This window comes from Podarcis erhardii, assembly GCF_964252035.2.
Source record: "Podarcis erhardii genome assembly, chromosome: 11".
NCBI lineage: Eukaryota > Metazoa > Chordata > Lepidosauria > Squamata > Lacertidae > Podarcis > Podarcis erhardii.
Genome location: NC_138501.1, coordinates 13,379,171 through 13,501,066, shown reverse-complemented (window position 1 = coordinate 13,501,066; position 121,896 = coordinate 13,379,171). Strand labels below are relative to the sequence as shown.

The following is a 121,896-nucleotide window of genomic DNA, read 5'->3' as shown; positions in this document are numbered from 1 at the left end:
CCCGAGGTACCACTGTATTCAGAAGCCCCCTGTTGCATGTCCCAGGACTGATCCTTGCTTCAAAAACAGGATCTGGTGCTGTCCCTTGGCCCAAATTAAACCTAAAGTAAATGCTAGCCATTTACTCATTAGGCATATAATCATCACTACAGTCACAATCTGTTTCATAGCCAATCGTCCCTTCTTCCCAGAGAAGCATGAGATTACCCTTCCATAAGCAGAAACAAGGGATCTCTTTTCTCTTCTAGCTTCAATCCCAGGTAGAGCTGGGAAGGACTCAGAGAAATGTTGGAGGGTGTTTCTCATGTAGATCTGTGCAGAAGACAGCAGTGCGCACTATCTGTGCTCCCAAATACAGGGTTGCCATATATCAAGAGGTAAAATTCCAGCAATCATCCATAAAGCAGTTGAGCTTATTTTGGGCACCCACTCACCCCCTGGCCAGCCAAGCCCAAGCTGCCCGCACCCTTGTCGCAACCCAAACCCAACCCCCCCAAATCCCAAACATTTGCTATAAAAGGTAAAAATACCCCCAGGTGGGCAGGTCGGCCCCCAATGGAGGACATGTTTGAGATTTCCTGAATGTATGGCAACCCTAAATAACTCCCACAGCGCTGTCTTGTGCCTACTCAGGAGTAAGAGACATTGAGTTCAGTGGGAGTCATTCCCAAGTGCCTTCAGAGGCTTCAATACCCAGATTTTTTCCCCCTTTGCTGTCAGGGAATGCAACAGTCCTCTTGCTTTCTTTCAAATTGGTTTTAAAAGGTGATGAAATTGCCATCTTTTAAAAAGTGAAAATCTGGACAGAAAAGTTGGGGGAGTTGGGGGGGAGAGATGTTGAGGTTTTTCGTTTGTCTGTTTTGATTAGCCAAAACAGTTCAGCTTTTTAAAAGTTTTGTCCAAAGGTGTTGAACTTTTTGGGGGGGGGCAAAGTTGTTGGGGTTCGTTTGTTGTTTTGTTGAGCACAACATAGAAATGAGGCATGGGAAAGACTGTGGATGTATGGGTATAAAATTTACAGCATGCATATGAAAATGTTATACAGATGGTATCTAACACCAAGTAGACTGGCAAAAATGTATAGGTCAAACTCGCATATGTGTTAGAAGTGAGAAGCAGGGGTCAGCAAACTTTTTCAGCAGGGGGCCAGTCCACTGTCCCTCAGACCATGTGGTGGGCCAGACTATATTTTTTTTGGGGGGGGGGATGAATGAATTCCTATGCCCCACAAATAACCCAGAGGTGCATTTTAAATAAAAGCACACATTCTACTCATGTAAAAACACCAGGCAGGTCCCACAAATAAACACGCTGATTCCTGGACCATCCGTGGGCCGGATTTAGAAGGCAATTGAGCCGGATCTGGCCCCCAGACCTTAGTTTGCCTACCCATGGGATAGAGGGTACCTTTTTTCATATGTGGTGGTATTGTAATAAGGTTACAGCTTACTGGAAAATGATATATAATGAATTGATAAGATAACATTTGTAAAAAAAACAACACCAGAAGCTTTTCTTTTGGGAATTATGGGATCAGAGTTACCTAAATGATATAGAAATTTATTTATGTATGCAACCACTGCTGCAAGAATGACATTTGCCCCAAAATAGAAAGAAGAAGTCCTGACGGAAGAAGAATGGCTACAGAAATTAAAGGAATATGCAGAAATGGTGAAATTTACTAGAAGAATAAGAAATCAAACCAACTTTTTATGAAGGAATAGAAATCATTTATTGAATATTTACAAACAATTTGCAAGACACTTGTAAAATTCTTGTAAAAACTTGCAGTTTCTAAAACATATGAAATGGATGAGGAAAAGATTAAATAGAGTTAATTGGGATGTGCAGAAGAAGAAGAAGAGGGTAAATTCATGGAACTACTGAAAGGGGGAGGGAAGTCGAGGTCTGATAGGTGAGAAGTGTTTTAATTGTTTTGTTGAAAAGTTTATTTGTTAAAAATAAAAATTATAAACTTACAAAAAAAAGTTGTGGCAACTTTTTCTTCTAGCAAAGAAATTGGGCATTTCTCAGTTATTTTTAACCTGCCTTTGATAGAAATCGGCAAAAACGGCACTGCCGACGTCAGATGCTGTATGTCCAGATTTTCCCAGATGCTTAATGCCAATTCCGGCCCGGACACTGCTTTCGGGCGCGGCATTCTGTATTTGTCCGGGAATTTCCGGACACACACCTACCCTACCTCTCAGCTCTTTCTTTTTTCTGCTTGGCTTGAGGGAAGAGGAGATGGAGATGGAGACCATTCCTCTTTCCCCTCTCTGCTTCTCTCAATTTTCTCCTCTCCCCATTTGAAAGAAACACATTTTGTAAGAAAGGAAGGTGTAGATGAAGAAGGAATGGCGAGAAGGAATTTGTGTGACCATTTGTGAAGAAATGACGAGCTGCTGACGTACAAGAGGAATCCCGGACTCTGGGCGCAAAGAGTTACTGAAAGAAAAGCATTGTGGGAAGACTAATTCTGGGATTGCCACATTTCAAAAAGTAAAAAGTAATTTTTTTAAAGGAACACTCGGAAGTTGTTGAGCTTTTCTTAGGAAGACCCAAAACTGTTGAGCTTTGTGGTGTCCAAACTTTTTTCAAAGAGGGCCAGATTTGATGAAGTGAAGGACCATGAGGGCCGACCGAAGGGCCAACCAAAGAATTGAAGTTGTTGAGCTTTTTTATGATTTTACCCCAGGAAATAAACTACCACAAGGGCCAGATTAAAACCACCGCCAGGTCAGACTGGGCCCCAAAACAGACTTTGGACATGCCTGGTTTAGACATATCTAACATTTCAAACATTTACCCAATTTCCGAAAAATAATCCAGGCCAGCCTATTTCTGGTTTATTTCTGGAATTAGCACGTTTAACATACGGAATGAGAGAGCAAGAAGAACCGGTATTTAAAGATGAGTGGGGAAATGATACAGTGGTACCACTGGTTACGAAATTAATTCGTTCCGGAGGTTTGTTCTTAAGCTGAAACTGTTCTTATCCTGAGGCATGCTTTCGCTAATGGGGCCTCCAGCGCATGATTTTCGTTCGCATCCTGGGGCAAAGTATGCAACCAGGAGACCTACTTCCAGGTTAGCGGAGTTCGTAACCAGAGGTACCACTGTATATGGAAAACCATAGCACACAGGTGAAAATGTGGGCAGAATGAGACAAAATTGACAGTGCAAGTGACATTTGTGGGTGTTGCAAGAGTGGAGAAGTAATAAAGAGTGGCTATAGTTAAAATATGCAGGAATGAATGTTAACTATAATAATAATAATAATAATAATAATAATAATAATAATAATACATTTTTTTATTTATATCCCGCCCTCCCCGGCCAGGACCGGGCTCAGAGGAAGCTAACATCAAAGTATGATACATTAAAAACATAAATCAATCAATTGATTGAAATACAGCTTAAAATCATATTTGGAGCAGAATAAAATCAGATGGCAACCCACAGATTATAACTATAACTATAGGGACGCGGGTGGCGCTAAAGGGATGTTGGTGGTGCTGAGCCTAGGACTTGCCGATCAGAAGGTTGGCAGTTCGAATCCCCGCGACAGGGTGAGTTCCCATTGCTCGGTCCCTGCTCCTGCCAACCTAGCAGTTCAAAAGCACATCAAAGTGCAAGTAGATAAATAGGTACCACTCCGGCAGGAAGGTAAACAGCGTTTCCGTGCGCTGCTCTGGTTCGCCACATGACCCAGAAGCCGTCTGCGGACAAACGCCGGCTCCCTCGGCCAGTAAAGCAAGATGAGCGCCGCAACTCCAGAGTTGGTCACGACTGGACCTAATGGTCAGGGGTCCCTTTACCTTTATAGGGGATGCAATGAACCTTGGAAGGAGGAGGAGGAGGAGGGAAGAAACTGAATATAGAGAATATGATGGAAAGAAAATGTTTGTGGTGAGACGTAAAAATGGAAAACTCAATAGAAACTCTCTCTGCCTATAAAATAATGAAATGAAATATAATAATAATCCCGGAGGCCATTTTCAGAGGCGAATCCCTGGACGTGTCCTGGAAAACACGGACGTATGGCAGGCCTGGGAATTCTGAGGGAAAGAACCGATTCCCTTGCGGAGAGGCCGTTGCGGAGGAGTCTCGTGTAGCAGCACCCCCCCCCACCGTGGGAGTGGCGCCGGCTGTAGCCGCTCCTTCCTGAGGGAGGCGCTCGGAATCCACGGCCGGCGGCGCAGAGCGAGGCGGCGCGAGCGGCGGCGGCGCCGGCCTCCCTGCCCGGCTCCAGCAGCAGCAGCAGCAGCAACAGCAGCGGTCGCTTGCTGGCTGGCTGGCTGGCTTCTTCTTCTGCCGCCCTTGTGCGGAGGAGGCCGGGCCGTGGGAGGGGCCGCCGCCGCCGCCCAGGTGCCGCCGCCGCCGCCGCCAGCGAAGCCCGACGTGTGCCTCCGCGGCGCCGGCGGCGGGAGAGAAGTTTTCGCTCGGAGCCGCCGCCTTCTCCTCCTCCTCTGCCTCAGCTGCGCGCCGAGAAGCGGACTCTGTGGTGACGGCGGAGAGGCGGCGGCGGCGGCAGCAGCAGCAGCGGGACCCTCAGCTCGGGACGCCGCCACCCGCCTCCCCAGCGCCATGGCCGCGCGCTCCCGGCGCCCGTGGCTCAGCGTGGCGCTGGGGCTGGTGCTGGGCTTCACCGTCGCCTCGTGGCTCGTCGCGCCCAAAGTGGCCGAGCTGAGCGAGAGGAAAAGGCGAGGCGGCGGAGGCGGCGGCGGCGGCGTGAGTTCCGCCGGGGCGGGCGTCGTCGGCGGCCGCCTCTGCGCTTTCTACGGCCGCGCGGCTGCGCTGCCCGCGGACCAGAGGCAGCTGCGCCCTGAGGCGGCTGAGGCGGAGCAGCAGAGGCGGGAACCGGAGGGCCAGCCCGCGCCCGCTTTCGCCGTGGCAGCCGCCGGAGAAGGAGACCCGTCGCCCCCGCCGCCGCCGCCGCCGCCTCTGGAGGCGGAGGAGGAGGAGGAAGAAGAAGAGGAAGAAGGCGCCGGGCGCCACGGCAGCAGCAGCCACAACGGCAGCGGGGACTACGCGGGCGCGCCGGGCTGCGCGCCCCGCGGCCGCTTCCTCTACGTCGGGGTGATGACGGCGCAGAAGTACCTGGGCAGCCGCGCGCTGGCGGCGCAGCGGACGTGGGCCGCCTCCATCCCCGGCCGGGTGGAGTTCTTCTCCAGCCAAGGCTCGCTGCCTCCGGCCGCCTCGAGAGGGGAGCGGCCGCTGCCCGTCGTCGCCTTGCCCGGCGTGGACGACTCGTACCCGCCGCAGAAGAAGTCCTTCATGATGCTCAAGTACATGCACGACCACTACCTGCACGCCTACGAGTGGTTCATGCGCGCCGACGACGACGTCTACATCAAAGGTGAACAGGGGAGGGGTGGAGAGGGGCGCCCTGTTTCACAAAGTAAAAGCCAGGACACCCCAAAAGTTGTTGAGTGTTTTTTTTTTTTTTTAGGAAGACCCGAAATTGATGAGCTTCTTTTTAAAGGAAACCCCCAAAAGTTGTTGAGTTTTTTAAAGACAAAACCCAAAAGTTGCTGAGCTGCCACCCAAAAATGATTTTTTGATTGACTTTGGAAATCCCCCCTCCCAAGTCAGTTCCGCCTTTGAAATCTCGGTCATGTCTTTGAAAATCTAGACGTTATGGCTGCCCCATATTTTTATAAACATGAAATTTATAATGCAAGTTGCATGTTCTTTGGAGCAAGTGTGAAGTAGATTTGTTGTTTGGCCTGCTAAATGATGGTCAAGCTGTTTTCTGGGTACAGTGTTAAAACACCTGAAGCTATGGCAGCCCTGTGGATGGATGGCGGGGCTGAAGGGCTGAGCCCCGGGACTTGCTACTGATGTTTCCCAGGTTTTTAAGCTCTGAACAACCATGTGAAGTATGGTGAAACAAGGCGGACCTGAGCATGGGCAGAGTGCATGGGCGCACCACTGAGAAAGTCTCAGTAGATGCCTGCACGTGTGAAACTGTAGACCACCAGGCCTTCTGGGCATGCTAGAGTGGAGACTCTATGCCATTCATTTTAGGAGTTGTTCTGGAGCAGCGTCTTAAACATGTCCTGCAATCCTGAGCGTTAGGGCAGTGATGTTCCCCACTGACCTCAGTGCAAACATGAATAGGATTGTGCTGCAGCCCATAGGTGCTGGTGCCTTGGGTGCCTGATCACCCACCAAATTCCCCATGAAGGGGTTGGGCAAATTTCAGTGCCAGGGCCATTCACACTGCATGGCAACCTACAAGTGATTAAGAGTAGCACCTATCCTATTCAGGCCCTTTCTCCAGTTGGCTTACCTTGCAGAGTTGTCAAAAAGGTACACCCTGAGATGTATTTCTTTTTTTGCAAAGCTGAGTTTGTTGCATCAGGTTTCAACAAGTTGGTTAGAATCTCAGGTGCTTTGGGTAGCTTTCTGCTGCATCCTACCTGCAATAAATAACTTGGAAAGTTATGCCATTTAATGACCCCTTTTTAAAACAGAAGTGAGTGTGGCAGTGTGGCTGGCTTCCTAGATCTCTAGTGGTTTTGTTGAGCACACGCCTGCCTATGCAGGTCCCTGCCCCACCTTCCAAACTCCAGGACTTTGCTTAGACCTGTCAGTGTTTGTCAGAGTTTTAGGCTCTGTTTTTCCTCTGGCCGAGAGCCCATCTTGTGGAAGAATCTTAAGTCACCTGCAGTGTGGGATGAAAACAAACAAACCCAGTCTTCCCTCTGGCCTTAATTGATTGAAATACACACATTCACTTATTATTTCTACAAATTTGGAGTTTTACCTGCATTAACATATTATCAAGAGCAGTGATGTTCACAGTAAATGTTCTGAAGTACTGTAGTCACAGAAACTGTGACTTGCTTGAAAGTGTGATGGGAGACCTGTGGCAACAACCAGGAAGCTTCAGGACTATTTTGTTGTATATTATTATTAGACTATTATAAAAGTTATACTGGTAGAAGGTGGATGAGTTGGATTTCTTCCTAGCAGTATACGCAGTCTGATGTGGTATTTAATTGCGTGAAAGCTTTAATGGTTTGCAGCTTGTTAAGGATTTGCAGGTTTGTGATGAGTTCCAGCAGAACAGCTGGAATCCAGTGCTTAAGGATAAAGACAAACCAGTTTGTGGTCTCAGAAAGTTTTGCAAGGTGAAGCTAGAAGTGGACAGAGAAAGTTGTAGGATGCATATACATTGTTGTGACAGGCTGAAGGGAAGAGAAGTGAACAAGGCAAGAGGTTGAAAGTGCAAGGAATAATTCATGCCAATAACTGGGTGTAAAACAAGATTATGATGTCTCATCCATACTTAATCTACATTCTTTTTTTAGATTTAGAAAGCATAGCCTATATTTTTGTACTCGGCCACATGTAAACATTTCTTTAATGTCATTAACAACAAATACTGGAATTATCTTTCAATTCTTTGCTTATTTTCAAGATCACTTGGCATGTTGTGCAAGTGACATGTTGAGATCCTGGTGTCCGTAGCTCTGTGGGCAATGCAGAAAGGAGCATGTGTTTCAGAAGTAATGTGCTTGTCAGCATAATAATCAGTTTCCTCCATCCATAAGTAGTAAGGAATGTTGATAACATTTCCTCTTAGAAATAAGATTGAAGTGTTCACTTCAGTCCCTGATTTGGTTAAAAAGTTCTTAGTTTCACTTAAGTAACTGTTTATGCATTACAGAGACGGCAAATGGTCAAAGTGCGATCATCCAGATGTTATCGGTTTCATATTTCTGTATTGTACTGGTTACCAGTGTTGTTCTTTAGTCGGAACTTTCTTTAAGTTACAAGGCAAAAGGAACTGACTGGTCTCAAGACTTTTCAAGGAATATCAATATCAGTTATGGAACCAAGGCATCTTTTTGCTCAACTATGCCCCTTTGTGAACTCTATGACCAACTGGGAATATAGCCTTCTAGGAACACAATCACAGTTCAATATGTCTTGGGCTGCAACCCTAGACTCATTTACTGGTAGTAAAGCACATAGAACCTAGTGGAACTTACATGTGAGTTAATCACTAGTTAACAAAAAAGGTGCTGAAACCTGTCAAATGTTGTACAAACATAATTGTTCTCTGGCCTCTCCAGTAAAAATAAATAATCCTGCCTAAGGATTAGGGAAAAAGGGTGGAAGATAGATAAACAATCAATCTAGTTTACATGGTGTGAAATAAAACACTAGGGATATGTTAATTTAGGGTTGATAGGAATTCAACATTGTTGTTTTTTAGTATGCTACAGTTGAATTTCTTGCATCACTCAGCTTTGCTACCTAAGGGTGGCAGTCCATCCTCATCTTACCCTTTGTAAGTATACAGGTAGCATTACATGTTGGTTATCCACTGCTGTCCTTTTTAACTTAGGAACTGGAATGCAAACGCTTCGGTTCTTTAATGACTTTAAATATTTTTTGCCCCCGTTTTAAAATGTAAGGAAGATAAAAGTAAAAAAATTGCAAAGCGTATGTTATGTTGTTGCTTAATTCAGTGCATTTTTGTTGTTGTTCACAATCTTTCCCCCTCTTCAGCTCTTAATAGAGATAGGCAACTTGTCACATTCCTGGTCTGGGTTTGCAGCAGGGCATTGTGGAAAACCTTTATACAGATTCATCAGGACAGAATCTGCATGCATAAGTACCCTACCTTTGTGCACATTGCTGATGTACTTCCAGGTGCACATCTCTATGTGCATTAGGATGCTTACCTGAGCCCCACTGAAGTGCATGGATGTGTCGCTTGTTGCAAATGGGAATGCACGTCCTTTGAGTGCATTTGGGCTACTGACAGTATATATGTTTTATTATTGTAAATCCAGAGAGTATGTTGCTTGAGTGGAGAAATTTTAAAGCAGTGCTCAAGGTATTGCAGTACTTCCTTAAGAAACTGAAGTCCATTGATTTCATTGGGTATGGCTAAGGTTGGATGTCACACGCTGTTATTATGTAGCAAATAATGATCAATATTACCAGTGATGTTAAGAGACTGTGAAAATTGGTAATGAAGTGGATCACACTGCAAAAAGAATAAAAATCATTTAATGTGTGCATTGTGATAATCTCTCTCTCTATATATAAACAAACTGTGTGTCCTCATATGAAATGGTCTTCCTTACAAGTGTCAGTTTTCAAGTTAACATATTCAGCCATGGAAGTGCAGGGGAACATGTACTTATTGATGGTTCAAATTGCTTTCTACACCAAGACTAAACTTTTAAAAAATGTTAATAAACTCAGCCAGATGGGCAGAGTATAAATAATAAATTATTATTATTATTATTACTTTGATACATAACATTGGACTCTGCAGCTGCTTTTGAAATTTGCCAGGTGCTAGGCACATATTGCACCTGGCTGTCAGTCAGTTGTGACCAAGTGAAGATGTCCAGGCGCCAGAATGATGCCTGACGTCTCCACCATCTGGAGATACATGCCTGGAGATCCTTGGATCTTGACTGTTTTCGCGCACTAGCAACACATCCTGTAGAATTCTGCCCATGATATTTGATCTGCACAATTGGACCAAATTTCAGGAACCAAAAGGTTGTACAGTGGTACCTCAGGTTACAGACACTTCAGGTTACAGACTCTGCTAACCCAGAAATAGTACCTCGGGTTAAGAACTTTGCTTCAGGATGAGAACAGAAATCGGGCGGCGGCAGCAGAAGGCCCCATTAGCTAAAGTGGTCCCTCAGGTTAAGAACAGTTTCAGGTTAAGAACAGACCTCCAGAACGAATTAAGTTCTTAACCCGAGGTACCACTGTACTGAAAAATAGACTTTTGAGGCATCTTGCCCAAAAATGGCAACCAGGCATTCCGTTTTGGGCAACTGTAACTCTGGTTTAAGGAGCCACTTGGTGCCTAGCATATATACAGTATCTGAATTTATAACATTGCTCTGCAACAATGACGTTGCGGTAGCCAGCAACAGAATCAAAAGAGGAATGGAGGAAGCTGCCTTATACGGAGTCAAACCATCGTAACTCAGTACTGTTTGCACGGACTTGCATTGGCTCTTCAAGATTTCAGGCAGAAGGTCATACCCGGTCCTATCTGGAGATGCCAGGCATTGAACCCGGGACATTCTGTATGTAAAGCAAATACACTGCTACATTTCATGGCCCTTCCCCTTTAAAATGTTTTTATAACGTTCATTTATCCATATAACTATTGCCCTCTATTTTAAATTTAATTTGCGCTTCAGTATATTCAAGTAGAATTAAATTCCATTGATTTTAGTGGGATTTACTTTAAGGAAAGTATATAGTTATACTCCCTTATTTTAACTTGCATTATTTTTCACTGTCATAAACACATCTCATCCTTGCAAATACACGTCTCTGTCGGTAATTTTATTTTATTTTATTTTTTTAAAAAGGTGCATGCTCCAACTTTGCTTGCTTGGGCTCTTCCTCTACTTTTTCCATATTCTTCTTGTGCCACTGTTGTAGTTACTTACCTCCCTTTATTAATTTTGGATCTAGTTGACGAATGGATCACCAAACTATTTTAAGTTTCGGTATGCTTTTCTTCCACTCAGGGGCTTGAATGACCCTTGAATGCCCAGAAACTCAGCAGTGTGTATATGATGGTAACAGTCATAGAGAAAGGGGAAATGGGTACAGTTGCATCAGTAACCAAATGGGGAGAAAGTGGATGGCGGAGATTGGTGTATTTTAAGCTTGCCACTTAACTCTTGAATCTGGGAATTAGTTTATATCCATAGAACTCAGAGTTCTGCGTGCATAATGGGGCTTTCCATTCCCTTTACCCCACTGCAGATCCTGAAAAGGTTGCTCATGAAGTTTGAAATCCAGTGTAGGAGGATGCAACTGGGGGTGATGGAGGTAGGAAATGGTAGGAATCTGATTTCCCCTTGTGTAAGCAGAAGTGTCTTTTACTGGTTCTAGGGACTAAGCCACTGTCCTAAATAAACATCGACTTAATATGACAGGCAGTCATGGCCCCAGTAGCATGTAGAAAGTTTTCAAAGTCCTACTATCCTTCTCTTCCTCTTGCCTTGGTATGCTTTAATTTCGTTGAAGCAGAAGAGAGAGGTAATTGCTGTGTTAGAGCAAGTGATTATAGTTGTAATGTTGAAAGACAGAATCTCTTGATTGTGTGGCATAAACAATATTTCCTCTCCTTTTTCTTACAGGGGAAAAATTGGAAGAGTTCCTTCGGTCACTGAACAGCAGTAAACCTCTCTATTTGGGCCAGACAGGACTGGGGAATATTGAAGAACTTGGAAAACTGGGCCTTGAGCCAGGAGAGAATTTCTGCATGGGAGGACCTGGGATGATCTTCAGCCGCGAAGTTCTTAGGAGGATGGTGCCACATATAGGAGAATGCCTTCGAGAAATGTACACTACTCACGAGGATGTGGAAGTGGGCCGATGTGTTCGGCGGTTTGGTGGAACTCAGTGTGTCTGGTCATATGAGGTAAGGAAGAGTGGATTAGTAATGGTGGTTTTCAAAGTTAAACGTTTTCCTATATACATAAAATGTAAAGCTGTCATTCACACAGTCCTAATTGGAGGATATGCCCCCACACTGGAGGATTTGTAGGGCCCCATCACAATTCTGGATTTGCATGAAGTCAGCTTGGGGGGTGGGGGAGCAAAAGAGAAGGCAGGGTTTAAAATGGCGGTTGAATAAAGGAAACAGAGGGGGGAGTGGTTTTTTAAAACAATGGCAGAGGTGAGAGCTGAGTGAGCAGGATGGGTTGGGAGAAGTGGCCATTTAAAACATAACTGCTTTGCCTCAAGCTCATTTCCTGCCCCTCCCCCTGCTATATAGGTCCATTCTCTGGTGACACCGATCAACCCACTATGATGTTTTCTACATCCGTAGCCCACCCTAAAAAAACCAGTTGTGAAAATGTCTACCAAGCTTGAAGCCCTATGCACATTTGATATACGTTTTGTCAAAATTAAATGAAAACATCTGTGTGAGCATGGTCAGGATCAAGTTATTAATCCCCATAACTTTTCAGCAAGGCGATATGCCTAGATTTTGCGAAGCATCAATGGATGACATAAACAGTCATAACTTTTATTATGCATATGATCCATGTTTTTGTGCTGGTGGTTTAGTATTAGAATATGCTTGCCCCTGTGTCACTATCTCATTAAGTAGTGAAAAAAATCAATTGAAATAGGCCAATGAAAGAGGTTATGTGCCGTGAAAAACAAAACGCAGAAGAGCAATTGGATTTGTGCATTATACAGCAAATTTCAGCTAAGGGTACCCTGTTCTTTTGATTGAATGTGTTTTTTAAGTAAAGCCTATGACTTCTAAACATCTATGTTCTATAAATATATTAAAACCAGTATGATATATTAAAATGTAATATGTAAAATATCAGCTTTATAATTATTTCAATGAAACTCCTTAATTGAGTTGTGACCTTTGGGAGGAAAATACTAATTTCAGGAGTTTTTCAGGGCATTATTCAAGAATCTGTTTTGAGCTTTGGAAAGTAAGATGATGTGCTCTTTCTTTATCCAGAACATTTACTTGTGAGTTCATCTTCATTATTTCAGGCTGCAGTCCTAAGCACAACCACCTTGGAGTAAATCTCACTGAATATAGTGGGGTTAATCTGAGTAAATACGTATTTGTTGTTTAGTTGTTTAGTCATGTCCGACTCTTCATGACCCCATGGACCAGAGCACGCCAGGCACTCCTGTCTTCTACTGCCTTCTGCAGTTTGGTCAAACTCATGTTAGTAGCTAACATGTTAGTTAGCTACTAATGTTAGTAGCTAACATGTTAGTTAGCTACTAATTCATGTTAGTAGCTAAACCTAAATATGTATCGGTTTGCATAATGTGTTGGTTTTTAAAGTGAGAATGTGACCATTTTTATTTGGTTGGCTGTACATTTACATTTTCAGTGTGCAAATGCTGAAGAACTTACATTGTCTTTAGTGGGCCTTTGCTGAAAGTAATTTAAAGTGAGTGCACATTATTTGCCGACCTTAAAAATAAATCCTTTGAGAAGAATCTCTACTGGCATTTTAGATATATTCTTTTTCATTTCATGTTGACTATCAGCACACGGTTTCTCTAGATCCCCTGGGATTAATGGTGTAATGCTAAATTAAGTACAGGATTTCCCTGAATTTGCAGGAGCATACGTATTAATGGTACATAGTTCAGGGGAAGACCCGAAAAGGCTTAAAACACTGGGACTATTGGGATGGCCATTTAACCTTGGGTCGTATATGGAAATTTCTGAACACACTGCAACTCTGTGATGAAGGATCTTTGAATCAAATACCTGGAACATGCCACAAACAAGACTGATACTCACTGTCAAACATTTCTAGCTTGAAAATGTGACTGCCATACAGAGTGGGAATATTCCCTGTAAATGCCTTGCTCTTTTGTGTTGGTACATAATTTCTTCACAGCCACTGCTTCAGTTACATTTTTCTTTGAAATCAGAACCTTGTATTCCTAGGTGACGGCTGTCAGATTTTGCCTGGTAATGATGTCAGCGAGAACAAACCAAGCTAGTTCAGAGTGACGACAACTTTGTTATCATCTCTTGTCTCGTACTTAGTTTGCAGCCTTAGGAAAATAGTTCGTCTATCCAATCCAGCATTCTGGTTGCAGCAGCTTTCTGTGTGGCAGAGAATATGGGCAACCGTGGCCCCATGTTTGTCTTAATGTTGTCCAAGGTAGAAAGATGAGGAATGTGTCATTTGTGAGTTGGCTCACTTTTGGAGATATATGCTTGAACAGCAAATTCCAACAAAAGAAACTGCATTGGGATATCTGTTTAAGAGTGGAGAAGCAGTGTGTTTGTTTTTTGGGGGGTGGGGGAAGATATGGTTTCAAAATCAGTTTGGTTTGTATGTTTGGTATGATTTGGTATGATCAGTTTGGTATGATTTAACAAACCATAGTTACAGCATAGATCTTCCTCCAGAAACTGCTGCTGTGCCATATAGAGTAGAGTGTATTCATGAACCTGATTTGCTTTTATTTTTCTCTGCAAAGGTATTTAAAAACCCAGTTTAGGGAAAGGTTATCTCAGTAAATACCAGGTTAATGAAATTGGTTCATTTTGACTTTCCATTGACAAGTTGCTGTTACTTATTTCCTGCATCTGTTCTTAGATATGCAGCATGACTACAAATATACTATACTATTCTGTACTAGTACGATCAGATTTCGAGTCCTTATAGTAAAAATATATAATAATGGGATGGTTTGGACATCCTTCTAAACTGTAGTTTTATAAACATGCCTCAACAAGGGTTACAAATTCCCTCATGCATGGTTGCAAGGAGTTATGAAACTTTTGCTTCTCTTTTAGATTAACTGTAGCTGGATGTGACATTTGAACCTGCACAAACTGTGGTTAGTCGTAACTGTGGCTTACTGAAATTAACTAACTTCAAACTGTTTTTTTTATAAAGCTACTTTGTTTCAAGATGCCATAGTTTAGACTCTCCAGTTCAGGATTTGATGACATCTGATCCAAAGTTGGTCTAGGATGAAAATGGAAGCTTCCAATCTCCTTCCAGACACACTGGAATAGGAGAGATGAGCATGTGAGCCCGTCTTGCTGCTGTTCGTTCACATAATGCAAATCTATTGTTTAAAGTTCTGTCTCATTGTGGCCATACTGGGGAAAAAATGCAAATATAGAAGCTTAAGTAACTTGCAATATCGCTTATGAAGCTTCCTGACCCCCCATATGTATTGTTTCTCTAATAGTTTTTGTATTTGTTAAATATATTTTAATTATTTCACATAGATGCATTGGCTTTTCCAGCTGGCTTTCATTGGTATTTGGGTTAAGATAAATTAGTTACAGAACGTAATAGCTTAATATCTTGCACTATTAGGCAAGCTGATGCTTATTTGCTGAATGTGTTGGCCTAGTGAGCTAGTAAAATTGCTAATGAACAAGAACCCATTTTTATGCCTATAACCTAGTTACACAGCAATAGCCTAACTGCAGCATAGAGCCAAATATTGCTCTGGGGCTTGTGGGCATCACTTGTACGTGTTAATATTATCTTAAAACAACAATTTGGCATCCTTTGTTCTGTCATTATATTCTAAGGAGTGAAGAGAGTACATAAACAGAAGGAAAAGACTGAGGGAAGGTGGGTGGCTTTTGTGTCCTGGAAATTGGCATTGATTCTGCTTTGGAGTGAGTTTTGCTCTCCCAGAAAGAACAAGTATGCCATTTCATGGTACTCCTTGATCTATCATTTACTTGGCCTCCTGGTGGCCAGAGTGTTTTTTACCAGCTTCAGCTGGTTCGCCAAAAGTGACTGTTCCTGGATAAGGATAGCCTAGCCATAGTGAGACAGGCTTTTGGTAATCTACTACTATATTACTGTAATGCATTATATGTGTGGTTACCCTTCAAGACAATCTACAACAGGGGTAGTTACAGATAGGTAGCCGTGTTGGTCTGCCATAGTCAAAACAAAATAAAAAAATTCCTTCCAGTAGCACCTTAAAGACCAACTAAGTCAGTTCTTGGTATGAGCTTTCGTGTGCATGCACACTTCTTCAGATACGTATCTGAAGAAGTGTGCATGCACACGAAAGCTCATACCAAGAACTAACTTAGTTGGTCTTTAAGGTGCTACTGGAAGGATTTTTTTTATTTTGTTACAACAGGGGTAGGCAACCTAAGGCCCATGGGCCACAAGTGGCCCATGGGGGTCATTTAACTGGCCCACGAGCCACCCCTGAACTGAGCCGCCTACTTGGCGAGTCTCTGCGTGCGGTGCGGGAACTCACTTCCGTGGCGCCAGAAATCGCATCTGCGCAGACGCCGGAAATCTTGGGCGCGATCCGGCCCATGGAAGGATCTCCACTAGAGTGAAATGGCCCAGGTGAGGTAAACCTTGCCAACCCCTGATCTTCATTGGTACAGAACCCAGTTGCAATAATTTTCATGGGGGTAGAAAGAGTTGTTCCATAATTTTTGGAAAAATCTACATCGATATAATCTACCCACTTTCAAGCCCAATTTAAGATACTTGTGCTGGTCTTTTAAAGCCTTAAATGATTTAGGACCAAGATACTCTAGGAGAGCCTTTCCCCATCTTTTAGTATCCTGCTTTAGCCAAGGGTATGTTGTGGTTTAATGTAAAGGTAAAGGAGCCCTGGTCAGTTAACTTGCGGTTGCTCTGTCCAGCTTCTGCCAACCTAGCAGTTTGAAAGCATACTAGTGCAAGTAGTAAATAGGTACTGCTGCAGCGGGAAGGTAAATGATGTTTCCGTGCACTCTGGCACTCATCACGGTGTCCTGTTGCTCCAGAAGTGGTTTAGTCCTGCTGGCCAAATGACCCGGAAAGCTGTCTGTGGACAAACACCAGCTCCCTCAGCCTGAAAGCAAGGTGAGCACTGCAACCCCATAGTCGCCTTTCACTGGACTTAATGGTCCAGGGGTCCTTTACCTGCTTTTCTTTTCCTATGTTGTGGTTTCACTAAGGCATGGTTTTTTGCTCTATTTTTTAAAAAATTGGAATGCTTTTCCTAAGAAGACATGTGTGGCATTATCATTTGTAGGCAAATAAACATTTAAGAATTATTTAAATACAACAACATTTAGTAAGAATAATTTGGACTGGGGATGTGGAACATCAGTTCTACTGCTTTCAAAACATTTCACATTTCAGGCCAAATCTTGATTTTGTTATTAAGTATGTCCCTTTAAAGGTAAAGGTACCCCTGTCCGTACGGGCCAGTCGTGTCCGACTCTAGGGTTGTGCGCCCATCTCACTTAAGAGGCCTGGGGCCAGCGCTGTCCGGAGACACTTCCGGGTCACGTGGCCAGCGTTACAAGCTGCATCTGGCGAGCCAGCGCAGCACACGGAAACGCCATTTACCTTCCCGCTAGTAAGCGGTCCCTATTTATCTACTTGCACCCGGAGGTGCTTTCGAACTGCTAGGTTGGCAGGCGCTGGGACCGAGCAACAGGAGCGCACCCCGCCGCGGGGATTCGAACTGCCGACCTGACGATCGGCAAGTCCTAGGCGCTGAGGTTTTACCCACAGCGCCACCTGCGTCCCAAGTGTGTCCCTTTACAATATCACAATTTGAAACCACACTGAGGTAAGTGTGCTCACTGTGGTTTGAATACAAACATTAACCATAGTTTGCCTGCTCATACTTCATTAAAAGGAGGGAACTTGCATGAGGAAAGAGCAAAGACTCAGCCTTCAGGTTACAGCAGTGAAAAATGCGAGCCTTCTTTTAATTACTCTTTTGTTTTTAGGAATAAAACATTTGTCAGAAATATTGAATGATTAATTACACTGTCAATAGCATTTTAATTTTATGTGCTAAGGAGACTTAAGCTCACTTCTGTTGGACAGCTGCCAGTGCTTATATCTTAAAAGTGGTAACTTGAGCAAATGTTTCGGATATGCTTCCCCATCAAGAGGTGTTATAAGGTGGTTTCCAGAATCCAGCTATTTTCCAAAAAGAACCTAGCATTTTTTCATGATAAAGCAGAGGGCCTTTTTGCTTTGAGAAACTTGCAGCTTAGATAACTATTGGAGCGTCTCCCTATTTTATAAAATGTGACATCTTTTAAGAGTTGTCATAATTCAATAAGGTGTTTAATTTAAAAGGTTGAAGAAGGACACACATAGGAGCAATACTGCAAAAATAATTGTATAAGTCTAGATCTGTGTTCTTTGATTTCAAGCCTGAGGTGCAGTGCTAGCAGTCTAAAATAATTTTGACCTGTTGGTGGCTTCAGATTAGTCCTGGAGCATAGATAGGATTTTAGAAATTCTTCAGTATAATCTTTTTTTCTCCCATTAGAGGTAAAGAAGATTGTGAATGTATATGCTGGCTTTTCCATTTGTAAGAGTGTTTTCTCCCTGGATTTAGGAATTTACTCATTCCCCCCCTTTTATATAGAAAGATACACTCTGATTCCTGCTTTCTAAAATAAAAACAGGTAGGATTTATCTAATTGTAGGAGGTTGGAACTGTGGTATGAATGGAAAGATTTTCTCTGTGATCAGATGGAGTGACTAGCACAGTAAACGTGACACAAAGCACCCGTATTTTTCGCTCTAAAACATGCACCCAACCATAACACGCACGTAGTTTTTAGAGGAGGAAAATCCGTAGGCATGCCACCCGTAGGCATTTCCTCCATAACACGCACAGACATTTCCCCTTACTTTTTAGGAGGAAAAAAGTGAGTGTTATGGTGCAAAAAATACGGTACTTTATTAGTAATTCTTGTATGTATGCAATCTTGGTTTATTACCCTTATTTCTTAAGTTCCTTAAGGCAGAGTTCCCCTGTTCGGATGTATTTATTTTTATTTTATTTGCAACTGTTTTATACCATCAGTTAACCAAGTTCTCTGGGTGGAGGACAGAAAATATTCAAAATAACAAAATATTATATGCCTCAGGAACATAAAATCGGAAAGAATTTTTTTAAATCATCAGAAAACACCAAAGTAACACCAGCAACAGAGAAGACTAGTGATAAAGATCTCTAAAGCACTAAACCAGATTATTAAAAGTTGGGAAGGTTGGGAAAATGGAAAATTTTTCACCTGGCACCGAAAAGACCACAAACTAGGCACCAAATGAGTCTCTCTGTTGAAGGCATTCTAGAACCAGTGTGTTACCACCGAAAAAGCCCTTTTCTTTAAAGCCATTCAATTTGCTTCATTTTGTGGGTGCACCCAGAGGAGAGCATCTGATCATTATCTTGGGGTCTGGGCACATATCTATGGGAGGATGCAAAAAGTACCGTATGGTGATACCAAATGAGGGCTTTTTTTGGTCTTTTCTCCAAGGCCATCCAAATGTGGCCGTATTCGCTAAAGATACTAAATTGTTCTGGATCATTAAAACAAGAAGAGATGGACTTCTTCAAACTGAAAATGGCAAATTCACTTCAGTGTAAACAAGTGTAAAGTCTTAATCTCACATACACGTTCTTAGGATCTGAACTGGCCACAACTGACGAGGACCTTGGGGTTGTAGTACAAAGCTTGATGAAGACATTGTCTCATTGCGTGTCAGCTGTGGAAAAGCCAAAATCCATGCTAGGGATCATTAGGAAAGGAAGTGAGAACTGTTGATACCATAATGCTGTTACACAGATCTATAGTGTGACTGCAGTTGGAGTGCTTTGTACAGTACTGGAAGCATAGTTATACAGGTGAAACTAAAAAAAATAGAATATTGTGGAAAAGTTCATTTATTTCAGTAATTCATCTTAAAAGGTGAAACTAATATATGAGATAGACTCATGACATGCAAAGCGAGATATGTCAAGCCTTTATTTGTTATAATTGTTATTATTATGGCGTACATAATCATCTGTACAGTGTCTCCATTCCTTCCTCGAGGAATGAACCCAGAGTATAGTGTTGGGGGACTCCTGTTCAGTGTCTTGGCTGTTGTCTTGCAGGGTCCCTCCCTCAGGGTTCTGTTCTGTCTCTACATGCTGTTTGACATTTACAGGAAATCCCTGGAAGATGTTGTCCAGACTTTTGGGTTTCAGTGTCACCAGTATGCTGTTGACTCCCAACTCTATTTTCTCATTTTCTCCTAAAACAAAGGAAGGTGTGTCAGTTCTGAACCAGTGTCTGTCATCAGTAATGGACTGGATGAGGGTAAATAAATTGAAACTTATTCCAGGCAAGCAGAGGTGATACCTGTCTTTCTTGGGAGACAGTGGAGGTGTGTGCCTTTGAGGGTGAAGTCAAACTGTTGGAAGGTTACAACGCTTGCTGTGGTTGTAGAGACTGATATAGGAGAGACATACCGTATTTTTCGCCCCATAGGATGCACCGGCCAATAGGACGCACCAAGTTTTTTTGGGGCGAAATAAAGAAAAAAAAAAATTTCCCCCCCAGGCGCTTGTGGGGCGGGCAGCGGGGAGAAGCACTCTTCTCCCCACTGCCCACCTGCAGACCAGGTCTGGGGACAGCGGGAAGACACGCTGCGCCTCCCAGCTGTCCCTCGAGCTTGAGGGGCAGGCAGTGGGGAGAAGCGCTCTTCTACCCGCCGCCCGCCTGCAGACCAGGTCCAGGGACAGCAGGAAGACGCGCTGCGCCTCCCAGGTGTCCCCGGAGTTTGCGGGGCAGGCAGCGGAGAGAAGCACTCTTCTACCCGCCGCCAACCTGCAGACCAGGTCCGGGGACAGCGGGAAGACGCACTGTGCCTCCCCGCTGTCCCCGGAGCTTGCGGGGCTGGCGGCGGGGAGAAGCACGCGTCTCCCCGCCGTCAGCCTCCAAACCACATCGGGAGACAGCGGGATGGCGGCGTTCCGCCTCCCCGCTGTCCCCGACCTTGTGGGGCTGGCGCTGCGGCTCTCCTGAAGCCTGGAGAGCGAGAGGGGTCGGTGCGCACCGACCCCTCTCGCTCTCCAGGCTTCAGCGAAAGCCTGCATTCGCCCCATAGGACACACACACATTTCCCCTTCCTTTTTGGAGGGGAAAAAGTGTGTCCTATAGGGCGAAAAATACGGTAGTTTGTTGTAGCTGGGGCAGATGAAGGCGTCTGATTGTGCTGCTCCGGATGCACTGTGGTAGTTTTTCTCTCTGCGCTCCTCCCAGCAGTTATTCCATCTCTGGTCACTGCTATGGATTCATGACCTGACTGTCTCCAGACACTGTGGTCATCTGCAGGGGATTTCCGCATGGTGGGGTTGATGTTAACAGCCTTCATGTCGCATTTGCAGACATCTTTACAACACAGAGTTGGTCTGCCAATGAGCCTGGTGCCTGAAGCCAGCTCCCCTAGGACAAGACAGGTTGTGGTGACAATGATGGCCGGCGAATGAGTACTGATTTTAATCTCCAGAATACAGATTTTAGCTGAAGGAGTGTTATTTTTAAGGCAAACAAGTTTACAGTGGTACCTCGGTTTACGAACTTAATCCATTCTGGAAGTCCGTTCTTAAACCAAAGCCATTCTTAAACTGAAGCGTGCTTTCCCTAATGATTCCTCCCAACGCCGGTGTCCTTCTACCATTCGGCTTCCGTTCGTAGACCAAGACAGAGTTCGCTAAATGGAACACCTACTTTCGGTTTTGCGGAGTTTGTTCACCGAATAGTTTGTTAACAGGGCTGTTCATAGTCCGAGGTACCACTGTATAGGGAATTTTTAATTACATCAACTTATTCATGTGGATGTGGCATATGTTGTTGTTGTTAACTTTGCTGTCTGGTCTTTGACCACAATAATGATTGATTGATTGATTGATTGATTGCCAGCTCCCTGTAGAGCACGTCCTCGGGGATCCTGCCATCTTCCATTTTGTGGACATTTGGGATTTTTTGGTTCAGAGAAAAGGCGAGTAAGATGCGACATGATATAAATTTATAAAATTATGAATGGCGGCATGGAGAAAGTAGTTAGAGAAAGGTTTTTCTCCCTTAACAACAAAAGAACTTGTAGACATTCAATGAAGCTGAAGGCCAGAAGATTCAGGACAGATAAAAGAGGGTACTTTCCCCCCGCAAAGCACATAGTTAAATTATGGAACTCACTGCCAGAGGAGAAGGTGATGGCCATCAGTTTAGATGGCTGGAGAAGGTGATTAGAGAATGGAGGAGAGAGCTTCTAAAGGCTGCAAGCATGATGGTTATGTTGTGCCTCTGCAGTCATGTTTCCATATACTAGTGGCTGGAGAACACAGGAGGAGAAAATGTTCTTGTGCTAAGATCTAACCCCTAAGTGTTATTGAGGGTTCCCCACAGGCATTTGGTTGGCCACTGTGAGAACTTGATGTGTACTGTTTATTAATACGCTGACCTGCACAAAGGTGCTAAAATGTTCACATTTGCCAGTTATAATTTGGGAGGTGTCAGAATTAAGAAATATTTTGACAATGTGCACTTTATAAACCAAGGGTAACTCAATGTCCCTGTTTCAAAGCAGCACATAATATCAGTTTTGTCTCTTTATCTTTATTTATTTCTAGGTTCCAGCAAATGCTGGTCTCATTTGTTTACTTTTGCCAAAAACACACATATAGTATAGGCTTATGGGGCATGGGGAAAAGTAAGATTTTTTAAAAATAAAAAAAACCCAAGTATCTGTAGTTATAAATAGAACTATTGACAGTAGTACATGGTGTTTTCTTGCATGAATATTAAGTGAAACACTGGCAGAAATAAATGTTAAGTGTGGTAGAAAAATATGGATGAAAAATGTGTTATATCTTACTGCAACATTGTGCAAAGCTATTTTAATTTGATTCTAAGAGGAACATTGCTTAGTTTATTGCTTCTGTAAATTAGTCAAGAGGACCACTGGTAACTGAAAATAGAGTTATATTCCTAGATCTTGCTAGCGCAGATAAATATATATCTCTCACAATTGCAAAATGTGTACTAAGTAGAAACATACAAATACAACTAAGCATATCAAATGTCCAAATTAAATTCTTATACAAATTAAAGTTCAAAGCAACCCTTATTTTAACAACAGTCTTTACTGTCACTAGCTTACCTTGGTCTCTGCAGGGAGAAAATTCACCTAATCAGCTGAATGCCGTATTTGGGATAATCATGAAAAGGTGGCACTCTATCAAAATTTCTGTAAAAAAACAGCACAATAGCAATATATAATTGAATGTTTCATTATTGCCATCTCTTCATACAATTTTGGAATAACATGCTCTTAAAACAACCCTCAAGTACTGCTGAAGACAGCACATTAAATTGTTCTCTCAAGAAAGCACTTCTGTATTTTCCCTTGCTCAGGAAAGCTCTTTCATATTTTAGAATAGATACATCTTTTAGGTAAGACATCATTGTATTATGAATGTTATGCTAGAAGCACATTTTGTTGGACCACGGTTAGCATTGCACATCCTGGTCATTTTCATGGTCTTATATTATATAAAAAAGAGGCCCATTTGATTTTTTGGGGGGAGGGGATCTGTAAAATTCATTTATTTTGACAATTTATATACCACTTAATTACAGTATAGTGTACAAGAAGCTCAATACAAAACCAATAAAAATCAGTTAAAATTATAAAACTAGAATTCAGTTAAATTGGCTGCTGGATTTTTTTTTTTAAAGTATTTAGTAGGTGCCAGAATTTCAATAGGGAGTGGACCTCAGCTGAAGTGGAGTTCCATAAAAGTGAGCCCATGATACTGAATGCAAAGCTCCTGGTGGATACAGGCTCTGCATCTGAGCCATGGGGGTGGGCCATCACCACTGACTCCCCTGAAGACCTCAGTGATCAGGCAGGGATATAAGGGTACAGGTGGTCCTTGATGTCTCCTGGACCCAAATTGTTAATGGCCTTGTGAATTATTACAAGACTTGGATAGCTCAGTTGGTTAAAGCATGGCGCTGATAATGCCAAGGTTGCAGGCTCTATTACTGCATGGGACAGCTGCATATTCCTGCAATTCCAACTATGATTCTATGAAGAACCTCAAACCTGGTTGCAAAATGTATGGCCAGGCAGTGCAAGATGATGAGCGCTGGAGTTATGTGCTGGAAACAGTCTGTCCGCATCAACAGTGTAGCTGCTAGCTGCAGCTTTTTTCACCAGTTGGAGCTTCTGTATCAGGCAGAAGGGTAGCCTTAGACCTAGTAACCAAATATATTTGTGTGATGGTTCAAGGGGTTGCTCGTGCGTAAATCGGCGCCACACCTGGCTGGGTTGCCTGAGTGAACCCTTTCTGTCTGGACAGCCACTCACCCGTGGCTGTCTCAATCGCTGGCAGAATCCATCAGTGGGCGTTTCTTGAACTTCTTCCAGCAAAGAAGCTCTTTGACGCCTAGTCTCCGCCTACTCTCCCTGCGCGGAAGCCTTCTGCGCAGGGAGGGTGTGGGCAGCAGAGGACCTGTGCTCTCCCCGCTGGTCTCCGGCGAGGAGTCATGGAGCCACCTCGCCGATTCCCCCATCTGCCCTCCTTCTCCACTGGTTCTACGCTGATTTCCTTCCCCAGAAGATGGGCTGCTTCTCTCCCTCCCGGGACGCTCTCCGGAATCCCTCTGGAGCCCTCCCTCTCCCTCTGGCTCCGATGGCAGTTCCCTGACAATTTGGGTCAGTTTTACTTAAGAATAAGCAAGGGTGGGAAGCCTGGTGCTATTTATCTCATATAGTTTGATACAGTTTGCAACAGACTGCTAGAATAGGACTGAAAATTACTAAATAGCTCTCGTGAGGTTTCCAGGGGAACCGTGGATTGTGAGCCCTAAAACGATGGCTGCAATCCAACGCGTAGTTTTGTGAACATATAAAACCCATTAAAATCATGCTACCTGTGTACGGGATTGCAGCCCTTTTCTGTCTTTCAACTTGCAGTGTTTGTCATTGTGAAGAAGATTGCGTGGTTAGAAAGCCCAATAGATTACTTTGCAAGCAATCATTTTCACACTTGCAACAATACCATCATTTCAGCTTCAGAAAGCAATGTTTCCTGTTTCTGTAATGTTATTATAGCAATGTTTTTCTTAGTTTTAATATGCACTCTACATAACTAATATATGCACCAAGATGCATTGATGTGCATAAAGAAAAGAAGCAGGATTAGTAAAGCACATTTCCAAAAAGTGATTATGGGATTACAAATCTAAGCATGGTTTTAATCCCATAATGGTCTCATCACCCTTTTGAACATTTTTGGAAATCTATATAGGTTTAGGAGTTGGGACTTTAAAAAAAAACAAAAAAACCAATGTGCTTCTGTTCTTGTCAATTTGTCATCTATTTTCCAAGATGTATATTAATGCCATAATTGTTTTGCAACTGTTTCCTTTTTTAATTAGCCAAGTTTATAAAAGTGATCTGCCACATTGGAGAGGAGTACAGAGGAGGAATTCTTCTAGCTTTGGAAAGCATTGGAAAGAGAATTCCTTGGAAGTATGGAAGGAGAAAGTAAGATTTTCTCTGGAAAGTCTTAGCTCCCTCCCCTCCCATTATTATTTTTTTATTTTTGCAGTAGTGATTCTAAACTATGGAGTGAAGGGTTAGATCTCTCTCTCTCTCTCTCTCTCTCTCTCTCTCTCTCTCTCTCTCTCTCTCTCTCTCCACAGTTATGATTACTTATTTAAATTCGACCCTTTCTCCAATAAACTCAGAGCAGTTTACATGGTCCCTCCCCCCTTTATCTTCATAACAATACTGGGAGGAAGATTAGAGATTGTAATCAGCCCATAGACACCCAGTGAGCTTCATGGTTGTGAGGATTTGCACCTGAGATTCCTGGTCCTAAACGGACACTCAGAGCACTGTACTACACTTGCTATGATTCTGTGTCAGACAGCTTAAATAACTTTTTGCCTGGATCCAGCAAGTGTGATTTTTAAAATGGTCGAATCATGCTTTATCCAATAGAGAGTGAACTGTTTTCTCTCCTCTTGTCTGTAATACAACTCTTGTCTGGAAACCTATGTCCCCTCTGTGGAAGGTTGTGCGGATCCAGAAGTGGCCTCCACAGTCACTTATGGACTCACGGTTAAGACTGTGTTCATGGAAGACAATCTTACTCAGCTATGAGTGATCACTACAGGCAAAAAAAAAAAAAAAAGGATATACAAGATAATTTAAATGGCAAAATTTCCACTCCAGACCATCACTGTAGGATCACCTTATTGGTTTAGTGACACCCACTGTTTTTAGAAGCTGATCAGCTCTCCAAGGCATTCCTAGGAGAAATAAAGGGGACTGGCAACATTACTGGGGAGCTACAAAATGTTGGTAGATGAATGTGAAGTTGGCTGGATCATGGTATCTTTGTATGTACATTTGCAGCATATCTTCAGAGTGCCTTTTTGGTGTGTGTTATGGATGAAAGTGATTAATTTTTATAACTGAATTACTATAAATGATAAGATTATGTAACATATAATGAGATATTCCATGTTTTAAAGCCTCCATGAACTTGCTCAAAAGGCTTAAAATGTGGGTAAAAAATAATAATTCAATCACATTCCTTTTGTCCGCAAATGGTTTTGTATTTTAAATAACTTGCAGCTGTAGATTTTCCAAGTGTGATTGGTTTTAAAAATACAACTATGGCTGCTGTGCTGCTGCTGTGAAAAATCATGTGTGACCAACAAGAACCCCTAATTTGAATAGTATCTGATCTTATTTATATATAATCTGGTGCACAGATTTGCCTAGTCATTGGCACATTTGCTTTCATAATACAACCAAGGTACATCATGCTGAAATATATTTACTCTGTGTAAATATAGAAGTGATTTTGCTTAAACTGCAGAAGAGGAAATTAGGGAGTGCATAATTCAGAATATACTAATGAGAATTCATTGAATTGATTTCCTTTTAGCATGTGCATTAGAAACTGCATAAAATGGCAGGTGCCATCTATGTACCTAATAAGCCATGTGCTCATGTTCAAATCTGATGCGTGTGGTAATGGTGGTGGAAGACAAATGTTTTTGCCTGGTGCCTAAAAATATGTAAATTAGAAGATGGTACTATTTGCTTCAAGGTATTACATCAGGATCCAGGTTGGCCATGGAAGTTTGTTGTTGGATAAAAACTGAGTGGTTTTTGTAACAGTTACTATCCTCGATCACATTTTTGAAATATATCCATATTTCACTCATTCTTTCTTTATGGGGGTATGGAAGGTGAAGGAATAAGGATATTGGGATGATAAAGATAAAGGGACCCCTGACAATTAAGTCCAGTCGTGAACAACTCTGGGGTTGCGGCACTCATCTCACTTTAAAGGCAGAGTTTGTCCGACAGTTTTTTCCAGGTCATGTGGCCAGCATGACTAAGCTGCTTCTGGCAAAACCAGAGCAGTGCATGGAAACGCCGTTTACCTCCCACCGGAGCGCTACCTATTTATCTACTTGCACTTTGATGTGCTTTTGAACTGCTAGGTTGGCAGGAGCTGGGACCGAACAATGGGAGCTCACCCCGTCATGGGGATTTGAACCGCTGACCTTTTGATTGGTAAGCCCAAGCAGCACAGTGGTTTAACCCACAGTGCCACTTCTTTTGACTAGAAGTGAACGAGACCAGGATCCTGCCAGCCAGGTGTCTTTAAGGGGGCCTCTTTTGGTGGCATGTGTGGGGAACTGACTCTCCATGCCCCATGATTGTGGTTACTGTTGGGCAACCAAGTGCCCAACCAGTTATGACAATTCAAAGTGATTGAAGATAGTCATGATGATAGTTACTATAACCACAGCCTACTGGAAAGGGACTGGATGAAAGATCCTCATATCACTGTTTCCTATGAAAAAGGCAAAAACCTTTTCCTAACCGCCCAAATAGAACGCAGGTAATTATTATTATTATTACTGGCCTTGTCCGCTGTTAGCTGACAGAAATCCATAGCAATATGAGAAGTGGATAGATAGAACTTACTTTACCTCTTTCCCAACACCCAGCAATGTGGAATAGTGGAAGATTCTCGATGGATAAAAGGAAATATTTCTGTACGCATGTGTACAGCCAAACTATGGAGGCTCAGTGAGGGAAAGGCGGGCCAGCCCTGAACTCAACTTCACTTTGGACCTATTTTTGTAGCTTTAGGAATAGATCAGAGGGAAGGAGTCTTTCTCATCTGCGTCAACTAGAACTCCCACCCCTGAAGCTTGTCAGCTGAAGAGAGGGGTCAGTGTGGTGATGTGGCAAGGGACATAGAAATTGGGGTGGGGTGCTGAAGCCACATCTTTATGTGCTTCCCTCTTTCAGGCACTGTAAGCTTAGCTTATGGTCAGTGTATTCAGTCAAAGAAGTGGGCTTAAAGTTGAATATTCCATGATAGAAAATGGGGAAACAAAGGTGCTGGGTTTTGTAGTGAAAGTGTATATATAGTCATACGTTGGGTTACAGACGCTTCAGGTTGTGTGTTTTTGGGTTCCGCGCCGAACCCAGAAGTACTGGAATGGGTTACTTCCGGGTTTCGCACCCGCACATGTGCAGAAGCATGCTTTGCTCACGTGTAGAAGCACCGAATTGCAACCTGCATGTGCACAGACGTGGCGCTGTGGGTCGCAAATGCTGCAGGTTGCGAACGTGCCTCCCACATGGATCACGTTCGCAACCCGAGCATCCACTGTATATTATTTTGTAGCCAAAAAGACATTATATTGCTGATTCAATCAATTAGATGAAAATAGCAATGTATCACATCACTGGATTCTGTCTCTTTCTGGCTCTGATTATATTATGGCTAGAAAACTACTTCTAAAAGCTAGTAAACATTTCCATAGACATGGATTTTTGTAGTGAATAAGTGCCTTTATGTGGCAATAAGTATGTTTCTCAGAAGTTGTGAGCTTTCTGGTGGATATTAAAGCCTTATTCATGAGCACTGGCAGACTTCTCCCTCTCTCTTGGCAAGGCAGACACTTTTGACATAAACGATGTGGTTGCCACAGTCAGGTTTTTTTTAATAGAAAAAACTGAAACACTCTAAAACAGTTTTAGGCACTGGGCATGACTTTGTGCCATGATGCCATAATTTACTCCTCTGACCTTAATATGTATTTAATAATCTTAAATATCCCACCAAACCAAATAGCCATCAAAAACAAGAAAGCTGAATCATAGTTATGAGTGCTTTTTAGCATGATTTTTTAAAAGCTTAGTTGTTTGAGCAATCAGTTCAACGTAGGTGAAATATTTTCTACCCTTTAATGAGAACAAAAATACACCATTGTTGCACGCTTTAAATGCAGCATACAGAACAGAAGATACTTTGTTACTGTACGAATTAAAATAATGCATGTTGCTCACCGATCTAAGAGGACAGATGAGATTTAAACTAAGTGGAACTCCAGGTTAAGAACCTTCATTTGTAAGAACAAACCTGTTTTCTTCCCAATAGCACTGATATTCTGTTGTCATGATTCCCAAGAAGCAAAAGACACTACTCAAAACATCAGTTCATGCTATAGTACTTTTTCCATTTGTTTCCGGAATTTTACTTCCTTTGTATGGATGAAGTTATTGTTCAAGGCCTTAAAAATTCCCACACTCTTGTGGTTCTAAACACACCTATGCATCCTATAGATACAACTATATCACCCATGAATATATCAACAAATTGACCTTCCTAGCCCTAGACATCATCTTAAAAAGCAGAAACATCACCTTGATGACAAAGGTCTGTATAGTTAAAGCTATGGTTTTCTCAGTACTGATGTATGGAAGTGAGAGCTGGACCATAAAGAAGGCTGATCGCCAAAGAATTGATGCTTTTGAATTATGGTGCTGGAGGAGACTCTTGAGAGTCCCATGGACTGCAAGAAGATCAAACCTATCCATTCTTAAGGAAATCAGCCCTTGAGTGCTCACTGGAAGGACAGATCCTGAAGTTGAGGCTCCAATACTTTGGCCACCTCATGAGAAGAGAAGACTCCCTGGAAAAGACCCTGATGTTGGGAAAGATTGAGGGCACAAGGAGAAGGGGATGACAGAGGGCGAGATGGTTGGACAGTGTTCTTGAAGCTACCAGCATGAGTTTGACCAAACTGCGGGAGGCAGTGGAAGACAGGAGTGCCTTGGCGTGCTCTGGTCCATGGGGTCATGAAGAGTTGGACATGACTAAACGACTAAACAACAACAAGACCTTGTGCAAAGAAAGAAGGAGTGATAGGGGTCCAGACTCCTTGGTGGATGAAGACTATTACAAGGGACCTCCACTTTGACCTTGGCTAAAGTTATAGCAGAAGGATAGTCTTGAGTCATTGGTTACCTTACCTCACCTCTCATAATCTCAAGTTGCTGTGGGATCCAAGCATCATCAAGAAATTGTGCAGTGTGCATGTTTACTGCTAAGGTGTGTTTCAGTATGTCATAGTCCAGGATGTATGTTGCTTACCCTGCTTCAATGTATGCAGGAGGAAAGACAGGCTATAAGTGAAACACATAGATAGGATGCAGTCTGCTCCTCTTAGTGCTCTGGCTTTATACTCTGCAGATGACCCAGTTCCATGGAAAACCAATCCTTCATTGAAAAATTTGGACAGTATATGGATGGTTGCAAGGGAGCCAGTAAATTCATTCTGCCTCTCACTTTCAGCAGAGGTGAGAGTGCCTGCCAGTTGCACAGACAAGCTGATGAACAATTAGGGCACAGTGTCTGAATCAGCAGTGGTTGTTGGCGCTGTAAAAGGCAAACTGGCTGCCTAATATTTATAATTAAAGTATGAAGAAGGGGCAGTCTTGACCTTAATGGGACTCTTGAGAAAGTAAACCAGGGGTGTCATCCATGCCAACCATTTTCATGGTGGTTTATTGAATCTTTACATAAACACTCACAGTTTTTGAAGACGTTTCCTTGATCTAAACATTGTATGCAGAGGTAAGGGAGTCCCATCTCTCTTTAGGATTGTTGGCTTCTTCCTGCAGATAGACATTTCTGAACTAGGAGAACAGGAGTCATGTATCTCCCCCACCTCAGAGTTTCTTTACTGGCATAAAAACCACAAGGCATGAAAGATTCTTTCTGTTGCTTCATGAATATGCAGTATCTAACTTGGATGCTAAATCAGGTAGACTGCTTTATGACAAGGTAGCATTATAGGTTTATTCAAGCCATTGACATGTACATTTCCACTGATTAATATTTCATATTGACTGGGCAATATTTATTGCAGTTACTTTAGTAGTCTTCACATTTGCCTGTGCAGTGCTTCTCCCCCCTTAAAAAATGTTTAGGGGTACTCTCCTTTTCCTACTAATATTGAAATACTGCCCCTCAATGAAGCCAAAGTTTAATTCAGAAAATGTTTAGGGGTATGCATCCCCTAACGCCCTCCCAGAAAAAAAGCACTGAGCGTGTGTATAAGTTCTGCAGCGTTGGATGGGGCAAAATTATAAAAATCCTGCCAATTGTTGGCTTCCTTATAGGCTTGCCTTGGGGGAAATGAACAGCTGTCCCTATGACAGTGGTACATAAAATATGGAAGACAAGGAATGCGTATTTTAAGGCAGATTCATATGAGTGGCATATGTAGTACTTTTATGTTCCAAGTTATGGAGAAAATGTCAACCAATCATCAGATATGAAAGAAATCTGAATCCATGTGAAGAAATGTTCAAAGTATGTGACTTGTCTGCTGTAGAATGGGGATTAGACTTTGGCTTAAGATTTTCTTCAAGAACATGCTGTCTCCTACAGAGTGCCTAGGACTGTGATGAATGAATAAACTGGGAGATATTTCACTGAGCGTTTGCCAGTACTAAATTGAAAAGACCATCTGACTCTGAGGCACTAACTTGTTACAGTTCTTTGCATTTCACATTGATACCTGGTTACTTATAGTAGCGGTCTCGGGTAGAAATAGCAGGAAACTGAGGTTTTCTTACAAAGTCTCTTCATTTGTAGGTTATGCATTTGTATGTGCCCTACAGTCAGCCAAATAAGGATACAATTACCACATTTTTCTATGTATAAGACTAGGTTGTTGTTTTTTAACAAAAAAAAATTAGGTTTAAAATTGGGGCTCGTCTTATACTCGGGTAGTGCTGAGGGGTGTTTTCTTAATTTGGAGTCCCCCAAAATAGGGGGCGTCTTATACATGAAAAAACCTCTCACAGAAGGCAAAGCTACCTACCTAAAGTCGCTTCTGTGACTCAGTTTGTGAATGACTGCTGCTGAAGCATCATCTGAGCATTGTTCTTATTTGAGATTCCCTGTGTGGGTCTGTTGAAGTCTTGCCTCTCCTTCGTACTGCTGAGGCCATTGCTGAAAACAGTAAAGTGTGTGTTTATCAGTTATTGGATCACAGAGAAAGAACAGAGGTCTTATTGGTGTACTGCCCATCCTATTTCCCAACATTCTGCATGCTAGAGCTGGTTGAAATGTTATTGGAGTACCCCCAAACAGTAATGTGGGATGTGTGTCCTTCAGTTTCTATAGTAAGGTTGCAGTGCTAGGCCCAGCTTGGGAGTTCAGGATGATAACTGGGGGACTATTCCAGCACATTATTGGTCCAACACGCTTCACAGGTCACTTCCCTAGGTTAGGGTTTTTTTTGGGGGGGGCCTAGTCTCGGCTCCATATTAGAGGTGTTGTGAACTGACCATTTCCTGGTGAGGTTTGATCTCACAGTGACAGCCGTCCCCTGCACAGAGGTAGGGAAACAATTAGAATGGTTCATCTCCAGAGACTTATGGACTCTCAAAGACCCTCCTGAACGTTTCGAGGAATTTCCTGGTTGGCATGTCAGAGGACCCCGTCTTTAGTTTCATTATTGAATGGCATACTGGAAAGGGCCTTCAACAGGATTGCTCCTGAGAGACCTCTCTGATACCCCTGGTTTGCCAGTGAACTTCAGATGGGGAACACACTTGAGAGGGTTGTGAGTGTGCAACTTCAAGTGTTCTTGGGTGAAGCTATTTAAGTCTGGCTTCAGACCTGGTTTTGGCATTGACACAGTTCTGGTGTCACCCTTTTGGTTCTCCGCTTTTTCTTCTATTTGTTTTTAAACACTGCATTATTTTGACGGAATGAATTTTATGGTGCATTGTTCCTTGAAGAGAATTGTAGCCAATGTTTGCCAACACAGGTGAAAGCATTTAATTAGCTGAGGGTATGCCTCATAGTCCTGCTTTAGGATTATGAACAGGACTACCGGGCATGAATGTTTAAAATGAATTCTGTGTCTGGATTCATAATAATAAATGTTAATATAGTAGACTTGAATGACTTGAGGTCTGTCTAATGGCATTCTTTTTTATTTTTAAGTTTTCCAGTTTTACATTTGCACCTTTTCCCCATTCTTATACAGTAGTTCTGTTTGACTTCCCACCCAGCATTCCATGACAGTTCTTTTTACATCTTACTTAGCTGCATATACATTAATTCCTTCACCTTGTTTTCCACACTCTCGTATCTTTAAAATTGTCAACTGTTGGTCACAAAGTACCCCCTACCTGGAATTTATATTTGAGGTCCTTTTTTGTATAAATATTGCCCTAAGTACTCCCATTCACTCCTCGTCTGTTTATCATATTGATTTCTTATTTTAGATGTCATGCTGGCAAGCTCTGCATATTCAATTAGTTTATACAGCCATTGTTCTTTCCCTGGGGTCTCTTTTTATTTCCAGTATCTTGCATATACTATTCATGCTGATGCTGTTGCATATAAGAATAGGTTGTGGGCTTTCTTTGGTAACTTTCTTTGGTTTCTTGGGGCAAGTAAATTTAAAGATTTTCTTTAACTCGTTGCACACCATCTCCCAGAATTCCTTTGCCCGTTTACATTTCCACCATAAATGATGTCTAAAGGCAATTCTGTGCAGCTGGCATGTTGACATATGTATGTTGAAAAGTGCTCCATAAATATACTAAATAATTAAATAACATAGGCAATATATAGAATAGTTTGGAATAATGTCAGAATATAGCCACTGTGTATGTTTTTTAGTTCCCCAAGTTCTTATAGAGTGGATTTTAAGAGGGCAACTGAGGAACAACAAAAATCTTACTTACACATATAAACAGGATATTAAAGAGACTTGGGGAAATTGCATATAAACCACTCAACTGATCTTGATAGTAGCCAACCTTTAAGGATTTAAAGGAATTATTATGCTTACAAAAGTCGTGGAACAGCAGATGGCATTTGAAGATTAGGAAGAAAAGCCCCAAATGTACTGCTGTTCAAAGAGAGAGAGAGAGAGAGAGAGAGAGAGAGAGAGAGAGAAGGAGGAGGAGGAGGAGGAGGAGGAGGAGGAGGAGGAGGAGGAGGAGAAGAAGAAGAAGAAGAAGAAGTAGGATGATCCAGATAATGTTTGATTATTAAGTCCCTATCCTTTATTCTTTAGTAAGCAACTAGCAAATGCATCAGAGGCACATAATGTGTAGTTGTGATGCTTTTGTGTGCTGAACTAAAAGAGTTGTTTGTTAAATATGGAATAGACGTAAGCAAGCAATTCCAGCAATTCCACCTACTATTTATACTACTGCCTGCAACTACACATCTGTTAGTGCAACAATTATGGTACCCACTGTAGCCACGGCACAAAACAAAATGTCAATCCGGAGGGAAGGGACAAACAACACTGATGGAGAGGTTAGCACCCTGGTTGCCAACTAATTTTTAACAAGGGCAGTTGACTAATGGCTGAAGGGACAACAACACTTTTTCTTGTTTCCATTCGATACAAACACAGGAAATGGATTCCTGAATCTCCCAGTGCGCACAGGAACAGGGCCTTTTCCAGATTTTCTTTTTGCTTCTGGGCTGTTTGCACTCATTTGTCTTGGGGATGCTTGGGTGCATAATGGGATAGTATTGGGATCAGAACCATACTGGGGGGCAGAATTTTGTGGGGCTGGGCTGAGCCTCACAGGTAAGGGACCAACACTGTCCCTCTGTAGAAGTTTTCCTTCATATACTGAGCTTTGCATAGAGGAGAGAGCAGTACTGTGGTTGCTAGCAGTGCTCTGACATTGTGCGCCCTGCCTCTGCCATAGACTTGCCTTTTGCAAATATCGTGCAAGCATATGTTGGGCTGTGTGGCTTGCAAGAGTGGCCCTGCTCTTTTCTCCACATGTAGCGTCAACACATAAATGGAAACATCTGTATAGAACTACTGAGAAATAGGGATGCGGTAAATCAAGGGTGGCCTTCCCATTTGGCCCGTGAGCCCATTTACCCCAAACCACACCCAGCTTCCCCATATTGGCAGGTGTGGAGCAGGTGGAGGTGTGGCTGGATTGGCTGCATTTGCACCCCAGCCTTGCAAAATGCAGCATTAAAATGTGTAGGGAGTTCAATTCTGCTCTGTTCAGTTGCACCAGTGAGTCGAGGATGGAGCAACATAATCAAGAAGATGGGAGATTTTCATTTATGTTAATGACTAGAACCTTGAACTTGACACAGAACAGAAGAGGAAACCAGTGCAACCAGCCAGATAGAGAAGACACATCTTCACAGCAGTAGACAGTGTGGTGCCCTCCAGGTGTTGCTCAGCTACAAGTCCTCATCAGCATGGCTCATGGTTAGGGTTTGTGGGAGTAGTAGTTCTGCAATGTATGCAGACCATATTGACTATGCTGTGCTATCATAATGGCAGAAAAGACAGTTACGTTTGGAGAGGCATTCTGAACTGCTTAGAGAGGGAAGATGTAATAAATACTACCGTATTTTTTGCTCTATAACATGCACCAAACCATAACACACACGTAGTTTTTAGAGGAGGAAAACAAGAAAAAAAAATATTCTAAACAAAATAGTGGATATATGATTTTTGTGGTTCATGCTGTGGCCACAGACATGTGATCTGACAGTGAGTTTGGAGTAGCCCAATGCAAAAATCCTGAGGATCTATGTGGATCCATGCTTTGTAACCACGGAGGAGGGAAGGAAGGGGAACCATGGATCCTCTGCTCACGACTGCAGCAGATCCCCCCCGCCACCCGCAGGCATTCGCTCCATAACACGCACAGACATTTCCCCTTACTTTCTAGGAGGAAAAAAGTGAGTGTTATGGTGCAAAAAATACAGTAATTATAATACTAATTATAATAATAAATATTATTTATACCCTGCCCATCTGGCTGGGTTTCCCCAGCCACTCTGGGCGGCTCCCAATCAAATATTAAAAACTTCCCTAAACAGGGCTGCCTTCAGATGTCTTTTAAAAGTAGAATAGTTGTTTATCTCCTTAACATCTGATGGGAGGGTGTTCCACAGGGCAGGCACCACTACTGAGAAGGCCCTCTGCCTGGTTCCCTGTAATCTCATTTCTCGCAGTGAGGGAACTGCCAGAAGGCCCTCGGCGCTGGACCTCAGTGTCCATGTAGGATGGAAAGCAATCAAGATGGGAATTGCATTCGGCGCTTTAACAGTCACATATGGAGGGATGGTTGTATAGTGGACATTGTGAGAAGGAAAGACTACACAGGGTTTGGAAGCTGCTTGGATTTCTGAGGGGGTGAATAGCTTGCGTGAATTCAGGGATGGGGTGATGCTGTACCTCAAGAGAATAAGTGTGGGAAGGAGAGTATGATGTTGGCAATACACGTAGTAGCCAATATTGTATCACCTTAATATAATAAAAAAAATATTTATAAACACTTTACATGGAAGCTATACAATGTAGAAAGTGGGCTTGGGATACAATATTTCATGTTAAGTTGCAGAATGAGAGAAGTCAGGCATAGAGATTCTATCTAAAAGAAAGAGAACAAATGAGGTCACCCAGTCCAGGGTGACAGAAGAAGAGATGTATCAAATCCAAGAGCTAAGCCCTGAAGGGCCAAAGCAGGCAGGGAAAACATTGAATGGAAACATGCCCCAAAGAGACAGAATGTGTACTGTATTTAGGAAGACAGAGAGAAGGGGACCCAGGAGATGGTAGTCATAAATATTTTTTGGGAAGACAAAATTAAAAATAAGCATCAATTGATTGGAGCAAGAGTTAAACTCCGTGGAAATGGATTTTTTTTACTTGTTTATTTGTACAAATTTGTACACCCCTTATTCATAAAGACAATATCAAAGCAGTGGCAAACAGTAAAACTGAACACCAAATATCGGGATAAAATTCCACAGAGCAATAAAATAAACAGTAATTGTTTATAGAATGAATCCAGTAGCTTATTCATGCTACTGGATAATTTCACAGACTTCCCCTGGGCATGTGTGGGCAAAGAAAGGACTCAGCAACTTGTAGAAATACATTTTTTTTTAAATAAAAAAACCAACAAAAACCCCCAACAGATGCTCAGTAGCACCTAGAGGGTTATATTGTGAATCCAATATTTTGTTATAGGAATCTTCACACTTCAGTTTATAAATCAATCACTGATTGCCTGAAGCTAGAAATAAACTTACCTGGGCTCCTTTTGCTCTTCTGAAACATGAAATAAAAGCTGTTTTATGAGACAGAGTGCTAGATACATTGTACTACTAGGTAAATCTTTTATGGCATCTTCTCTCAGCTGGATCTATCAACCAAAGCAAACATGACACGATGCAGTAGAGAATAATTTATAAATCCAAATGATCTTTTTTTTAAAGTTTACTTCTGGGATCTCATAAAATAAGGATTATACAGTATTTTTTTTCTTGTGAAGAGGACAACATATCACCCCCCATTTTAAACTCTGCATTCACAGTCACCTAACATTTGAACAAGTACTTTGAAAATCCGCCTCTTTTCCCAAAGCTCATGAAGATAGAACATCCTTTTTTAAAAAAAAAGAAGAAGAAAAATAAGCTTCTGAGGGCATTTGAAGAAAGTTGACTGATTTTTGATGCAGCTGGAAACTATGAAGAAAAGATTGCAGTGTCTATGAAAAGCATAACTTCCAAATCTAAAAGTTCTGAAATAATACTTTGTTAGGTTCCACATTTACCCCAGATCACACATTTTTTATTTCTGGAACTGCACTAAAAATGCAATGTTCAAATTGCTGACGGTTTTTATGGTCTCATCAGTTCTGGAAGCTGCAGGGCTCATATTTAGAACCTGGACCTTACCACAGCTGAGATTTATGTGTCAGTGAAGACTACATCTGTAGTGCGGATACAGATATTTATCTGGTTCCTCTGTCAGAAGTACTGATAAAATTTGATATCTGAATTGCCTAGATCGAGTAAGGAGTCTAAAGGCACTCAGTTTATCTGTTACTTTTCTTTTGCATGTGGATACAAGATAGATAGAATATCTGGTGTTGAGATAAACAACAGAGATGCAGTTGAAATCTGGTAAAAACTGCCGAATAGAAGGAAACTAATTTTCGTATGTTCCTTGTGCTAATTTTTGTATGTTATAAAATCATAGCATCAGCTAACTACACATTCATATGAAATTTGCATAGTTGTGAAAACATAATATAAACAAGAGTGATTGCAAATAAATTTCTTTTAAACTTTATATTTCTTCTCAGTTTAGAAACTGGGATTTGGGGAAATCTTCTTATACATAGCCTTTGAAGCAAAAGTAAGCAATCATTTATATCCTGTTTCTAAGGGTGAAACATTTGCTCTTCTAGTAAATGAGTCTAGAGGTCTACAGATTGATCCTCTGATCTTTCAGTTGGGACTAAGAGTGACCTAGTTGATAATATCTGACAAAGGGTTATTGTAAGATGAAAAACTGCAGAAGTTGTTCTATCTTTAGAACGTTTGCTAATGTCATTTTTTGCTTTTTCTGTCAAATGTGCTACATTTCTTAAGAAGAGGCAACTTAATCAGTGTCATGCTTTACTCATCATATAGCAGATGCAGTCCTGAAATTTTCTAAACTGTTTTAAGCAAACAACAGTTGGGTCATCTTCAGTGAAAGAAACAGCATGCAGCGTTTATCCATTCACACAACAACTTGTGCAGTATGCATTTGCCAGTGAAAATGTGCTGCTTTATGCTGTTGATGGCAAGGAAACTAAAGAAGTATGTGATTCTTACTGCATAATTATATGAACTGTATTAAATGATAATATTAAATATAATATATTTAAATACTCCTAATTAAATATGAATTAAAGTCTTCATATAATTTACTATTAGAAATATAAATCTTTAAAAACTTTTTTTATATGCAGAGATCAGATTTACCTGCCCTATGGAAACGAATGTAGCTAAGATTGCAATCCTATATATGTGCACTCAGAAGTAAGACCCCCTGCATTCAATGAGGCTTATGTCCAGGGAAGTGGAAATAGGATTACAGCCTTAATTGTACAGTGATGAGCTTACAATCTCGTTATTTTTACTCTGTTAATATTTAATAGACATATAAAACAATTATTAACTATGAATGAAATGTAGATATGTTTAATGTCCCCATACAAAATCAGTTCAAGAGTACATAAGTGGGTTCAAATAGAGGTACACTTTTAGAGGGAGGTTTAGAGAACCACCTAAAATTATAGGAATAGGATCATCTTGTAGGATATTCACCCTCCCTGCTGGGAAGGCGCTCTGGCGATCCTCAAAGGAATGCCTGTGTGTCCCGGCAGGATTGGCTGTCATGCATGTGGAATGCTCCCTCCCATGTTGGGCCCTACTCAATGCACCTGGTGATGTATGTGCATATACTGAATATTAAAACTTGGTTTCATTTGCGTGGTGGATCTTGGTAGTACAGAAGTTGATTGCTGCTGCAGCAGATACTTTATTTTTAATAGTTATTTATAAACTAAAATGGTGCATAGCCTACCTTGCACAGTACTAAGAAACTGGTGTTGAGCTTTTATATTTTCCCTTGCTATTCAGTACTTTGGAAATGAAATAAAGCATTTGTCATTGTGGAGGCATTTTTCATTGGCTGCATTCACACTATAACTTTAAAGCACATTTGAATAAGAATTTCCCTCAGAGAATTCTGGGCACGGTAGTTTTGTTAAGAGTTGCTGGGAATTGTAACTCTGTGAGGGTTAAATTACAGTGCCCAGAATTCTTTGAGGGAAATAAGGTGCTTTGAAGGTATAGCGTATACACAGCAAGGATTTGTTTTGCTTCCTTTAACAAGGGTGGGGGCGTAGGGAATTTTTTTTAAAAAAATAAAAACAAGAAACTGTAAAATGGCCTGGATGAGTTTTCAATTATTTCCTAGTCAGCATGATTACTGATTTATTAGTGCCAGCATCAACAGCCTGGCAATCTTGTATAATAAGCAGTTGTCCTTTAGAGCCAATATGATGCATAAGCTTGTTAATTTAATATACAAGCTGCTAAGGTAAGCAGAATTTGCTATGATATACTGCACTTCTGAATTAATAAGTGCATCCTATAAATATATCAGGCCTACTTCTTACTGAAATACTAAACCTGTGTCTGGGCCTGTACTACAGACTGCAAATGGGAGCTCTAGTTGATATATTTCTTCTTGCAAACAACAACAACAACCCTCTGCAGATAAAAGTACATGTCAGTGGGAAGGCTGGCCTTTTACATCTATTTTTTATTGATTTTTTTGTTCAGAGTATTTGGTCATTTCAGCCTGAATTTATACAGGCCAGGCACCTCACTGAGAACTAGGCCTTGGACTCAGCTACATTATGAAAGAATAGGCATTTAAAAATATGTTATAACACTGTGGCATCCGTCTTTTGGCAACATGGTTTTCCATTATGAGGTTTACAATACGTTTTCCTGAAATGCTTTGTTTGATGTGTCTAGATCCAACCCTTGATAGGAAAATTACACAAACTGCAGGTATTTGAGACTTCCCATAGAATCATAGAGTTGGAAGGGATGCCCAGTGTCATCTAGTCCAACCCTGTGCAATGCAGGAATCAAAACACACAGTCCCCCATCCAGTTTGAAACCATACTGGACCCTGCTTAGCTTTGCAAATGTGCTAGCGGTGACATCTGGCTTGTATGCACATTACACTGAGCCACAAACCATAGCTTAATATGCACAAGCCAATTGCACTTCTCTCTCTTAGTACTGGGAAGAACAAACAATGAAGCAAATCATGATTCCTGGTGTAGTGTTAGTTTAAACTTAAGGTTGTTTTAGGAAAACAAACAACAATCCTTGTTTAGGATATAGGGACAAACCAGAGATTGTGGTATGTTTCTTCCATGCGCTAGTGGGGAGGAACAAAACAGCTCAGATAGGCATGTTCATGGGTTTACTGTGACATGTGAACTGAACCAGTATGAAAATTCTTGTATGTGTTGAGACCAGATAGTTGTTTCCAGATAGCCTCAATATCTCTGAGTAGCACGTTACTAGCTTCGGGAAAAGGGCAGGGCTTCTCTGATTCAGCGACAGCTTGCATGGAGTCTATAATATCTGGAGGTCACCAAGCCGGTAACCCCAACCATAATTTGTGCTGGAGAAGCTAAAATAAGAAAGAAAAAGAGCCTTCTCTTCTCCTTGTTTACCTTCCTCAAATAGCTGCACAAGCAGAGGAGGAATCTGAGTTGCAGGGTATTGCTTTGACAGCCTGAATGGTGGAGAGATCACAGGGGAAAGGAAAACCCATCACAGATTTCTCAAGCAAAGTGTAGCCAAAATAGAAATCAAGGTTTCTATACTCAGCAGCTTGCTGCAGCTTCAGTTTAGGATTCAGACACAATTATATTAGAATTATGACATTTCTTTTGTTGTACAAAATTTCTTTACCATTTTTTACTTTTCCAGTTTTTAATTTGGAAAAGTATTTTTTGTTTTCCATTCAGTAAACTATTATTAGGGGGTATTTTAATATTAAAGTCATGCAGCTTTTTATTTTGCCAATTGTGTAGGCAAACCCTTCAGGGCAATTTTCATATATGATACTGTTTGCACTGCTTTAATATTCTAATCTAGAACTCTTATCTGGTTGGTTTATACGTATATGATTCATATTCAGCAAATTAAAAGGTCTTTCAATTGTCTTTAAAGAGATATGGTGTAGCAACAATGACTTTTACTATGGTTGTTGCTGTAAATGAAAAGTGAATAAAGTATTTGTATGGATAATTATTGTAGTTCGGGCAGGGAGGGAGAGCGAGAACTCACTCTCTTAATTTCTTTTATTTTTTGCTTCTTTTGTGACTTTTTATCAGTTTTTTAGGTATGCCTTATACCAAAAAGTAAGATACACTGATAAACAATGCGATGTTACAAGGATTGTGACCTTTTGATGGGCAGAAATGCTCCAGCAAAATGAGATTTTGGCAGTTTATTTTTTCCTTTGCTGCTGTAGTGTGTATTTATGTATTGGTTTCTACATAATCTCCTGAGTCAGTCTCTCTCTCTCTCTCTCTCTCTCTCTCTCTCTCTCTCTCTCTCCCCCTCCCTCCCTCCCTCCCTCCAAATACTAGAAGTAATAATGAATTGTACAGCAGCTGTTTTGCTGTTTTTTACACTCAAGTACCACTACTGTATACACTTTTAAACCTGTTGCATTGTGACTGTCTTGCTTTCTGTTTGTACACTGCATGTTTGTGTGGAACTGCTTCCCCTGAACTAAGGCAAGTGCCCAAACAGACGTCATTTGGCTAATTACCATATTTTTCCCTCTATAACACGCAGATTTTTTCTCCTAAAAAGGAAGGGGAATTGTCTGTGCGTGTTATAGAGCGAATGTGTGGTCCCTGGAGCCGAAAAATCAGGCAAAAATCAAATCGCGGGGAAAACTGAAAAGAGGAAGCGGCTGCTTTCCTGCATTCTGCCTCAGGGTCTTACTGCCCACCCTTCTCTGTTTCGTTGCTGTGTTTGCTGAAACGGAACGAAGAGCAGGGAAAGCCCCTCCCCTCCAGGCAAGCAGAGGGGAATTCCTCCAGGCAAGCAGAGGGGAGAGAGAGGGGGGAAGGGAGAGAGAGAGGGGGGGAGGGGGGAGAGAGAGGGGGGGGGAGGGAGAGGGGGGGAGGGAGGGAGAGAGAGAGAGATAGCTGGCTTGGGTGGGGGAAAACTTTTGCCTTTCTTTCCTCCCTCCCGTTAAATCCCTCTCCTGCATTCTTAGCCAGCTGCTTCTCTGCACACCCCTCTCATGTCCCTTATTTGTTTTTCCTTCGCTCCCCACTTAAAATGTGGTTACAAAGCATAGATCCACATGGATCCTCAGGATCTTTGCATTGGGTCACCCCAAATTCACCATCAGATCACATAGCATGTCCATGGCTACAGCCTGCCCCCCCAAAATCACGCACCCACTGTTGCCTGGGGCTGCAATGGTGCAAAAACGTGGTTAAAAAGCATGGATCCACGGATCCTCAGGATCTTTGCATTGGGTCACCCCAAATTCACCATCAGATCACATAGTATGTCCATGGCTACAGCCTGCACCAAAAAAATCACGCACCCACTGTTGCCTGGGGCTGCAATGGTGCAAAAACGTGGTTACAAAGCATGGATCCACAGGGATTCTCAGGATCTTTGCATTGGGTCACCCCAAATTCACCATCAAATCACATAGCATGTCCATGGCTACAGCCTGCACCAAAAAAATCACGCACCCACTGTTGCCTGGGGCTGCAATGGTGCAAAAACGTGGTTACAAAGCATGGATCCACAGGAATTCTCAGGATTTTTGCATTGGGTCACCCCAAATTCACCATCACATCACATGTCTGTGGCCACAGCATGAAGCCCAAAAATTATACATCCACTGTTTCATTCAGAATGTTTTTTCCCTTGTTTTCCTCCTCTAAAAACGATGTGCGTGTTATGGTCAGGTGCGTGTTATAGAGCGAAAAATACGGTAAACTATCAATGGCCTTGATTGAGTGGGGGGGTATTGTTTTTGTTATTATGGAATGTATTTTTGTGTTTTTATATTGTAAACTGCCCTGTGATCTTTGGACGAAGGGTGGTATATAAGTTTAAATGATGATGTCCCTTAAAGTGCTTGCAAATATATATATATATATATATATATATATATGCTTTCGTAGATTTTCACGGGTATAAATATGTATATATATATTCACGGGTATAAATATATATATATATATATATATATATATATATATATATATAAATATATATATATATTTATATATATATATATATATATATATAAATTTTTCTCAGGGCTTCACTGTAGGGTGGCCAGGTCAGGAGCATCCCAGACCCTGATATTTTGATGTGATGTTAGATCTAGAGAGTGGGACAAAGCAGATTGACTTTCCCAGCTTCAGCTTTAAACACCCCACTTACCCACCCCACCCCATGTATTCCCCAAGATCTTTGTTTAAGGCACAAGGGGCAAGGAGTCAAAAGTACCACAGGGGTAGCAGAAGGCCCCTTTCTGATAAAAAGACTACAGTATCTAGGAGTTGCTGTGGGTGGTGGAGACTCCTGCTTTTCATATGTTCTCCTTCCTTCTGCAGCCTTACACCTCACACCAGGCAAACATGGGCACTCATAACTCTCCTCTTCTTGAGCTTAGCCCAGTTATTCTTTTTCCTCTCTGTTCCCTCTGACTACTAAGTCCAGGAGATGGAGGTTAATTGGGAGAAGGGATGAATGAATGAAGGAGGGCAGGACCCCCCCCCCACCCTAAGTCTACACAATACTTTGGAGCTGGCTTCTGCCAAACTGAAGCTTGTAAGCTGCATGCACGTTATTCTTAATTGAAAAAGTACCATATTTTTTTGCTCTATAAGACTCACTTTTTCCCTCCTAAAAAGTAAAGGGAAATGTGTGTGCGTCTTACGGAGCGAATGCAGGCTGTGCAGCTATCCCAGAAGCCAGAACAGCAAGAGGGATCGCTGCTTTCACTTGAGCAGCAATCCCTCTTGTTCTGGCTTCTGAGATTCAGAATATATTTTTTCTTGTTTTCCTCCTCCAAAAACTAGGTGCGTCTTATGGTCTGGTGCGTCTTATAGAGCGAAAAATACGGTATTTTAAAAGGAACTCTCATCCACCTGGGGATTCAAGCACCACCACCCCCAACACCTGGAGGTGTGGCAACACTAACTTCATTGTTATCAGTTGGTTATATTTATTAACAGCCAACTAATACCAGTGGAGGCTTGACCTGCTGCTTTATTTTTTATTGTAATCTTAATGTACTTTTTGCTACATACCAATACTGTTGACTGCTCTCCCTTTTCCCCATTGCAGACAGCATTTTCAGTGCAGATTTCTCAGAAAGATGGAGTCAGAAATAATGAGCATGTTTAGAAGGAAGCTAGGCATTCCACTAAAGAGTAATGACTGCATATTTTATGTAACTTGGGATATAAAGGCCAGGATCTAAAGGAACAGTTTGGTGTTTCGGATTAGCGTTTCTTAGACAGTAGCTCCCTGTGCTCTGCAGCAAACCACATTTGAAATTGTGGAGCTCATAACACAGCATGGAACCTGTGGCACAACACTCAAAAAATGAATAAAATAATTAAATCAAAAGCAAATTTAAAATCTCCGTAAGCATGTGAACCTCTGGGTTTGCCAGAAGTAGTAGTACTTTTGATCCTCACCCAAAACAGTAGAGCCCTTTTCCTAATGGGTAGCAATTTATTATTTCCAATACTGATATATACAGTAATATCTACAGAATGGATTGAATGTTCATTCAGGCTCCTGGAAAAAGCTAAGGATATATTAGAGTAGCTGTCTCTTGGGAGGTGTTGTGTAGAAGAAGAAGTAAGAGTGCCAGATTTGTTGCCGCACAGCTGTTCACTCTCGCAGATTAGACTTTCTCATCTGTTTTCTTGCCATGTCGACCTACCATTACATTCTGCATGCACTGAGTTTCAATCATAAAGCTAACAGACAAGAATATGCTGACTGCAAACAACTTGCAAACTGGATTTTATTTTACAATGGAAGGTCCAGCAAATCTGTTCACCTAGAAAATTCATTTACACATATTATTCATTGCACAAAACAGAGATTGGATTAGGCACTCAGCTAGAGAGTAGTACTATTCTCTTCTGTTTCTTTTTTTAATAAAGAAATGAGAGTGTTTATAGAATCATAGAGTTGAAAGGGACCCAAGGGTCATTTAGTCCAACCCCCTGCAATACTGGGATCTCAGCTAAAGCATCCATGACAGATGGACATCCATAATGTAACATTGCTCCGTAACAGGCATTCTCATAAACTTTACATTCTTTGTTCAGTGCAGGAAACCGCAACATCTACAGAGAGCTTGTGGTTAATGTATTCATTTCTCAGAGTTGAAGGGTGTTTTGATGTGTGGTTATTTTGTGTGTGTGTGTCAAAATAAGAGTGGAGTGTTCATTCCACTCTGAAAAAATATTCTATATGACAAATATATATTGTGGACCAGGCATCTGTCTTTTGCATTGCAATAGACCTACCGAAAATTAATTTGTGTATTGACAAGCACAGTGCAAGTATTTCAAAACTACCCATATTCGATATATGCTTGCTTGATTTTGTGGGGTAGCTATACATGTTAAGAAGTGTACATGTTTCTTCTCATCTCCCAGGCAGCCTCTCTGTGTTTCATCCAAATCTGCTAGAAAGGGTCCCTACCAATCTTCGTGAGTAGATAGGGTGCGTGCAACAGCAGTTGTGCATTCTATTGGTGGGAGAGCACCATGGGTATATTCTACTTCCTTTTGCAGCCCTTTCTGGTTAGAATATTCTTTTGTGTGACTATGGTTTGTTCTCGGCTACAGCTCATGGTTAACAAGGACAGAGTTTATCCATAAGTCCTGGTTTGGACAGCACACTAAGTCAAACCTTAGATTAGATTAGTGTGCAGATTTCTATCTGGAAGCCCACTTGATTGCATGGTTTCATTAAGCCAAGGTTTGCCTTAGCATGGCATGCAAATCATGTTTAAAATACAGTGGTACCTCGGGTTACATATGCTACAGGTTACACACTCTGCTAACCCAGAAATAGTGCTTCAGGTTAAGAACTTTGCTTCAGGATAAGAACAGAAATTGGGCTCCAGCAGTGCGGCAGCAGCAGGAGGCACCATTAGCTAAAGTGGTGCTTCAGGTTAAGAACAGTTTCAGGTTAAGAACGGACCTCCGGAACGAAATAAGTACTTAACCTGAGGTATCACTGTATTAGAATATTAACAGTATTTGATCCTTCTTATAGCCTGCTTTTCTGAGGGCCAAAGTAGACATAAGGAAACTATTAGAACTGTCCAGTGGAATGTGATCTTCACTTGTAGTATGTGCTGCACACCTACGCATTACAAATGTGTGTGTGTGCGTGCACTTTGTCACATTTTATGATACTTGGAAACATGCACCCAGTGGAAGAAAATCCATAAAACTGGAAACTTTAGAGTAGTAGCACAGAAATGACAGAAATAGCTGAAGGATGGGGGAGAACTTTTTATTTGCTACTCATCTAACTTGTCTCTTCCTGTTTCTGTTAGTGGGGAGTGCGAGTTAGCATGCACACACCAAAAATATTTCTCGCTACTCCATAGGTTCCCTAAGCTCTTTTTTACAATATGTTAAGGTTTTGTGTAGAATAGATCAAATTGTAAACTAAAAAAAATTAAACTCTGCCCTTCTGAAGGCAAGGTCAGCAGAAACTCTAAGCCCAAGTGAAAAGCTAGGACATCTTGAGGATTATAGTAGTAGAAAAAATGATGTGCATTGCTACATTTTTGTCAAATACAGAAAGTTTTCCCTTTAGTGTCTTTTTTCATTAGACTATTGAATCAGAACAGCCCAAATCCCCATTAGATCTGGTCTATAGCAGTGCATTTTGTGTTGAAGTGCACATTAGTAAAAGTCCTGACTAGACATGAGACCCATCTACACTAATTGCTTTATAACATTAAGGGATCATTATGGAAGGGTTATAACATGTATAAAGGCAGACTACGTCCTTCTATAATGCTGTTAATGTGTTATTACCTTGTATGTTATATCACTTCTCTTTTAATCATTTTGTAGCACTTTACATTTTTTTCTGCATTCTAACGCTGACCACCATCCAATGGTATTTGAGGGGCAATGTTAAGTAAAATCGTTTTATTCCACAAGCCTGTCCTGTGATGTTTTCAAACGATCTATTTCAGATCATTTTGAAATAATCCAGCCATGGACTGTATTAATGTGCACATTTTGGACATATTACAAAAGCTTGGCTAGCTCACAGATCCTTTAGGTGGAAAGAGACAGTGTAACTCCCCCCACCACAATGGTGAAGACGACCTGTCCTGAAGTTGCTATCTGCATCTTGTTGAGATTTTTCCTTTCTACTCTCGTGGTCCTGGGGCGAGTTGGGATTCTCCACAGCTGCTACTTACATAAAAAACAAAAGTGCAAATTAATTGCATCCATACAATTAATGCATTTGATTTCACTTTGAGTTTAATGATTTTGCTGGTGTCAATTCATATTCTCTATAAGCTTCTGTTGATTGTGCATATTATATATTTCCTTCTAAAAATGTAGCACTAGAGTTAAAACTTACAGAACTGATACACCCTCAAGATACTGAATGATTTTTGAAGAATATTACAAATGAGTTCTCTCAAAGATGCAATTTAATTTCAAGGCTGTAGGGCCTGGGGTTAACCCAGGTTTTCAAATTGCTTTGAATACTTTAAACCTAAAGGGTAACATCTTGGATATATGTCAAAGTGAAAGGAGGCTGACTTTTGGCAAGTATTGGTTCTCTTTAGTCAAAATCTGTTCTCTGCCAAGACAGCCGTGCTTAAATTCCTGTTTACACAAATGTTGCTACAGAAATGTGCGCTTGTGCATATGAGTGCACGTCTTGTCATTTGTCGGCTTTTATTTTCACTCAACAGAGCATTTTAACTAAAATATGCACTGTGGAGAGTGCTGGGCTCACCTCAATTTATGCCCCAGGGGGCGGACCCAAGCAAGGCCCATTGGCTGGTTGGCCCCACCGCCGGGGAACCCCCAGACCCAGGCCTGCCTACAGTCCTCCTCAGCTGGCTGCTGGATTGCTAACCAGGTTCGTGACCAGGCTGCAACGCTGCCTGACCATTTAAGGTAAGCAGGCCTGTGGCATAAGTTTAAGCACACCTTGTTTATTCAGTTTATTTCTTGAATGGCATTGTAAGAGTTGTCCTCTTACTTACTACATGTGTCTTTAAATCACTTTTCTTATCACATTTTGCTATACTTGCGTGCACATAATGTAATTTCAGTAAATACAACAATTATAAAATATAAAGCAACGTCACAGAAGATGCTGCATTTTTTTTAAAAAAAAGATGGGCTGTTTATGTGTCTGTTTAAAATATTAGACAGTAAGCCACCACTTGTAGTTTAAATCTTCCAATATCCTGATTAAGCCCCCAATGATTATTTTGTAAACCCATCTAATTAATATTTTAATATTAATATTTTAAAACTTAAAATTAAGTGGTACTTCTCATTTTTCATTTTGGGGACTGGTTCATGCTCTGTGAGGAACAAGCTTTCACCCTAAGATTTGAGTTACATAAAATGTTCTTATAGAACGTGGATGGGTATTGAATAGGTGAATAGGAAGATGAATGGAGTAGTCTTACAACTCATGCCCCCCCCCCTGCTGCACACCTACATCACATCAGTTGTTTTTCTGCCAGATGAACTATGAGGATGAGTACAGACTATACATTTATTATTATTGTTAGTATCTATTAAATTTATATATGGCCCTTCATCTGAAGTTCATAGGGTGGGTTACACTGTAAAAACACAAAAACACATACCATAATAACAAACAAAAACAATAGCCCCCCCCCCAGGTTTAAAGCCATAGATTGGCTAATTAAATAAAGGGTTGGGAGTAGAGGAGTGTTTCTGCATGGTGCCTAAAGATACGTATCGAACGTGCCAGGCGAGTCTCCCTGGAGAGAGCGTTCCACAAGCAAGGAACCAGCTCAGACAAGACCAGTTCTTCTGTTGCTGCCCAGCATCTGTGGATAGTATCCCTTGGGTGAACGGGCACAATTTTCCTCAGTGCCATATTCTGAACTAGATGAAGTTGCTTCAAAGGTAGCCATATACAAAGGGACGCGGGTGGCGCTGTGAGTTAAACCACAGAGCCTAGGACTTGCCGATCAGAAGGTCGGCAGTTCGAATCCCTGCGACGGGGTGAGCTCCCGTTGCTCGGTCCCTGCTCCTGCCAACCTAGCAGTTCGAAAGCATGTCAAAGTGCAAGTAGATAAATAGGTACTGCTCTGGCGGGAAGGTAAACGGCGTTTCCATGCACTGCTCTGGTTCACCAGAAGCGGCTTAGTCATGCTGGCCACATGACCTGGAAGCTGTTCGCCGGCTCCCTCGGCCAATAAAGCGAGATGAGCGCTGCAACCCCAGAGTCGGCCACGACTGGACCTAATGGTCAGGGGTCCCTTTACCTTTACCTAGCCATATACAAAGTGTATTGCAGTGAGCCAGTTTTGGTGCAACTAAGGAATGTCTTGCGGTGGCCAGGTCTACACACCTACACAGGAAAGGGCTCATTTGCCACACTAGCCTAAGCTGGACAAAGATGATTCTGGCTATAGCAATCATCATAGCATCCCGCTGCAAAGCACAACGAAACTGCAAACCTAATTCTGCAAAGGGAGTGCTGTCCAGTAGAGGCTGTCCTCCTGGGGCTACTGTGGCACAGCCCTCCCAAGGAGAATGTCATGCAATTAAAAACAAAACATAACACCTGAAATGGCTAGTTCTGACATGCGTCTTTGCAACTGAATCCCCAACACAATTGCATTATTGCTTTGCATGTACTATCTACATTATTTATAAGATGGCATTTCTAAATGATACTTTCTGAAACATTTATATATAGCCCAGGTTATAAAACACAGCAAAACCATATGTTTCTGGGACTAAATAAACCTGCATTTTCTAGCAAGTTGCACAAAATCCAAGGAGTCGAAATGAGGGATGATTAGTGTGATTTAAACTGGAAAAGTAATACACTTAGGTAGCATGTAATTATCTGAATTGCAAGTTGGCCCAAGACATTAGGGTTAGCTCCTCACCCTGGAGAATAAAGAACATTTTATTATAGCTAGCTACATTGCAAGATTTAGCTAGCTGAATATATATATATCACACACACACACACATATATACACAAGATTAACTGTTCATAATCCTAAATGATACTTCCTGACAGTGCAATTTGGCAAGCTTTATTACTATGAAGTGTTTTCTACTTCTTGAATGCATTAGCACTTTAATAGCATGTATATAATTTCTGCAGCTCATCTGTTGTTACCAGTCTGTGTTACACAAGAGAATTAGCTTGAGCAAGACAAATAATTCACATTATTGCTAGACATACATTGTTACCCTTTTACAATGCAATGCTAATTTTCATTTTCCATAGGTGAAATACTCCCACTGGTCAGCAACATGAAAGTCCTACTCTCTTTTGTAGAATAATATAAAACTCCTATATAGTACATACGTTGCTAAAAAAAGCAGTAGTGGATGGTACTTAGATCAGTGTGAAGCCACAGTGTTCAGCTGGCTTGTAGCTAACATTTGGCCCTCAGTATTTTTTGGACTCAAACTATCATTTCTGACCATTGGGCGTTGTGGCTGATAGGAGCTGGACAACAACATCTGGAAAGTGATAAGATAGCCTTTAGTGCCCTATAGTTAATACTAAAGTGGGAAGTGGGTGGCGCTGTGGTCTGAACCACCAAGCCTCCTGGGCTTGCCGATTGGAAGGTTGGTGGTTCAAATCCACATGACTAGGTGAGCTCCTGGTGCTCTGTCTCAGCTTCTGCCAACCTAGCAGTTCGAAAGCACACCAGGGCAAGTAGATAAATAGGTACCACTGTGGTGGGAAGGTAAACGGCGTTTCTGTGCGCTCTGGTTTCCATCACAGTGTCCCGTTGTGCCAGAAGCAGTTTAGTCATGCTGGCCACACGACCCGGAAAGCTGTCTGCGGACAAATGCCAGCTCCCTCCGCCTGAAGCAAGATGAGCACCACATCCCATAGTCACCTTTGACTGGACTTAACCATCCAGAGGTCCTTTACCTTTTACCTACCTAGTTAATACTAGTCAGGTTCAGACATGGGAAGTAACTGTAGCTAGCTGAAAATGGAAAACAAAGCTTCCTATCTCATGTCTGTGCTGGAGGAAGAAAGGAGATGGATGAACTCAAGAATCTAAGTCTGACCCATATAACACTAGAGAGCAGTGTTTCCCAAATTTGGGTCTCCATCTGTTTTTGGACTACAGTTTCCATCGTCCCTGAATGCTGGTCCTGCTAGCTAGGGATGATGGGAGTTGTAGTCCAAAAACAACTGGAAACTCCAGTTTGGGAAACCCTGGCATAGAGTTATGTCCCATCATAACCATATTGGCTGACTGCTTTATAACTCTTTCCCAGATAACTAACAAACTAAACATAAAAACCAAAAAGCTCTCACTGTCACATGATGCAAATAATCTGTCCTAGTGGTTAAAGCTACCAGTGACCGCTCAGTTCTAAACTGTAATTTCATTGTGTTTACACATGTTTCTGTAAGTCTGTAGCCCTTTTTGAGGTGGAGGTTTCTCACTCATTAATTGGATACAAGAAAAACATTTTAAATGTATATGACAAAGATTATTGCTTGAATAACTTTACTGGCAGCAAATATTTCAGAAATGAAGTGTTTTCGTGATTTGAAGAAAAGAGGCTAATAAAGCAGTGTTGGCATTTCATTACAAATTGCAGTCGAACGTCGGGGGTTTAGGTAATTGTACAGTTTATCTTTTTTTCAGGGTTAATGGAATAGAATTCTGATTAATTCACCTGATGTGTCAGACTTATGTAAGGGAAGAGCAACATTGTTTAATCATTTATAATTGTAAAAGTACAAGTGATTTTGCTTTTCTACTTGCAGGCATTAATAATAAAGAGATGTGAGCAAGTTTATATCCTTCATACTTCTGGTATAGCTTAGTGGGAAAAGTATAAAGTAGTACTAGTAACAAATTTTATTTCTGTCTCTTAACTGTATTACATTGAGTTATAAATGGTTAAAATAAGAGGCACTTTGTTAGAATCATAGAATTTTAGAGTTGGAAAGGGACCCCAAGGGTCATCTAGTCCAACCCCCTGCAATTCAGGATTTAAACAGAAATGGCGGCTGCTTTCACAAGTGACAGTAAGCCCGAACCATGGCTCAGTGCAAATGTGCTTTACTGCTCTCTGGACTTTTCAATATCCGAGCCCCAGATTATGGTGAAGGTCTCTATTCCTTAACGATGATCTGTAGGCAAGGATTTTCCTATGGTTATAGATTGTGGTTAAACTGGTTTTGAAGTCATTTGTTTCAGCTAGCCATAGTCAAGATGAATCCTAGTTTTTTCCAAGATCGGGCAGCATGTCAAGAAAAGTATCTAAAACAGAAGCAAAAGCTTCCAAGCTCTCCTGGTGATTGGAGCAGATTAGCCAGAGGTTCACTGCAACTCATTCCTGTACAGTGGTGCCCCGCAAGACGAATGCCTCGCAAGACGGAAAACCCGCTAGACGAAAGGGTTTTCCGTTTTGGAGGTGCTTCGCAAAACGAATTTCCTATGGGCTTGCTTCGCAAGACGAAAATGTCTTGCGAGTTCCTGCGGGGGTTTTTTTCTCTCCCCCCCTTTTTCTAAGCCGCTAAGCCACTTATCTGCTTATCCGCTAAGCTGCTAAAAGCCGCTAAAAGCCGCTAATAGCGCTAATCCGCTAAGCCGTCAATGGGCTTGCTTCGCAAGACGAAAAAACTGCTAGACCGAGAGACTCGCGGAACGGATTAATTTCGTCTTGCGAGGCACCACTGTATTGTTAAACTATAGCTTTTAGAATGCTGGAATATTCCCCTACCTGTGCAGTTAATTGTGTTAAAACTATCTTGTTTAATAAGATCGCATTTCAACAGTAATGATTGTCCAGTAGTGCATTGTTTATCCTTAATTTAATAATTGAAAGATTAAATGAAATCTTAAATGGGTGGTTTGGTGTTATGCAATGGTTCACTTGCTTTGGTAGCTGTTAGAAATTCAATTAACCTTAGACTCTTTTTCTAGCTCCTTGCCAGCAGAGACTTAAGTATTATGAAATGCTGTATTTGGCATCTGAGAAAATGGAGTCAAATGTACTAGATTATATATAAAAAAGGTAAAGGACCCCTGGACTTTTAAGTACAGTCAAAGGTGACTGTGGGGTTGTGGCTCTAATCTGGATTATTATGTATGTAATCCTGTTGCGGGTAATGCCTCTCATGGTAGCTGGTCTTCAAGAAAGAAAGAGTGTATAAAAAAGGTAGAAAGAATACTGATGGGAGGGACTGATTTATTTATTATTTAACATAATTGCATACCAAGAAAAATGTAAGAGGCTATTACAGTAATAGAGGACAAAACACTAACATTCTTGATAAAAACAGGCATATGAAAGACAATTAAAATCAACAGTGGCTAAAAGAAGATAAAACACATAACTTCTATATGCAAGCTGCCAAATGAGCCACCTTCACAACCTGCATTGCCACATAATAGGCATGCTTATGTGCACTACCCAGCAATTGGTTGGCTTCAGAACAAGACTTGCACCATTCATGCTCTAGTTTTCATCACTATGCTGGCATGGTGATGAAAATTAAGAAGCATCATTTATCCATAGTGGGGCAAAGCTGATAGATTTATGTCAGAGATTAATTGGTAAATATAATGATGATTGCACAACTGTATAAGCATATTAGATTTATTTGTCTTGAACTCTTACTACATTGCTACTTACATGTTGAGAAAATGTTATGCTCCCAAGCTTTAAAACTTCATATTGCAATTTCTTTTCTGTGCATATCAGTCTCTTGGCCTCAGAAAATACATGATGGCATCCCCTGGTTATTTAAAGGAAAGTGTTTTGCTCCATGGGTTATCAAGAATGTGCCTTATCAAGAATGGTGTCCTTGCAACTCACTCATCTTTTAAGAAGTGTGAGAGCATTTTTTCTAGCTTCTGTTGCTCTTTCTCCCCCTCCCTCTTTTTTTCTGAAAATCTGAAAGGGTGGTGCTTTATAATTCTTCATGCTGAGCAGATATTATTCACAAACATTCAAATCATCTTGCTCTGCCTAAACTCAGAGAGCACAGAACCCCTGACTTCCTTGAATTTTTGCAACCTGTCCTAAGCTTTCACAATAATGTAGCATGATTTTACTTACAGCTCACACAGTAACCTCTTTTTAAATTATGAATCTCCTCCATGTATAATGCTTAAACCAGAACAAGGAACCCAGTGATCATGGAATATTGGCACATTCATTTAAAGAAATCTCAGAGTAACTTTATGATGCAAATACAGTAATGGCCTATAATTCTAGTCTAAACTGGTTTATCCTTTAATGCCTGGATGATCTTTTATTTAACTTTGCCGTATTTAATACTCTTGAGTGGGAAGTAAGGCAGATGCACACTTAAAGATTTTCCAGAATCATTTCTTGTAGCAGTCTCTCACTTGAAATATTACAAGGACTTGAATTCATAAGAGTCATTGCATGAGCGGAGTCATTGTTGGAGAACTGGGAACCCCCAGAGCAGATTTGTATAGGTTTGCAGAGGGAGGAGGCATGAGAAGGAGGGGAAACTTCATTGCACAAGTGGAAGTCGTGAAACTCTAAATCATTTTATGATGATTCATACATCTTTTGGGGGGGGGGTTTATTATAATGAGCGAAAGAATGAATAAAAACAGAACTGCACTTTTAAAAAATGCATTTTGACTGCCAATAATATTGATGCACAAAATGGAAAAAGAAGCTTAATAAAACACAACATGGTTACCTGTATTGACTCCGTTGTTTAATGAACACATTCAATACTTTAACATAATCTCCCTTCTGGTTGAAGTGACAATCATAGACACACTCCCGAAACAGAAGCAACACTGAACAAGTGTTTAGCCTTATGGGAAATGAGCTTGCTCAAGCCTTTGGATTTAGCACTCCCCTTTCCTCTTTGTGTCTCCAGTGCGTCTCAGATCAGGAGACTAGAAGCATATGCATCCTGCTTTAAGCTAACTATTGTGTGTGTATATCGATGGATTCTTTCAGCGATGGGGAACTGCCATCCTCTTGCTTGGCTTCAGCCTGCAAAGCCTTTCTATTTGGACCACAGCACCTCCTCTTTCATCAAATTTTGCCACTAGATTATAATTGCCCTTATGAAAACTATTCAGTTACCCAGGGCCGTCTTAAGCATATCTGGCGCTGTGGTGTATGTGAGATTTTGACCAGCTTCAGCCCATCTGAAGCTGATACAGGCTCGTCTTATCTTGAGCCCAAGCAGAGTAGTCCACACAGCAGAAGGATAAGCAGTATGTGCCACATTCTTAACTTTATTTCCACTCTATGCTGAGAGAATACAAACATGCACCTTGACTCTGTGAGAGCAGAGAAGCAACTGTCTCTCTAACAAAGAAACCGAGAGAACAGTGAAAAACAGGAAACCAGTGTATGTCACATCCAGTCTCCCATTCCCGTGGGAATCCAACAGTAACTTGGACTGTGGAATGCAAAACAATGTCTTGTGACTGCAGTTGCTGCTCAGTGAGGGAAATAGAAACCAACAGTGTAAAGATCTCTCCGGCACCCCCCCTTTTCCAGAGTTGTTGACCAAAGGGCTGGAGGAGGCAGGCAGCAGCTAGAGGGTGGCTCCTCTGGAGGGGAAGAGGCAGAGACTGGATGTGGTGCCTCTTAGCTCAGCTGGCCGCTTCGTGCTGCGGTGGCCACGGCAGGCAGCACACCGGGCGAGCGGGCCTGCCCTGAGTGAATGAGGGCACGTGCGCCACTCCCGCTGAGCGTTGGCTCGGTTTTGTCCCTTTTAGCCTTCTGCCACCACGCAGAATTCGGAGGCTGCAGGCTAAAAGGGAAAAAACTGAGTCGATGCTTGGTGGGAGCGGCGCACACACCCTCACTCAGTGCGCTCATTCGGTGTTCCCTGGACTCTCGCCTGGCACCCTCCAGAACCTGGCACCCTGCACCACTAGCCTCTATGGATAAGACGGGCCTGCAGTTACTCTTCCAATGTCTCCTGAGACAGATGGATGCCAACAATTACCCTTACAAATACTAATCAGTTTGTGGCATTAACAACATCCTATATTTTAAGTAGTAGGTAAAGGTAAAGGGACCCCTGACCATTAGGTCCAGTCTTGATCAACTCTGGGGTTGCGGCGCTCATCTCGCTTTATTGGCTGAGGGAGCCGGCGTACAGCTTCCGGGTCATGTAGCCAGCATGACTAAGCCGCTTCTGGTGAACCAGAGCAGCACATGGAAATGCCGTTTACCTTCCCGCCAGAGTGGTACCTATTTATCTACTTGCACTTTGATGTGCTTTCGAACTGCTAGGTTGGCAGGAGCAGGGACCGAGCAACGGGAGCTCACCCTGTTGCGGGGATTCGAACCACCGACCTTCTGATCGGCAAGTCCTAGGCTCTGTGGTTTAACCCACAGCGCCACCCGCATCCCTTTAAGTAGTAGATTCTCCCTCTATTCTCTAGAGATGTTTACTCTTGAGGTTACTGTTCTGAAGATACATTTGTTAATATTTCAAACTTTTCTTCGTTCACTTTATATCCAGATTATTTAATATAAATTCATATTATGCTTTCTGAATTAACAGGGTCAGTAATTGAAACAACACTGTCATTCACATATAACATAATTAAAGTCATTGTTGTGAATTGTATTAATTCCTCATTGTTTCCCTCTGTCCTTGAATAATGATAGTCAAGGGCTTCATCAAGAATATCAATATTATAGGAGGGAATGGACTCCTAACATATGCTGCTCTGAAGATAAAAAGGTTCTTTGTAATTCACTTTCCCTGCAACTTTCATGTGAATACTTCCTTTAATAGAGAAAGTAGGCTATCATTCACAGGATTACCTGATTTATGAGGTGTGACACAGTATGGGAATTGACTCAATTTTGGCTTAAAGCAACAAACCCAAACTTCCCATTGCTATATTCTTCAGCCATCTGAACAAAATCTTTATTATTTTTTTAGTTTCATTTATACAGTAAATTGCTTGATACCACATAGAATCTATGTGAAACACAAACCATAGCAACAGTAAAAGCAAAAATAGGAATAGCAACAGTTCTTTTTTTTTTTTTTTAAAAAAAGGATCAGTCAAAAGTCAGCACCATCTGTTTCACAAAAGCCAGAGTAGATGGAAAACTTTTATTTTGCTTGTAGAGAAAGACAGTTGCTGTTTCACCACATCATGCTAAGCCAAACCGTGGCTTGGTGCAAACGTACAATCAGCCACTTTGCCCCTCTCCAATCATTTTATCATTTTGCTGCTGTACTGTGCTTTGGGTTGCCATATTTCAAAAAGTAAAAACCAGGACACCCCGAAGATTGTTGAGCCTTTTTTAGACAAACCCCAAAGTTGTTGAGCTCTCCCTAGACTTACCGGAACAGTAACCCAGGTTTGTCCTTCCCTCGCAGAGGGAAGCTTTCACCACCCCGCAGAGCCCATCACCCAGCCCTTCCCAGCTCTCTTTTACTAGCCAGGATGGGCAAGGATCAAGGAGTCAGGTGGTCGGTTTCACTCATCCAAACAGCCTGTCCACATCCTCGGAGGTAATAGCTTGGAATTGATCCCATGTAACATGACTAGACAGGACTCTAGCACTCTCCCCTGCTCCTTCCGAATCTGAGCGACTTTATCTGCAAAACACTTTGCAAAAGCAAAATAACAGCACTGGGGGGTGGGGGGACAGCACTAAAACATTTCAAAACCTTTAAAAGCTCACACAAAAGTACAACACCCATCCTCAGAAGACTGTGATAGCAGCCAGTTAGTGGCCCAAGGTCTTTTAGAACAAAGAAGTATTTGCCTCCCAGCAAAAGGAAATCTGGGAGAGAACAAGTCTAGCCTCTTGTGGAATTGGGTTTCACAATTTTGGAGTAACTACCGAGAAGGCCCTCTCACCTGTATTCACCAAACATGTCTGCGAAGCTAGTGGGACCAAGAGAAAAAGCCCTTTCCAGAAAATCTCACATCACAGGCAGGCTCATAGAGGGAGATATGGTCCTTCAGATGTAGGAAGATGTGATCTTTAGTTTTAAACTTAAACATGAAGGTATGAGAAGTGGCCAAGGAGGTTAATCAGCCGTCAGAATAATATAAGATTCACCTGAACTGTTATGTGGTGGTTTAAGCAGTGTTAACTCAACCATCATGCAAGATAAAGAGGATTGCTTGAGGCATTGGAAGACTTTGGGGAGGAGGAGATTGTGAATTATTTTACTGTATTGTGATTTGTGTCTGCATTTCCACAAGCAGAGGCAAACACATGTTTGAAACAACAACAAAAATCCAAACAGCAAAAATAAATAAATAAATAGGTAGGTAGGTAAGTAGGTAGGTAGGTAGAGAAAATAATAAGAACATGCAACAACTACCCTGTCAGGGAAAGAATATGCTGTTGCCATAAATTAAAATTACTTTTAAATGTTGTTCTTTTGTTGATTTTTGCAGAAGGTTCAGGATCCAAATTTTCATCGGCAGGGAAATATTGCCTGCTTAATGCAGTTTCACATAGGGCAGTACTACAGTTGTGGGCATACTTAACTTTGCTGCCCTATCCTGTTTCTGCCCTGCCTCCTGCCACTTTAGAAAACTGTCCCATGGAGTTCAGTGAGGCTTTCTTCCAAGCATATGTGTATAGTTCCCCCCCCCCCCCCCCGCATTTCATTTTCTAGAATCTGAATTGTTTTTATATATGCTTATCTGCATAGTTTGACAATTTGTGTTGTTGTTGTTTTTAATTTTTTTATCATTTTGATTTCCTCGAATCAAGTTCCCTCCCCATCTCACAATTTACTTTCCTGGTGGGAAAGGGGCACAATTGGTTGTTCTGCTTCAGGCAGCAAAATGTATTGGACCTTATTTAGGTGGGAAATTTTATGAGTGACTGCTGTTATGGATAACCATGGGTGTTTTTTCCTTTTCACACAACAACAACAAAAATTGCTGGTTCGCTAGTCTCTCTCTCCCCCCCCCCCAGCTTCTTTTGATTTCTTATTTGCTGCAGATGGTGGGAACAGATCATTTGTTCTGTAACTCGTTAGTTTGGCAAAGGCCCATTTTTCCGCTACTGTTGAAGCAACAGATGTAAGTAGCTGAGAACAAATGTTTGGCATAATCTTATTTTTTTTATGTGTGCCTTTATTCTAAGAACAATCCACTTTATTGTTAAACTTAGTAGCAAATTAGGCTATAGGTACTAAGGAAAGTCAAGGAGAAAGCGCACTCGTGTTCCACTTTTAAAATGGCAATATCTGTAAACTTTTAAAAAGACAACAACATGAACATTCAGTGTGTAAGCTTAGGTGTAAAGTGAGTGGAGAAAACAAACACCATTAGATGTAGTGTTGGATAAGTGTCTAATTGTTCTTGTTTTTGTATTTGTTTAAAAACCAGTAATTATTATTATTTTTTAAAGGGGTTGGTGTGACAGCACTAGAACAGTTTCACAAGTGCAGCATTTAACAGATTTATGGGAAATCCATCACTACAAGTTTAACACATACTCCAAAGATCTTTCGAGTCAATTTCTTTAGGGGTTGCTCTGTTCAGGGCCTAGGAATGGTGAACTTCACAGCAAAATTTTCAGCAAGGCCCAGTAAAGGCTTTAAGTATCGTATGCAAAAGTTCAGCATTAACAAATGTGTGTGTTTACTTAGTATATAAAACTGAAGAGGCTGCAGCATTAAAGGATGGAATCTACCATGTTTACTCAATTCTAATGTGCCATCAAATCAAATACACACCTCAATTTTCAGAACCTTGAAAGCAAAAAAAATGTATTTGATGGCAAATGTACCGTATTTTTCGCCCTATAGGACGCACCGTCCCATAAGGCGCACCTAGTTTTTTTTGGGGGGGGGGAAATAAAGGGAAAAAAATTATTTCCCCCCCCCAGGCGCGGGGCTGGGGCGGGGGAGGCCCGAGCTTCCCCCGCCCCAGCCCCCAAACAGGCAGCTCTCTGCAAGCCGTGGGAGCCCAGTGCTGGCTCCCGCTGCTTGCGGAGAGGTCCGCGAAGCCTGCAGAGCGAGAGGGGTCGGTGCGCACCGACCCCTCTCGCTCTCCAGGCTTCAGCGAAAGCCTGCATTCGCCCCATAGGACGCACACACATTTCCCCTTCATTTTTGGAGGGGAAAAAGTGCGTCCTGTAGGGCGAAAAATATGGTAAATGTGCCATTGAATCTAATGCACACCTTAATTTTCACAACGTAATTTGGCCAGAAATGGTGAGCATTAGATTCAAGCAAATACAGTATTTTTTATTTGAAAGTAAGTCCCATTAAACATGGAGGAACTTCCTTTTTAAAGTAGACATGTATAAGTTCATGCTTCATCTTATCACCCATGCATGGAATACTCCTAAGTGATGGAGAATGGAGGGAATATCCATGGGGATATTGATAGCACTGTCACGTGGCAAATATAGCAGACACCTTCCCTCCCCCTTAAAGTGTGCTGTTGACCACATATTTCATGACCACCGGCCTTACAGTTTACATATCCACAGTTCATGCATGTGTGGTAGTTTGCAGCATAGTGAAGACCAGCAAAGTCAGCTACACATTGACAAGGTCACTGAGACAGGTCTTGGGGTCATATCTTTCTGCCACCACATTTAGGAAGGAACATGTGACTAGATATATGTACAGAGGAAAATGTAGCATAATAAATGTGCCCAGTAGTTCTGTTTCCATAACTTTTGGGAAGTGAAGATTTCATCTAATGCGTTTCTCTATGCTGATATTGGAGAAAAGAAACTCATGGAGCCCAGAAAAAATACATTGTTTGAAAACCATGCTATAAATAGTAGTGGGCATGTATATGAAATACTGCCCTCTCATGAGTGGAATATTTGAGAAGCTTTCATGTTTCACCACCCCACTTCAGTGGTTGCAAAAGAGGCTGCATTTAATCATCCTAAAAAACTGTAGAATCTGATATCTAAGCATTTTAATAAAATAATAAAGGTAGTTTTTCTAAATGCTGAATGTTTTCTAGAAAAGATCCAAAATATTATTTCTTCAGATATTGTCATCAGTGTTGTCACAATAAGCTACACATCTCGTTAGCAATGCCCTCTTTACTACAAAGCCTTATTTCTTTCTCCACCCATCAGGGCTGGCACCCAGATCTCATTTTCAGAGCAGGGAGCAGATTACATTCTGTCTTCATACGCAAAGAACAGGCATTAGACAGCAGAACAAGTGAACCCAATTATTTCACTGTTCATCTGAATAAAATGAATACAGATTCTGGAAATACTTGCAATTTTTGAAGCTGTTCGCTTGTCAAAGATTCCTGCCTTCCTAATGGTAACCATTGGAAGGTCATTTCATGAGACTTGAAAAGGTATTCTTAATTGATGTGGAGAAGAGGTGGGAAGTTTTAAGTAGTTCCTATTGCTGCAGACCCATATAATAGTTTAGAAAGCTCCAGTAAATGAAGGGGAAACTTGTTGGAATGAAAGCAGTCTGAGGGGGAGGAGGAGAGGGAGGAAGGGGTAGCTAGCAATAACTTAAAATGCGCCAAGAAAATAGGTCAGGCCTAATCGTGCTATGCTTCCTTACATAAGCATATCTGTTTACATGTGCTCATGTAGACTTTTGTTTAAAGAACTGTGCGTGCAAGTGTGTTCAAGTAGGGACTGAAGTAAGAGACATTATTTAATTTTTTGTCAACTCCCCTCTGCCTCTCCCCAAATTATCATCTGGAAGAGAAAGTGCTTTTGTGGGCAGAAAGGCTTGTTTTAAGTAGGGTTGCCATATGGCCACAATTTCCCGGACACATCTGAAATACTGCAGTCGGCAGTAGTGTCTGGGTGAAAATCGGGCAAGTGTCCGGGAAAATCCAGACATTTCCCATAGAAATAGCTCCGTTTTTTAGGTGTGTGTGTGTGTGTGTGCACGCTCATAAACCAAGAATTTTAGTGGGATATGCAATTAGTTGCTGGTGTGCCAACAGCAATTGGGGGAGATTTCCCTGCCCCCCACTGACTGTGTTATGACACTGGACACTTACTGTATGATAGAAATACAGAACAAAATCAGTTAACTTAATAGGATAGCTTTGAGCAATAGATATGATAAAGATCTATCAGGCAGGGTTACCAAACCACCCACCTGTGGGGCTTATAGTCTTTCCAGTTCCTTGAAATTGAAACAATTCTAACTGTTCAGTCTATTAAACACTCTTTGCATATAGAACAAACAAACGTTGTGCCTCTTTATGTTCTATATGCTACAAAAAGGAGTCATCAGAATGTAAGAGTGGCTTGCTGGATCAGGCTAATGGCCCATCTATTCACTGTGGAAAAAGCAGTAATGTATCAAAACAAACTTGTATCTTCTTGCTTTGCTATTTCAAATAAATATTTTTCAACGCAGGGTATTTCAAACGGGGTGCTTTTAGGAAGTGACCTTAATGTAGACGAAACCTTGACTTAATAGTTTGGGGATACATTTGTATAAATTCAAATTGAAATACATACTAATTTTTTTAGTGGAAAATGTTTGTTTACAAGTCAATTAATAGGCAGTGATGTGCATATATAGATATATTAATAATAATAATTCCTGTGGAAATGGGGTGCACGCAGAAGCAGCTTTAATAATAATAATTTTTATTTATACCCCACCCTCCCCAGCCAAGGCCGGGCTCAGGGTGGCTAAGAAGCAATAATAAAATCAAGTTGAATGAATACAACTTAAAAACAAGGTTAAAATACAACATTAAAATATTGAAACAATAAAATATTAAAATGCATCTTCATCACAGGAGGAGAAAGGAAAAAGAAAGAAGAAAGAGGGGGAGGGAATAAAATTGGCTCCAAGCCAAAGGCCAGGCAGAACAACATAGGCTTGTTTATAACTATGCAGTCAATAGATTAGGCTTGTATATCTTCGGTTATACAAAATATTATAGACTATAGCTCCTAGGTTTATTTTTACACTGCCTGAAGGCCTCCTCCTCCTTCTCCTTTTCAACAACTGGAACTGGAATATTTTAACTATGCAGGTTATTGCTGATACAGTATTGTAAGGGTCTCAGCCCTTCATTCCACTTCTCACTTGTTATTACCATATGAAATGAATGGATAGTTATAAGATGTTAAGATGCTTATAGTGCATTCAAGTATCTTGAGTATTTCTAACCATTCAGTCTCTTAAGCACTCTCTGCACATAGAATAAAGAATAATTGTGTCTTTTGTTGTCCTATATACTACAAAAGCAGGCTGTATTCGTTCTGCATTTTCAAATAGCAAAGTATTACAGTGTAAGTGTTTTCCTACTTTATTAGGTGTTATATGGCTACTTCTATTCCATTATGGCTGGTATCCAATAAATATTTTGACAATCACTTAGTTGTATGAACATGGCAGCCTTAAGAACAGGGGTCAGCAAACTTTTTCAGCAGGGGGCCAGTCCACTGTCCCTCAGACCTTGTGGGGGGGCTGGACTATATTTTTTTGGGGGGGACAACAACAACAAATTCCAGTGCCCCACAAATAACCCAGAGATGCATTTTAAATAAAAGCACACATTCCACTCATGTGAAAACACGCTGATTCCCAGACCATCCGTAGGTCGGATTTAGAAGGTGAAAGGTCTGTATCCGGTCCCCAGGCCTTAGTTTGCCTACCCATGCTTAAGAAGCACAATGGTTTTCTTTAAAAATGATAGTCTTATATAAGAAATGGTGGAGATATCTTAAAAACAACAACAACACAGCAAGGAATGTTTGTATCAGATTAAGTAGTAAAGTGATTACCGGTAGTTGCTAACCAGAGAAGTGCTATATTTATATTTTAGAAAACTGTTAAAAAAGGAAAACACCTATTGGTATTTTTTAGAGATCTTTGAGAATTTGTGAATTGTGTTATGGCAAGATAGAGAGAGGGGGTTCTCTAGTCACTTACTGGCAGAAGTTTCAAGTTTCGTCACCATTTGGGTTCAAACTTGGGATTTAACTGCCATTTCAGAAATGTTTGGAATGCATGAATGAAAGTTGGGAAGTTATGTACTAAAGTGCAATAACAGGTCACTTATAGGCTGATATCATCCACTTAAACTGTATTCCAGAGTCCTCTAGTATGCTTACGTAAAATATTGATGGAGGCAACTTTAAACATGCCTTGATAGTTACTTTTCAGGCACTCTCTAGCTTGCTTTTTTATGAACTCTTGGGCATGAAATTTTAAATGCAAGTTGTATGTTCTTTGGAGCAAGTGTAAAGCAGATTTGTCATTTGGGCTGCTGAAGATGTTTTCTGTGTGCAGTGGTAAAACATCTGAAATCATGTGAAGCGTTCTTTGCACATGACTGTCAGGAACAGTGGAAAATACAATTGGAAGAGATGGGCTTGTGAAATATTTATAACGACTACTTTAGCAGCAAATAAATGCTAACGAAGTTGGAAGCGCTGCCAAGACAGCTCAGATTCGTTTCCTTTAAAAACCTTTTCAGTTCTTGTTTAACTGAAAACCTCTTGGTTTAATTCCTGCTTGCATAAAGGAGAGCTGATGTTACATACAAGGCCAACAAAAGGTGGTTTCATATTCTTGCCTTATTGATTCAGTCACAAACGCAAGAGCTGTAACATCAGGTCATTTTGCTGAGGGTTAAGTTCAGTCATCTGATACTAAGAATTGAAAGGGCCGATATGCTTCTGTAATTTTAGTGATGGATCTTGCTTTTCATTTATATCAAGAATTGGGGGGGGGGGTTAGTTTAGAATAAACAGGTTCTTAACCTTTTATTAGTTCCTTTAAAGTAGCATAGATTGATGATGTTCTACCTACTAAAGTCGTCTTCTTCTTTGGCGATCACTCGTAGCTGAGTAAGATTGCCTTCCATGAACACTGTCTCAACAGTGAGTCCGTAAGTGCCTTTGGAGGCCAATTCTGGATCCACATGTCCTTTCACAGTGGGGACATAGGTTTCCAGGTGGAGGAGTTGTATCACAGACAAGAGCCAAGCAAACCCCTAGAAGGTTGAAACCATTTTGGGATTCAGGAAGGATATCCTTGGATATAGTTAGACGGCTTGCTAAGATCCTTGCAAGAATTTTGCTGGCTGCAGATAATAAAGAGATGCTTCGATAATTTCCGCATTGTGTTCTATCCATTCTATAACCCACTAAAGGAGGAGGAGGAGAGGAGGAGTGGAAAACACTGATCTGCAAAATTCTTCCATCCTCATGGCTAGATGTTGCTGAATAACTTCGAATGCCTGGAATGGATCTATAGGAACACAATCTGGGGCTGTTGTCAGCCTTGTGGGATCTGGTTCAAGTGCAGCCAATCGATTACTAGTGGGGGTATTACCCTTAATAGGAAATGCTGGAGAAACCAAAACTAAACTCTTCTACTTTGTTTTGGCTTCAGTACATAAGAAATAAAGCTGGGTGTACCTGAGCATTTGGCACCTGATAAATTGAGAAAAAATATGATTAAAAAACAACTTATTAAAACATCCCAAATTAACTGAAATCCACAATATGACTAAAATAAAGGATGAAATTTTAAATCTTGGTATGTCATATATATTTCAGAACTCTGAGATAAAAAGAACTTATATAAAGGCAGTTAATGATTAAGATACATTTGTGTGTGTTTTTCTAGTTCTCTAAAGTTAGTGTGTTACACACTGCCAAACATTCTTAAAACAATGAACAGGTGATTAGGCAGCTATAATTTTTTATTTGAGCTTTCTAAATCTGTATTGCAATAAAGACAACTCCTACAATTATATTTTCATGATATAGCTCCACACATCTAAAGGACAAGTTCTTATTTTCAAAATAGCAATTAATTAGAAATGGTGTGATACAGTTTCCATAGCAGCTTTACAGAAATGATGTACTTTTCACTGGTTTCTGGCAAGAATGTTATCTTTTTGAAACTTCAGAGGGCTTTGTTTGATTTATTGCTTACACAAAATTACATTTTCCCTCTAATCTCACACATATGCTAATTTCTCTCTCTTTCAATGCAGATTGTTTCATAGAAACTAGTGGAGCTGTTGATCATTTTAAGGTGCTCAATTTATTTTAGGATGTAACATTGTGAGGTCAGAGGAACTGGGTTTACTCTTAAGTACCACAGAGCTGCATGCTGTACTAATGGTGTAATAGCTAGTTCATGTCTTCCATTTCTATGCAAATGTCTCAAAGAATTAATTAGATTAGATTACTATTGTGTACCTATTTTTCCCAAAGGCACCAAAAGAGATGTAGGAAATACTGTTCTCTCTGGGTACCCTGGGGACACATGTTTGATGTCTTGTTCAAACTGGATTCCTCAGTTGCAATTCCACTATTTTAGTTCAACTTCTTTTATCCCCTTGCAATCACTGGAATCACCCAAGAATAATCATTCTCTGTGTGAATGCATCCCTGAGACCTTTGATGAGAATCAAACGGGGACAGTGTTGATAATAGTGCCAGGCTGTTGTCTAAGAAACGCTGAATTGTAAGTAATAATTTATCTACACTGAGACCGTGACTGCATTAATAAGGCAAGAGATGAAACCACCTTTTGTCTGCCTTGTATGTAACACCATCTCTCCTCCTTTATGCAAGCAGGAATTAAATCAAGAGGTTTTCAGTTAAACATAGCTTAGCTCTCTGTTTGTATCTAAACCAGGAAACTATTTGAAGGAAACCAGGGCTGGATCTACACAGATATAAAAAATGCTATTTAAAATACAGCTCCCAATGGAAATTTTCATTGAATTCATATCTCTGCTCTACAGTGCCATCTGGTGTCACCTTTTTATAACGCATGTATAGTGCTATAAATTTACCTGTGTAGCTGAGTCCCAGATTATTAAATCACAGTTTATGCTGCCTTGTTCTGAAGCTGGTACATAATCAATTTCCTGGTTTGGCAAAATGGAAAACGATGGTTAATTGCAGGATTCCTGGTTTGTTTAATCATTCCACAAAGGGAGATATGGTCAGTGACTCATATCTCTGCTTGTTCAGTTGATATATATGTATTATTTGTCACTGTTACAATTCATTACAGTGGTTTTTTTTGGCATTAATTTAAAACTGAATGAATGCAAATTAGACTAGCAGAATTTGTTGTTCTGTATTCAGAACTCAAAGGAGACCTGAAACTCAGTGCAAATTTATGCTTGGTTTCTCAAATACTCATTCTTTCTACCATCACAGAGAATTAAAATGTGTTTCTAAAGACTTGGGTGGTTAATTCAATAATACCATATTGGCCTGAATATAAGCCTCACTCCCCTCCCCCCCAAATTCTGACTGAAAAGTTAAAGTGCGACTTAAATCCGCGACCTTACAAAAATTGGCTTTTACGATATTGCTGCTGAAACAGACATACGGTAAAACGGAATGGGTGAGTGCCTGTGGAATTTTAAGGGAGCGGCTTCTATTTGGGTATTGACTTTCTCTCTCTCCCCCCCCAAAAAAAAATTTTAAAGGTGTGGCTTATATTCAGGTGTTGCTTATATTCAGTCCAATACGATACTAGTGTGACTAAAAATATCATAGCAATGCTTTAAGTCTGATTGATGGAGCATAATATTATATGATGTACAACTGAATCAGGTTGTCATTGATATTGCTTGCTGCTCCAATGTTGCTTGCTTAAGGACACTAAAATCAGTAGTAATTAGTGAAGATTTTGGAAGTGGCAGATACTTGCCTTTCACATTTTCATTCAGCCCTAGTTAACTCACAGCCTGATATTTGAAACTTCCTAGAACCCTTGGAGTAACTTTCTGCTTTTGGTAACCTATTTGCACGCCTTGTTTGATTTTTATATACTGGTCATCTCAGTGCCTGTAGCACATAAAGGAAGTCAATTTAGTGGAGTTGATGTTTAACAAATATATCACTTCCTAAAAAAGATATTATACCTTAGGTAGAGCAAATGCACTGCAAATTGGAGCAGGGTGGAGTTCTTATATTGCAGCATTTGCAATATGTAATCAAAACCATAATATTTTCTTTTAGCCTTTCTAAGGTTTTACAGATGCAGTACAGTCAGTGAAAGATACTCTTATAAGTGAAGTTTATTTTACTCCTGTATAGTAGATCTGGTAATTCTTTTTCAATGTTTCCCTTTACAGCATTGGTAGTAGCACTACAGGCATTTTTCATGGAATAAAGATCAATAAAACAGAAAACACAATGAGTGATTTAGTACAATGCATTAGAGTATACCAAAGTACATAGGGGGATAATTTTGTATTATTTCTAATATGAAAATGGTTGTGTTGGCTTCTGTTCCATTGTTTCTGCAAAGGGAACAGTTGTCACATATGTCAATAGGAATCTGAAATTGAGTTTCACTAGCCCTTCCACGAGTCTTGCCATATTTTTTCACTGGACTCTAAGGAGAAAACAAGACTGAGAAAAATACTTTGGCTTCCATTTAGAGTCACTGATTGGTAGTCAAAATGCATTTGCTTTCTCTGGTGATACATTCACTTAAAAATGAAAACATCAATTATGTTCCTATGCATTCTTAAGTACCACTGGTGTTAACTGAATTTATGAGTCGGTAAATAATTTTAAGACGCTAGGCTCTTTCCACTTTTATTTCCTAATTGATAAAAAGGCTTGGTTTTGTATACGAAACACATACGTACTTGGGTTACAGAATGTAAATGTCGACTGCTATGAGCCACAGTATGCAAAGAAATCAACTTCAATATTTGAGTGATACAAAAGCCAGGACCAAACATAGATAAAAATGTTTAGCGAATGAAAATATGAAGCTGGTACTTTAGGTCTGTTATGTTGGGTTTAATAAAAATGAAAGAAATACCTGTTCTCAGAGAAACATGCTAAGAATTGAAATAGATTTCATCTAAGGATGCAGTCTGCCAACCATTTTTCTTATTGAAACGAAGGGGGGGGGGTCACAGTTTTTGCACTACTTAAATTATTTTACTACTATTTTACTCTCTGCTTGCCAACTTCCTCTCCATGCCTCATTTTTCCTTCCCTAGAGATTCCCTCTCCAGGATCATATCTCCTTCTTGCCTGCCTCATTTCTCCCTCACAACCATTCTGCACCCTCCTCATGCCTCAGTTTCCCTAACACCTTTCTTCTGAACCCACAAAATGTTCGCAATATCTGCCCCACCTTAGACCATGCTCTCTTCCAACTACAGCTTCCCACCAAAGAATAGTGATATCTCCCTTTCTCCCTCTCCCCTCTTGCTAAGGAGAAGAGAGAGAAGAGAGCCCCACAACAGGTCTTGGCAGTGCCTCAATCTCTATCCTCCCCCCTGCCAACGGGACCCATTTGGGCTATGAAGTGGATTGCTGCAGGATGCATCTTTCAAGTCTCAGCTCAGTCTTGTGCCCTCTAACGACTCAGACTGACATCACAGTATAATGGCAAGCCAGATATTTCTTGGACTTGTTCTAAGATGAAAGTAAGTCTTCCCCCCCCCCCCAGCAATGAGCACTGCAGCTACTAGGCTGCCTTTCAAGGTTTGTCAGCTCTTTACCATGTTGCTGTAGTGACATTATTTACTCTCGTGTGTCTGTCCAGTGTGTGTGTGTGTGTGTGTGTGTGTGTGTGTGAGAGAGAGAGAGAGAGAGAGAGAGAGAGAGAGAGAGATAGCCTGTTGGTAAAATAATGGGAGCAGTAGATCTATTGCCTTCTTTTTTTAAAAAAAATACTAGACAAATAAAAACCACCAACCATAAAATTGGTTCATTTTGTCTTTGGTGGCAGATACCAAATGTTTTATTTCTTTCCACAAGCTGCAAATCCATCTCTCTGGCAGTTGAGTTAATGAAACAGGTCTTGGGGCTTGAGAATGGTTGGACTTTTGTCTTCTCACAGCAACCTGTTTTTGAAACAGGATGCTTGGCCATCATTCCACAGCAGACAACTTGCGCAAGAATATATAGTGTTCAGTATTTCAGCTTGAAAGATATGTATACAGACAAATTCCTACATGATAGTAAACACTGCGTTAGATTAGATTTTATTTAGAACACTTTGCCAAAACAGTAACAACTGTCGAACATAAAAAACCCCCAAACTTCTAAACCCGAGGATCAAATTCAGAGTTACACATGAATATGTGTGATGTTTTCTCATTAATTTTTCTTAAACTGAAAAGCAGCTTTGGAGCAGTGTTAGAAACTGAGATACGATTGTTAGGAGATAAATGGCACCTTAAACCTAGGTTATGGGTGCAACAATGGAAAATCTAGGCACACTTTTTTATAACAAGAATACAAAGCTGAAAATTAATGAACTTTAGCAAAAATATTATGTTCATTTTTCACATGGTCTAGTCCTTCCCTTCCCACCCCCTAATATTCTTAAGAGGGTCATTCTCCAGCCTTTAGAGAGTAGCTGGAAGTGGGGAGGCAGAAAAAGGTCCTCCTTTCTTTCCACTTTGCATTTTTAATCTGAAATCTTACGCGCAGTACTGCACCCAGAGCTCAGAAACTGCTTGCGCTAATGAAATTCCCTGTCACAAAATGCGCCTGGAACAATGAAAGTTTCAAACACTGCTTTGGAGGTGACTAGTTTGATATATCATGGGGCAAGGGATGGTGGTATATTCCACTGAACATGGCTTGTTTTCGCTGCTACTTGCCCCATAAAACCATGCAAGTTAACCATGCTGATCTTGATTTAACCAGCTAACTGCATGGAGAGGTACATGAAGGCAGATGTGATGCTATAGTAGTATCTGGTGGGCTCTAAAAGAACTATTGGAGCATGTCTGCTTCACCTTTCAGTCCTATTATGTTTTTAGTTAACATGTGTGGGTACCCATATCTTTGTCTCCACAGGGATGAAAATTATCTGGGGGCTTGGACTTTCAAGTAGAAATGCAGTTGGTGAAAATGAGTTAAGCATTCCTTTCCTTCACCATGGTCCTCCTATTAGACAAGCAGCCATCCTGTGCATCGAACGTAGTACAGTTTTGATAACCAATTAGGTAACTAAGATTTGATTAGCGACCGAGAGCTTATTACCTTTATTTGAGGTAAACCTGAGATGTTAATCTTTGCACAAAGAAACCTTGATATATTTTGATATAAAATGGCTTTTTTTGATCTATTAACTACTGTAGGGGCTTATTTGTATTTGAATAAAGATGGGCAATGAATACAAATGAATGACTGATTGCATTTTCACTCTTTCACCCCTATGTGTGCAAATTCGGCACATACCTGCTGTCCTTAGACAGTGTCAAGGCAAGGTTATGCCTGTTTCTCATAGTGACAGGGTGCATGAAGGCAGGTGAGATACATGAAATCTAGTATTTTACTTCTTCAAGAGTTCGTTTAGAGTTTGCTTCTCTAAAAGCAAATGATGGCAAAGTGATTTGAAAACAGCAGTAGATTACCAGTGTTAACTTTTAAATCGCCCCAGGTAATCACTCCATTTCGAGCTTGCTCTGTGTGTGGCTTGAATTCTAAGAGTCTCATTGCTGTTAACGTAGGTTTATAAATAGCACTTTAAAAGTGCTTATAAAAAGCTTTGCAAAGTACGTTCAAGAACAGTCGGCGAGAAGACTTCAAAATGGCATTATTTTTTAATAATCTCTAAAATAAAGATTCATTATTTATTTAAGTATATTAGGTGATCGTTGGCATAACATTATTCTTAAAAACTGTATTGATCCTTAGAAGCAGAGTAACAACCTGGACATAAAGAAAGCCATACCCTCAGGGATGATAATCAAGAACAGGATCCAATAATGATAGATTATTCCTTCCCAAGGGAAAACTTTTCTTGAAGGGCTAAGCTGCTTTCCGTTTCTGAGGAGACTGCAGAATCTTGACCCAGCTCAGAAGGAAGCATCCTGACAGTCCACCGTTGCTTATGCTGTTCCTCTGTGTCCATTTTCCCCACTGTCCTGATGAGTGCAGAGTGACTACAGACTCAGCTACACTAGTCAAGAAACAGTGTTTTGAATGCGTTATAAACATGCAGCACCAAATGGTGCCAGAGAGAGAGAGAGAGAGAGAAAATTCTGAGCAATTTTCCATAGCATTTTTGTTTTGTTTTGTTCTAACAATTTAATTTCTGACTTACCGGTATTTATAGTGGTTTCCCCCCTGTGTGTAGCTCTCATCAGAGATCTGCTACTATTGCAGACACCACTCCCCATGTCCTCTATTTCTGCTTCCAGAGCAGTTATCTACCACCATGTGGAGACCGCATGCTGAGGGCCTTCTCAAACTCAAGTTCCTACATAAAGAGGAACAAGAGGAGACACAACACACCTCAAAAGTCTGAAATGCTCTTGCGCAGATGGTTACTTTTTTACCTGTTGCAACAGAAGACAGGACTAGAATCGATGGTTGGAAATACTTGCATGGGAAGCAATTTTTGGCTGAAAATTAGGAGAAAGAGCTATTTGATAATTATGAAACAGACTTCTGCTCTTTCAGTGGAGTTATTTAAGTGGAGGCTGGCTAGTCACCTTTCAGAGCTACCATAGTTTCATACTGCACTTTTAGATCCTGCATTGAGCAGGGAGTTGGGGTTGGGTTAGATGCTTTTTCGTGTCTCTGCTAATGTTATAATTGCATACTTCCAAAGAACAGAGTTATGTGGTAGTGTCCAGTCAGTTCTTGTTCAGTTGCATTTTATGTGCATTCTTTCCCCTCCTCCCTTAAACCCCTTAAATGCAAATCATATTAGCTGGAAGGGGCACTGACAATTAACTGGATCATATCAGGTGTGGAGGTGAAATTATAACCCCTTTCTCCCAGAGTTTTGGAGCATAGTTGAATATGCCTGTATGTGAAATTAGCAAGTGGTTACAACGTTTTGGAATCAGCCCTGTCCAAATACCACTGCCATCCGTCTTGTAAGCTGAGCCATAGGGCATGAGAAGATTGTAAGGAAGGCAGCTGAAATAGTGCTGCAGTGCCCTGTAGCTAGGTCTCTGCTATCCCTCTCTGATAATGAACTCATGCTGCAATACAATTCCTGTACCATCACATTATTTCTGAACTTTTCACTACAACATAGTTATTAGCCTTTCTTGGAATCACTTTCTGTGACTCCTGTTTGTGTGGACACGCCTTGGCACCTTTGAATATTTACAATGGGAAAAGAAATGGGTGAAGGCAGAAGCACCAGATATTCTGGAGTTACCATTGTGGGACAGTTTGCTGGGGCTTGCATAAATGTTGTTAAACTTCAGACCATATCTTCTCATCAGTTTTCATTAGAAAAAAATCAAGTCTATTTTTCTAAGTCCCATTGAAGTCTAGGTTTCAAAAGGCAGGTTACCATCTTGTCATTGCTTAGATTTCTCTTTGCATTGTTTTATAAGACTAATAGCCTGAAAACTTAAAATGTATGTAAATTCCACATTGAAGACATGTGCATTCTAAAGTAGTACCTTTCTGCTCTGTGAATGCTTAAGTGTCTTCTATACAGATGGAGGTAACTAAGCTTTTATGACAAGTTCACAGTCTCTGAAATCAATGTAATTAAATTTGGACTTTGGTTAGGGCATATGTACTCTGGTTTTAACTCATTCAGCTTTTAAGCTGTTTATAGACCGGTGTTTAGACGTATGAATAAACATATCCCAAAATACCACTGAGCTGTCAAGTTCGCCAAATGTTTCAGAAATAGGAATTTGGCTGAACTGACAAAACTCACTCATACAGCTGCAAGAAGCTCTCATTGGCCCAGAAAGACAGGCAAAAAAATATTTTAGAAAGTCTAGCTGCCATTAGAATGACCTAATTATCTCTAGTTTGCCAGCTGCTGAACTGAATAGGGCTTGTTTTAGCACAGCAATTGATTGACTGAGGTTCTGGTTATCTATGTAGTGCAGCTTAATGTGCACTGCCTACTCTCAAGATGATGCTCTAAGGATTCAGACAAAATGCTCTGAGACACAGGGACGGCTCAGAGTTATTCCAGTACTGCAACAATTTATTACACAGCTACAGCAGACTCTGCTGTTTACTGCTTGTTCTCTTCGATGCCTTCATCACATACTCCTGGTCCTGATAGAAAGGGTACAGATTCATACAGTCAGCAGCCCCCAGCCATGTTGTTGTGATATCGTCACACACACCCCAGAAGCATGGCAGCACAACGCAGCAAACATGTCCTCATGTAACTGTGTATGTGAAGGGGCCCCTTCTATTAATGAACAAAAAGGCAAGTGACTGAAAGAATGGACATAGCCTGTTGTACAAAGGTAGCAGTCGCATCAATTTGCAAACCCTCCAATTGTCCCTATTTTCAAAGGGGCAATCCTGGATTTACAGACGTACCCACTCACCCACATTTTCTGATTTGATCCCGAAATGTTCCACTTTCCCTATTTTCATCAGAGAAATGTTGGAGGGTATGGAATCGGCTGTCTCTATTTTCATTGGAGAAATGTGGAAAGGTATGCAATTATGCCACCCACTTTTGTCTCTGCTCCCCCCTCCCCATTGGCACGTAGCCTCCCAAAGTGCAGTGTTTGGGCTGAAAAAGGTCTCCCACTTCTATTTTAGAGGGATGGACTAGGAGTAATTTTGAACCATTTCCTTCTGTAGTTCATTCATCTTTTTTCTTTTTAACATTGAGCTTTATGATCATAAATAATAGTTCCTGCTTTTCTTTTTCTTTTCTTCTCTCTCTCTTAAAAAACACATTTGCTGGATAGTGTGCTTTGCTAGGAATAGCTATTGATAATTATGCTCACACTTTATGGCTTTGTAACATGAAAAAAATGAAGTGTATAAAAGTACGCTTATTAAAACTGATGTCTGTCTATAAAAGCTTTCAACTGTAAAAGCCTTTGATTGGTGTTTCGAGTCACAAAATGAAGTGAAGAGCACTGATTGTTCCAGATCTTGTTTGCCTCTACTCCTGCAATTAGAGCTTTTACAACAGTATTGATGTTTTCCTTCATTTTCAAAAGGAAGGGTATACACTTCCAGCTTTATTTCAGCATTTCTTCCTCCTCCCACCATTATTTATGACTTCTAGGCAATTGTGTAAGACACCTGTTTAGAGGATAGCTTTTCAGTCATACATAATTATCAGTCGATGTGTGGTGTGATATTTTATGATGGCCACAATCCAACCCTTGCAGCAGATGAGGCTGTGCACATAGAGACCTGTCAGAATAACAGTAATTACACCAAACAGAGGGGAAAGTCAAGGAGACTGACTATTGACTTGGTTTTCTTTACTGAACAACCGTGTGGCACAATTATTGCTGTCTTAGCATAGTCCCATGGATGCTAGAACTGCAATTGGATCGGTGGATAGAGGATATGATGGAATATCATTTGTGCTGTGTTTTCCTCCCAGATAGGTAAACAGCTGTCCCCATCATGGTGTCTTCAATATGTTGTTTGAATATAAGCCCCATGAGCCCTGACCATTGGCCATGCTGGCTGGAGCTGATGCGATGAGTTCTAGTTCTAGTTTGGGAAGGCTGAGCAAGAGATCTGGTACACAGATGTTTATAGGCAATAATGGCCATCTGTGGGCCTCACCCAGTGATGGTGCCATAAGAATAGTGTATTCAAAACAATAACTTTCTTAGGATTAGCCAGTGAACTTCAGAACTGAGCAGGAATGCAAACTTGCATTTCTCAAATCCATACACAAGTAGGCTCTCAAGCCACATGGTGGTGACCAACTATTCAATAAAAGTGTAACTGTTGCTACTTGCCAACGAAATGTCATGTCTCCCTTTCATAAACCTGAAAAAAATATAACAAATGACACCGTAATTACAATGCAACCCTGAACCCTCAGGAGCAGAGAAAAGGTAATCTTACGCTTTGATGAGTAAATAGCACCAATATATGAATGATTAATTGAAATTACCTCCTCATTATATGTAGAAACCTGGCAGCAAAAGCTTGCAAGAGGGTTGATGGTTTTGTTACATGGCTTCATACTTTCTGATATTTCAGTATTTAGCAATAATCAAAATTAAATATATTTCAACTATCAGTTTGTGGGTTCTTGAAGTCCTAAATGTTAAGTCATGACTTAATCATAATTTAGAGCTGCCATATGTCTGGTTTCTCCCAGACACATCTGGGACTTAGGCAGGAAAATGGTGTCCAGGCAGATTTTCAGCAAATCAGTGAAATTTCCAGCAGGGTTTCACTTTTGGGAATATAGCAACCCTATCATAATTTGAATTAAGGAAATTACCTGATGTGGAAGATATTGTATTTACTCAAGTCTAATGTGCCATCAAATCTAATTGCGCACCTCAGTTTTCAGAACCTTGAAACCAAAAAAAGCATTTGCTGGTGAATGTAAAGACACCATTGAATTGTAATGCACACCTTAATTTCTGCAATGTAATTTGGCCCCAAAAAGGTGAGCATTAGATTCAAGTAAATACAATAGTACAGTGGTGCCCCGCAAGACGAACGCCTCGCAAGACGGAAAATCCACTAGACGAAAGGGTTTTCCGTTTTGGAGGCGCTTCGCAAAACAAATTTCCCTATGGGCTTGCTTCGCAAGACGAAATGTCTTGCGAGTTCCTGCGGGTTTCCACCCCCCTTTTCCCCCCTTTTCCTAAGCCGCTAAACCGCTTATCAGCTGATCCGCTTATCAGCTGATCCGCTAAAAGCCGCTAATAGCGCTAATCCGCTAAGATGTCAATGGGCTTGCTTCGCAAGACGAAAAAACCGCTATACGAAGAGCCTCACGGAACGGATTCTTTTCGTCTTGCAAGGCACCACTGTAATGGGGTTCAAATATAGGCTTCCCTTGGGCTTAACATGGAAGCTGTACCTGGGACAGAACGCAGTATAATATCCAGGTTGTTGACTGGGTCATCCTGTCAGGCACCCTATAACACCTCTCCTGAGGGAGGTACTGTGCCTCTCCTTATGCTACTGGGTGCTCTTGAAGGTTTTGCTATTAGCATTTGGAGCCCTGAACAACTTGGGACCAGGTTACCCAAGGAACCGCCTCACCTCATGTATTCCTGCCTGCCAATGGCACTCCTCAGATGTGGCACTGTTGAGAGTACCAGACGCCCTAGATGTGCTCTTGGTTTGTACTAAAAATCAATTCACTAGTGTTGCTCTCTGGAATCAATTGCGTGCCAAACCGCAGAACTCCCACCCGGCACTCCTAACTATTAAGTGGGAAATCAATGGACACGACAACTGTCTGGGATTTAGAATGGCCACAACGTCATTGATTTCAGGTGTGGGATGATCAAAAATTTACTGAAAGAATACGGAAGAAATTAGCGGAATACTTTTTGGATAACTTAGATAAAGGGGTGAAAACAAGCACGGTGTGGGATGCAAGTAAAGCTGTAATGAGGGGCCTCTTCATCCAACAAAACGCATTGAAAAACAAGATTAAGGAAAAGAGGTCAAAAGAGATTTTGGGACAGATTATGGACTATGAAAAAAAACTGATTAAAAAACCAAACAACGAAAAGATTATGCAGGAAATAAAATCCCTTCAAACGCAATTCGCAATGATAATTAATAAGGAGGTTGAGTGGAATATCAAAAGATTAAGACAAAAAAACTTTGAATACGCAAATAAGTCAGGAAAATGGCTTGCGTGGCAAGTCAAAAAAAGGAAAGAGCAAAATACAATTAGTAAAATAATAATAAATGGAGAAGAAACAACTGATTCGAAAGAAATTAGAAAAGGATTTCAGGATTTCTATGAGCAACTGTATAGGTTCAAGGAAAGGAATAATAAGAAAAAAATAGAAAGATACCTAAAAGAAAAGATGGTGAAGAAGATGTCATCAGATCAAAGAGAACAGCTAAATGTCCCAATTCGTAGAGAAGAGGTAGAAGAAGTGATAAAAGAATTAAAAAGAGGAAAGGCCCCGGGCCCAGATGGGTTTACTGCAAGTTACTATAAAGAAATGAAAGACACGTTAATGATGCCACTAACTGATGTAATGAATAACATCCTAATAGGAAAAGATATTCCCGGCTCCTGGAAAGAGGCCCTTATCACAATCATCCCCAAACAAGACTCGGACCTAACTCAAATCAAGAACTACAGACCCATCTCCCTATTAAATACGGACTATAAAATATTCGCCGGAGTTTTGGCTAAAAGATTAAAAAAGATATTAATAAAGTTGATACACGAAGACCAAGCGGGCTTTCTTCCTGGAAGGTTTATAAGAAACAATACGAGAAATATAGTTAATATCATTGAGTATCTTTCTGATAGATGCGACAAACCAGCAAGTTTAATCTTCTTAGACGTGGAGAAAGCCTTCGATAATGTAGTTTGGGAATTTATGCTAAAGAATTTGGAAGCTATGGAGGTGGGACAAAAGTTCTTAAATGGGATAAAGGCAATTTACACAGAGCAGAAGGCGAGATTGATAATTAATAATGTGATTACTGAGGACATAAAAATATGTAAAGGAACGAGGCAGGGCTGCCCGCTCTCGCCTCTGCTCTTCATAATGGTTTTGGAGGTGTTATTGAATGCAATCAGACAAAACAAACAAATTAAAGGGGTAACTTTAGGCCTTAATGAGTATAAGGTTAAAGCCTATGCAGACGATGTGGTCTTAACGGTGGAAGAACCTATAGAAAGTATAAGGGCGTTTCTGGACGAGGTCGAACAATTCGGGAAACTTGCAGGTTTCAAATTGAATAAAAGTAAGACCAAGATGATTATTAAAAATATGGAGCAAGATAAGGTTATAACAGTGCAACAACAAACTGAAATTGAGGTTGTCAAAAAGATAAAATATTTAGGTATCTGGATTACCAACAAAAACATCGACCTATACCAAAATAACTATGTACCGGTGTGGAATAAAATTAAAAAAGATCTGACGCTCTGGACCAGGATGAAATTATCATTCTGGGGAAGAATCTCTATGGTGAAGATGATGCTGCTACCCAGGTTGTTGTTCCTGTTCCAAACACTGCCCATTTTAAAAGGAACAAAGGACTTCAAAGAATGGCAAAAAGCGATCTCTAGATATGTCTGGGAAGGGAAGAAACCCAGAATTAAATTTAAGTTGTTAACAGGCGTAACAGAAAGAGGGGGCTTCGCCTTACCAGACATGAGACTTTATTACGAAGCATCATGTCTGTGCTGGTTAAAAGAATGGGTAAAGTTAGAGAACAAAGAGTTATTAGATTTGGAGGGGTACAACAACAGGTTTGGGTGGCACGCGTATTTATGGAAGGATAAAAAGAGAGTGCATAGGGGATTTGGTAGCCATATTTTCAAAGGTCCATTAATAGAGGTTTGGGACAGATATAAAAACATATTAGAACCAAGAACACCACATTGGTTGTCCCCACAGGAGATGATAGGTGTAAAGAAAGTTAACATGAAGGAAAAATGGGGGAAGTATGAAGATATGGTTGTCTATGAAGGAGGGAAGTGGAAAGTTAAACCATACGACCAGGTCAAAATGCTCACACAAGGCTGGCTGCATTATTTCCAGATAAATGAGATGTTTAAAACAGAGGTGAAGGAAAGAGGATACGAAGAAAAAGAATCAATATTCCAAAAAGAGATAATAAATAGTGATTATAAAAACCTTTCCAAAATGTATAAACTACTGCTGGAGTGGAATACGAAGGATGAGGAAGTGAAGTCAGTGATGGTACAATGGGCAAGGGATTTAAGGTATAATATCCAAATGGAAGACTGGGAAAAGCTGTGGAGAGTGAATATAAAGTTTACAGCCTGTACACTACTAAAAGAAAATGTAATGAAGATGCAATACAGGTGGTATATGACTCCTGTAAAATTAGCTAAGATGTATAAGATAGATAATAAGTGTTGGAAGTGTAAACTTATGGAGGGGACGTTTTATCATCAATGGTGGGAGTGCAAGAAAGTTAAAAGCTTCTGGGAGGACATATATAATGAACTGAAAAAGATGTTAGGTTATACTTTTGTAAAAAAACCAGAAGCTTTTCTACTTTGCATTATGGGAAAGGATATTAGGAGAAAGGATTGTAAACTATTCCAGTACGCGGTCACAGCAGCCAGAATTGTGATAGCCCAGAGGTGGAAGCAGGAAGAAATGCCAACAGTTGCAGAGTGGAGAGCAAAACTGACAGAATACGCTGAGTTGGATAAATTGACAGGGAAATTAAGATACTTAAAAGATCAAAAGTTTATTGAAGATTGGGGGAAATTTGTGGGTTATCTGGAGAATAAATGTTTTGTAAATACAACGCTAGTGGGTTTTAAAGAGGCACTGTAAAGAACTAACAAGTATTGTTCAAATCGAAATAATGTATAAAGGGAGATATGTATGGCAATATGTAAGGATGGAATGTGATTCAAAGATTCAAATTCGAAGGAATGTCAACGTCGCTGAAGGAAGTCAAAAATGAATGGAAAGTTATGTATTTCGGATATATTGTATTTAGAATGAAATTAATAAAAAATTTTAAAATGCAAAAAAAAAAAAAAAAAGATTTCAGGTGTAGGAAGCCTTGGCATAGGCATTGGGCATGTATCCCTCTCAGCCCCCCGTGAGGCGACTGAGGCATGACATTCGGGGGGTAAATCCATTGCAAAACGCAGGTTTACACGGATTGCTCTCAAACGCCGAAGGAAACTCTATGGCCCGCTAGCCCTATGCAACTGGTTCTTTGGACAGAGACTTCCCTCCTGACCCCTCTAACTGGGTACCCTGTTATCACTGCCACAGACAACAAGGGGTGGGTGATACACCACTTTACTGCACCCCAATTGGATCCTGGCTGAGTAGTTGGCTGAGCTAAACAGATGGTGAATGGACCCGAGGGAAGCCTCCCTCCCTCAGGTCCACTCACCATGCCCCGCCCCCCTGGGCTGCCACAAATTGGCCCATTTGAATGGATTGGTTTGGCGGGAACCTGTGGGCCTCTGCGGTGGTTGAGGGTGATGGGAAAAACAGCAAAATGGCATGGTGTGTGTAGGTGAGAGTGGAGGTGCCACGTCTGGCCTCAACTGCTGCTCAACAGGAGGACGGTAAGTGGCTATTAGTAGGCAAAATTATAGGTGCTCCGAATAATGACGGCTAGGCCCCAACTAAAGACATTTCAGTTTTAGAAGGCTTTATCTCAGGTGTGACCCACCGTACATCTGTAGGACTGGCTTTTTGCTTATAATTATCCTTATCCTTATTAAATTTATATACTGCCCTCCGTCTGAGGAGCACAGGGTGGTTTACAGTAGAAAAACACAAAATACGTAACATTATAACAAATAAAATGAAACAATCACAGCAATCTTACAGGGTTTTTGCAGTCCACAGTGGACAATACATGATGGACAGATCCTTTTTTCTTTGTCTTCATCTTTTTATTGTTCTATGATTATATTTGTTGTTGTTATTATTACTATTTATTTCATTTGTACCCTGCACCTCCTTCCAAGGGGCCCAGGGTGGCAAATGCCTCTTTAATGAATTGTTTCTCACAGAGAAAGAGACCACGGGCTTCATCATGCCATGTACTATAAGACATGAACATATCCTCACACCAGTAGTGTATAAAAACCCAAAAAGTTGTAAAACGTTGTTGCCTGTAAGTTTAATATCTGCTTCTGTTTTTCTATCAAATAGACCAGCTTTTGAATTTAATTTTAAATACACTTCATTTACCTTGTGGCTTCCACCTTCAATAGCAGCATAGAGCAAACATTTTTATTAACACACCAGCTAGATATTAAGTTAGCATTCCCAATCCTTTTTAAACCTTTCTGTTGTGCTTGCCTAATGTGTTTTGAGAAAATGAATCTTTCATACTGCTATTTGTACATTAAATTATGAACTGCGACATTCAACCAGGTAAAGACTTATTGATACCATCACAGGCTAGGATTTGTAAGCACCTATTCAGCTTACAATATTCAGATGAATATGCAACTGCGAAATTATGTAATTTACTGTAAAAGCAGAGTATAATGTTTGCTCTTTTGGCTGCTTGCCCCACTGGGTTTCATTCAGATATAAGGATCTTTGTTCGGTGTGAAGACTTTAGAACTTTCTTCTGAGACTGCTCCAGTTTATAGCCAAGTCTCTCTTTCACTCTGTCATAATTAACTTTACAGTAAAAAGGAACCGATAACAAAATTTCCTTGATCATATCCTGCTTTCTTTTACCTAGGAGATGGTGTCTGCTTTACTAGGAAAGCCTTTCCTCCTCCCAGGAGGGGAGGGGTTGTGATCAGGAGATGATTCCTGCATCATGCTCTGCCCCCTGCTTCAACTCCAGGGCTGGCGCCACACCCTTCCCCAGTTGGGCACCCAATAGGGAAGCTCGACGGGGATGTGGCTTGCTGCTCAAACGCAGCCGCGCCAGTGATCCCCACCATTGCACACACATTTTCTTCGTTAGGCATTGGAATGTGTTGTTGGTGTTTCGGGTGGCAAGGTTTGGCCATCGCCTTCCCCGACAATTTTGGGTATTCCGCTAAAGGAATCCGGCGGTCGTGGATCCTGTCCGATGCCCGTGTGGCGGGGGGCCATGGCACGACCCTCGGTGACATCAGGAAGAGAGCCTATAGTTGGATTAGCATCAACAGGCTTCCCCTACTGGTGGTTAACCCCTCCTCAGACTCACCCCTCTACGAGTGGGTGGAGTCTAATGTTCCGTGGTCCAATGCCTAAGCCAATACCTTCTCACATGCTGTAATCAATAAAGTTGTGGCCTTCACCTTACCCATTAACCTTACATTCTGTGTCCACGTGTCTTTATTCCCCAAGCGGGGATCGGGTCCTCGAATCACAATAGTGAAAGCTATTTCATTTTCATTTTCTCTTTCTCGTTATGCTATATTTATGGGCAGTCAGTTCTTCATGCACAGACATTCCAAGACACAGCATCACTTTCAGGGCACCACTTCCAGAGAAAATGAAGTTACTGGAATTCCTAGCCATGAGTAATAATAAAATGTGTGTGGTTTTGTTTCTTAATTTTAAATAGGGGCCAAGGGGGTAATTCAGGGTTTAAGATGCATGGATAGAATGCGGATCTTGAATATAGACTACATAAACTATGGAGAAAATCTAGAGACCAATATTTTAAAAGCTGTTTTTTAACATCCTACTGTGCCTTTTTATTTGTTTATTTATTTATTATAGACATTTAGATATTTGCTGTTGCAAGTGTATCTGTATATTTTGAACAATACACTTTCCCAGCAGCAAAAGCTTCCTTACATAACATTTCCATTATTAATCCAGGAGCTCCTTTTCACTCAGTTAAATGATAATTCTGTACTTGGTCTATAATCCCAATTAGCATGCTAACTGCTGTAACCAATGTACATCAGAATATTTGTACATAAACACTTAACCACAATCATCTTCCATGGGGAAATGACCATTAAAACATAGTTGTTTTTTCTGTCTATGTCCTGTTGAGCACGATTGAAATAGAGAACGGCCTGGAGGCAATTTTGCAGTGTAAAGCAATTATAAAAATATATACTAAATTATAGGAGCTGCATATAATCCCCAATTAGTCTGCATTATAATGCCCCAACCTGTCTCCAGTGTTTTACCCCAATGGAACAGATTTCTTGACAAGTCATACAAATTTAGTTCTGCATTTTCTTGTCAAGTCGCAGGTTTTCACTATTATATTACTAACAAAGCAATTTCTGCTTGTGATAAAACCATGCTGTTATATAATTTGTCAAATCCAACTCTATCCTGAGGGTCCTAAATGAAGGATTTCCCATGCCAGAATTCTGGTTTCATCTTGAAGTCTGATTAAGAAGAAACATTGAAGTAGATTTTAGCCTATAAATATGTATCCCACAAAAAGGTTGTTAGTTTTTAAGGTGTCACAAGACTCATTGAAAAGTTTCAAACAACTTATATCAAATAAAGCAATATTCAAGAATCCATTAGTATCTGAAGAAGTGTGCATGCACACGAAAGCTCATAACAATAACAAACTTAGTTGGTCTCTAAGATGCTACTGGAAGGACACGGCTACCTACCTGCCATTAGAATCTAATAGTGAACAGTAAAATTAAACATCAGCAAATAATAATTAAGCAGTTTACACTTATCAGTTACAATATGGAATTACTAATCTATAATCTAAAAATAACAACAAATCACAATGCATAAAATACCACAAAACGTACAAAACCATGTAAAACGATCAAATTGAGAAACAAGGACACACAGCTTTTTTTTTTAATATCCCTGAACTCTTCTCTTCCCAGATGATTCTGCAGTCTTCAAATTCATGCTCTGGGAAAGGCTCCCATGGTTGGAGTTGGGGCAAGGCGAGTGGAAAAGCCATTGCCTGATGACCATCTCCCCTCATAAATGTCTGCCTTACTGGCCAAAATGCATACTTCCTCCACATTTTTGTCCTGACCCAAAAAACCCCAACAACAATGTAGGTACCGCTACACTATTTTACTTGTATGGAAATACATATATTGGTGTGGCAAAAACTGTCTTAAAACTTTGGAAACGAAAGAACCTGTCCCAAACCACAGAATGAATCACAGGTAGATTAGAAAGAAAAGACAGAAAGACAATTCCATCTGTTTGTTAACCTAGATAAAGCCTGATCTTACATAAATCAGTTTTATTGGATCGAAAAATATTTATTTTGAAAAAAGATAATATTGCTGCAGTATCATAGTAAGCTTGGACCATAACAGGTTAGATGAAAGTAATGGTTTGCTGCCAGGGCCAGGCACAATTTATGCAGTTGGCACTGGTCCTACTCCTCCACTTCTCTTCTATAAGCAGTTTCGTGACAATCTTTCAATTTTATGCTTGTGCAGCTTATATTAAAGAAAGGGGTTGCAATTAATTATTTACCTTGGAGTGGCAATGTTATATTGTGTTCAGCCTATTTTGTAGATTATTCAGCACCCTTCCTTCTGCTTTGAAGAAACTGCTTTATTTTGAAGAGAATTCTGCACTCAAGCAGCAGTCCTGCAAACACTGAAGACCCACTGAACAAAGTGAAACTTATTTATGAGTAAACTTGAAAGGGTTCATTCATACTGTTGGCATCAAACTATCCAGAATATTGTGCCTTTTATTTCTAGAGAAAATTATTTTCTACAAGTAGCTCTTGCAGCAAAAGGAATGTATCCTTCCTCCTAAAAAGAACTGCTCCTGTTCAGGGTTCCAGTTTGCCATTCCTTCCTTGCAGGACATTCAGAGACCCCCCCTCCCCCATGACTCTTCCCATTGCACCCGTCTTTTCCAGTCCCAGGGCTTAAGCCCTTGTTGGACTGGTTTTTGTTTTGCATTGCTCCACTGTTTTTTAAATATTCTTTGTACTTCTGTAAACCTCAGCGTTTTCTCAAGCATGCTGATACTTTCCTCTTGTTTCTCATGACCCCGTTCTGGCTGCAGTCCTGGTGGCACAAGTCTTGGGAATAATACAGAGGATTTTGGTGTGTTTCTTAACTCATCCCAGAGTTCATAGATTGATAGATAGAATAGAATAGAATAGAATAGAATAGAATAGAATAGAATAGAATAGAATAGAATAGAAATACTACACACACACACACACACACTTACTTATTTGGAATCAGAAAATATCCTGTAATCTGGCAGTTTTTCTGGAAATTACAATTTTCAGTTTCTAATGTTACTGAGTCCTGGTAGAAAAGAGAACCTTCTAAGGAAGGAATTTTCAAAGAATACTAACTTGCTTTTTAATGAAATGGTGCCTAAGTCTTGAGTTAGCTATAAAAGATGGAATAATACAGAGGATTTGGGCGTGTTTTTTAACTCATCCCACAGCTGATAGATTAGATAGATAGATGATAGATAGATAGATGATAGATAGATAGATAGATAGATAGATAGATAGATAGATAGACAGACAGACAGACATTATAAATTACTTATTTGGAATCAGAAAGTATTTATCCCATAATCTACTGGAGGTTTTTCTGGAAATTACAATTTTCAGTTTCTGATGTTACTGAGTCCTGGTAGAAACAGTGAACCTTCTAAGGAAGGGATTTTCAGAGAATACTAATGGTGCAAACTTTTGAAAGAAGTTTATTTATTTATTTTAAAAAAATTATACACCACTTGACTGTGGCTGGGGGAACCCAGCCAAATGGGCGGGGTATTATCATCATCATCATCATCATCATCATCATCACTTGTTTCTTGTAGTGTTCAGAGCCAGTCAATATTGAATAAAAGAATCTAGGAAATAAATGATACGATTGGAAATAATGTTTTTCAACTGATTTCATTATTGTGCACACTATGGATTTTTAGAAGGTCACAGTTGGGGTGGTTTTAATTAACCATATGGTTTGAAATTGACAGATGTGGGTTGTGGATTTGTCGGAGGAAATAAAACTTGATTCCCAGAATTAACCAGATGTTCTATGCAGTAATACAGTGACCTTGTTGATTAAGCAACATCTATGTAATGCACACAAAGAAGAAACTGGAAAATTTGTTTGATATATCCTGTCTGCTTCCCACAACAAATTTACAAGTATCATTCACTGAAATATGAGGTTGAAGATGACAGATGTGGAACTGTGACTAATAAACAACTTGTATTCCTCTAATAAGATTTCAGTGATAGCGCTGACTTAATATCGCTGGGATTCTATTGAGCATCTCTAGTGCAGGTAAATGTAGTTAGATATTTGTACCATACAGTAGAGCAATAGTTCTTTATAACTGGAAATGTCTCAAGCACAAGATTGCTAGTTTTATGACATATCAAGGAGTTGTGATCACATTTGTTACTGTATTAGACCATCAGCCTAGGGATTACATTGCTTCTAACATCATCTCATGAGTCACAAAATGTATTAAGACTATTCCATTCAAACTGGAATGACATGGACATAACTGAAAATGTAACCCCAAGAGGAAAAATGAAATATCAGTTTGTTAGAACATTTACACCCCATCTTTCAGTTCTACAATAGAACCTCCCACAAACATCTTATGATCTAAGCAAAAAACCAAAACCAAAATACATACCATAGTTATAAACAGAAACAGTAACACAGAAAGAGATTAAAAGGCTATAGATGTTTCTTGTACAAGGTGCTGAATTGTGTGGTTGCTGACTAACTCCAGATGAAACTAATACCTATATTTGTTGCAGTTTGAAATCTCACTCATATTGGGAACTGAATCTACGTTGGTTGCCGTAATCGATGACCTCTACCCAGAGAAGCTGGGTGAATGCAGCTGAATTGATTCTGTTGGATTTCTTGGTGGTATTAAATACCATCGGCCATGGTACCCTTCTGGATAGGCTCTCTGGGATGGAGATTAGAATCACCATTTTTCATTAGTTCCATTCCTACCAGGAAAGCCAATTCTACAAAGTAGTATTAATGTGCTTTACTTTTCTCCCACGGCATTTATGTTAGGGGATGCCCTCAGGGATCCATTCTATCCCGCTAAATTTTCAGTATATTTATTTGAAGCCAGTGGATGGAGTCATCAGAAGATTTGGAATTGGTTGTCACTCATATGCTGATGATAGTTGACGTTGGAGAGATCACTTTCAGGATAGTGGCATCCATAGTAGGATCAGCCTTGCATTAAGATCAGCTTTGTGTCAAGGGTAGGTTATAGCAACACTCCTATAATTTTGGCATATGCTGAGCTGTAAAACTGAAGAGGTGTGGGGTGCATATGAGCTGTTCTCAATATATCATGTAGTATTGTCTGTGGGTTTTCTTTTGTTCATTAGCGGTAGCAACTAATTCATAACCCTTACAGTGCGACAATCCATAACATCCTGTTAATTCTCTATTAAGATGGAAGAGGAATTGTAAATGTGGTATTTTCAGTCTCTGTGAAGCATGTAATTCCAGCTTGGATTTTACTTTTTTTTTTGTTAAGACTGATTCTCTATAAGGTTTTAAGAATACATTTATGCTAATTAATGCTGTATTTTCATCTCATCCCCTAACAAAACATAACTATGGCACTGGAAAAGTATAATGGCAATATAATTAAAATTTCTTCTAAGAAAAACATTGTAATAGACATCCTGCCATGCTTATGCTATTTTAATTGGATGTTTAGCTCTAGGGATGTTCATAATTTATCATAAAACTTTAATGTTAATAAAATCAGCTGGGAGGAAGCTGTACTTAATCTCCTTGATTACACCATAAGGGCTAAAATCTTAATTTGATTTTTTTATGTGCTAACAATGGAAGAAAGAGAAGGCAAGATGTTCGGTTCCTCGTTTGTGAACTGGCTGCTCCTCTGTGTGTGAACATGTGTCTGTATGCAAGAGAATTAATTCTGAGCTAAGATAAATCTTGTTATAGAAGCCATGCTATATGTTAAACAGTTTTGGTTTTTAGTCCTGGGTGAGCTTCCCAAAGAAAGTTTGATATCATTGACAGTGTTCCAACAACTTTTAGCATGGTTCTAGTTTCCCTTTAAGTCCCCTGCTGTTATTACAGTGGTACCTCGGTTAACATACGCTTCAGGTTACATACGCTTCAGGTAACAGACTCCGCTAACCCAGAAATAGTGCTTCAGGTTAAGAACTTTGCTTCAGGATAAGAACAGAAATTGTTCTCTGGCAGCGCAGCAGCAGCAGGAGGCCCCATTAGCTAAAGTGGTGCTTAAGGTTTCAGGTTAAGTTTCAGGTTAAGAATGGACCTCCAGAACGAATTAAGTACTTAACCCGAGGTACCACTGTATTGAAGTTACTCCAGTCCCCTCTCCCAATGGGTTTTTAATCTAGTCCACTTAATCAGTTTTGAAGAAGCATTTGCGCATGTTTCATCTGTTGTGTAATGACACCTACTGTTGTAACATAGAGTTAAAGTCGTAGTGGTAATTTAAAGAAGGTAAATTTCCAAGGGGGTGCTGGGTAATATATTTTTTTCTGAAAAGGGGGTGGTAGGCCAAATATGTTGGGAACCTCTGATCTAGTTCAACTCTCTACAATGCATGAATTCTGCCCACAGCTGTCCCTGGGTGGATGGGCTTGAACCACCAACCTTCTGGTTAACAGCCTGATGCATTGACGTGTGTGTGTGTGTGTGTGCGCGCGTGCGCGTGTGCATGCGTGCACACACAGCCCTTCAACAGGCAAGTGCATGCAGTACACAGCTGCCCAAATTAGTGAACAATGGATGTCTCTGTGTAATCTGAGACCCTTTGGCCTTTGGTGGCTGAGATGGAGCCACCAGAATGGAGTCTATATATTGCCATTCAGTTAACATTATCTAGAGAAGTTTACAATATAAGAGCAAAAACAACACTAAAATAATATTCAAAATATTATTTGTCTTAAAACTCAGTAGATGTAGAAAGAGCCTGGGAAAGCAGAAGGTCTGCCTGGAATAGAAAAGCTAGCAAAATGAGTTGCCAGGCAAGCCTTCTGGAGGGGGCGGCCGGAATCCATTGGTGAATGTCTGTTCAGCTGCCTCCCATCCTCCTCAGATTGAGGGGGTCATCTAAAGATACTATCAGTCATAGACACAGAAAATCCTTCAAGCACCCAGGTCCTACATAAATTATGTAGTGCCTTAAAGCTAAGCCTCAAACCCTTGCATTTATCTGTTAAGAATACAGCTGGGTAATTGGTAGCCAGTACAGTTCTTTCATCAGTGGTGTAACATGGTGGCGATCAGCTGCTCCAGTGAGCAAGTTGAAAATTTTGCACTTGCTTCAGCTTCCTGGACATCCCCACAATAGAGCTCATTGAATTTTACTTAGAAATGGATCAGGAGCTATTGGAACTGTTAAGCACTGGCAAGAGGTATTCACAACGACCAGTTTGAGTTAGTGTCTGTGTTGTACCAGATGCAGTTTTTGAACAGTCTTGAAAGGCAGTCCAGTGTACAACACTTTGCAGTAGTCCACCTTAGAAGTTACCAGAGTCTGGGTAACAGGAGTGCTGAGTCGAATAAGATATTGTGGGTGCCCAGGTAAGCCCCATGCCACATAATTGATCACATGATGCAGTGCACACACACCATTGAATGCCAATGGCCACCAACTTTGTGGGGAGCCAGCCTCCTCACAGCCCTTAGGAGTTGGCTCCTATGCTGGGTAACTGTGGCCAGGCTATCTCTGTCTGCAAAGAAGAGCTCCTTCTTCTATTTAGTCCAGAAAGTCAACTTACACCTCCTTGGTCTCAGTGGTGCCCTTGTAGAACTCAACAGGGAGGAGGATGGGGACAATGACTAGAATGAGTCATTGGGTCTGGTGCAATCTAGTGTTGGCCTTTCTGTCTTCTGCCCAACCAAACCCAATGGGTGCCAGCCCCCATTGAAAAATGCATAAATCCAGACAACTTATAAAGCCTTGATGCAGGACTTCAGAGCAGTTGCTGCTCATAGAAAGCTCCAAAGTGCCCTCCTCTTGCCTCAGGGACAACCCACTTCACTTTGGAGGAGGTCCAAATACCAAACTGAAGTGGAGCTTCACTTTAGTATTCAGGCTTTGACTGAAGCAGATGCATATTGCTAATACGTAATTGTACAAGTTAGCAATATGCATTCAGTAATATTATACAGCTATAAACCATAAACCACAGCAGCCTACAAAGAGTGTGTGTCTTCTGAGTTGTCTGTGCAGTTTCTGCCATTGCTGTTCCAGCTGCAAACCACAAACTGCTTTTTAAATCTAATACTTAAACAGTGGTTTGGATTTGCTAAACTTCAGCATCAAACAGTGGGGGGAAACTAGGTTATTTGACTTAATGATTAACATATTTTATACAAGGGAATTGGCTTTTAGTTTGATTCTCAGTTTTTATTTTGTTTTTATATACTGGTAATGAATTCTGCAGAAAATGTTTATTAGATTATGGACTACACCATCTCTGACCTGTTGTAGATAATTGGACTTCTATGGGGGACAAAGAATGGATTGTGCATTGTGACCTTAAAATTGAAATATCCTGCTCCATTTACAATGGAATCCTCTACTGGACTCAAAAGTCATATACTTTCAGGATAAATACTATGAATCATTGCTAATTACAGATAATCAGATAAATTGTTATGTATTACTAGAATGAAATATGTGACTTAAACTGAAGTAAAAGGGTAAGTACAAGTCAAAAGCAGAAAATCTTTGCACTCTGTAGGAGCCTTCTACGATGCCTTTGATTGTATTCCATTTTTCGACTTGAATCAATAGGCCAGAATTGGATTTGTAGTGGTGCAGTATTGCCTAAGGGCCCAGCATAATTGTGTATTCTGTACTTCAACAAAGTTTCTAATGGTTTAAAAGGAGGACGAAGACTTATAAAATCCATTGTACCAGGCCTCTGCATGTTTGCATAAATGTTTTTGAAATGTCCTCTTTTTAATAATGCTTTCAAAACGTTGTGTTTTTTTTTCTTACGAGGCCCTGTTTTGTAATAATGTGTTCTCCCAGAGCTAAAAGGATTTCCCATTTGAGAAGATGGGAATGTAATCCATAGAAATACTGAGTTGCTTTAACTGTAGTCTGAAAGCCGGGAAGTGTAATCAAAACAGAGAAAAAACAGCTGTCATTCCCTTTATTTCTGATGTTCAGTCTCGAGTGCTGATACTTATGTAGGCAAAAGGACACCACACAAATGGCGGTGCTGTTGGCAAGTTCAGAAGAACTCAGAACTTTTCAGAAGTACATTTTTTAAAAACACACCAAAGGGGTAAAACCATATCCAAAATAATCTGCACATGCTTGTACTTGCACGTGTGGAGGGGCAGAAGGAGAGAGAAAACACCGAGGAGGTGATACTTTGAAGATGTGGATCTCTGCTTTCAAGGCCTCTCTGGTATCCCTCCACAAGCAAATAAATTTTCTAGAACTGTACATTCTCACCTAAGAAGGGAGAGCATTGAAGATGCTATAGAATCATAGTTGGAAGAGACCACAAGGATCATCTAGTCCAACTCGCTGCCATGCAGGTATATTTTGCCCAACGTGAAACTCAAACCCATGATTCTGAGATGAAGAGTCTCATGCTCTAACGACTGAGCCACTCTCATTCCTGATATGCACACACAACTTTGCATATACATGCTCCACATTTTTTGGTGGGGTTCAACTTATTCTTATTAATTCATCAAAAACTGCACAATTGTATAAATAGTAGGAATGATCCAAAAGCGAGTATTGATGATGATAATGATGATGAATGCCCATGCTTTTTGTAGTGTATGTAGCAGAGCTGGAAAAGCCTGAGCAGTCTTGGGACAGGGTGGGTCTTAAGAGATGCAGTTTAACTCTGCCTCTCTCTGCAAGGGATTTAACATTAATTACCTCAGGAAAGCTATTGTTTGCACTAGAAGAGAAACCTCCTTTGGCACCAATGGGAGCTTCCTTTGAAATGCAAACAATAGCTTCAGAGAGGTGATTTTTTTTCAGGACCATGGAAGGGAGAGAGCCAGCAGGCTAACTCAAACCTTCTATGGTGCCAAGGGTCCACAGAGCTGCTATTTACATAACAAAAAGCATGCACATGAATTTCATTAACACAATTAATACCATGTTTAGTTTTGCCTTCCTAACTTCCTTCTGGATTGCACTGTTTCTTCTGGCATATCTGGTTAGCTTCTCCCTGTGAGGCTGCTATACTATGTGAGTCTTTTTACTCACTAAAAACAGAAAGCGCAACAGTGTGAATTGCCATACTTGAAAAAGTATTGTGAACTTTTCCCAGAAAGTGACAACATCAGTTTTGCAGTTGAATAGATAATGCTAGATGGTATGGTCCTACTGAATCAGCAGCTAATACATATTTATTGTTGTAATAAACAAGCAGCCACAACCTCTGTAGTGGCTGTTCTCTTGATGATTGCTTACTGGATATGCAGACTACTATAGGAAAGAATGTCTAACTATTATGTATAAGGAAACAAAGGTGTTTTCTGAAATGGAGGCCAAATATTATTGGGCCATGACTGGCCATAATTCAGAACAAGTTGATTCTTACAAGTACCTTGGGATCTGATTTCGTGACTCTACCAATTGCATTGTTCCAGGCAAGCTAGGAAAGGCCATAGTGGTGCACTCAGTGCAGCTAGAGCATTGCTTAATTTTTTTTCTGCGCTAAAGGAGGTGCAATTGCTCTAGCAGCCGTTGGCTATGCACGGCAAAAGTTGTGAACCAGATTTTATATGGAGCTTCCATCTGGTTCCTGGGACTTAAATTTTCTTTGCTCTTCTTTGAGCTATAATTGTTGTTTTGTTGTTGTTTAGTCGTCTTAGTCGTGTTCGACCTCATGAACCAGAGCATGCCTTGGAAACTCTCACTTTCTTCTCAAAGCTTCTCCTTTTTTTATGTTCATGGAGTTTCCTTGGCAAAATACTGGAGTGGTTTGCCAGTTCCTTCTCCAGGTGGATCACATTTAGTCTAAACTCTCGGCTATGACCTGTTTGTCTTGGGTGGGCCTGAACAGCATAGCTCATAGCTTCTTGGAGTTATTCAAGCCCTTTTGCCACAACAAGGCAGTGATTCATGAAGGGGTTGAGCTATAATAGTTACACCTAAATATGTTGCTAGCACTGCTCTTAATTTCGAAGTGGATTCAGTGCATTCAGTAGCTTAGCATAAATATCCTCCATTCATTATGGTCTCTGAATCTGTTCCTCTGCCTCTCCTCTGCCTCTGGCATTGTTGCTTGAGTCTTTTGTATCCACATGGAGAACAGAGTTGCGTGTCAAGGTCCCCAGGGCCACCCCAATAACTCACACATCACACAGAATTTTTTGTTTAAGATTTTTGGCATAATTTTGGCCACAACTTTATTAAAATACAAATTTGTGAGTGGTTGCTTAGGCATTGGTTGCGACTATCTGCCCCCACCATGGGGGACAGACTGACATTCCACACGATGCGAAAGTCAGAATAGGGGAATACACTTGGGGGTAGCGACGGAGCAGGGAACCTGTCCTCACCCGAAATGCAACCAGGAGCTCATTGCTATGGCCCGAGCCCCCTTGACAGGGTGGACAAGCAATAGTTAGCCCCCAATTCCTTTAACGGAATCCCTTGCAGCAGCAGCATTAGAGGGGCAGGCACAGCCAATCCATGCCCCTCAACCAACCAAACCATAAACCAATGCCTAACCACAACCTTACAAGTTGTGACGATTTGCTACGCAGTAGACAAAAACCAAATGGGCCCAGCCAATCAGCCAGATGGACAAAATTCCTGTCGAGCCCCCGCCCCAAGAGCAGACGACCCCATGACAGGCATAGCAAGGTCAAAGCAAACAACCCTAATTCTAGGGAGTGGGGGGGACGGGCAATCTGATGCACTGTCGAAAAGAGGAAGCCCTAGCCTTGTGCAAGGAGTTTTAGCATTTCTGGCTGTCAGTCAACAAATGGCAACATTAACTTCTTCACAACAACAAGGGAAGCCCCAATCACATCAGTGACCAACGATCAATTAGCCCGCCCCCAACTCTGGAGTGTCCTGGCGGCCCCCACTGCAACACCTGCTCTCCATGAAGGAGAACACGCTTTGTGGGAAAGATTTCAGCAGCACGGGTTGCCAGTTTCCCCCCAAGTCCAGTTCAATGTGTTCACATTAGTCTTTACAGTCTGGGTTATTTGTGGGGCCTTCCTGGTGTTTTTACACGAGTAGAATGTGTGCTTTTATTTAAAATGCATCTCTGGGTTATTTGTGGGGCATAGGAATTCATTCATTCCCCTCCAAAAAATATATATAGTTTCAAGTCTATATATATTGAAACTATATTATGAAGCATCATGCCTCTGTTGGTTAAAGGAATGGATTAAATTAGTGAATGGAGAGTTGTTAGATTTAGAAGGATTTGATAATAGATTCGGGTGGCATGCATATCTGTGGTATGAAAAGGAAAAAAATCATAAAGGATTTGAAAACCACATCTTCCGAAGATCATTGATAGAGGTGTGGGAGAGGTATAAAAATTTGTTGGAACCAAGACTCCCCCTTTGGCTTTCACCATTGGAAGTGATGAGTGTGAAAAAGATAAACATGAGGGGGAGGTGGATAACTTATGGAGAATTGATAGTAAGAGAGGGGGGGAATGGAAAATGAAGACTTATGAAGAGGTGAAAGAATTTGTTTATGATTGGTTGCACTACTACTAGATTAGTGAAATGTTTAAAAAAGACTGTAAAATGTGTGCATATGAAGGAAAAGAATCAAAATTTCAAATAGAGGTATTGAATGAGTATAAAAATTTGTCTAAAATGTATAGAATGTTGTTGGAATGGCATACAAAAGATGAAGAGGTGAAATCAGTAATGATACATTGGGCCAGAGACTTTGGCTATAATATACAATATGATGATTGGACGAAATTATGGAATGAAAGGTTAAAATTTACGGCGTGTACCGCGTTGAAGGAAAATAATGAAAATGGTATATAGATGGTACATAACGCCAGTTAAATTAGGTAAAATGTATAAAACATGTAACAAGTGTTGGAAATGTAAAGAAAAAGAAGGAACTTTCTATCATATGTGGTGGGAATGCAAAAAGGTGAAAGGCTTCTGGGAAACGATATATAAGGAATTGAAAAAGATGTTGAGATATACATTTGTTAGAAAACCAGAAGCCTTCTTACTAGGATTGGTAGGTAATGAAATTAATAGAAAAGATTGTAAACTTTTCCAATACGCTGTAACAGCTGCAAGAATACTTCTGGCGCAAAGATGGAAGCAGCAAGAAATTGCAACTGTAGAAGAATGGAGAATGAAACTGACTGAATATGCGGAATTGGATAAATTGACTGGGAAGATTCGATATCAGAAAGACCAAAAGTTTATCGAGGACTGGGGGAAATTTACAGATTATCTGAAAAGCATATGTGATGCACAGACAACGCTTGTTGGTTTTGAAGAGTCTCTGTGAAAAATTAAGAAATATTGTAAAAAAGAAAGTAGGAGAAAGGAAGAGGAATGGTTAAAGGCAATAATAAGTTCAGAAATGCATTAACAATAGAAATTTTAACGAAAGATTGCCAGAGAAACTGAGGGAAGTCAAAAATAGATTAATGTGAGAGTTAATATGAGTTGATTGTATAAAAATGTTTGGAAAATGAATAAACAAATGTACACCATATCTGTATTTTTTAACAATAGCCAAGTGTAGAAGAGTAGTTTGGTTGGCACATTATAACATTTTATCCTCCAAGATCATGGACGACAGATTTGCAAAAGTTCCTTCCAAGGACAGATGGTGTTCTTGCATTCATTCAGAGCTTGAAACAGTCTCTCATGTGTTTTTCTATTGTAGATTCTATAAAGGGATCAGAGGACACAATTTATCCCCTTAAGAGGCAGTTTCTTGCTTGATCCTTGGGGATGAGACCCTGTTGAGTAGAAGGGTCCTAATAAATTCATTACTAAACAAGTGGCAATATGTCTGAATGTAATACGTCTTAGACTCACTCTGATTTTTGGCTCCTAACTTGACACATTTTTTCTTCTGAGGCTTTGATTTTGTATTTTTTATACTTTGTACTTCCTTTAAAACTTTGATTAATTGATAACAAGTAGGAGCAGAAATGTATAGACGATCACCCAGCTGTAGTAGCAATAATAGGTCACTAAAAATATGAGACTTGGACGCTTACAAAAATGTACTTGAAATAGTGTTTTCACATTTTAAGATTAGAAGAACCGATTAGCTGGTTCTCCCGTTCCCTCTTCTCTCCTTACCCTTCTCCCCAATATACACATTTGTACTCTAAAATAGAGTAATTTTCCTGTGAAATAGATATAATTTCTATACCTTACATGAGTGAGTGAAGAGAAATACGGTAACTGGAAAACAAAACAAAAAAAAATCACTGGTGAAAAGCAAGCTTGCAGTAGAGCGTATTATTTAGGAAAAAATAAGTTAATATAAGTGAGTCATTGTTTTTCCTGATATCTCATAGCTGGAAGAAACACACCTAATAATAGTTATTATTTTTGTTTTCTAGATGCAGCAGTTGTTCCATGAAAACTATGAACACAACCGGAAGGGTTATATACAAGATCTTCACAACAGCAAAATTCACACAGCCATTACACTTCATCCAAATAAAAGGCCAGCTTATCAGTATAGGCTTCACAATTACATATTGGCCCGTAAAATTTCTGAATTGCGTTATCGGACCATCCAGCTTCACCGGGAAAGTGCCCTCATGAGCAAGCTCAGTAACGATGAAATCAGCAAAGATGATCAGCTTCTTGGAATGATGCCATCTTTCAACCGCTTTCAGCCACGTGACAGGAATGAAGTCATTGAATGGGAATTTTTGACTGGAAAGCTGCTGTACTCAATGGCTGAGAATCAGCCACCTAGACAGAGTATTAATAGCATCCTGCGGGCAGCATTAGATGATACTGTAATGCAGGTAATGGAAATGATCAATGAGAACTCTAAATCTAGAGGAAGGTTGATTGACTTCAATGAAATACAGTATGGGTACCGCAGGGTTGACCCTTTGCATGGTGTGGAATACATTCTGGATTTGCTTCTTTTGTATAAGAGGCACAAAGGAAGAAAAGTCACTGTTCCAGTTCGGCGCCATGCCTACCTTCAACAATTATTTAGTAAACCATTTTTCAAAGAGGAAGAAGAGCTGGATGTAAGAAGCCTGGTAGAAAACGTGAACAGCGAATTGCAGTCTTTCTCCTTCCTTTCTAATTCTCTGAACATTTTTTCATCATTCCAAGGAACCAAAGAAATAGGGGGAAGCAGTGACAAGAAGATTCACATTCTTGTCCCTCTCACAGGGAGATACGATATATTCCTAAGATTCATGGAGAATTTTGAAAAGACCTGCCTTATTTCCAAGCAGAACGTAAAGCTGGCAGTCATTCTCTTCAACTCTGATTCTGGTCAGGATTCCAGCAAACACACAGAGCTGATCAATGAATATCAAAAGAAGTATCCTATGGCAGACATGACCGTCATTCCAATGTCGGGAGTTTTCTCTAGAGGTTTGGGTCTTGAAATAGCCTCCTCTAAGTTTGACAATGACACTTTGCTGCTATTTTGCGATGTTGACCTGATATTTACCCCCGATTTTCTCCAGCGGTGTAGAGCTAACACCATTCAAGGACAACAGGTTTATTATCCTATTATTTTCAGTCAATATGACCCCAAAGTAACACATGGGGGCAACCCTCCAGTGGACAGCAACTTTGTTTTCACAAAGAAAACTGGGTTTTGGAGGGACTATGGGTTTGGGATTACCTGCATTTACAAAAGTGACCTTGTGAATGCCGGTGGATTTGATACCTCTATTCAAGGCTGGGGACTTGAGGATGTAGACCTCTTTACTAAAGTAATAAATTCTGGACTTAAGGCATTTAGGAGCCAAGAAGTGGGAGTTGTACATGTATTTCATCCAGTTCATTGTGATCCCAACCTAGATCCTAAACAATACAAGATGTGTTTGGGGTCCAAAGCAAGTACATTTGCCTCTGCCATGCAACTAGCTGAAATATGGCTAGAAAAACATTTAGGTGTCAGGTATAACCGAACACTCTCCTGACATTCTAACTTGCTCTGCCATCCTAGGGGATTTTACCTCATTCCTTCTTTCTTTGTGTTTGTTGCATTCTTACAACTCCATTTTTGTCTTCCAAAGGATATGTTTTTGACCTCAAATGAACAGAGTCTGCTGTTGGGAACATTACAGATTCCTACTGAACTGATTCAGTGTGGTGTCTTTCTACTCCCTTTGATCAATAAACTCAGTAAAATCATGGCAATCAAATAATCCCACGGAGCACATCCGTCACATGGAGCTGCATCAGAAGAATGTTCTCTTTGGGCTGTAGAATTCCATATCAATCTTCATCATGTCTGTCAAACTTAATGTGATACAAATATTTTCTGGTGAAGATACCACAAAAGTGCTTTATGCTTCCTCTGGGAAAGAGACTCTGCCAAACTTGAGTTTTATAATTTATATGAGAACTAAAATAAACAGTATTATTCTTCATCTTTATAATTTTTAAAGTAAACAAATAACTGACTGTATCTCTATTTTTTTAAAAAAGAGGAAAAACCACATACAAACTGAGGGTTTTCTTTTCAAGTGCAACTGGTACTGGCTACCAAGAACCTTAAATGTCGTACGTGAATAATCTCCTTATTACCGTCTACTCTGAATGCAATTGGACTGTGTTTTCTCAAGGAAGCATGACTTAGTCAAATATTTACATATGCTGAGAAGGTTTCTGAACCAATGTCCTTCATTTGCTGGCAAGAAGAAATCATGACACAGTGTGGTTATTTATAATAAAAGTACAGACACACCATATTTTTTTGTCAAAGACAAGAATATGTTACTTTGTCTCTGTTTAGAATGAGCCTCTAATATATAAATAATTTTATATTTTGTTCCTTTCATAAGACTGCACTTGATACAAAGGGAAATAAAAGGGTACTTAATATTGTCTTTTTATAATTGTGCATTAATATTGATATTCTGAACCAATCCTTGTTAAACTTAAAAGGAAATGTAATTATTTAAGTATGAAATTACTATTGCTGGTCAAAGTTCTTGCCAATATATTTATATTAGTGAAGATTTATAGGAAATGGAATGTGTTAAGACCTCTCTCTCTGAAGAATACAGAAATGTCAAGGTATATTGGTGGAATGCTGAATGGAAAATCAATTAGATACCAAAATGTTAGGTCTGTTTTTTTGTATTATTAATATTATTATTATTATTTTGTAAAAGCAAAGGAATAGCCATTTCAAACCATTTCTTGCCCAAATTCTTTTAAACTGCATTTATGACAGAGAGGTAGAATATTTTGTAACAAAACTGTTCTAAGAATCCAGAGGACATATCCAAGAAATGTAAAAAAAATATATCAAGATGCATATGTAATATAATGCAAACAACAGGGAATCTGAGCATATAATATTTATGGATGTTTTAAGGAAGCAACCCCCCTTACAATATGTGTTCAAATGCATCATCTGTATCTCTTTCGGTTATAATAACCTTTGATCCTATTTCCATAAGTTTCCAATGAATCACAAATCAGCAAATGCCACAGTTGAATGGGCTCATAAGGCTTGTAAGGAAATGAAAGGGGATGGGAATTAAAACGTGTATCCTCAAAACTCCTTTAAAAAATGACAAAGTCCTACCTAGCAATCATGTATCTAGATCAGGCTTAGGCAAAGTCAGCCCGCCAGATGTTTTGAGACTACAGTTCCCATCATCCCTGACTACTGGTCCTGTTAGCTAGGGATGATGGGAGTTGTAGTCCCAAAACATCTGGAGGGCTGAGTTTGCCTATGCCTGATCTAGATACCCTTAAACCAGCATGAATTGTAACTGGAGAGACATCACATAGATGTAAGAACTAGAAAAATATTGTGAATTGATTAGAATATTTAAGTCAGAGCAACATTGTCCCCTGAATATTATCACCAGGTTCCCAAAGCCTTTTTCTGCCATATTTTAATCTTCCATTCTTCTCGGTGTTGGGGACCTATGATGCTGTTCTTAAATTATGATTTACTGTTCCTGCACTTCATCTCTCAGAATCTCCCTGCAGATCTGAACAATCACATTTCACAGTCATTTGCGCATTTCATGGCTAGCAATCCATACTAGTTCAAAAACAAGTGAGGCACACCCTTCCACCAAGCACTAGCAGTTTCTCTCCTCTTGTGGTTGAGCATTGCTACATGTTGCTCCTTGCATTGCTTGCGCACTTCATCGAAACCAGGTCGGTGCTGTCATGAAATAACTAGCATCCTAGGGGTATGTCCCTGACATATATTTAGCCTAAGGTGTAAAACCTTCTGGCAGATGACACTCTCATAAATTCTTGCATGCATAATAAAAGTTTAGGTTTATCAAAAACTTCACTAATGCAAAAGCTAGATCTGGGTAAGCCAACACATTAGATTGATGTGTCCATCACAGTACTCCCATTGCCTTATATGAAGTCAGATTAGGCATCACTCATTTTTCTGGCATTTAGACAAGATGTTGAAAGGCAGAAGAACTCACAGTCTCAGTCCTTTGTCTCTGAAATATGTTGTTCCCCAGTTACTGATCTAAATTCTTCAAATTGAAATGTGTTACCATATGTCAAAGCCAAAACCTTTACTTTCCAGGATCTGCACATTCTTATGTTGTTCTGTTTTAATTTATCCAGCCAAGCCAAGCTTTGTTTGAAACTCCAGATAATTTACAATTTGACTATATATGTGTGTCATTTGACTGTGCACAGCATTTGAAAAACTAAGCTCATTGCTGATGGCAAATAAGTCCTGACAGTCTGTCTTAATTATTCCTTTATATACCTGCTAAAATATTTGAGCTCACCTTTGGACTAAATTTACATTGTTTGATCAGACTAAATTGCACCATAGAACATGAACTGAACTGGGTGACTGCAGAGGGAGTTCTGTGTATTAAGGACTTGCCGGATCGGGTCCTGTGTTGAAAAAAAACTTTAAAATGTTAGTTCCTACTATTTAGAGATATTTATTTAGTGTATGACGAATTCATTTGTTTATATGATGGATTTCTTTGTTACAAACTGGATTATAAATGTTTGTTATAAAATATTGCATTGTGTTTGGAGTAACTGTTCTCAGATAAATCGTGGTAGCTATTTTGTGGTAGCAGATACCTTCTATAGATGACATTGACATAATGCTTGTAGTCTACTGGTTGTTTTGCCATGCCCAAGTCCTAGTGGGTGAATAGGAGCTGTGCCCCCAAAATTACAGCTGTTGTCCACTCCAAAGGATCCTGCTGAATTGCAGGTCGATTCCTGATGAGTTACATCCAGAATTAGAAAATACAACACAGCATTATGTTGTGAACATACGTCTCAAAACTACATTACAGTGGTACGTCGCAAGACGAATGCCTCGTAAGACGAAAAACTCGCAAAACGAAAGAGTTTTTCGTTTTTTGAGTTGCTTCGCAAGACGGATTTCCCTATGGGCTTGCTTCGCAAGACGAAAACGTCTTGCAAGTTTGTTTCCTTTGTCTTGCAAGTTTGTTTCCTTTTTCTTAAAACCGTGCATTCACTTCGAGGAGCAACTCATAGCACGCGGTGTGGTAGCCTTTTTTGAGGTTTTTGAAGACTTTGGTGATTTTGAAGCTTTTCCAAAGTCCGTGCTTCGCAAGACGAAAAAATCGCAAGATGAAAAAACTCGCGGAACGAATTAATTTCGTCTTGCGAGGCACCACTGTATCTTACAGTTTCCCCCCCTTTCATCTAGTCTCTTGTTCAAGCATCATTGCTTATGTTTCTAGCGTGTCTTTTTGACAGTATAGATAGTAATAGCCAATTTCTCCAGACATCCTGAAGATAAAATGATATATTATCTGTCACACAATTCTCTATTAATTTATGGGGGGGGGGGATGTGTAATTTGAAGTGCAAATGAAAACTGAGATATTTTTGTCCTCTCAATTCAAAGTAGTTTTCATTGTAGTTTAATTAGCAGTATATCTGGCAGAGAAACTTTGGTGCTATCTAGTCATGTTGATTTTAGCCATTTGCTTTTGGTACAAGTTTTACGAGAGACCTAATGATGGTGCAAAGGTTTCCCTCCTCTTGAAACAGTTTGGAATATTGCAACTGAGATCAACAGTCATGTGGGACTTAGGACCCTGTTTTATGTAAAATTCCCAATTGCCAAGGACAAATGACTGCATATAAGAGTAGGATATATTCACTCCCTCCCATGCACAGCCACAACTCATTACTTCAAGAGTTGTATTGTAAAATACTATCTGCCCAATTACACATTACCCACCCCCATGAAAGCAGTGAGTAGGCTTTAAGGAGAAAAAAAATATTAAACCTGTTCGACATAATGCTTGTATTTATCCTTTCATTTTCCCAGTAACTGTGTAACCCCCATCATGTCTACCCTTGGCATATTTCAAGATGGTTAGTCAAAAATGCCACCGATCTAATTAGCCAGCAATCTGATTAGCCACCAATCTAATTAAAGATTTCAAAAGGGGGGGAAAGAGGGATCAGTAATGCAAGGTGATAGGTGTGCTTTTCAAGGTTTAGTTCTGAGAGATGTGAAAAACCCTCCGAAAAAACCCTACTTTTAAGTCCACACCCCTATTTTTTTCATTCCTGTTTGGAAGCATTGTTCAGCTGGTGCTTTATTGTCATTTCCCCCGTTTACATGGAGTTGTTGATAATGTAATGCATATAATGATTTCACAGAGCTACACATCCAGTTGAAGTTGACTGTATGCTGCCTTCAGGAAAGAAAAATCTTTATTTCCACCACTCTGAAATGCCAACACAGCTTTAATTGCACCAAACAACATCTGGGCATAGCTTCACATGGATGCACGTTGAACCCAGCCAATTCAGACCACCTCTAGTTCAAATGGCCAGTCAAATGATGCTAAAGGGTAAAGGTAAAGGACCCCTGACAGTTAAGTCAAGTTGCAGATGACTCTGGGCTCATCTTGCTTTACAGGCCGAGGGAGCCAGTGTTTGTCCGCAGTTTTTCCGGGTCATGTGGCCAGCATGACTAAGCCACTTCTGGTGCAATGGAACACCAAAACCAGAGCAGCGCACAGAAACGCCGTTTACCTTCCCGCCGGAGCAGTACCTATTTATCTACTTGCACTTTTTGGGTGTGCTTTCGAACTGCTAGGTTGGCAGGAGCTGGGACCGAGCAACGGGAGCAACGGATGCTAAAACCAGCTCTCAAATCTAGTAAACCAAACAGCTAGTTTCAAAAGTGTTTTAAAACCAGAACTGGCTGCCAAATCAAACCAACTGAAATATATAAACATCCTCTTTCTTTCTCTCATTTGTATCCACGGTAGTGCAGTTGATGAGATGATTTTGGAGGAGGAAAGTGAACAGCTTTATCTCAGCTTCACTGTGCTCATTCCATCACTTAAGTCTCCTCTCCTCCATGTTTGTTGTTAATACCTCATTCTTGCCTGCTTTCCCTTTGTCACATGCTTATGATAAAAAAGCACTTAGAAGCAACACCACATGAAACAGAATATGAATAACAATGCTGGTTTTTCCACTCCTCGGAACACACTCAAGCCATGTGTCTTCCACAGACCTTGTTACATGTCCTCTTCAACTGGTTTGTTTATTTGTTTGTTTGCTGAATTTCTGTATCACACTTCACCCAAAGATCACGGCATGGTTTTCGCCTGGCTGAAATGTATTGTTGAACTATGATAGATAGTTCTTTTTCTTGTTTCAGAAATGGAGAGGGGCATGTTTATAGAAACATTTGGATTTTGCATGGCTGGAATGTAGGTATGAATTCCATCATCCATGGTCTCATCCACTTTTGGCCTCTGGCTCCAACCAAGCATTGTCATGTGACACCCCCCCCCCCGAACATTACTTCCAGACTAGAAAAATCTTCTGCACCTCTATGGACACCAATGTCCACTCGAGAGAGGGGAGTGTCATATTCCTGAAAGGGTAAAAATTCAGAAGGTAAACTACATCTGTCTAAACTTCCCCTAAATGTTGGGGTAATGGAAATTTGCAAGGGGTGGTAGGGAAAGGAGAGTTCTACAACATATTCATGTACTTCCTGTTTCAAATAAGGTTCACATCTATTCATTTTGTAAAGACGTATTCCTATTGTGGGAGCACTTGTTTCAAGGAGAAGACATAGGGTGCATTCAGATGTGAGATTATTGTGTTAGGGGACCCTCAATTAAGTTCCACTGCCTGGCTCACTCAATTTAGCCAAATCATCTCCCCATAGTCTTCTGAAAGCAGTAGCTAAGTTGAAGCTTTCTTGTGAAATCACACAGTGATGAAACTTTTAATTGTAAAGCGAAACTATAACTTAATTTAAATAACAGAAAACTGTGTTTTCACTTTACGTAAAAGCAAACATCCATGCAGAACCAATGAGAAGCTTTGTGCAATTTTTTTTCTTCATTCCACAACCTACTTTCTTGAGTAATGCTGTTCCAGGACACATAAGGACAGAAAGTCATGTCTGGCTATATTTCTGTATAGATGAGTAAGGCTTTTAAAGGGTTTCCTTGACTCACTGGGATTCCTGGATGAACAAGGAAAGGTTAGGGATGAAATAATACCATTCATGAGGCTATTAAAGTATTGTTGACGGGCAAATGGAAATCATTTGCAACAGAAGTAGAAACTCATTCAAGAAAGTGCTCTGTTTCAGCTTTTTTCAATAAACCAAAACCAGAAATATCATTTTAGGAGAAGTTTGTGGCAAATCTAAAAGGGTAAAAGCCAGAAAGTAGGAAAACTTGGAAAAGTGGTACTGAAAGAGTGAATCATGGAAATTTTTCAGCACTGCAGTAGCACATTAATAAATACTAGCCTCAGAAATGTAAAAGACTCCAGACTAATTGGCAAGATGATATAGCCGTTCATCTTGACGTTAGCTGTGTTCAATAGAGTATTTTTGTCACTATGCTTAAAGCACTCTTACACCACTTTAACAGTCATGACTTCCCTCAAATAATCTTGCGAGCTGTATGTTAGGGATGCTGGAAATTGAAGCTCTGTTAGAGGTTTCCTAACAAATCTCAGAGAGTGAGTTCTTTAAATGTGACGTGCATGTGATCAACAGTGGAGGCATTTATAGCTTAGTGGGAGCTTAGTGGGAATCCTCATGTAGGTTTTTGGAATCGACCAGGGCTATCTTTATATCGAACAATACAAGGCTTTTATAACAATTAGCTTATTTGTGCAGGATATTTCATTGTCAAGGTTCTTCCATGGCTTAAGCTGGTATTTATTGTGTGGCTGAGCTTAAAAAAGGTAAAGGACCCCTGACAGTTAAGGCCAGTCGCAAATGACTTGGGTTGTGGGACTCATCTCGCTTTACTGGCAGAGGGAGCCAACGTTGTCCGCAGACAGTTTTTCTGGGTCATGTGCCCAGCATGACTAAGCCGCTTCTGGCGAAACCAGAAATGGAAACGACATTTACCTTCCCGCCAGAGTGGTACCTATTTATCTACTTGCACTTTGACGTGCTTTTGAACTGCTAGGTTGGCAGGAGCTGGAACCGAGCAACTGGAGCTGATCCCGTTGCGGGGATTCAAACCGCCGACCTTCCGATCGGCAAGCCCAAGGCTCAGTTGTTTACTTTACTTGTGGCTGAGCTTACTGTAATCTATTTATTGTGTCATAGAAAGGAATCCCAAGGTGATTTACAAGAACAGCAAAGTATGAAATAGTAAAAAAATTGAAATACAAAACAAATATCCTAAAATGGTTCATCCAAATTCACCGAAAACAAAAATATCCACCCAACTGAGCACAATAATGAGCACTGACAACATCCACTCAAAGCAGGACTACTGAAACTGTCGAAATGCCCAGCAAAAATCCCAAAAACCCACACAAAAAATATTACTGCCTGATGCCAGAGAGCCCTTGGCAGGCAAGTCTTAACAGTTGCACTGATATAATAAATCTCATATGAAGGATTGCATGTCCTGAAATGAAATGAGAAAAACTGGGTTAGGAAACGACCTCATTTTGATTTTTCCAAGTATGGGAGTATCATGAGACCCAGACCTCAAATATAAATGTAAATTACTTGCAAGTCTATAGGATATAGTTAGGATATTGGTAAGAAGGGGAGATGTCTAAAAACAAATTCCTGCTTTGTTCAAATTGCAGCTTTGATTGTAGCTTTCTTTCCCTTCCCATTACGTAGCTAACAATTATCCATCCTGAAAATTGAAATATTTAGAAAGACATTTCCTCTTATTTCAGGAAAGCTCTTAAAAGCCAAGCTAAATAGTTCCAAATGTGTTTCATTTCTACAGACAGGGCAGGAAGATTAATAGGGAAGTTCCTCTCCATCCTTCGTAGCAATATCATTATTATCTTATAACCCATGGCAATCTCTTAATGTCTTGAGTTCTAAATTGGATTTCTTAGAAGTGGCCTCTTTTATCAAGAAAGATGCGTAACTTCATGAATGAAAATTCTGGGCTCCGTTCCCGTTTTAGAAAAATTGATTATTTTTTACAATTTGAACCATTAATTGATGCAAGTAAAAAATTGCAGAAGCAAATTCCTTTGCTGGAAGCTCAAAGTGAAGAACACTAAGGCAAGGGTTGAATGGAAATATCAGCTAAGGACACGAAGGAACAGGAGAAGGGGTGCTGTGTTTGTTTAAACCACTGACTTGGAATGGCTTATCGAACTCCTTCACAATTCTTCTATTAAAGAGCAATATCTTCCTAAATAAACATGTTGTGCTGTAGCAGCCTGCACACTGTCAAATGGTTGGGCATGTACTTGTTAAATTGCTGCCTTCTGTCAAGGAAAAGGGTAGGTTGTTTTGAAACATCTGAGGAGTAGTCAGGGCAGAGGTCCTGCCAGGATCATCTACAGCAGTGATGGCCAAACTTGGCCCTCCAGCTGTTTTGGGACTACAATTCCCATCATCCCTGACCACTGGTCCTGTTAGCTAGGGATGATGGGAGTTGTAGTCCCAAAACAGCTGGAGGGCCAAGTTTGGCCATCACTGATCTACAGCGAAACATTGAGCCATTATACTAGAGCCAAGGGGGTTGTGTCATACAAAATACCTTCTTAGGCAATACCCAGTGCATCTCTGCTGACCTCAGTTGCCTTGGACCGTTAGAGAGGGAGCAACTTCGGTGTGGTTTCGGCTAACAGAACGTATCATTAATTCTGTCAATAGCAGCAAAGGGAGAAACGTAGAAGGAAAGCACAATCTTAGACACAGAGCTAAAGCAGGCAGCATGCGGAAAGCCTGTGATCAAATTTCCTCACCCTCTCCTTCCCCTCCTTGTCTGGGGCATAAAATACTGTGTCGTAGAATTGCAGAGCTGGAAGGCTCATCTTGGAGAATTCCCTATAATGCAGGAATCTTTTGCCCAACGTGGTGCTCAGACACAGAACCCCGAGATTAAGGGTCTCATGCCATAGCGACTGAGCTATGCTGGACTTAGTATTCTGGAGCAAAATGGTAGCCACTCCATTGCTAAACAGCTGGGTTTTTCAGATAGCACCACAGCTGTATGGCAGCATCGGTACAGTTTTGTTTTATTTATTTGCTAGTCTATTACGATGCAAACTGCACATCTGTGATCATGCATTTTACCTGGTGTTCCTTGGTTGTGCATAGAGGGACTGTACCTGTGATTGATGGGCAGGAAAGGAGCCAGAATAAAACTCTGACCTCTAACGGATCCTGTGCGGCTAACTCAAAAATTCCTTTCGGCAAATGAAAGAAGCGGAATCCAATGCACCAGAGGTTGCTTTGCAGAAAAATAAAACCAAAAGTCTCTTTATATTGCTTATTCCTGTGACCATATGCACAGGGAGAGGGAATCTTTGTTTACCTGACTTCTTTTCTTCAAACTGTACATACTATGGCTTCATATTTACATGTGGTGCTAGCATTAATCATGGAAACAATGAAATAATGTCAAAAACTACACCAGGTTTATTTAGCTGTGCTGGTCTGGTATGAGTCTACTGAACTATGTAATCCAGTAATGGACAGAGAAAATGGAATGGATAAATATGACTCTGGATTTTCCATTTTTCTCTTTGATTCCTGCATTGCGAGGGTTGGACTACTAGATGACACTCCGGGTGAGAAGGCAAGTTTTATTTTCCGATACTGAATTCAGGGGCGTACGAAGAGGGGGGCGGAGGCGGTGGTCCGCCCCGGGTGCTACTCTGGAGTGTGTGTGACAAGATGACCCCTTCCTCCACCCAGCTGTAGAGCACCCAAGGGTGAGCACAGTCAGTATGGGTGCCACTCGCGCTGCGTCCATATGGGCTGCCACTCTCACGCACCGCCCATACAGGTGTCCATATGGGCTGCCACTCGCACAGCGATTGTATGGGCTGCCGCGCATGTGCACACAATACAGGCTGCCGCACATGCGCATCCATACGGGATGCCACCCACACGGCAGCCTGCACAAATGGTGCGCGAGCGGCAGCCCATACAGACTGCGCATGTGTGGCAGCCCATAACGAGTGCACACGCGTGGTAGCCATTACAGACACCATGTGAGCAGCGGGCTGCTGCACATGCACACTCTCTACAGGATGCCACACATGCGCAGTCTGTACGTGATGCTGCGTGTGCGCAGTCCGTATGGACATCGTGCGTGCGCCACTGGGCGGTTCGTCCCACCCCTCAGCATCCCACCCTGGGTGCCAGAGAGGATTCCTCCGCCACTGACTGAATTAGCCTTACATTTTTGACAGTGTTCCAGTGGTGCCTAAAGTCATTCTGTAGGAGGCTTATATGTTTCGATTGGAGATTTCCATTGAGCCAGAGTTGGGGGAAGGATTATTTTAACAAAATATGCTCCATGTAAGAGCAGCTGTGGGAGTATGCATGTGTGCAAGAACACTGATTTACAAACCATATGGGAAGACATCAAATGTGCTTGCCGGTGTTTTCTTACTAAAAATGCATTTATTCAGTTATTCTGGTTGGATGTGAAATCCAGAATAAACATGAATAATACCGAGGAATCTGTTTCTCTATAAAACCTATTTTAAGTAACGGGTCCAAATGGAACAGAAGATTTGTTATTGAACTATGTCCCAGACCATGTCTGGAAGATAAGATATTAAACAAAAGACATACACACACCTTGGATGAGAATAATTTTAATATCTTGGAAATAGGAAAAAGGATATCATCGCATCTTTACACTCTAATACATTTTGTAGGTCCTTCACTTTAGATGGTTGTGTTTGTGTGACAAATTCACTGCAGTCATTCTCTGAAGATGAATTTATATGTTTCCTCACTTGCTGAGAGGTGTTTAGAAAGAATAATCTGAATCAGCAGTTGCTTTCAGGTATCTGATATTTGCTCACCATGACAGCTTTGTATCGGATTAGATTTTGTAATATCTTTTATGTAAATTTATCTTGCCCTGAGAAAAAGTCAGGGTGGACAATGTGTGTTTCATTGGTCATTTAAGGAGATAAACGGATGACCTTTCTAGATGTTTGCAACAATATTAAAGAGTTGGTGTGGTACCGTTTACTAAGGTTTCAATCTTATGAACAGCTAAAAGGAAGTAAGTCCCACTGAAAGTAATTTTTGGTGGTGGGGATATTATTCTTAGCAAAGAACCATCAGGTATATAGAATTAACTATAGCAATAATATCAACCAAGGACAAACAGACACCCTTTCTTTAAGCAAAGGGATTTGTGGATGTATGAATGTGTTCCTACATTGCTGATACACTCTCATGCTGTGGCAGTGTTTCTTGTGGTGGGGAGCCACAGAATTTGGAGGATAAATTACCAGAACCTCCATGATATCTGGATAGGGGTTTTTTTGGGGGGGGGGATACAGGGACAGGGGAAAAACTTCACACAGCAACCCATTGAATGTTTACTTAGAAGGATGCCCCATTGAGTTGAATTGGATTTCCTCCCTGGTGTGTATAGTAGGGTTACCAGATGTCCCCGGTTCCCAGGGACAGTCCCCGGATTCACCAATCTGTCTCTGGACAAAATCTGTCCCTGGAATGTCCCTGGATTTTAATTAATGTCCCCTGATTTTATGCCTGGGGACTTCCGGCAAGGCAACATGGTGGGCGCCATTGCAGCAAGCAGCACCGGAGGTGCTGGCTATGTCAAAGTTGGGGGGGGCGCCATTTAAACTGAGGCACGAGCCAGAGAGCTTCTTTCTGGCTCGCTTCCTTGATCAACTCTCGCCCCGAAATTGTGCAGAGCCGCCCACAGCAGAAGAGCCCGTGGTGCTTTTCTGCTATGGGCTCTGCGCACCCAAGTTGGGGGGGGGTGAGTGAGGCGCTGAGGTGGTGAAAAAGAGGAGAAGAGTTGTGCAGCGTTGTGAGACAGAGAGAGAGACGGAGCCTTGTGTGTGTGTTTTAATGCGTGTTTCCCCAAGGCCTTTATTCAATCTCTCTCTCCCCCCACCCCAATCTCTTTCTTTTGGGCGTTTGTGTGTTTGTAGATGGGCTTCTCTGCCTGTCTTGTGCCCAACAACTTTGGGGTTCCCCCCTCTTAAAAAGGTCAAGAACTCTGGGGAACCCTTTCCTAAAATAATAAAACATAATTATTAGTTTTTAAGTGTCCCGGATTGCTTGAAAAAAATCTGGTAACCATAGTGTATAGGGTTATGGCTTTCTGAAAGAATGCAAACTCTTTCCTAGTTTCATATAGGACAGGGGAATAAAATGTCTTTATTTTTACTACTGGAAGGAATTGTGTCTAGGCAGTTTTGCCCATGTGCCCATTTCACACAGTGTTACATAAATCTCAGATAGACCAACTTTTTCCTACACCTCGCAGCCTATTTATAAAACTGCAATGAGTTTGTATGCTTTTACGTCACTGCTTCATAACAGCATGGTCAGAAAGACTGCAGAGGGAGTTGTCAGGTCAATTACTAATGGTTTTGAAATGCCTTTCCCTGAACTTGAAAGAATTCTGGGTTTCATTACTTCACTCTTTCCTCTCGTGTGTACTTTTGTTTGAAACCCTCAACTGAAAAGGAACAGAAGAAACACAGCCGGCTCCCTTCTGTGGAAAAAGCAAGGCCAGCTGTACTAGCAAAGTCTGTCTCCATCCTTAAGTGAAGCACACAGGTTCCCTGATGGGCGAAAAGCAGGAATAACGAGAAATTGGGCAGTCTTTATATTAACAAAAATGAACCTGGTGGTGTGCCAAGTAAAAATAACTGAGTAGCTTTTGCTAGCGTTCGGAGAGTATGTTCTTTTGGAGAATAACGTTCTGTTCTTTTCCTGCTCCAGTTTAGGGTCCCAGTTTTCGACTGCTACATTTGCTTCTTTCACAGTTACACAAAGGCAAATGGTGTTGGCCAATATGGAAAAAAATAAAAATAAAAACCACATTAGGCCAATACATTTATTAAAAGGTAAACGTAAAGATACCCCTGCCTGTACGGGCCAGTCTTGACAGACTCTAGGATTGTGCGCTCATCTCACTCTAGAGGCCGGGAGCCAGCGCTGTCCGCAGACACTTCCGGGTCACGTGGCCAGTGTGACAAGCTGCAACTGGCGAGCCAGCGCAGCACACAGAACGCCGTTTACCTTCCCACTGGTAAGCGGTCCCTATTTATCTACTTGCACCCGGGAGTGCTTTCGAACTGCTAGGTTGGCAGGCGCTGGGACCGAACGACGGGAGCGCACCCCACCGCGGGGATTCGAACCGCCGACCATGCGATCAGCAAGTCCTAGGCGCTGAGGTTTTACCCACAGCGCCACCCGCGTCCCTTCAATACATTTATTAGACCAATCCAAATAATACAACATTAGGGTACCAGCTTTTGAATGCTCCAGAACTCTGCATCAGCTTAATCAATAAACAAAGGGCAGAGGAATGTGTTCGAAGCAGTATTCAAGGCCGCACACAGAGATGTGAAACCTCTCACATGCACACACTTAAAGCCAAAAATAATACAAGCATCAGCCTGAGGACACAAACAGAGTCCTGTTGAATCTGCCCAGTGATCCATCTAGTCCAGAATCCTCTTTTCCACAGGGACCAATCAGGTGCCTCTGGCTAGCCTGCAAGCAGGGCCAGAAGGCAGGTACCCTCTCCCATTTCTGCTCCTCAGCAACTAGTTTTCAGTAGCATATTCAAATACCTCAAAGCAGTGAGGTGGTCCCACAAGAGGAGCTCAGCTACCACAAACCTATTGCCAGGCTAGAAACCTGCAACAGTGTCTTTCATTGTTCCACATGAGAGCCTCCTTGCACATCATGTTAGTAAGAGTGCATAGAATCACATAGTTTGGAGAGGGCACTGATGGCCTGAAGGAGCATCTCTACCCCCATCGTTCAACCACTGAGGTCCAGCTCTGAGGGCCTTTTGGTGGTTCCCTCACTGTGAGAAGTGAGGTTACAGGGAACCAGGCAGAGGGCCTTCTTGGTTGTAGCTCCCGCCCTGTAGAACGTCCTCCCATCAGATGTCAAGGAAATAACTATCTGACTTTTAGAAGACATCTGAAGGCAGCCCTGTTTAAGGAAGTTTTTAATGTTTGATGTTCTATCGTGTTTTTAATATTCTGTTGGGAGCTGCCCAGTGTGGCTGAGGAAACCCAGCCAGATGGGAGGGGTATAAATATTATTATTATTATTATTATTATTATTATTATTATTATTCCACCCAGGAACTCCAGAGTTGGAGCATCTCCAATAGCTATCAAGCTTGCACTTGAAGACATCCAACAAGAGTTTGTCCACCAACCCTTTATTTTCTTTAACAAAATTTGTATACCTCTTTATTCAACAGAAAGCCTCTAAGTGCTATGTCTTCTAGAGCAGTGCTGGAACTCATCTCTTTGAATAGCAATGGTGCCCACCTGAGAAGTGCTGGAACTCACCTGAGAAGTGCCAGGACTGAGTTTTGGTGAGTTCCCCCTGAAAGCCCTGCTTCAGAGTAATATGTCCTGTCTAGGAAATAAGGCTCTGTCTTAAGAGTGTGCACCCATCACATTGCCCGGTGACTATGTGCCTTTGCTGAAAAATAGCCACATTTGAAACCTTTTCTACTTGACATCCGCTTGCTCCGTAAGACACAGGTATGAGCCCACTACTATCTGCTTGTCTGCATCTGTCATCTAATCTTTAAGCTGCTTGTTGGCCGGCCAGCAATAATTTAGTGCTGTTCTAGTTTTGCACCGCATCATCGTGGTTTTCCCTCTGCTCTGTGCTGACCTCGTATCTTGCTGCAAGTATTTCGTAGCATAATCTTACCTCGAGGGCTGTTCTATCATGGAGGGGATTATACACAACTCCCATTAATGCTAATGGAGTTATATGCATTGTTGGCTCCAGAGACTATAAAATGTATGCACGTCACACTTCTGCAAAGTATAATCCCATTGAATAGCGATGGTACATTTGTGTTTCTCACAGCAAATTATACTGAGAGAAAGGCAACTGTTCTGTACGATGCTGAGATCCACTCATGTATTTTTATCTTATTTCGCAGCTCATGATTATATTAGGATGGGCACACATTCACAGAGCCACGTTTTCAAAACAGTTTTGCATAAATTCAGTGCTGATAAAGAATGCTCTGCTTTGGGGGTTATTTTATTTCCAAGTAACTTGGTTCAGTAATCCCCTTTCCTGACTGCCTCAACAAAAGCTATCTGGGCCCCAGGGAGTCTTCCATAAATGACCATTGTTAGTTTCAATAGGTAAGTCAAAGAACAGAAACAGACTCAGAAGCCGTAAAATGTTTCAGTGCAAGGGGTGGTTTTAAAAAAACAACAACCTGACTGAACAGAATGAAAAGATTGCACAATTAGCTTGTTAGAAATCTCAAAGCTATATGCATGGCATCGTCTTCAAAAATTATCATACTGGTTGCAAAGGAACAACATTATTCATGAAGATCAAGCAGGGTTCTATATTTATGTTAAAAATTAATAAAAAGTATTTTTAAAAAAAGATCAAGGAGGGTTCATAGGAGGATACAGGTTTTTTTTACGGTACCATGGATCCATGTTTTAACCTAAGCCATATTATAAAGGAAATATACTAAGAACAGTAAGAATAGTCTATGTAGCTTTTATTGATATTTCTGCTGCATTTGACTCTACTGGTTGAAATAGACTGTGGGAGAAATTTCAGTTTGCCAACATTGACTGCAGACTTTTGCTATGGACCCAAGAACTATATAACAACACAGAAATGAGGGTCAGAGTAGTTTTAAATGGTGGTATGACTAATAATAATGATGAAGGTGATAATAATAATAATAATAATAATAATAATAATAATAATGTATTTATTATATTCTGTCCATCTGACTAGGTTGTCTCAGTCACCCTGGGTCGCTTCCAACAAAAATTCAGGAACAATAACAACAACAAACATTAAAACCTTTCTTGGAGTGTCTGGAAGTGGTTGGAGGACGGATGGCAGCTAACATATTGAGGTTAAATAATGACTAGACAGAAGTACATTTCTTGGGGGACAGGGTGGGCAGATGTGGGGGTCTCCCTGGTCCTGAATGGGGTAAATGTGCCCCTGAAGGACCAGGTGCATAGCCTGGGAGTCATTTTGGACTCACAGTTGTCCATGGAGGTGCGGGTCAATTCTGTGTCCAGGGCAGCTGTCTACCAGCTCCATCTGGTACACAGGCTGAGACCCTCCTGCCTTCAGATTGTCTCTCAAGAATGGTGCGTGCTCTGGTTATCTCTCGCTTGGACTACTGCAATGCGCTTTACGTGGGGCTACCTTTGAAGGTGACCCAGAAACTACAACTAATCTGGAATGTGGCAGCTAGACTGGTGACCAGGAGTGGCTGCTGAGGCCATATCACACTAGTCCTGAAAGACCTACATTGGCTCCCAGTACATTTCCAAGCACAATTCAAAGTGTTGGTGCTGAAGGAGCATCTCCACCCCCATCGTTCAGCCCAGACACTGCGGTCTAGCTCCGAGGGCCTTCTGGCGGTTCCCTTCCTGCAAAAAGTGAGGTTACAGGGAACCAGGAGAGGGCCTTCTCTGCAGTGGCACCAGCCCTGTGGAATGCCCTCCCTTCAGATGTCAAGGAAATAAACAACTATCTGACTTTTAGAAGACATCTGAAGGCAACCCTGTATCGGGAATTTTTAATGTCTAATGTTTTACAATTTTTTATGTGCTGTAAGCCGCCCAGAGTGGCTGGGGAAAGCCAGCCAGATGGGTGGGGTATAAATAATAAAATTATTATTATTATCATTATCATTATTATTATTATTAATGTTGCAAGGAGTGAAACAAGGTTGCGTTCTGGTTCCTACTATTTTTAACATTTATATTAATTAATAATTTTGTGCCATGTTTGTTGTTGTTGTTTAGTCGTTTAGTCGTGTCCGACTCTTCGTGACCCAGTGGACCAGAGCACGCCAGGCACTCCTGTCTTCCACCGCCTGCCATGTTTAGCCAATGCTAAACTCCCCCTCTCCAATATTTAGGAACAGAAATATTTCAATCTTGATGTATGCAAATTAGTGCTCCTCTCTTTCCCGATTGGGCCTCAAAAATTACTTTGAGGTGTTCAGCACGTACTGTAAACAGGAAAACCTACATAAAAATTACTCTAAGACCAAGATTGTGATTTTTGGCAGAAACAGCCCTAGGCATAGGTGGTGCTTTGATCAGCAGGCTCTAGAACAGGCTTCCTCAAACTTGGCCCTCCAGATGTTTTGAGACTACAATTTCCATCATCCCTGACCACTGGTCCTGCTAGCTAGGGATCATGGGAGTTGTAGGCCAAAAACACCTGGAGGGCCAAGGTTGAGGAAGCCTACTCTAGAACAAACTTGCTCCTTTTGATACCTGGGTGTACTCTTTAATGAAACCCATATGAAATCATATGTTGGGAATGAAAGTCAAAATACAGAAAACCACAGGGGCATGATGAAGTTCTATTACAATAAGGGAGGACAGCTGATTGAACCTGCCCTAAAGTGCTTACTCAAATGCTCTACAGTGCTGAAATCTGGGACTATAATTCAAACTCTATTAAAGTTTTGGAAACTCTGCAGAATATTTCCTTTCCAGAAACTACATTTGCTACCATCAGGAATATCAACAGTTTCTCTTTGTACAGAATCCGGTTGGCCAACAATTAAGGCAAGAGTGGATTGCACTCAGTCAAAATATATTTTTAAAATTGCTGCTATGCCTGTTGAGCATTTTTCTGCTCTGTGATATATGAAACTGGATGGTAAACAACTCTCGAAAGCAGCTTGTCAATTCAGACTATTATTATTTTCCTGAACTGAGCTCTGCTTTGACCATAAATAAGTGTCATCTAAGCAACTGGCTCTTCTGGATAGAATCCAGAAGTAACGTAAAACTAACTAGAAACATTTCCCCCTTGGCATCTACTCTTCAGACCAGAGCATTTTGGAGCTGGTTATCAGACCAGCATTTTGGAGCTGGTTATCCAGACTCACTGGAAGGACAGATCGTGAAGCTGAGGCTCCAATACTTTGGCTCCTTCATGAGAAGAGAAGACTCCCTGGAAAAGACCCTGATGTTGGGAAAGATGGAGGGCACAAGGAGAAGGGGACGACAGAGGATGAGATGGTTGGACAGTGTTCTTGAAGCTACCAGCATGAGTTTGACCAAACTGCGGGAGGCAGTGGAAGACAGAAGTGCCTGGCGTGCTCTGGTACATTGGGTCACGAAGAGTCGGACACAACTAAACGACTAAACAACAACATCAGACCAAACTCTCACCAGCTTCCCTAAGAAATGCCTTTAGTGGTGTCCACTGCAATCTTAGGTGGCTCCTACAACTATGAAAGCTGTTTTCTATTAATATGCTCAGTAGACCAGTGTTTCCCAACCTTGTGCCTCCAGCTGTTTTTGAACTACAACTCCCATTATCCCTGACTAGCAAGACCAGTGGCAAGGGATGATGGGAATTGTAGTCCAAAAACAGCTGGAGGCACAAGGTTGGGAAACACTGCAGTAGACGAATCATAAATTATCACTGTGTTCATTTTCAACAGTATTGCCTGAACAAATCATTTGCTGGATGAGAAATATGCCTTGTTAATTATTTAATAACAATACACCTATAAGTCATCCTATATGTTTCTGACCCAATATTGACTTTCTAATTTGATCTTTGGCCATTGACAACTGTAGGGAACACATATGAGACACCTTTAATCGTTCAGGTAATTTCATTTTATACAAGTAAATGTCAGGTGTCAAATTCATAATTAACTGAGCAAACTGTCTTCCAGAACACTGATGGCAGAAATTATGGATAAAATAGCTTTATTTCTAATTAAGTGATTATCACTGATGACATTTTTAGCAAATAAAAAGGGCAGTAATGACAGTTTTGTGAAGCTGCAAAGATTACCACTAATAATGTAACATCTGTTGGAACTTTATATGAAAGTTCCTCTAATTAAAAAAGAGAAAGCGAGAGAACTGATGAAGGATTGCAAGCTGTAAAATTCATATCTGTCCCATCCCATGCACAGAATGCCGCTTGATGGTGTGCTGCTAAATTGCTGATTATACCCATCAGAGTTCTGCAGTTTCAAAGTAACGTTAGCTTTCACTTGTTCCCAATGACTAGAACAGAATCATTCCTAATTCCACTTGCACTGCTGGAACATGACACACCAGGGGAGCAAGATCCCTTCGCTGGCAGGACACAAGATGGCCACAGCAAGGTGGAAAACTGGATAAAGTTGTGGTCGGTTCGCTACTCATGTCTTGTATATCAAGACACTTGGCTCGGAGTTATATCACTCGTTCTCCATGTTCGGAGAACTAGAAGCACATGATAAGGAGTTTGGGTAATGACTTAGTGCAAACTTACAGACGGATAACGCCTATGTTCCCAGAACTCTGAAAGGTGTGTTAGGGTTTGGTTTTACCCAGGGGCGTTCCGAGGGGTGGGGTGGTTCGCCCCGGGTACCATTCCAAAGGGGTGTGTGTGACAAAATGCTGCCCCCTGATTGGCAGCACCACCAAGCACCCCCCTAAGAAGTGATTGTCAGGAAATCTGGGGCTCTCATTGATGCTTTGTTTGGGGATTCTGTTAATAAAAATAAAAATGGCAGTTATGAAGTTGAGCTGTTGCTGGGTGGTGAGTTTGGTCACATCCCTGAAAAGTTGTTGAATTTTTCCAATCTCTATTTTTCCTGCTTATAAATGGGGTAGTAAAATAGAAGGGCATTTTAGCTCAGCTTTAATTTTTATAGGGGGGAAAGGAAACAGCAGCAACGAAGCAACAAGCCAGGAAAAAAACCCATGATGGTGGTGAGTTTCTCCCATTGAATTACTTCTGTTCCCTGTGAAAGTTGCAGGGTGGTGGTGATTCAGTCAACCTTTGGAGCCCCAAGTTCAGAAGTTCTCCATAGCTCACTCTCAGCAAACACTCAAAACCAAAACATCTAATTTCTGTTGTTCTCTTTGATTTTTGAGACACTGAGTCACAAGCCTTAATGGACAGGATGTGTTTCCTAATATTGATTTATTAGAATGACGCTGAAGCACCTCAAAGCATTAGTAAGCCGAGAGCAGCTTGCAGTTTGATGAATTCCTTAAGTTTTATGAGGTTATGTAACCTGAATTTTAATAGCTCTAAGTGCTAAAAAAAATATATCTGTAAAACTATCACCCAGTTCCACAAGTGAAACACTTTCTGTCTCTTCATCTGCTCGCACTTGAAAAGTAAGACAGAAGGAATGGCTGTTTTTATTTCATGGCTGATTTGAAGACATGCAGCCTTTGATGTAGGATTTTTCAAGATTTTTGCAGGGAGAGGTTTTTTTTTTTTACATATTAAAAAAACCAATTCTGTGGGGAAGAGGCATGGACGAAAGGATGAATGTCATTTGGATGACATTAACTGGCAGATTAAAAGAACACAAGACAAGGTTTGAAAAAACTGAACACAGTCCTAAATAGTCTCAGAGGCTCTTCCAATTCTTTGTTGTTCTGACTTAAGAAGAGCAGAATTTGAGAGACGGTATTATACCTGATAGTGATATTCATTCCCTCTTCCTGCCAACACACACACACACACACACACACACACACACACACACACTGTAATCTCTGTGAAGGAGAATTAGTGTAAAAAGTTGTAAGACACCATACTATATTTAGTTATGTTGAAGTCTATCCCCTACCCCCGTCTCACCCCAAAAGCCATCAAATCTGACAATTCTTTTTTTTTTTTGAATAATATTTATTAAAGTTTCAAAAAAGTTACAAGAATAAAAGGAGGGGAAAAAAAACCAAACAAAGAAACAAAGTACAAAAAAGTAAAAACAATTAAAAACAAATCAACCTTTCCATATCTTGACTTTCATTTACTTGTTTCCCTGACCTCCTCACACCTCCCTTTTTTGTATTCTAGTTCAGTTAGTTGTTTCAGCAAATCCTTTCCATTTTTGCTTTTATCTTAATAATTTATCTTAATATATTATAACTTTACATTCTCACCTGTTAACAATCCATCTTTAGATACTCCTTTATAACATTACAGCTAAAACCACATAACTTCATTCCAACATCCCAAATCTGACAATTCTTGTGGAATATTTAAAAAACCCAAGAAGGTAGGTGAACCTATTTATCTGCCCTTGCTCCTTCCCTGAGCCCTCTCACTCAAAGCCTTACCTCACAGAAGGGAAGGAGTAGCAGGTGTTCAAGAAGGCCTATTACCACACAGGGGAGACCCTTTAAGTCAGGCTTTCCCAAGCCTGGGTCTCCAGCTGTTTTTGAACTACAGCTCCCACCATCCTTGACCACTGGCCCCACTAGCTAGGAGTGATGGGAGTTGTAGTCTAACAACAGCAGGAGAACCGAGTTTGGGAAACCCTGCTGTAAATTTCCCCAAGCTGACCCAACCGCCAGGCAGAATGAAGCGGATGCCTCAAGCAGCTGACCTGGAGTGTCACGACAGCAGGAATTTTTTACAATAATGTATTATTGCTGAATTTGGCTGCCAGGTAGGAGGAGAGGTGTTGGTAGGAGTTTCTGCCTAAGTTCCCCAGAATAACTGAATTAGCCTTTAGTGCTAGGCTCCTTTGGTGTTATATTCCTGTGGATTGGGGGGACTGCTATTTGCTGTTCTAATTCAGATAGCGAGATGCCTTGGGTCAGCCCTGGTCAGCCGTCATGGCAGGGATCTGTTGACATGCAGAGGGCTGGGAGGCCAGCTGACTAGCCCCAGCTGGGCCATCTCTTTCCTGCCGTCCCACTGCGAAGACCCATCGGCCTCTGCTCTGACTTAAATCAGCGACCCGGGCTTCAAAGCCAGGGCACACTATCAGCAAATTGAACTGCACACACAGAATAGGCGTGAGGCTTGTGGAAGCATACTACAACTACAGATTTATTAATCATAAATCAGGACAAAGAAACATGTCGTCTCTCTCTTCTCGTCTTCTCAGAGAGAACAGGGAAAAGCAAAACCCATACACAGAACGGAAGTTCCCAGCAAGCTGTGCTGGAATGTAAACAGACATGTTCCACACGTCTGCTCCTTAAGGTGGAATGGAAATCTCAACAGGATCCTGCTGTTGTCCATCTGGCAACCGGAAAGAAGCCCTTCTCTCACCATACTCTGGAAAGGCACTCTCCCAGAAATAAGGCACATGCCAGCATTACTGCAGTTTTGATGCACGTTGAATATCTTATTTACCTTGGCCTTTGCTGGTTCATCAGCCATCACGAGTTTACATTTCTTTGGACTACTGATTGTATTTGGGTTTTCATTTTATTGTGATTGTATAACATACTGTCCAACATTTCTCCAATGAAAATAGGGATGTCCCATTCCACAATGTAAATTTTAATATTTGTACCCCACACATCTTACTGGGTTGCCCCAGCCCCTCTGGGCAGCTTCCAACATAGATAAAAACATAACAAAAAATTAAACATTTAAAAACTTCGCTGTGCAGGATTGCCTTCAGACGGCTCAGGAGTTGGATAACTCCATACCCTACAACATTTCTCCAATGAAAATAGGGACATCCTGGGGAAAAGTGGGACATTCCAGGATCAAATCAGAAACCGGAACTGCTTCTCTAAATCAGGGACATCCATGGAAGATCGGGACACTTCTAGGGTCTTGTGTAATGCCTGGAGAGCAGACTTTTTCATGCCCGAGGCCCTAGGTGCAAACCCTGGCATCTC

The 121,896-nt window shown here is 40.9% G+C and overlaps 1 protein-coding gene across 1 annotated transcript; it reads left to right on the top strand.

Annotated features, from left to right (window-relative positions):
- The first annotated feature begins 4,564 nt into the window (after window positions 1–4,564).
- On the top strand, window positions 4,565–101,811 carry CHSY3 (chondroitin sulfate synthase 3). The gene is made up of 3 exons (XM_081880407.1): window positions 4,565–5,362; window positions 11,157–11,440; window positions 97,191–101,811. Exons 1-3 carry the CDS (start codon window positions 4,591–4,593, stop codon window positions 98,751–98,753), a joined length of 2,619 nt encoding a protein of 872 aa, XP_081736533.1. The 5' UTR covers window positions 4,565–4,590; the 3' UTR covers window positions 98,754–101,811.
- The last annotated feature ends 20,085 nt before the right edge of the window (window positions 101,812–121,896 follow it).

Excerpts from the sequence above, each read along its gene's own strand:
- CHSY3 (XM_081880407.1), top strand. The coding sequence starts at position 4,591 with ATGGCCGCGCGCTCCCGGCGCCCGTGGCTCAGCGTGGCGCTGGGGCTG. Across the intron at positions 5,363-11,156 it reads CGACGACGTCTACATCAAAG|GGGAAAAATTGGAAGAGTTC; the intron begins GTGAACAGGGGA and ends TTTTTCTTACAG. Across the intron at positions 11,441-97,190 it reads AGTGTGTCTGGTCATATGAG|ATGCAGCAGTTGTTCCATGA; the intron begins GTAAGGAAGAGT and ends TTTGTTTTCTAG.